The sequence below is a fragment of the Aegilops tauschii genome, chromosome 1 (assembly GCF_002575655.3).
Source record: "Aegilops tauschii subsp. strangulata cultivar AL8/78 chromosome 1, Aet v6.0, whole genome shotgun sequence".
In the NCBI taxonomy this organism is placed as follows: domain Eukaryota; kingdom Viridiplantae; phylum Streptophyta; class Magnoliopsida; order Poales; family Poaceae; genus Aegilops; species Aegilops tauschii.
In genome coordinates this window covers 84,692,183-84,836,361 of record NC_053035.3, presented here as the reverse complement: position 1 = coordinate 84,836,361, position 144,179 = coordinate 84,692,183, and positions in this window count along the sequence as shown.

The following is a 144,179-nucleotide window of genomic DNA, read 5'->3' as shown; positions in this document are numbered from 1 at the left end:
AACCATGATTCACTTCAAAGCCAAAAAAATGAGGAGAGTTATGAATAAAGAAAAACCTCTAGTTCCTGCTACCAGTGCGAGCACAACAAGTCAAGACCATGCGTAATTAATTATATTTTGGTCACTTTTGTGTTCTAAAATGCCGGCCGATTCGCGGAAGGACGTGTTGCTGGCACACGCGTGGATTCAATGAAGGCAGGCGGGGCAGTCTGAAGCCGGTTGCATGCGGCGAGCAGGCGTGTTCAGCCGGGCCTGCAGCGAGTGGGGCCCTCTTGGCCGGCGCGCCGGTTCAATGCCTGCGCAATGAGAGGTCGCGACCGTGTCAGAGCAATCACTCCCTCCTGTCCTTTTTTGTTTGCGTATAACAAAATCTCGTTTTCCATTCACATTTTACAAGTAAAATTCGTGGACAACCTTTGACCCAAAAAACGATGGGGACTAGTAAACCAGAACGGAGGTAGTAGTTTTTTTTAATCAAAGAAGGGTTTCCCCCTTCCGATTTTCATTACTGAAAACCAACATCTAAATCTAAACATAGTATTTGCCCTAGAACTACCAGGTTCAACATCTCGCAACATAAACCCATACAACCATACGCCAAGGAGGTACGTAGTAGGTAGTACTAAAAACTACTTAGTACTTATAACGCGCCATTGAAAATCGGAACTCTTAACCCCGCTAAAAAAATGATATTTTAAACGTGGCTACTCGATCTGTGGCAACTGGCGAGCCACCGCCTCCAAGTCGTTCACCTGTGGTCCCGACCATCAACTCCTCAGGATCAAATTATCACGCGAGCTGACTATTCCTACAAAGGTGCGCTCCACCACGTACCCGGTACCCGCGAATGCATCAATCGTGCACCTAGGATTTTAGGGTTTATTTGTTAACATTGCCTTTACGTAACACTCATGTGTGCGAGACAGCGAGAGACCGACTGCGTGCGTGCGCCTCTTCTCTTCGTATATGTACTCCACCGTTTGTCTGGTGTCCACAAAATTATAATAACTACTAGAATGTACCGATGCATTGCCACACGATCTGAGTAGATTAATACATATTTACCGATTTGATAGAAAAAAGTCTAGTTTTCAAATACGTATATCACTAAAAAATGTTATGTTTCACTCAAAATATATTCCTTTGGCGTTTTGATGAGATAAGGGAGGAATGTTGTTGGTTTCAAGATTCGAGAAGTGGTATATGTCTAATTTCTACTCTTACTAGCAAGATGCCCGTGCGTTGCACGGAACATCAAGATCTTGTGGGAGAAAAGGATGAACGAGGGAAGGCCTTATCTGCAAATGTGGAGATGAGTGCGGGTAAATTGCCATAGCTTCGTTCCTATCCGTCAGATATAAATCGGACGGCCTATATTGTAGGATGGCAGGCCCACCATCATCACCAACTCTGTTTTTTATCCCTACTCTTATAAAAAGCATAGTCAGTGATGATCGTGTACCTGCCATCCTGCAATACAGGTCGTCCGATCTATATCTGACGGATAGGAAGGAAACTATGGCAATTTTGCAAAAAGATACCCACACCCCTCTCCACACTTGCAAATAAGGCCTTCCCTTGTTCATCCTTTTCTCCCACAAGATAAACTACTCATACAAATGCATCTTCATATTCCGTGCAACGCATGGGCATCTTGCTAGTTGTTGCAAAAAGCCCATGTGTGAGAGAGAGAGGGAGAGAGGAGGAGGACGGAGTGCATGTGTGACAAAGACACAAAGAGTGTGTGTGCGAGAGGTATCAGCTTAAAATGAGGTGATAGTGTGTGTGTGTGCACGATCGAGAGGGCGTGTCTCAAGAAGGGAAGAAAAATCTACATAGATACAAGGAGCAGGAGAGAGACATGTATGCGATAGTGGAAGCACGAGTGTGCGGATGTATAAACCTATCTAGAGGCTAGTCGATAAATATTTGTGAGAGAAATACGAGACGGGGGTGCGAAAGCGAGAGTTTTGTGTGTGACAGAGAGAGACGGTAGTCGGGAAGGGGAGTGGAAGCAGGAGTTGTGTGTGTGAGAGAGATAGAGAGAGGGGGGAGTTCGTCTGATCGGTAAACAAATGATTAATGTCAGTCTGGGATGGAGACGAAAAGGAGACCGCAACAAATGTTGTGTCTACAGGAGAGAGAGAGAGAGTAATTTTAGTGGTATGATTCATATCTAGAGACATATAGGGTGTGTGAGAGAATCCCATAGAGAGGAACACAAAGTGAAAGACGAGTGGAGACTGTGTGTGTGGCAGTGAAAAAGAAAGCTTAGGTACCTAGTGATACGAGAGAACGGTAGAGACGTGAGAGATAATGAAAACCGTGTAATATATAATGATAGGGAGAGTGTGACACTTCTCAAGGGAGACGTCGAGAGACCATGTTTGCGAGGATAGGAGAAACATGAAGTGAGCGTGCGGGTGACCTGGAGAAAAGAGAGTGATAGCTACATGAAGGAGCATGCATGCGAGAGAGATGGGCGTGAAAGGAGTGAACATAAAAGGGAATCAAATATTTGAATTCGAGATGATGATACATGTAATCCATACTCGAACCAAAATTGATCTATCAAACATACATACTCATATGAATTCACGCGCATCTATGTTATTTAATATGTAGATATTACTGATCCATACATTTTAGTAGAACACAATTTGGTTTAATTTTTTGAATTCAACCTTATGATTTTGAGATCATTGTATTTGTAAAGCATATTATACATATAAAGGAGCAGAATTCTTTGTTGTGCTTTTGAAAGTATATATAAAAATTGATGTATATAGAATTTTATTCCAATTGAAAATGGATCCCGCCCGAAAAAATTAGAATACAAACGGGATTCGAATTGAGTTGACACGGTAAATGTGCACTCTGCAAAATTTGAATGAAGTGGGGAAAGTCGCAGTAACCGCCCGAAACCAAAATCTGCGAGATGGAAATTACTACTGCCTATCCCTGCCACGCAAAGCCTATCTGCTCGATTTCTATAGGTTTCGATAGGGGTAGGTTTGTAATTTTACTCGAACGTGACATAACCGCCTCTCACCCGGATTCATACACGGTGGGTGCCAAAACACAGTGTGTCCTCGGCCGAAATCGACTCCCTCCCCGATTCATACACAGTGGGCGCAAAAAACAAACTCTTGTCGGCAAATATTCGGTGTATGCGAGATTACCGTCCTATCCCCAACCGACTAATATTGCTGTGATGTAGGAAATTTGAAACGGGGGCTAAGTTTGTCAATTTCCTCGCATTTGAGACAAGCGCGCCCCGAAGACATGGTTCCCCTTCCTCTCCACCTCCATTTCCCCATTCGTACTCCGTGGGCGCCAAAACACCCTCTCCACCCCAGCATCCTCTGTCCGCCACCCCATCCACCGCCGTCCTCCTCCACCATGCCGGAGCTGATACCCCGACGCCGCCGTCCATTACAAGAGATCGACCTCTCTCATCCACGGCTTCGGACCGGGATCCTTGCATCCCGTCCTCTCGCTTCATCCCCGCCGTCATCCACCTTGTCGGCGCCGCTCTTACGACTGTCTCGTCCACCACGCCCCGCCGCCACCGTCTACCCTCCTAGATCTGCTTCCACGCCGCCGACAGCCATCGCTACCGCAGCACCGTCAAATTCTCAGTAGATGCATACACGGCGCCGCACCAGAGGCGGTACTCTTTCGTATCTGCTCAACTTATTTATCGCAGCAAGAAAATCGATCGCCACTGCTTTACTCTGATTTCTTGTCCATCACTTACTTGCTAGTTGAGAGCAAACATTGGTTGCGAAGTTGCCTTTGTCCGGTTTGCACCTTCAGATCCGACATGGCACGCTCAACACTATACTCCCAATGCTTATGGTTTTCCCCTTCTATATTCCACACTAGTTAAATCACAGTAGACTAAATTTCAAAATTGGGTCAGTCGATTTTTCAAAGCTCGCCGGAGTTTGCCGGTGCGAACGAAGGGGCTCGGGTGGGGACTTTGGTTGTTGGGGGCGGTGGTGGGGCCTCGCCGAATGAAGAAAACTCGACGTGGGTGGGGGCGGGGGTGGGGGGTGGGGGTGGCAGAGGAACACAGGCGGTGGGGGCCGATGGTCCGGCCGGCGGCCCGTGGGGTGTTCTATATGGGAAGATTCAGCGACGAGGAAGAAGAAGGGTTAGGAGACATAGGATCTTCATCCAACCGTCTGAAATGGTCGACTGGCCCAAATGCAGACATGCCTTTATATTCAGTACCATCATCGTACCTCCTTAGCACTGCTCCTGAATCCATCAAGCTAAACAACGTGCCACTCATAATTCCAAACTTGTTGCTCAAGTATGAATCTGATATGATGCTGATATTACTAGAACAGATAACATTTAATTGGTCAGCTAATGTTCCTACTTTACTTTCGGAAAAGCACGTGCACCACATATAGAGAGACAGCAGGGAGTTGCTTTCTTAATGCGCTCTGGTTCATCATGTGTGGGCACTGCGCAACGAACATTATATTATCCAAAAGCTGCTTGCTCTTCTTTACCATGTTCCTCTTCCGTTCTTCTTTAATAAGTACTCTCTCCGTTCCTAAATACAAGTGTTTGTATAGATTCCACCATGGACTACATATGGAGCAAAATGAGTGAATCTACACTCTAAAATGTATCTGGATACATCAGTATGTGATCCGTAGTGGAAATCTCTACCAAGACTTATATTTTGGAACGGAGGGAGTATGATAGTAGTACAATATGTTCCTTGTAGTGAAGATGAGCAGGGACATTTGCAGTTTAGAGGTCTATACGGTCGGTTGGTATGGACACTTCGAACTCGTCGGGCCTCTTTGATTCGTCGGATTTTGTAAACATGGGAATAGGATTTGTAGTGGCCTGCCCACTTGAATCCTATAAGAATAGCAAGGAAATGTGGGGAGTTGTGTCGCCTTTGAGAGTTACACTGATATTAATAGTACGGCACCTTCAGTTGAAGAGAGCTGGTATCCGAAGGCTTTCTAGCCATACCGGCAATACTAGCACATATATTCCAGCAAGTTCCACTTTGCTGATTTTACTCTGATGCTTACGGTTTTCCAGTTATATCTACACTATGATCTGTGTAGCTACTTTGTGTCGCACTAGCAGCAGTCCACTCTTGAAGCTAAACACCGCAATGACTTACAAAATTGGCACCAAGGCATTGAGTGCCATTCTGGATGCAATGAAACTCATACGCTCACCACCTGTTGATTCTTGTTCAGAATATGATCCTGATGACTATTCTAACCTCGAGGAGTCAAAGGCAGATGGCATGTCCTGTTCACCCATCAAGGTGCCTGTTCTAATTTGGCAAGGTTTTATTGATTGCGCGTATCTCTCATATGTTGTCTTGCATTTCTTATACTTTGTTGCACCGCCATCTGCTTAGTTTCCTCATCATATATGTCGAGATGCCATGCCCATCCATTATCAATACATATTCCATCTGTCATCATACCATATTTTTCCAGTCAAATGTTGTTCTTGTGCATCAGACATCAAAAAGGAAGAGGGTGATTGCCGAACCTGAAGGAGCACCAGCAAAGTCCTTGAAAAACGTGGTTGTGCCGGGAAGTCAGACAGCACCCCACTTATATTGGCTATACAACTAGTGACACAAAACGTAGGACCGACTCCAGCAGACTGTACCCATACTTCACTGGCCACACCACTAGCCGCACCACACAGGACCTGCACTCCAGCAAAAGGTATGCCGATTTCAGTTGCCATAGCACCAGCCGTACCACAGAAAAATCCCACTCCAGCAAAAAGTACAGCAAGTCCACCGGCTGAAGACCTATCCCTACTACAGAGACAGCCAATTCCTGTAGATTGGAACCCCATTCCAGTTATTCCCAGTTTAAAAGACAATGCTTTCAATGTTGTTAGGGACTACGTGCATATATTCCCATCATGGGAAGATTATAGCGAAGACAAACACCATTTTCACATCTTCCTGTCCCACTTACGTGTAAGTGCTATTATTCATGGTGATTATTTTCCTGTTTTCTGTTGATTGAACACATCAATGATTTACATTACATTGTTGTAAGTAGGCGAGGGTCAATCTAGATAGTCATGACGAGCAAAGCTTGCTTGCGCTTTTCAAGGAAGCATTGCAGCAGTATCGGTGTTACCTGAGGAAATCACACTTTGATGACAAGTCTATAAACGAATTTTTGGTGAAGTCTCCTGTGCTAAATTTAGAAGACATTGAATGGAAAAACCTTGTTATGCACTGGTCTCGTTCCGAGGATGAGGTACTGTCTATGATATCGCATGACAATTTGAACTTCTACTTTTCCGCATGTGCCTTACGGATCTTTTTTGCAGGAAATCTGCTTGAAAAAGAATTCCGGTTTGAAAAGAACGACAGGATATCGCAAATATGCTGCGCGCTGCTTTGCTCTTGTTAGTACTTGTTTTCCTGTATCACTGTACTTGCATACATACTTGGTTCGTTATGTGACAGCAGTATGCATGATAGCTTGCTTATCAATTGTTCGCTCCAAATTATCTGATCTGTATGAATGGTTACATTAGTGTAGAATATATCCAATGCCAATGAAATTTTTTAGCTCTGCATTGTTCTTGTAAGTACCTGCTATCCTTTATCAGTGTACTTATATTGACAGGTAGTTGTTCATGTACCATCACTCTGCAGCTTATTTTCCTTTGCCCTCCATTTTCTACACATAAGATCTATATTTACTCTTACCATAAGGTTGGATAACACCGATGGTACTGAAGAAGTTTAGCTCTGCATTGCTCTTGGCTGTACCTTTTGCCTGTATCGCTGTACTTACATTTATAGCTACTTGGTTACGTAGCATCACTCTTCATATTCTCTTAAATATTCTCCATCTTTCTTATATTGTCACATCTATATTTACTCTTAACAAAATGTAGAATAAAGGCAATGCTTATGAAGAAGATTCTGTGGTAAACTTCTTGAATTGCCCCCCCCCCATCAGCACGGACAAGGGCTTTATAGAGCCTGCCTTCACCAATAATGTAAGTTTGTCCTTCTCAAGCCTTCAAACTTTGTTGTGTATATTTGGTTAGGCATGACTGCAACAGCTGTTTATTTTTGGTGTTTGCATCAAAGTGCATGTTTAAAGTTTATTATGTACTCCAGTTCATAAACAAAAGTTTGTCCTTCTCAATTTAAGTTTTCAGTTGTACAACCAAGTTCCTTCTTCATACCATGTAAATTAAACTATACAGAGCAAGTGATCTTATTTTGCCAATCTGAAATGGGATAAATTGACAGCACACTAACCATTGATACTTATGAGTTCTTGATCTATAATCCAGTGGTGTCGTGAAGCTGCCAACTCCTTCACAATGTCATTTCCTGCCATGTCTTGACCTGAACAATACCATATTGTGTTAATGCTATTTTAAACTGTGTCACTTTATTCGTCAGTAAGAAATGTGATGAATTGTCAGCACTGATACTTATATGTGCACCTGTCATCTGTCTGCTTGTTTATCTTTCAGAGTGAGGAGGATATATGTGTCAAACAAGTGCAGTCTCACCAGCTTGCTCAGCTGCTTGCGCTGCAGCTCCCGAGCAGGGCTAACCTTTCTTGAACTCTATAGAAGTGCTGTCGGTTTTGTATATTATTTTGTCGGCGTGTTTAGTTGCACTGGTGGCGATCTTTGATGCCCAGTGGATGTAATCTGCTGTCTGCTTGTGCTTTATTATCATAGTGGCGAACTTTGATGCCAAGTGGATGTAATATGCTGTAATTTCTTTATTGTATAGTCTAGGTTTTTTTCTTATTCACGATGCTGCAGTTATTTTACTGTATATATATCATGTCTTCGCAGTAAACCGGCCAAACCGTAAAATTACGGTACATAATCGGGCCATCATGCAAATCACCATGTATGATCCGCATCATGGGCCCCATCATCTTGGTCCATTAACATGCCTAAATGTAAACTGGCCCACTAGTAGATTCGGGCCTTTAATAGGCCGAGTAAACCGCCGGCCCTATTTTCCCAAGAAAACTCAATGGGCCTTTAGGAGGCTGAAAAGTAGGTTGGGCCTGAAATGTGCCGAACAGCTCACGGGCCGGCAGCAGGCCGAAATAGACCCCGGCCCATGAATGTGCCAATCAAATCATGGGCTTATAACATGCCAAAATTGTCTCGATCCTTGTTTGGCCCAATCAGATTATCGGCTGCGAGCAGGCCGGATGCAAACCGGGCCGTAGTTAGGCCCAACTATATGACGGGCTTTTAACAGGCCGAAATTAATATAGGGCCGAAATGTTAAACGGGCCCTTAACAGGCCGAAACTAATATCAGGCCGAATTACTAAATGGGCCTTTAGCAAATGGGCCCAAAAGCGTAGCGTCCAGTTGACGAGCCGAATCTGATATGGGCCATAATTTAGCCCAAAGCCTCTTAAAGGGTCGGACCTGATCTGGGCCGTAATTTGGCACAGAACGTGGTAGGCTTTTAACAGGCCAAATCTCATATGGGCCATTATTAGGCACGGAACATGGTAGTCCATTAATGGACCGGATCAAATATGGGCCGGCATTTGGCCCAAAACATGGCAGCGAGTTAATGGGCCGGCCTACTAGGGTCCTCAAAATCTTGTGGGCCTATAGCTGGGCTGGCCCATTAATGTCGGCGAGATCTCGTGGGCCTTTAGCTGGGCTGGCCCATTATGGTCCACAAAAATCTTGTGGGCCTTTACCTGGGCCGGCCCATTATATATGGCCCGCAAAATCTTGTGGGCTTTAGCTGGGCCGTCCCATTATGGGCCGCAAAATCTTGTGGGCCTTTAGTTGGGCCGACCCATTTAAACTTTATGGGCCACTGTTGGGCCGTGCCACGTGTCGACGTATCATAGGCGCTTTGGGTCCAATGGGTGGATGACATCTGTCCCAACGGTGAGCTGACACGTGTTTCCTCCAGCCAATGATGATTTTACACGTGGAAAATCCCCATTGGTCGGGGCTGTTAACGGGTTATCAGATCCAAAACCGGACCCGATAGCTTAACGGCGTTCCGTTACGGTGGATGCCATGTGTCGGTCACCTTGACAAAAGCACTTCTGTGACGCGCGATTTATCGTCATGGAAGTGGACACTTCCATGATGATAATTTTGGTAATGTCATGGAACACTTCTACGACAGCACGGGTATGACTATCTTGATTCTGTCATAAAATTGTCATCGATGTACATGCATGACAAAAAACGCGACCTAATGTGACAAACACGTATCATCACGGAAGTGTATTTTTTTTGTAGTGTATGTTGAAGATCCTCCCCGGCAACGGCGCCAGAAATTCCTTTTGATGTCGCTTGAAGCTACGACGGTATTTCCCCAAAGAGGAAGGGATGATGCAGCACAACGGCGTTAGGTATTTCCCTTAGATATGAAACCAAGTTTATCGAACCAGTAGGAGAACCAATCAACACAACGTAAACAGCCCCTACACACAAATAACAACAACTCGCAACCCGACGTGTTAAAGGGGTTGTCAATCCCTTTCGGGTAACAGCGCCGGAAACGACGTGTGGACGGGGGAAAGTTGTAATAGATTGAATAAGTAGCTCGCAAATAAAATAAAACGCAGCAAGGTATTTTTGTATTTTTGGTCTAATAGATCTGAAAATAAATGCAAGAAAAAGTGGATCGCAATGGCAAATATGAGAAAGAAGGCCCGTGGGCCGTAGATTTCACTAGTGGCTTCTCTCGAGAAAAAATAGCAAACGGTGGGTAAACAAATTACTGTTGGGCAATTGATAGAACTTCAAATAATTATGACGATATCCAGGAAATGATCATTATATAGGCATCACGTCCAAGATTAGTAGACCGACTCCTGCCTTCATGTACTACTATTACTCCACACATCGACCGCTATCCAGCATGCATCTAGTGTATTAAGTTCATGGAGAAACGGAGTAATGCAATAAGAATGATGACATGATGTAGACAAGATCTATCTATGTAGAGATAGACCCCATCGTTTTATCCTTAGTAGCAATGATACATACGTATCGGTTCCCTTTCTATCACTGGGATCAAGCACCGTAAGATCGAACCCACTACAAAGCAGCTCTTCCCATTGCAAGATAAATAGATCAAGTTGGCCAAACAAAACCCAAATATCAGAGAAGAAATACGAGGCTATAAGTAATCATGCATATAAGAGATCAAAGAAACTCAAATAACTTTCATGGATATAAAAAGATATAACTGATCATAAACTCAAAGTTCATCAGATCCCAACAAACACACCGCGAAAGAGTTACATCATGTGGATTTCCAAGAGACCATTGTATTGAGAATTCAGCGAGAGAGAGGAAGCCGTGTAACTACTAACTACGGACCCGAAGGTCTACAAAGAACTACTCGCGCATCATCGGAGAGGCACCAATGGAGGTGGTGAACCCAATCCGAGATGGTGTCTAGATTGGATCTGGTGGTTCTGCACTCTGCGGCAGCTAGATGAATATTTCGTTGACTCCCCTGGGGTTTCTGGAATATTGGGGTATTTATAGAGCAAAGAGGCGGTCCGGGGGGCACCCGAGGTGGGCGCAACCCACCAGGGCGCGCCTGGGCCTCCTGGCGTGCCCTGGTGGGTTGTGCCTCCCTCGGGGCATTTGGACTCCATCTGATATTGATTTCCTGCGATGTAAAAAACATGCAGAAAACACAACTGGCACTTGGCACTATGTCAATAGGTTAGTACCAAAAAATGAAATAAAATGATATAAAATGACTATAAAATGACTATAAAACATCCAAGGTTGATGATATAACAACATGGAACAATCAAAAATTATAGATACGTTGGAGACCTATCAGATGCTCCCATTGAACCTTATAAAACTTTATCACTTTGCTGCGAGTGACTCTGTCTGTCTGATCCAATATTCTGATTGGTCTCTGCTCATAGGTTAAATCTTTAGCAAGTTCTATCTCTGCCATATCAGTCATTTTCTCCGGTGGCGAGATACACCTTCTTAACTGTGAGACATGGAACACATTGTGTACCTCTGACAATTCTAGTGGCAATTCCAACTGATAAGCAACTATTCCGACTCTTGACATGACTGGGAATGGACCAATATATCTGGGTGCCAGTTTTCCTCGGGCCTGAAATCTGTTGACTCCTTTCATTGGTGTGACTCGGAGATACACGTGTTCTCCGGGTTCAAAACTCATCTAACGGTGCTTTGCATCATAACACCTCTTTTGTCGTGACTTGGCTAACTGCATTCTATCTCGGATCTCCTTTACTTGCTTTTCAGCCTCCATCATCAAATCAGTTCTGAAAATGCGGTTGTCTCCGGTTTGAGACCAGTTTAACAGAGTGCGGCACTTACGGCCATACAGAGCCACATAAGGGGACATCTTCAAGCTGGTCTGGAAACTATTGTTGTAGGAAAACTCGGCATATGGCACGCAATCTTCCCACTTGGGTCCTTGGGCCAAAGCACAAGCTCGGAGCATATCTTCAAGTATCTGATTTACTCTCTCAGTCTGTCCGTCTGTCTGAGGATGATAGGTTGTGCTATATTTTAGTGCAGTTCCCAAGGCTTGATGGAGACGTGACCAAAAGGCTGAGGTAAAGAGAGAACCTCGATACGAAGTAATTTTTTTGGCACTCCATGCAAACTGACGATTCTGGACACATATAACTGTGCAAGTTGATCGGCTCGATAGGTGGTCCGGATGGGAATGAAGTGAGCTACCTTTGTTAATGTGTCCACTATGACCCATACTGCATCATTGCCTCGGTGAGTCCTTGGTAGGCCTGTGATGAAATACATGCAGACATCATCCCATTTCCATTGCGAGATGGGTAGTGGTTGAAGGAGTCCGGCGATCTTTTGATGTTCCGCCTTCACTTTGTTGCATATATCACAGCAAGCGACAAAATATGTGATATCTTTCTTCATTCCATCCCACCAAAATATCTAGCGAAGGTCTTCGTACATTTTAGTACCCCCTGGGTGAATTGAATACAAAGATTCGTGTGCTTCTGCCAAGATCTTCTTTCTCAGGTCTGCTTGCTTGTGTACACAAATCCTTCCTCGAAACCTTAGCGTACCTTGCTGATCCTTAGAGAAATCCCGAGTCTTTCCTTCTTGCATATGCTTGGCATGGGATTGTAGCGATACGTCATCTTCCTGGGCCCTGCGAATCTCATCCTCAAGGGTAGGAGCAACTTCCAATATATTGGCAAGACTGGCAACAACTATCACCAAATTGAGCTGAGCGATCTCGTCTTGAAGTTCAGGAGGCAAGGCATCCATTATAACATTCAGACTGGCAGGCTTGCGGCTGAGGGCATTGGGAACCACGTTGGCTTTACCCGAATGATAATTTATCCCGAGGTCATAATCCTTGACCAACTCGAGCCATCGTCGTTGTCGAAGGTTTAAGTCCGGTTGAGTGAATATATATTTGAGACTCTTGTGGTCGGTGAAAATTTGGCACCTTTTTCCAATGAGGTAGTGTCTCCAAATTTTCAAAGCATGCACAACAGCGGCCAACTCCAAATCATGCGTTGGATAGTTCCCTTCGTGAGTCCGTAACCGTCGAGATGTGTAGGCCACAACCTTGCCATCTTGCATGAGTACAAATCCAAGGCCCTTCCTGGATGCGTCACAGTATACATCAAAGTTGTGGTACATGTCTGGAAGAGTCAATACTGGTGCTGTGGTCAGTCTGGTTTTTAGCTCGTTGAAGCTCCTCTCGCAGTCCTCAGTCCATTCAAACTTCTTATCCTTCTTGAGGAGCTCTATCATTGGCTTGGAAATCTTAGAGAATCCCTCGATAAAGCGGCGGTAGTATTCGGCTAATCCAAGGAAACTTCGGATCTCTGATACTGTTGTGGGGGCGGTCCAATCAAGCATGTCTTTTACCTTACTTGGATCCACGGCTATCCCTTCTGCTGAAAGAACATGCCCTAAAAATCCAACTTGCTGGAGCCAAAACTCACATTTGCTGAACTTCGCATATAGCTGATGATCACGGAGCCTTTGTAAAACTGCTCTGAGGTGTTCCTTGTGCTCTTCTTCACTCTTTGAGTAAATGAGGATGTCATCGATGAAGACCACCACAAATTTATCCAAGAAATCCATAAATACCTTATTCATCATATGCATGAAAAAGGCAGGGGCATTGGTCAGGCCGAAAGACATGACGGTATATTCATAAAGACCGTATCGAGTAGTGAACGCAGTCTTGGGAATATCTTCCTTCTTGATTTTGAGTTGGTGATATCCGGTCCTCAAATCAATCTTGGAGAATACTTTTTCCCCACTGAGTTGATCAAATAAGTCATCAATCCTTGGTAGTGGATATTTGTTCGTGATGGTGACATCATTCAGCTCGCGGTAATCCACACACATCCAAAGACTACCGTCCTTCTTGTCCACAAATATCGCGGGTGATCCCCATGGTGAAGAGCTCGGACAGATGTATCCTTTCTGAAGCATCTCATCAAGCTGTTTATTCAATTCCACTAATTCTGATGAAGGCATCCTATAATACTTCTTGTATAATGGTGCGATTCCAGGCTCAAGGTCAATTGCAAACTCAAGCTCCCTGTCTCGCGGCATTCCTGGTAATTCCTCAGGAAATACATCTAGAAACTCACTGACCACAGGAATTAATTCCAGTTCTTCATCCACAGCCATGAAAACCATTTCTTTCTTGGGTATGCTCCTCCGGGCATAGAATTTTGTGGTTCGACCTTCCTGACTTGTCATGGTGACTTCTCTAGTTGCACAATTGATGCACACTTGATATTGGGTTAACCAATTCATTCCCAAAATAATATCCAATTTGGCAGACTCGATGACTATCAAGGATGTTGGAAATCTGACTCCCTTGATATCAATTTCCAAATTACGGCAGACCAGATTGCTTCTGAGCACAGATCTCGGGGAGTGTACCATCATACTTTTTCCCAAAATCGAGCAAGGAAATTTCTTTTGGGCAGCAAAACTCCGCGAAATAAAAGAGTGGGAATCCCCAGAGTCAAATAAAATTATTGCAGGTATGCTATTAATAGGAAACATACCAATGACGACTTCCGGGTCCTCTTGGGCTTTGTCAGTGGAGAGGTGGTGAATTTGCCCTTGGATGGTCCTCTGGGCGGAATAGGGCTCCAGGGGATTGACTTGTGGCCTGAATGTAGCAGTTGGCTTGCCGTTCTTGGGGCACTATCTGGCATAATGTCCGGTCTGCCCACAATTAAAGCAGGAATTGTTGCGCTGACATTCTTCGCATACCGGGCTGGTCATGACATTCTTGACTTGAGTAGTGGTCGTGTTAACATTTTTCTGCCAATTGCGTTTGTACTCAACCTGAGTCTGCTGCCAAGTACGAGCCTTCTGCACTGGTTGTCCATCCTTCTTGGGCTCGAATTTGCGCTTCTAGTCATTATTAGCGGGCCTGTTGTCATGCACGAGCTTGTGTTCCCTTTGTGCGATGATGGTTTTGTTTACCAGAGTTTGGAAGTCCAGGAAATCAAACATATTGAGAGTGCATCTAAGGTGTTGGTTCAGTCCTCCAAGAAATTTGTCGATCTTCCATTCTTCTGTGGCCACATCATAAAGAGAATAGCGGGCCAAATGGTTGAACTTGTGCGGGTACTCACTTACTGACAGGCTTCCTTGTGTGAGAGCGAGGAATTCGTGCTGCTTGACGTTCATAATCCCGGCTGGAATATGATACTTGCGGGAATGATCCTTGAATTTAGTCCAAGTAATTTCTTCATCCGCGGGCCACATATCCTTAGCATTATCCCACCATATAGCGGCAGCACCTTCAAGATAATGCTTAGCGAACGGAACCTTGTCATCTTCTTCAGTGCGAGCAATCACCAGCTTTTTCTCAATAGTCATTAACCAATCATCGGCTTCCAAAGGATTGATAACTTGACTGAAACTGGGAGGCTTGGTCCACTGAAAATCTGACAGCTTGGAGTGATGACCATTCTGATTTCCATTCTGCCCAACCATAGCTTGCACACTTTTCAATAGCTCAATCAGATTGTTGTTCCTTCTTTCTTCAAACATATGCATGATTTGCTAAGTGGAGGGTGGATGTGGCGGTGGAGGCGGTGGTGGCTGAAACGGCTCAGGGGAATGTCCTGCCTGTCTTGCTGAGCAACGAACAGGGACATCCTCACAAGCATGGCTGTTGGTGCCTCCCCGCGTTATTCTATTATCCATTTTCCCAATATAAAGCAACCGAGATGAGAAATATCCAAGAATGGGATGAAAAGCCAGCGACAAGGCCAGAACAAAATGGCGAAAAGAAACCAAGGGGAATAATTAAAAAGGTTCCAACATAATTATACATAGACTCATACATGAAAGATAAACATCATGACGGTTTCAACTACCCTCATACATGAAACTAAGCATCATGACACGTACGACTACATCCGTACATCAACGTCATGACGACTACGGTACTCTAATGATCTAGTGCTCCGCTGGCGCTGCGGCGGGCTCCTCTCCTGAGCCGGACTCAGATCCTGAGCTGATAGTGGATACCTCCGGGTTAAAAGTGACACGGCGGCGCTGCCTCGAGGACTCTCCCCCGGGGCCAGGTACGGGGCGAGACCTAAGCAAAGTGCTGCAGGAGTAGCGACAAGGGAAGCCCATGTAGCAAGGGCACTGCGAGGGGTCACTGCCAAAGGGTTTGTGGTACCCTGAGTGGTCACCGAAGTAACCGGAGTAACAGAGGCTGGAGGAACGAATGGAGTGAAACCGACAGTAGGTTGAGGGTTCCTATTCCGAGCAGCGGCAAGGGCTATCTGGGCTCGGGTTAGCTCTCAGGCTAACTTGTAGATCAAGAGATAACTGGCAGTGATATAGCGAGAAAGGTGGCTAGCAGGACGATCGCACACCGGATCAATAAAAGGGAAGCGGATACCCCCGTTCTCGTGCAGAGACGGGTAGAAATAGAAACCTGGGTGGGCATGCATGCGAACCTCGTTGTAGCGTAAGTCTACGAGAGCCTCGAGTGCAGCAAACTGGATAGCCTCAGATGGTGTGGAAGCGAAACCACCTTTAGAGGAACGGGTGTAAGCGCCGGAAGGAGAACTATGGTGTAGAGTGACCTCCGCGTAGTACTCGTACAGCGAACCGGCTAGATGCTCCCGATACACCTGATACACTGGATCAGCACCCTCTGGGTAGAGTCATCGCCACACGTTCTGAAACAGGTGCGGCGATGTACGGGGCTGGCTCAGACTCGTACATGAATGGAACTGGAGCCATCTACACTCACAATCATCAGACGGTTAGTAATAACAACAAATAAAATGCATGCAATGATACAATCAATTTCTATTACTACCGGCACTCAGACTAAGCCATCTACCATTCATCTAGTGCATTGACGGTCTAGCGTGTCCTGTAGTCAGCGCGGCTCTGATACCAAGCATTGTGGCACCCTGGCTCAGAGCAACCGGTTTACCTCGCATTGCCAGCCCAGAGATCCAGTCTTCTGGCAACAAACAACAACTTGGCATAGAAAACAGCCGCTTAATTGATGCTAGCGGAAACATAGGTCTGATATTACATCAAGTAGCAAGGCCAAGCGGCACACACGGTGCGGCTGAATAGTATGTACATTATTTAATGAACATGAAGGGGCCTCGATCACGATAACTATGCAGCAGCGGAACAATGACAAAGTGGAACTCCATAGCACATGGACACCAATGTGGACACGATCTAGACGCGGGAAGCTCTCCGATCCGATACGACTTGCCTGAAATCTGGCATGACACGCCAGGTCAGTACATTGAATGTACTTGCAAGCTCACAACAAACATAAGCATAATGGCAAACAATATTATGACAATTATTCAGGTTAATGCAATGCAAATCATACTACTGATGCGGTGAAATCAACTTGTGCATAGAGTCACTCGGACTCTCTTACCTGACAGGTTACCTCGTAACCGAATGGTGATCATACCCTGATCACAAATGAAACCAACACTTTGGTTCCAACCACGATCATCTTCATGATCCCACAAATCATCACATAACCAGTGCCAACAATAAACTTTTAGTGTGCAAGATTACTTATTGATGTTGATCCATGGTGTGACTTACTCACGAGCTATGCCCGTATCCGAGGACGAGGCTATCGGCAGATTAAATACACTCTGTAGAGGTAGCGCACTTTACCCACACCACGGAATCCATGGCCTCGTCATCCCATTCGGGTGGACCAACGGAGTTACGACGAAACCCTCCCATTTCCATGACACCCCCCGGCCACTCCGACCAACTCCCCACTGGGCTAAGTCATGGGTGGCCCCGTGCCTACAAAAGGCATCAACGGCCACTGTCGTGGCAAAAACGGTCCCATACGGGGACAAGGTACCATAAGAACAAACGGGCACACAAGGTTATGTCTGGTTACCGGGCCAGGGTACAGAACGGCCATAACCTTCCCTCGTTGGAGGCACTGACCAGAGGCATGACAACGGACCAAATCAAGACCTTCCCATAAAGGCAAATGTGGTCACACTGGGAAAAACTCGATTCAGTGGCACCATGACTCGATCAACGTTATGTTCAAGTTGGATTAACATCAGGTTTAACTTGAAAATAAAATAACTCGAGTCATCATAGGCCATGATCATGCAACTATTCGACATGCAAAACATACCACTCAAAGTGAACAGATCAACATCATCAAAATTTCCTACTTGCACTACTCATCATTTAAACTTTACTGGTTCTACTTTACTGGTTTTTATCATTCATCATTTTAATTATCTCATAATATATTAAAATCAATTTATCACATAAAGAAACTACCATTATTCATAAAAGCATAACCACCTCAATAAAAATTTCTTTTACTGACTTAAACTAGCCCATGCATTCAACCAATACCATAACAAAGCATTTCAAGCATGGCAAAGTGACTAGCACTAAGCAATATTCATTAATAATTAAATGCATGAAAATAACTCATATTCAAGTTGGAAAAATCATAGATATTGAAGTGACACCATACAAATGTTGGTGTGGCTTGCCTTAGTGCAGAGGAGGTTCAGACTCCTCCTGGTTATCTTCACGACAAGCTTCTCCCTCTGAAAATATTTAAAAACAGCAAAACAAAATATCAAGAACCACTCTAAAAATCACCAGAAATTCTAGACAACAAGGAAAAACCTCAATATTGGTGTGCTGCTAGAACTTTTCAAGGCAAACCCAATGCAAAAAGAATCAACTCATTTGGACTTATAATTTAAGAGTTATGGCTGGTCAAAGTTGTTGGTCAAATATTTGAATTAAATTTGAATTAAGTAGAAAACCAGGGGATGACGTCGATGGCGTATTTTTAGAATACGCCTCCACTCGTACCGCTTCGGGCGCGAGTCGAGAGGCTGACAGCGGGCCCCGTTGGTCAGGTGTGGAGGGAGGGGGAGAAAAATAGAGTGGAGGCGATGCTTCACCGGAGCTCACGCCGGCGAGAAGGGGTTCTTGGCCGGATCCAGAGGGATAGAAAGAGAGAGGGGGTCGAGGCGCACCTGCCTATACCCGTGGCTCGACGAGAGATGGCTGGAGCAGCTTGCAACCAAGCTCGCAAGCGGCGGCTGCGGCCGGGTCTCGCCGGAGAAGAAGAAGACAACGGAGAGAGGCGGTTCCAGGGGCTCCAACGTGTCCGAGCGGCACTAGTGGACCACCAAGGAGTCGCCTGAGGAGTGGCTCGAACTCGAGAGGCACCGGAGTGAGGAGGAGGGCTGTGGGATCGCCGGTGAGCTCGGTTCGGGGACAACGGCCAGAGGCCTGCCCGGCCGGGCTGCGACTATGCTACGGTGTTGTGGAGGTTGGTTGGTGGGTTTGGAGTGCTCAGAGAGGTGGGAGGGGCTCGAATTTATAGCCGGAGGGAGAGAGGGGTACGTGGCTCCGCCGGAGCTCTCTGGAAGCCGGCGAGCAACGACGAGCGGTGTCAGCGAGGGGTGGAGAGGCTCAACATTCACGTGGGAGCTGTGTAGCGTGCGGACGAGCACAGGAGGCGGTGGAGGAAGAAGACAGAGGCACGGGGCGCACTGTGGCTTTGGCCGCGTCGTACCCATGCCCACTGCGGCGTCTCCAGCATCGGCGAGCGCCAGGGAGAGGTCAAGGGTGAAGAGATGGAGGTGGTGGCACGGGGCGGCAGTCGTCGGCGAGCTCTGGATCGATCACACGCGACATAGAGGCCAGGGCGCAGCGCAGAGCGTGTCGGGCGCGTTGCCAGAGCCATGTCCACACGTGGTCACCACACCGGCATGGTCAAGATGACGCCCACTCGATGCCAAACTATATATGGGGTGTTGTTCGTGCAGTGTTAGGTCTAGGAAGGGTGATGGCACACTACCAGGCCGACCGAATGAGACTTGAGCTTGTTGGCAAGTTTTTGGTCAGAAACTTGGTCGCCAAGTTTGGAGGGCTTCTAGAAGGTGATTAGGGCCGATTCTCTGGGGTTAACGTTTAGTTAGGAGGGTAAACAAGCTCAAGAAAATTCAGCTTCATAAGAGCAAGGAAAAATACACTTGCTGTAGAAAGTGCATTTTGAGGCCAAAACAGAAATGATTTTATGTAGCAAAAATATTCCAAATAAGTATGAAATATTTTTGCACAGGGAGGTGGGCTAAGGTTCAAGGAATATTTGAGAATTTTCTAATATTTTTAGAAGCAAGAAAAATGAGGGTTTCTTTGGAGCACAAATCTCTGAATTGAATTTAAGAGAAGAAATAAAAGAAAAATATTCCTTGGGTTATTTTGGGATTTTTCAGAGAAAGAATGTTAAATGAAAGATGGATGGGTCACTTGGGTGAAAATTTAGGACATGCCCTAGTGTTTAAGTCCATTTGAATTGATTCAAAAACCCAAATTCAAAGCAAGAGCAAATGAAGTCCGGAAAAAGAGAGAAGGCAAAATCTAGGCTGTCACAAGCGTCTGGTATGATATGAGTCTTTACTTTTTAGTGTTCCACAATCATCCTTGCTGTACACACCTTTTGAGAGGGACACGCATGAATCGTGATTTATTAGAATACTCTATGTGCTTCACTTATATCTTTTCAGCTAGGCAATTTTGCTCTAGTGCTTCACTTATATCTTTTTAGAGCACGGCGGTGGCTTTATTTTATAGAAATTGTTGAACTCTCATGCTTCACTTATATTATTTTGAGCGTCTCTCTAAACAACATGGTAATTTGCTTTGGTTATGAATTTAATCCTAATATGATGGGCATCCGAGAGGGATATAATAAAAACTTTCATTTAAAGTACATTGAATACTATGTGAAGTTTGATTCCTTATGATTGTTTTGAGATCTAAAGATGGTGATATTAGAGACATGCTAGTGAGTAATTGTGGATTGGTATAAATACTTGTGTTAATGTTTGTGATTTCCGTAGCATGCAGTCTTCCTTATGACTAGCGGTTGGGGACGAGCGATGGTCTTTTCCTACCAATCTATCCCCCTAGGATCATGCGTGTAGTAATTTGTTTCAATGACTAATAGACTTTTGCAATAAGTATGGGAATACTTTATGACTAATGTTGAGTCCATGGATTATACGCACTCTCACCCTTCCAGCATTGCTAGCCTCTCTAGTACCACGCAACTTTCGCTGGTGCCTTACACCTACCTTCCACCTTCCTCAAAACAGCCACCATACCTTATATAGCCATTCCGAGATATATTGTCATGCAACTTTCCACTCTTCCGTTTTATAATGACACGCTCCATCATTGTCATATTGCTTTGCATGATCGTAAGATAGCTAGCATGATGTTTACATGGCTTGTCTGTTTTCTTATGTCATTTGCTACGCTAGATCATTGGACATCCCGGTACACCACTGGAGGCATTCATATAGAGTCATATTTTGTTCTAAGTATCGAGTTGTAGAGTTGTAAGTAAATAAAAGTGTCATGATCATCATTATTAGAGCATTGTCCCATGTGAGGAAAGGATGATGGTGATGTTTGCTTGAACTACATCGGTATTTCCCAAAGAGGAAGGGATGATGCAACACAGCAACGGTAGGTATTTCCCTCAGTGATGAGACCAAGGTTATTGAACCAGTAGGAGAACCACGCAACACTACGTGAACGGCACCTGCACACAAATAAAAAATGCTCGCAACCCGACGTATTAAAAGGGTTGTCAATCCCTTTCGGGCAACGGCGCCAGAGATTGGCAAGTAGACGGGATAAAAATATGATAGATTGGATAAATAGATCTCGCGGGAACGCGATTGCAGCAAGGTATTTTTGTATTTTTGGTTTAATAGATCTTAAAATAAAAGAAAATAAAAATAGATCATGAAGGCAAATATAATAAAGAAAAGACCCAGGGACCGTAGATTTCACTAGTGGCTTTTCTCGAGGAAAAAATAGCAAACGGTGGGTAAACGTATTACTGCTGGGTAATTGATAAAACTTCAAATATTCATGAAGATATCCATGCAATGATCATTATTGTCGGCGTTCTGGGAACGGGGGTCCCCAGACTTGCCTGCCTACGGCCCACGGCGTGGCTCTGCGAGCGGGCCCGTACGACCCATCTTCACCAGCGAGCACTCGAGACCCTCGCGAGGGGTGAAGCCTCGCGAGGCAGACGACACAAGACCTCCTCGGGAGTGGCCTCATCAGGTTGGCTCGCGAGGGGTGGAGAGATCAAGGCGATACAAACCTCGCGAGGCTCGTGATGTGAGCCATGACGACCAAGACCAGGCGGGCGCCAGCGCGCACAGTGTCCTTGTTTCCTCTTTGGTGCTAAGGAGGCAAATGCAGGTGCGGAGTACCGAGGCGTCAAGAAAAGGTTTCCATATCAGTGCAACAAGACCAAGACCAGCCGGACGGCAAGATGGGGGTCACCATGGAGCCCAAGGCGGCGTCACCACCAGAGCCTTTTGCAGGCGAAGACTGCTTTTGTAAGGATAAGCTGTACTAGTTGTCCCCTTTCAAATTGGTCGTTGTTGGCTCCCTTCCCGCTCAATATTTGGGAAGAGGACCAGGGCCTCTATAAATAGGGCTAGCCACCACAGTAGGAGGCATCGAATTCTCACCCCACTAGAACTAGTCTCGAACTCATCCAGTTCATCCTCACACACACCAAGCACAAGAACACCTCGACCTCAGGAGGCTGTTCTTCCCCTTGTACTGTTCATCCTCAGCCCAAGAGGCAATCCACCACCACCACACTGGAGTAGGGTATTACACCACAACGGTGGCCCGAACCAGTATATATCTTGTGTCCCTTGTGTTGTGAGTTCGTCGAGTTAGCCCTTGAGATCTTAGCAAAGCTAGGACGTGGATCAGTAGGGGGAGATCTTCGTGCGCACCCCAGTGTTCGAACCTTGTGGGTTTTGCCGGAACCCGTGATCCGACATTTTGCGCGCGAGGTAGGGGTGCGCCGTAGCTTTCCTTCCATCGATCTGCGCTCCGCCACCACTGCGCTCCGCCCTCATGGCAGGCGTCCCGCTCCCGGCTCAGACGGCCGACGCCGGCGACGGGGCCAGGGGGCTCCGAGCCCTGGCCCCCGCCTGCTCAGGCCACGCGCATGGGCGAACGTCTGCCAGCCGCGGGCCAGAGCTATGTTGCCCGCGGCGGAGACCTCAGCCGCAACCCAAGAAGCTCTGCTGCAGCAACCGTCCGCCTGCAGCCAGAGCCCGCCTGGACCGGAGGCTGGCAGCTCGTCGGCGAAGAAGCGCGGGAGCTGAAGCCAGTTGCCGGCCAGGTTCTCCGACCAGACGACGAACTCCGGCAACACCTCCGCTGAGTAAAAGTGCGGCCGGGGAGGCCGTGCAACCATGGCGCGTCTCCCTTCATCGACAGGGCTGCCACGACTGGAACGACCCCTCCCACACGCAGCGGCGCCACCGCGGGAACGGGGGGCCGCGGCGGGGGTCACGGTGTGCTTGCGGGGATGGCCGCGTCCACACTTGGGAGCCGGAGAGCCGGGTCCCTCGCGAGGGGCCTTCCCCTTTTCCGCGGCAGAGAACCTCTTCGACAGCGCCATTGGTGTCGCAGCTGGCAATGGAGCAAGGAGGAAGAAGTAAGCGGAATGGGAAGAAATGGGCGACGGGGGCTCCGCCCCCCTCCCCATTTATAGCAGGAGAAGGCCAACCAGCGCCCCCCACGATCACAGGTAATGATGGTTTTCCTTGCATGTTGCAGGGACTTGTCAAGTCAGGCAGTTGCTGAGGCGGCATGGGGAAGCGGAGACGCCCACGTCCAATCAACCGCCACGCATCGACCGTGGCCGCAGGCTATTGGGGCCATCGGCGCTTCGCACTTGACCTTTGGCTTCGCCTCGAAGCCAAGCCCGAGCGCGCCTTGGGCCCGAGGGCTACTATCGGTGTTCTGGGAACGGGGTCCCTAGACTTGCCTGCCTGCGGCCCACGGCGTGGCTCTGCGAGCGGGCCTGTATGGCCCATCTTCACTAGCGAGCACTTGAGACCCTCGCGAGGGGCCAAGCCTCGCGAGGCGGATTACACAAGACCTCCTCGGGAGCGGCCTCATCAGGTTGGCTCACGAGGGGCGGAGAGATCAAGGTGAGACAAACCTCGCGAGGTTCTCGTGACGTAAGCCATGATGACCAAGACCAGGCAGGCGCCAGCGCGCACAGTGTCTTTGTTTCCTCTTTGGTGCTAAGGAGGCAAGCGCAGGCGCGGAGTACCGAGGCGTCAAGCAAAGGTTTCCATATCAGTGCAACAAGACCAAGACCAGCCGGACGGCAAGACGGGGATCACCATGGAGCCCAAGGCGGCGTCACCACCAGAGCCTTTTGCAGGCGAAGACTGCTTTTGTCAGGATAAGTTGTACTAGCTGTCCCCTTTCAAATTGGCCGTTGTTGGCTCCCTTCCCGCTAAAATATTTGGGAAGAGCACCATGGCCTCTATAAATAGGGCTATCCACCACAGTAGGATGCATCGAATCCTCACCCCACTACAACTAGTCTCGAACTCATCCAGTTCATCCTGAGACACACCAAGCACAAGAACACCTCGACCTCAGGAGGCTGTTCTTCCCCTTGTATTGTTCATCCTCGGCCCAAGAGTCAATCGACCACCACCACACTGGAGTAGGGTATTACACCACAACGGTGGCCCGAACCAGTATAAATCTTGTGTCCCTTGTGTTCTGAGTCCGTCGAGTTAGCCCTTGAGATCTTAGCAAAGCTAGGACGTGGACTGGTAGGGGGAGATCTTCGTGCGCACCCCAGTTTTCGAACCTTGAGGGTTTTGCCGGAACCCGTGATCCGACATTTGGCGCGCTAGGTAAGGGTGCCCCGTAGCTTTCCTTCCATCGATCTGCGCTCCGCCACCACTGCGCTCTACCCTCATGGCAGGCGTCCCGCTCCCAGCTTAGACGGCCGACGCCGACGACGGGGCCAGGGGGCTCCGAGCCCTGGCCCCCGCCTTACGGCAGGTGCAGTGGCCGCCCAAGTTCAAGCCGGAGATGCTGCCGTGCTATGACGGCGCGGTGGACCCGTCAGCTTTCCTGCTGGCGTACGAGGAGGCCATCCCCGAGGCCGGGGGCGACGACAAGGTCATAGCCAACTTGTTTCCCATGGCCCTCGCCGGCGCGCCGCGCGCCTAGCTGCTCAACCTCCCCAGATCCACGGTGGCATCTTGGGAGGATCTGCGCGGCCTCTTCACTGCGCGCTACGCGGCGCTGGCGCACCACGCGGTCATGGCCCTACTAGGAGGCTCTCAAGCACTGCCTTCAGATCACCATATCAAGCCATTCCTTTGCCAGGTCCGCGCCGCTTCCAAGTGCTCGGGGGCTCCGCCGGGCTGGGCTGCGCCCGAGGCCGACCTCACCTTCGACTCACAAGACCACCCCGTCACCACCACCGGCTCAGGTAAGCTCCCGATGCTTTGCACGCCCACCATTTGCAACGTGGCCGTCACCAAGACCCTCATCGACGGCGGCGCCGGCATCAACGTGCTCTCCGTGGAGGCCTTCACCCTTGTTCACGTACCGCTCGGGCAGCGCAGCCTTAGCAAGCCTTTCTCAGGAGTTGGCAGCGGTGCTGCCCACTCCCTGTGGCAGATCCGCCTCCCTGTCACCTTCGGCACGCGTGACAACAACCGCACCGAGCTGGTCGACTCCGACATCGCCCACATCGGCCTCCCTTACAACGCCATCCTCAGGTACCCAGCTCTTGCCCAGTTCATGGCGGCAACCCATCCGGCCTACAACCTCATGAAGATGCCGGGGAGCAAGGGCGTCCTCACCATCAAGGGGGACGTCAAGGAGGCCCTGGCGGCGCTCAAACTCGCCCTCAGACCGCCGCAGCGGCGTAGCCCGTCGGCGTGGGCACCTCCGAGGCCAAGGGGGCTGCACCAACCAAGAAGAAGTAGTTGTTCACCCAAGACAAGGCAGAAACCAAGAAGGTGCCGGTCGATGAAGACGGATCCTCGGGAGCCACCTTTACCATAGGTGCCGACCTCGACCCGAGCCAAGAGGAAGCGTTGGTGAAGTTCTTGCGCCCAAACAAGGAGATATTCGCATGGGAACCCAAGCTGCTGGTGGGGGTCCCGAGAGAGGTGATTCAGCATCACCTAAGGGTGTGCCCCAATGTACGCCCTGTGAAGCAGCGGGCGAGACGGCAGTCCACGGAGAAGCAGGCCTTCATCATCCAAGAAACCCGCAAGTTAGAGGCAGCGGGTGCCATTCGCGAGGTGCGGTACCCGGAATGGCTGGCCAACCCCGTCGTTGTGCCGAAGAAAGGAGGGAAGGAGTGAATGTGCGTCGACTTCACCAACCTCAACAAGGCCTGCCCCCAAGATCCGTTCCCGCTCCCACGCATCGACCAGATCATCGACTCCACCGCTGAGTGCGACCTGCTGCGCTTCCTGGATGCATTCTCAGGGTATCACCGGATCAAGATGGCGGTAGAAGATGTAGAGAAGACAGCCTTCCTGACCCTGTGTGGGGTGTACTGCTACACTTGCATGCCTTTCGGACTGCGTAACGTGGGCGCGACCTTTCAGCGGTTGATGCACATCGCCTTGGAGTGGCAGCTCAGGAGAAACGTGGAGGCCTACGTCGACGACATTGTGGTGAAGTCTCGGGAGGCGAGAACCTTGATCCAGGTCTAGAGAAGACCTTCGCGAGCCTACGCCAGGTGAACTTGCGACTTAACCCGGAGAAGTGCGTGTTTGGTGTCCCTTCTGGCAAGTTGATGGGTTTCCTCGTATCCCACAGAGGGATCGAGGCGAACCCAAAAAAGATCAAGGCCATTGAAGACATGAGCCCACTGCAGACCCTCAAGGAAATGCAGAAGCTGGCTGGTCGGGTGACTGCATTGGGGCGCTTCATCTCCAAGTTGGGAGAGGGCGCCCTACCCTTCTTCAAGATTATGAATAAGAAGGGCCCGTTCGAGTGGACCCCGGAGGCCGACCGAGATTTTCAAGACCTCAAGAGATACCTGACCAGCCCTCCAGTGATGGTGGCACCACGACCTCTCGAGCCCCTAGTGCTTTATCTTGCCGCCACTCCGTACTCCGCCAGCGCGGCTTTGGTGGCGGTTCGGCAAGAGTACCAAGCCAAAGGCGCGTCACGATTAGCCACGCCACCAGTCGGACTGCCGCAAGATCAGGAAGGCACCGCAAGAGCCGTAGCAGCATCGGCAGAGGACCAAGGTCGGTAGGACGCCGCCGACAAGGTCCCGACAACCGATCAAGCATCGGAGGTTCCACTACCTCAGGAGACACCCCCACTTCCGCAAGACGCGAGCCTCGCCGATGCTCCAGCTCTCATCGAGCACCCAGTGTATTTCGTCAGCACGATGTTGCGGGACGCAAGGGCACGATATCCCATGCCTCAGAAGCTCTTATTCGCGCTCTTGGTGGCCTCGCATAAGTTGCGGCACTACTTCCCGGGCCACCCCATCAAGATTGTCTCGGCCTACCCATTGGAGAGAGTGCTCAGGAGCCCCAACTCTGCTGGAAGGGCTGCTGAGTGGAACATCGAGCTGCAGGCATTCGAGTTGGAGTTCAGCACTACCAGGGTCATCAAGGGAGCTGCACTGACTGATTTCGTGGCAGAATGGATGGATGCCCCGATGCTTGAAGTAGGCGAGGACCAGTCCACCTCGCAGGGAAGTGAGGCGCCTCACGGCTGGGTCATGTATTTCGATGGTGCCTTCACGCACCAGGGCGCGGGGGCTGGAGCAGTACTCGTCTCACCCACTCAATACAAGCTCTACTACGCTGTATAGCTCTGCTTTCTGCAGGGCGAGAAGGTCTCCAACAACATTGCAGAATACGAAGGCCTCATAGCTGGCCTGAAAGCTGCGGCAGCCCTGGGGGTGAAGCGCCTCACCATCAGGGGCGACTCGTAGCTTCTCGTGAATTTCTCCAACAAGGTATACGAGCCGAAGGACGAGCACATGGAGGCATACCTCGTGGAAGTGCGCATGATGGAGAAGTAGTTCCTGGGCTTGGAGTTGCAGCACATGCCCCGTGGCACCAACAAGGAAGCTGACGACATCGCCAAGAGGGCATCCAAGCGGCAGCCCCAAAAGCCTGGCGTCTTCGAGGAGCGGCTCTTCAAGCCATCGGCAACACTACCACTTTCAAGGACAGCTCAGCCTTGGGAAGAACTCCCGCAGCCGCCTGCCACAGGAGCCCCAGCCTGTGGCCCGACTTCGGGAGCACGCCACTCTTGGCACTCGAGCCCCAGGAGGGATGCTGGACCAAGGAATTTAAGGAATACCTGATGCGAGGGACGTTGACAGAGAAGGAGGAGGACGCGGAGCGCGTGGCCCGGCAAGCCACGGCATACTGCATCCGGGACGGTGAGTTATACAGGAAGCGACCAAATGACGTTTCACTGCGTTGCATCTCCAAAGACCAGGGGAAGGAGTTACTATCTGACATACACGGCTGCGGGCACCACTCTTCGTCGCGGACCCTCGTCGGCAAGGCATTCCGCAGCGGATTCTACTGGCCCACGACGCTCAACGACACAGCCGAGCTGGTGAAGTCCTGTGAAGCCTGCCAGTTCCACGCCAAGCAGATCCATCGACCGGCCCAGGGCCTCCTGACCATTCCACTCACATGGCCATTCACGGTCTGGGGGACTGGATATCTTGGGCCCATTCCCTCGAGCGCCAGGGGGCTACCGCTACCTCTACGTCGCCATTGACAAGTTCACCAAGTGGGCGGAGGTGGAAGCCATCCGCACCATCCCAGCAGGCTCCGCGGTCAAGTTCATCAGGGGTCTCGTGAGCCGTTTTGGGGTCCCCAACCGCATCATCACTGATAACGGCTCGCAGTTCACTAGTAATCTCTTCAAAACATACTGTGCTAACCTTGGAACGCAGATCTGCTACGCTTCGGTGGCGCACCCCAGGAGCAATGGTCAGGCCGAATGCGCCAACGCAGAGGTCCTGAGGGGCCTTAAGACCAGGACTTTCAAGAAGAAGCTCGAGGCCTGCGGCAGGGGCTGGTACGACGAGCTCCAGTCCGTGTTGTGGTCCATCCGCACCACCGCCACCAAGCCAACGGGCGAGACCCCATTCTTCCTCGTCTACGGAGCAGAAGCGGTCCTCCCTCACGAGGTCAAGCATCGCTCCACACGGGTCCTGGCATTTGATGAAACGCAACAGGACGCCACGCGGGGGATGGACCTCGTGCTGGGGGAGGAACGCCACCGCGAAGCCGCACTACGGGCGGCAAGGTATCAGCAGGCGCTGCGGCGATACCACTGCCGCAACATCTGCTCCAGGACGCTCGAGGCAGGTGACCTCGTCCTGAGGCGGATCCTCTCCAGGGAAGGGCTGCATAAGCTCTCACCCATGTGGGAGGGCCCGTTCAAGGTCGTCCATGTCTCCAGGCCTGGCGCCGCGCGCCTGGAGACACGGGACGGAGTACCCATCCAGAACGCCTGGAACATCCAGCACCTCCAGAGGTTCTACCCATGAAGAAAGGCCCAGTGCTTGTGAAGAAGGCCCAATGCCTGTGAAGATCGCCGCCCGTGACACTCTCACGTAATAACGAGTGGGGCTGTACACGCCCCAGAGTCTCAGGAAAGCCGCCCTTAGGCCTCGGGGGCTCCCTCCCACGTCTTAGTGGCAGCACATAGCTCCACACTGGTGAGAAGACTTGAAGACTAGACTAGGTGCCGGACGCGGCTTTTCATTTGCTTTCCGTAGTTGGCTTGCCTCCTTTTAATTGAAATTTGCTTCTGGTGTTCCCTACTAGTTTGGTTCCGTCACCTTTTGCCGCCGTTTTCGGCTCTGATTTAACTTGTTCTCTCTCTCGCATACCTCGCGAGGGGGCTAGACAGGTGCCCTCACGAGCGTTTTTTCTTTCCTCTGCCCTCGCGAGCGTTTTTTCCTTCCTCTGCCCTTCGTCTATTTTTTTGCGAGGCATCCTCGTTCGAGCCCACAAACTGCCGCACCTCTCCTAAATCCGTGCCCCTCGGGCATCGCGATACGAAGCGCTGGGTCAAGGCTCAGTTGAACGATAAGCCTCATAGCGAGCCTCCTAACGAATTTTTTGCAGTTCCTAAGCGCCCGCTGAGTCAAGGAAGGCCTTGACAGGCACTAGGAAGCAAGCCCCTCGTAAAGAGGAGGCTACCCCAAACGTGCCGAGCTAAGTTACCTCTAAACAAAATTTACGACACAGCACGGAAACAACAAGCATAGCATAATGATTGAGAAATCATAGTTCGATACACACCCCTCCGGGGCCCATACTGGTTTCTTTCTGATGCAGGAAGGAAAGGAAGAACAAAATAAAAGCGGCGCCTGCCCCTACAGCGGTCCACGGGGGCTGGCTCCTGGCGCCATCTTGAGCTCTGCCGGACCCCTCCTCGCGCTTCACGGAGGCGCGGCGACGAGACGATCCACTACCGCCTTCGAAGCGGGCGCAGCGGCGTGGCGGCTGGTCGTAGCCACCACTGCTGGAGCTGTTACCGGGACAAGAGCCGCCGTAGCTGGACGAGGCACGGCCGGCACCAAGGGCGGGTTCGCCCTCATAGTCATCGCGGCCGTCGCCAAGGCCAAGCACCTCCTTGCCGTCGTTCGCCTCGGGGCAGCACCCGGCGCGGCGACCATCTTCCCAAAACACCCTCACGTAGAGGGTCGCATCACCGTCGTACTTGAAATGGAGGGTGCACCGCCTGCTCAGGCCACGCGTACGGGCGAATGTCTGCCAACCGCGGGCCAGAGCTATGTTGCCCGCGGCGGAGACCTCAACCGCAACCCAAGAAGCTCTGCTGCAGCAACCGTCCGCCTGCAGCCAGAGCCCGCCTGGACCGGAGGCTGGCAGCTCATCGGCGAAGAAGCGCGGGAGCTGAAGCCAGTTGCCGGCCGGGTTATCCGACCAGACGACGAACTCCGGCAACACCTCCGCTGAGTGAAAGCGCGGCCGGGGAGGCCGTGCAACCATGGCGCGTCTCCCTTCATGGACAGGGCTGCCACGACTGGAACGACCCCTCCCACGCGCGGCGGCGCCACCGCGGGAACGGGGGGCCACGGCGGGGGTCACGGTGTGCTTGCGGGGACGGCCGCGTCCACACTTGGGTACCGGAGAGCCGGGTCCCTCGCGAGGGGACTTCCCCTTTTCCGCGGCAGAGAACCTCTTCGACGGCGCCGTTGGTGTCGCAGCTCGCAATGGAGCAAGGAGGAAGAAGCAAGCGGAATGGGAAGAGATGGGCGACGGGGGCTCCGCCCCCCTCCCCATTTATATCAGGAAAAGGCCAACTAGCGCCCCCCACAATCACAGGTAATGATGGTTTTCCTTGCATGTTGCAGGGACTTGTCAAGTCGGGCAGTTGCTGAGGCGGCATGGGGAAGCGGAGACCCCCACGTCCAATCAACCGCCACGCGTCGACCAAGGCCGCAGGCTATTGGGGCCATCGGCGCTTCGCACTTGACCTTTGGCTTCGCCTCGAAGCCAAGCCCGAGCGCGCCTTGGTCCCGGGGGCTACTATTGGTGTTCTGGGAACGGGGGTTCCCCAGACTTGCCTGCCTGCGGCCCACAGCGTGGCTCTGCGAGCGGGCCTGTATGGCCCATCTTCACCAGCGAGCACTCGAGACCCTCGCGAGGGGCCAAGCCTCGCGAGGCGGATTACACAAGACCTCCTCGGGAGCGGCCTCATCAGGTTGGCTCGCGAGGGGCGGAGAGATCAAGGTGAGACAAACCTCGCGAGGTTCTCGTGACGTGAGCCATGACGACCAAGACCAGGCGGGCGCCAGCGCGCACAGTGTCCTTGTTTCCTCTTTGGTGCTAAGGGGGCAAGCGTAGGCGCGGAGTACCGAGGCGTCAAGCAAAGGTTTCCATATCAGTGCAACAAGACCAAGACCAGCCGGACGGCAAGACGGGGATCACCATGGAGCCCAAGGCGGCGTCACCACCAGAGCCTTTTGCAGGCGAAGACTGCTTTTGTCAGGATAAGTTGTACTAGCTGTCCCCTTTCAAATTGGCCGTTGTTGGCTCCCTTCCCGCTAAATATTTGGGAAGAGGACCATGGCCTCTATAAATAGGGCTATCCACCACAGTAGGAGGCATCGAATCCTCACCCCACTAGAACTAGTCTCGGACTCATCCAGTTCATCCTCACACACACCAAGCACAAGAACACCTCGACCTCAGGAGGCTGTTCTTCCCCTTGTATTGTTCATCCTCAGCCCAAGAGGCAATCCACCACCACCACACTGGAGTAGGGTATTACACCACAACGGTGGCCCGAACCAGTATAAATCTTGTGTCCCTTGTGTTGTGAGTCCGTCGAGTTAGCCATTGAGATCTTAGCAAAGCTAGGACGTGGATCGGTAGGGGGAGATCTTCCTGCGCACCCCAGTGTTCGAACCTTGAGGGTTTTGCCGGAACCCATGATCCGACAATTATATAGGCATCACGTCCAAGATTAGTAGACCGACTCCTGCCTGCATCTACTACTATTACTCCACACATCGACCGCTATCCAGCATGCATCTATTGTATCAAGTTCATGGAGAAACGTAGTAATGCAATAAGAACGATGACATGATGTAGACAAGATCTATTTATGTAGAAATAGACCCCATCTTGTTATCCTTAATAGCAACGATACATACGTGTCGGTTCCCCTTCTGTCACTGGGATCAAGCACCATAAGATCGAACCCATCACAAAGCACCTCTTCCCATTGCAAGATAAATAGATCAAGTTGGCCAAACAAAACCCAAATATCGGAGAACAAATACGAGGCTATAAGCAATCATGCATATAAGAGATCAAAGAAGACTCAAATAAATTTAATGGATAAAAAGATAGATCTGATCATAAAATCGAAGTTCATCGGATCCCAACAAAGACACTGCAAAAAGAGTTACATCATATGGATCTCCAAGAGACCATTGTATTGAGAATCAAAACACAGAGATGAAGCCAGCTGGCTACTAACTACGGACCCGTAGGTCTACAATGAACTACTCACGCATTATCGGAGGGGAACCAATGGACATGATGAACCCTCCGTGATGGTGTCAAGATTGGATCTGGTGGTTCTGGAACTTGCGGCGGCTGGAATTGATTTTCGTTGACTCCCCTAGGGTTGCTGGAATATTGGGGTATTTATAGAGCAAAGAGGCGGTGCGGGAGGCCACCGAGGTGGGCACAACCCACCAGGGCGCGCCTAGCCTCCAGGCGCGTCCTGGTGTCTTGTGCTCACCTCGGGCTCCCTCTTCGGTACTTCTTTGGCCCACTGGATGTCTTCTGGTCCAAAAAAATCAGAAAAAAGTTTCGTTGCGTTTGGACTCCATTTGGTATTGATTTCCTGTGATGTAAAAAACATGCAGAAAACAACAACTCGCACTTTGCAATATGTCAATAGGTTAGTACCAAAAAATGATATAAAATGACTATAAAATGATTGTAAAACATCGAAGAATGATAATATAATAGCATGGAACAATAAAAAATTATAGATACGTTGGAGACGTATTAGCAACCCCAAGCTTAATTCATGCTCGTCCTCGAGTAGGTAAATAATAAAAACATATTTTTTTATGTGGAATGCTGCCTAATATGCTCATCACATATTATTTTCTTTGTAGCATGGACATTTGGACTTTTATATGGTTCAAAGCAATAGTCTAGTTTTGACATGAGAATTTCAATACTCAAGCATATCAACAAGCAACCATGTCTTTCAAAATATCAACGCTAAAATAAGTTATCCCTAGCCCATTATGCTCAATCATCGATCCATTGATGAAACACACTCGTACATTAGCTACACCCAATGCTCAAGTACGATCATAGTGCCCCTTAGTTGGTACTTTATAAGAGAAGAGGGAGACTCAAATAAAAAGTAAAAATTGCATAAAGTAAAAGAAAGGCCCTTGGCGGAGGGAAGTAGGGATTTGTAGAGGTGCCAGAGCTCAAAGCGAAAAAGATAGAGATAAAACATTTTGGGAGGCATGCTTTTCCTATCAACGAAAACGACTGAATATTTCCCAATACTGTCCATGCTAGATATATCATAGGCGGTTCCCAAACAGAAATTAAAGTTTATTCCCTTTTCAACCATACTTTCACTTTCCATGGCTAGTCGTATCCATGAGTGCCTTCCATACCAACACTTTCCAAGGAATTTATTATTTGACAACATAAAGTAAATTCATTTTTCATTTCGGGACTGGGCATCCCAAATACCTTTGCCTTACTCTCGTGCAACGACAAGTGAATAAACACTCATCTTGAGAATAACATATCTAGCATGGAAATATATTAGCCACCCCCTACACTTTCATGAGCGGTACGAGCACACAAAAGAGAAATTTATTTTGAAAATTAGAGATGGCACATACAAATTTGCTTAGAACGGCAAAAGAATACTGGATATAGGTAGATATGGTGGACTCATGTGGCAAAACTGGTTTAAAGGATTTTGGATGCTAGCAAAAGATTGAGAAGCGACCAACCAAGAAACGAAAAATCTCATAAGCGAGAATTGAGCATAATTAACAACAAATAATGCACCACAAGTAGGATATAATTTCATTGCATAACTATTGACTTTCGTACTTGCATAGGGAATCACAAACCTTAACACCAATATTCTTACTAAAGCATAATTACTCATCAACATGACTCACTGTAACGCCCCGAAACAGACGCTTCAGACGCCTTCCATATATTTCGTGTTAGGCGTGTGTTTTATTTGAGTGTTGCATTCATCATCGCATCATTTACATTGCATCGGCACTTCGGTGCCGTCATGTTTTAAAAGTTGCATTCGTTCGTAGTTGCCGCATTTCCCCCTTGTCTTCTTTGACCATTTCAAGACCAACCTTGTTCATCGTTTTCCCTCTTGCTTAAACCGAAGTCCCTCTTTGCACAGTGCATCGCCCCCTCCCGCGCGTCCGAAAGTTGTCCCGTACCCGACCCGGTTTGTTGTTACCGTTGGATTCGGATCATCCCCTAACATCTACAAAACATCTCCGTTTTCTTATTTGGACTCCCTACCTATTATTTTCTCGATCGTCCGATTTTAATCGGAGGGACCAGATGCCCCTATCAAAAATTCACTTGTTATATATAAGACCAACCCCACCCAAATCAGACCAAACCCTATTTTCTAGGGATCCTCCCCTGTCCAATCCCCGCCGCCACACTCCACCTTGTCGTCTCCCACCTCGGGATCTCCTCATTCCCCCCCGATCCAATCCATGCATCCCGCAGCTTCCCCTCGATCCCGCCGCCTCCTTGCTCGGGAGAGCAAAGGCTCGACCCCGAGCCTCCCGTGCGCCTCCACCTCCCTGCCGGAGCAGCACGAGCAGCTCCCCGCTGCCCCGCTCCTTTCCCCTCCTCCGGCGACCGCTGCCGACGGACCAGGCCGGACCTCGCGCCCCTGCCCTTTCTCTTCCTTTCTTCTTCTTCCCGTGCCTCACATCTCTCTGTTACCTCTCGTTCTCTCTCTCGCAAGAACCGGACGCAGCCGTCGAACGCCATGGCCGCCCCTCGCCTCCTCACTTTGTTCCTGGACCCCTGCGCCCCGTCAAGTTCCCAGAGCCACCGCCGCCTCGCCAGCGCCGTTCGCCTGCAAGCCCGCAGTCCCCGCCGGTCTTCCTCCACGACGCTACCGCCTTGTACCTCTCCTGCCGGCCTCTGTTTTCCCCTGCATCGCAAAGTCCGCCTCGTCTGCCTCCTCCGCACCCCAGCGCCAGCAGCAGCAGCGCCCGAGCGCTCCTCTCCCTCGCGCCCGAGACCTCGCCAGCATCCCAGGGCCGAGCTACGCAGCGCCATCCCCGCCTCCGCTGTCTTGCGCTTGTCTGTGTCGACGCCGGCAGGCTCCGGCCGGATCGGCTTGGGTCCCCGCTGCTCCTCCTCTGCCGTCCTTGTTGCGAGTCGCCCGGATTCGTCGGACCCCTGCTTCGTCCCCGTCGCCGTGTCACCGACATGCTCCAGTGATCCGTAGGCCGTCACCATGCCCTGCCTCTCCTTTCCTTCTCCTTTTCTTCTCTCTCTGACTTGTGTCCGCCGCCGCCGTTTTGCAGAGGCCAGCGCCGCCGGAGTCCTTCGCCTCGTCCGCATCACCGGCGCGTCTCCGCGGTCAGACCTCCCCAAGCCCTCATCGCCGGCCTCCCTTGCTGCTGTTTCTGTTCTTCAGAGATGAGAGCAGTAGCGGCTCGCTCATCCTGAGCGTTGACCGCGCCCTGCCTCGCCTCGATGTGCCTCCGTGGCCCGCAGCCAGCGCCAGGCCCGGCCGAAGCCAGCCAGCCTCAGCCTCTCCCTCCTCACCATCTTGGGCTTGGCCCATGGGTGAGCGCCCACAGCCCCTCCTCTGTTTAGCCCATGTTCTGTGTAGTTTCATCTCGTTACATTTTTTCCTGTTTCAGCGATTTTAGCATTATCCAGTGAACGACTGATTTACAGAAAAACCCCTAGACTTCAAGCATTTAATAACTCCACAATCGTGCATCTTATATAAATAATTTATATATGAAAAGTGCTTAGAATTTCATCTAGTTTCATAATATGCCACTTTCATCCCATGTTAAAATGTTTAAAAATGCTGTTTGTTTGAATTTGCTTAAATGCCATGTTAAAATGATTTATTTCATAACTAATTAACCGTAACTCGGAATTTAATAAACTTTATATGTAAATGGGGTAGAAAAATGCCTAGTTTAACATGGTGCACTTTATTTTGCTGTTTAACAACATTAAAATTGTGTTTATGGCAGAACAGTACCAATTCCAAAATATGCATATGAGGATTTTCTGGATTTGTTGTTTGTTGCTCCGGCCTCATTTAAACTTGCCTAAATAGTTAGTTTACCTATGCTTCACCTCTTGCCATGTTTAATAACATTTAATATTGTTGGGTACATAACCGAGAGAGAACTAAATAATTGATGTGGTGTTTCATCAATATGCAACTCGTTGCATATTGAGCTCCACTTAATTTGTAGTGTTGTTTGTTGCACTTTGCCATGCCATGCATATTTAAACCAGACATCCATCGTACTTGTTTTTGCATCATGCCATGTGTATGTGGTGGTTGTTTACTATGTTGTTTGCTTCTCTCGTTAGCTTCGGTTTCGTTCCGGAGTTGTGAGGATTCGTTCGACTACGTCCGTTTGTCTTCTTCATGGACTCGTTCTTCTTCCTAGCGGGATTTTACGCAAGATGACCATACCCTCGAAATCACTTCTATCTTTTCTTGCTAGTTGTTCGCTCTATTGCTATGCTGCGCTACCTACCACTTGCTCTATCATGCCTCCCAAATTGCCATGAAATCACCTCTAACCTTTGTCACCCTTCCTAGCAAACCATTGTTTGGCTATGTTACCGCTTTTGCTCAGCCCCTCTTATAGCGTGGCTAGTCACAGGAGAAGATGAAGATTGCTCCATGTTGGATTATGTTTATGTTGGGATATCACAATAGCTCTTATATTATTAATGCATCTATATACTTGGTAGAGGGTGGAAGGCTCGGCCTTATGCCTGGTGTTTTGTTCCACTCTTGCCGCCCTAGTTTCCGTCATACCGGTGTTATGTTCCTTGATTTTCCGTTCCTTACGCGGTTGGGTGATTTATGGGACCCCCTTGACAGTTTGCTTTGAATAAAGCTCCTCCAGCAAGGCCCAACCTTGGTTTTACCATTTGCCTACCTAAGCATTTTTCCCTTGGGTTCTGCAGACTCAAGGGTCATCTTTATTTTAAACCCCCGGGCCAGTGCTCCTCTGAGTGCTGGTCCAACCTGTCAGTCGCCGGTGGCCACCAGGGGCAACTCTGGGCTCGCCTATCGGAAGCTTGGACAATCCGGTGTGCCCTGAGAACAACATATGTGCAGCTCCTATCGGGATTTGTCGGCACATTCGGGCGGCTTTGCTGGTCTTGTTTTACCATTGTCAAAATGTCTTGTAAACCGGGATTCCGAGACTGATCGGGTCTTCCCGGGAGAAGATTTATCCTTCGTTGACCGTGAGAGCTTATAATGGGCTAAGTTGGGACACCCCTGCAGGGTATTATCTTTCGAAAGCCGTGCCCGCGGTTATGTGGCAGATGGGAATTTGTTAATGTCCGGTTGTAGAGAACTTGACACTTGACTTAATTAAAATACATCAACCGCGTGTGTAGCCGTGATGGTTTCTTTTCAGCGGAGTCCGGGAAGTGAACACGGATTTTGGGTTATGTTTGACGTAAGCAGGAGTTCAGGATCACTTCTTGATCATCACTAGTTGATGACCGTTCCGTTGCTTCTATTCTCGCTCTTATTTACGTATGTTAGCCACCATATATGCCTAGTCGCTGCTGCAACCTCACCACCACTACCCCTTTCCTACCCTTAAGCTTAAATAGTCTTGATCTCGCGGGTGTGAGATTGCTGAGTCCTCGTGACTCCCAGATACATCCAAAACAGTTGCAGGTGCCGATGATACCAGTGCAGGTGACGCAACCGAGCTCAAGTGGGAGTTCGACGAGGACCTTGGTCGTTACTATGTTTCATTTCCTTTTGATCAGTAGTGGAGCCCAGTTGGGACGATCGGGGATCTAGCAGTTGGGTTATCTTCTTTTCTTTTGGCTTTGACCGTAGTCGGTCTATGTGTGTACTCTGATTGATGTATGATTTATTTAAGTATTGTCAGAAGTGGCGATTGTAAGCCAACTCTTTATCCCATTCTTGTTCATTACATGGGATTGTGTGAAGATGACCCTTCTTGCGACAAAACCACAATGCGGTTATGCCTCTAAGTCGTGCCTTGACACGTGGGAGATATAGCCGCATCGTGGGCGTTACAAGTTGGCAATCAGAGCCATCCCTGACTTAGGAGCCCCCTGCTTGATCGAATCGCTGACGTTGTTGAGTGTAGAACAAAAATGTTTTGAGTCTTAGGATTATATATATCGGAGAGTAGGATTCTTTTTACTCCTCAGTCCCTTCGTCGCTCTGGTGAGGCCTCCTGTCGTAGAAGTTTTGATTTTTCTCTCCTCAAATTTCACAAAAAAAAAATTAGGATCACGCGGGTATCTTGGAATTGTTCCAATGGTTTTGTGACGAGAACATTGTTCTTGGTGCCTCCTGACATTTAGGGGTTGTGGCAGTGTCCCGGGGAGTTGAGCTCCGAGGTGTTGTCGTCACAATTTTATCGTTGCAGTTCTGGAATACCTGAGTTTCGCCGACATCAAAAATCTCTTTTATGCAGTTGTTGGTGAGATCACCTCGACGCCACCCAGTACTAGGGCGGGAGTTCGGGAGTATTGCCATAACTCGTATAACGGATGCTTTTCGAAGGTTGAGGTAAATGATTTCCGAAGGTTTCTTGATTATGTGTTGAAGGATGGATACAGCTGGATCTAGGTATTGTTAGTTTGGGTGATATATTTTGTGTCCCCTGTATCCCCAACAACTGATTGCATAACTAGAAAGTTTCGGGAGTTTATAAGTGGGAATTCAAGTAGCTCCAAGGATATCTTTCCGACAGATGCATGATATGAGATTGGGGTTAGACGTCTAGTGGTCCGCCTTTCCACGGTTGGTTTTACAGTGGTCTCGTGGTGTCTTAAAGATTCCTTCGCTATGCCGACTCGGGGACGCTTCGTATGTCATGTGCACTGCCTTGTACATGATGGTGTTGTACGATCGAGCCCGTGTGGGCCCCACCACGAAACCTTCGGACGAAATCTCTATCATATGTTTTTTCCGGCTTATTCCGCAAGCCAAATCCTTTGTTTTGTTTTAATTTGTGGTATTCGAGTTGCTTCGAAGTCAAATGTTGAATCCATACCTTTCCTAAACGGTGTTCTCATATTGCTATGTGAATACTAATCCTTCTTGATCATCGAGGTCGTCATGTTAATTCTTTTCCAACCGGCGTGCTTCTCTTCAAGATGATCCCATCATTCTCCCCATCTGCAAGATCAATTCTAAGTTTTCTCAACGTTGTTTGTTTCATCTGCCCAAGTTGCCTTTGTTTTCCCGCCCTCCCACTCTCTTTCTTCAAGGACTCAGATTTCTTAATCATGTATCCATCTTATTGTTGCGAAGTCTCTTCATTCTTTTCTTTCAATGTTCTTATCCGGTGATTTCCCATGAAGATACCAACGGAGCTTCAAGTTTATTATTCTTTGTTCTTTTTCTTCTCCGGTGGATTCAATTCAAGCTTTGTCGATCATACCCTTTCCTCGTTTCAAATGTTTTCTCATGCCGGTGCAACTCTTAATCATTCTTCGCGTGCTATTCAATTGTTCCGGAGTGCTGAAGATGCCTCAGGAGATTCATGTTTTCATTCCTAATCCGTTCAAGCTATTTCGAGGTCTTACCTTATTCAAGCCATTTAATTCAACCGGCGCAATCTTTCTTTTAAATCGTTCAACCGGTGCTATCTCCTTTTCAAGTAATCATTTCAATGGTGTTTCTTTTGAGTGGGCCCTAACCCACAGGTATTTTCCCAGGATCTTACCTGACACTTCTAATTTTCCCGGAGCTTCAAAAAATTCTTTTCAAAGTTTGACATAAGAGTGAATTATCATCAGTCAAATGCCTTCTCCAAGATTTTTCACATTCTTTTCATCATTGGTTCAACCTTTCTAATTTTCATCCCGGAGTATCTCAACAATTCATGGTGGTGTTTCTCGTCGTCATTCTCAACATTTGAAGACCGAAGAAGAGTTTCTCTTAAATCTTGCTCCATTCTCTTCAAGATTCATAGTTCTAGCTTATGCCATCCTCTCATAATTGTTTTCGATTGCGAGAATTCTTCTCATACCCATCCTGAGCATTTCATGAGTTGTTCATTTCTTGATCATCCAAAGGCCATCATTTCAGAAGTTTTCTTCATTCTAAGTTTTCAGTATCGTTCTCCAATTATTCTAAATTGATGTCTCTTTGTTCATCTCCATATTATTCCGGTGCACCGTCCAAGTATTCTCTAGTCAGCTCGTGATCTCTTCGTTCACTTGTATCTAAATTCTCTCAAGTATCTTCGTTCATTTTCTAATTCTTCCCAATGTTTCTTTATCTTACCTTCGTTGATTTTCAGATTCTTACGGTGGTTCTTCAAGAGTTCTCTTCCTTCGTTATCATATCAATTTATTCATTGTTTCAATCCTACCGGTGGTTCGTTGAAGACTTTTCTCAAGTTTGCGCCATATCTATCTTAATCCTTTCTACGAGAATAAGTAGTATGCAAAAATCCGTTGCTTGTCATCAATCTGAATGGGTGAAGGCTAAGCATAATGTAATTCTTATTCTTATTTCATCCAAGTGATTAATTCCTTATTCCGGAGATTCATCATAATTCTTGATCTCATTTGTTCATTTTTCTTTCCGGAGCTCCAAGTTATTTCAATTATATCATTTCAAAGCTTCATCTAATCATTGCAAGGCTTCTTCCGGAGTTCTTTTCAAATTTCCTTTCGTTTGATCATTCTTTTATTATCGTAGTTCTTCATGGAGGATCAACATGGTGCTTCGTCAAGAATTCAATTCTTCAATTGTTCTTCAAGATTACTCTCGGAGTCAAGATCCGTCAAGCTATACTCAAAAATAAACATGGTGCTCAACACATGTTTGTCTTGAGGAGTTCAAGCATTCTTCATCTCGCATTCCGAAGTGCAATTCTTTCTCTCTTATCTTTTGAGGTGGTGTTATGTCCTTCTTGACAATTTCCATCCATGTTCCATGTTCCACATGTTGTCAAGAATGAGATATTTTAAATCCACCAATCTCTTCGTTGGAGTTATCTTGTGTCATATTTCACCTAAAGCCTTCCCTAAGGAATGTTGCTATTATGGTGCTTATCAATGATCCAAGTTTGCTCCTATCCTCTTGGTGAAAGAAGTTTTTCATCTCCTTGTTGATCTCAATCCAATCAACTGTTTTCCATTAGTGGCGGGTTAGCACCTCATAATTTTGAGATGTGTTCCATAAGCCCTCAACAAGCTTGTTGTTTTCGTTGTTAAATTTTCCAACAACTCCGTTCAATCCTACTTCGTAAGGATGCTCTTTAAAATTCATTTATGGTAGGAGATGTTGGTTTCATTCGTCGTTCTATTCACTCCAACTATCTAACTACCATGCATTGTTTCCGGAGGCATTGCGATACCGCTCTCTTCGACCCATCTTCTTGTTGTCAAGATCATCTTCTTTCCTTGCTTATCCATTTAACCGGGGTGTTGTGATATCTTTCAAGTTCTCTTGATCTTATCAAGTTTTCCTTCTCTTTTCTACCGGAGTGCTGGCTGAATTCTTTTCGCTCTCATTCCTTCTCTATTTCGTTTAAACCGGAGTGGTTTCGAAGTAATTCTTGTTCATTGATTTTTCCATTCTTGTCTTTCAACCTACAAGGTTCTCGTGATGTTCCTTGTTCCTCTTTGCCAACAGAGTGTTTGCAATCTTCTTTGTCTCCATTGTATTCTTTCTTTCAAGTTGTCCAACCTCTCAAGGTTCTTTGGTTTCACTCATTTGTCTAAAAAGCAACTTTTGTTTTACCTCTTCCTCTTCCGTTTCTCTCCGGTGCCATCCTAGATCTCGGGACGAGATCCTCTCATAGTGGTGGAGTGTTGTAGCGCCCCGAGACCGACGCTTCAGACGCCTTCCATATATTTCGTGTTCGGCGTGTGTTTTATTTGAGTGTTGCATTCATCATCGCATCATTTGGATTGCATCGGCACTTCGGTGCCGTCATGTTTTAAAACTTGCATTCGTTCGTAGTTGCCGCGTTTCCCCCTTGTCTTCGTTGATCGTTCCGAGACCAACCTTGTTCTTCGTTTTCCCTCTTGCTTAAACCGAAGTCCCTCTTTGCACAGTGCATCGCCCCCTCCCATGCGTCCGAAAGTTGTCCCGTACCCGACCCGGTTTGTTGTTACCGTTGGATTCGGATCATCCCCTAACATCTACAAAACATCTCCGTTTTCTTATTTGGACTCCCTACCTATTATTTTCTCGATCGTCCGATTTTAATCAGAGGGACCAGATGCCCCTATCAAAAATTTACTTGTTATATATAAGACCAACCCCACCCAAATCAGACCAAACCCTATTTTCTAGGGATCCTCCCCTGTCCAATCCCCGCCGCCACACTCCACCTTGTCGTCTCCCACCTCGGGATCTCCTCATTCCCCCCGATCCAATCCATCCATCCCGCAGCTTCCCCTTGATCCCGCCACCTCCTTGCTCTGGAGAGCACAGGCTCGACCCCGAGCCTCCTGTGCGCCTCCACCTCCCTGCCAGAGCAGCACGAGCAGCTCCCCGCTGCCCCGCTCCTTTCCCCTCCTCTGGCGACCGCTGCCGACGGACCAGGCCGGACCTCGCGCCCCTGCCCTTTCTCTTCCTTTCTTCTTCTTCCCGTGCCTCACATCTCTCTGTTACCTCCCGTTCTCTCTCTCGCAGGAACCGAATGCAGCCGTCGAATGCCATGGCCGCCCCTCGCCTCCTCACTTTGTTCCTGGACCCCTGCGCCCCGTCAAGTTCCCAGAGCCGCCGCCGCCTCGCCAGCGCCGTTCGCCTACAAGCCTGCAGTCCCCGCCGGTCTTCCTCCATGACGCTGCCGCCTTGAACCTCTCCCGCCGGCCTCTGTTTTCCCCTGCATTGCCAAGTCCGCCTCGGCTGCCTTCCCTGCATCACACTCCGTTGCCGCTCCTCCTCCGCACCCCAGCGCCAGCAGTAGCAGCGCCCGAGCACTCCTCTCCCTCGCGCCCGAGACCTCGCCAGCATCCCAGAGGCCGAGCTCCGCAGCGCCATCCCCGCCTCCGCTGTCTTGCGCTCATCCGCGTCGATGCCGGCAGGCTCCGGCCGGATCGGCTTGGGTCCCCGCTGCTCCTCCTCTGCCATCCTTGTTGCGAGTCGCCCGGATTCGTCGGGCCCCTGCTTCGTCCCCGTCGTCGTGTCACAGACATGCCCCAGTGATCCATAGGCCGTCGCCATGCCCTGCCTCTCCTTTCCTTCTGCTTTTCTTCTCTCTCTGACTTGTGTCGCGCCGCCGGAGTCCTTCGCCTCGTCCGCATCACCGGCGCGTCTCCTCGGTCAGACCTCCCCAAGCCCTCACCGCCGGCCTCCCCTGCTGCTGTTTCTGTTCTTCAGAGACGAGAGCAGTAGCGGCTCGCTCGTCCCGAGCGTTGACCGCTCCCTGCCTCGCCTCGATGTGCCTCCGTGGCCCGCAGGCAGCGCCAGGCCCAGCCGAAGCCAGCCAGCCTCAGCCTCTCCCTCCTCACCATCTTGGGCTTGGCCCATGGGTGAGCGCCCACAGCCCCTCCTCTGTTTAGCCCATGTTCTGTGTAGTTTCAGCCCGTTACGTTTTTTTTCCTGTTTCAGCGATTTTAGCATTATCCAGTGAACGACTGATTTACAGAAAAAACCCCTAGACTTCATGCATTTAATAACTCCACAATCATGCATCTTTTGTAAATAATTTATATATGAAAAGTGCTTAGAATTTCATCTAGTTTCATAATATGCCACTTTCATCCCATCTTGTCTTTCACCGGTGGCCACCAGGGGCAATTCTGGGCTCGCCTATCGGAAGCTTGGACAATCCGGTGTGCCCTGAGAACGAGATATGTGCAGCTCCTATCGGGATTTGTCGGCACATTCGGGCGGCTTTGCTGGTCTTGTTTTACCATTATCAAAATGTCTTGTAAACCAGGATTCCGAGACTGATCGGGTCTTCCCCGGGAGAAGGTTTATCCTTCGTTGACCGTGAGAGCTTATAATGGGCTAAGTTGGGACACCCTTGCAGGGTATTATCTTTCGAAAGCCGTGCCCGCGGTTATGTGGCAGATGGGAATTTGTTAATGTCCGGTTGTAGAGAACTTGACACTTGACTTAATTAAAATACATCAACCGCGTGTGTAGCCGTGATGGTTTCTTTTCGGCGGAGTCTGGGAAGTGAACACGGTTTTTGGGTTATGTTTGACGTAAGCAGGAGTTCAGGATCACTTCTTGATCATCACTAGTTGACGACCGTTCCGTTGCTTATATTCTCGCTCTTATTTACGTATGTTAGCCACCATATATGCTTAGTCGCTGCTGCAACCTCACCACCACTACCCCTTTCCTACCCTTAAGCTTAAATAGTCTTGATCTCGGGGGTGTGAGATTGCTGAGTCCTCGTGACTCCCAGATACTTCCAAAACAGTTGCAGGTGCCGATGATACCAGTGCAGGTGATGCAACCGAGCTCAAGTGGGAGTTCGATGAGGACCTTGGTCGTTATTATGTTTCGTTTCCTTTTGATCAGTAGTGGAGCCCAGTTGGGACGATCGGGGATCTAGCAGTTGGGTTATCTTCTTTTCTTTTGGCTTTGACCATAGTCGGTCTATGTGTGTACTCTGATTGATGTATGCTTTATTTAAGTATTGTGTGAAGTGGCGATTGTAAGCCAACTCTTTATCCCATTCTTGTTCATTACATGGGATTGTGTGAAGATGACCCTTCTTGCGACAAAACCACAATGCGGTTATGCCTCTAAGTCGTGCCTCGACAGGTGGGAGATATAGCCGCATCGTGGGCGTTACACTCACATATCACATCATCATATCTCAAAACTATTAGAAGGAATCAAGTTTATTTTGTCCAATGATCTTCATGAAAGTTTTTACTATATCCTTCTTGGATATCTATCACTTTAGGACTAATTTTCATGTGTTGCTTTTGATAAGCTCAAGCAAATACAAGTGAAGATCATGAGCATAATATTTCTTTCTCTCAAATTAATTTAAGTGAAGTAAGAGAGAATTTCTTTAAAAAAATTACTAACTCTCAAATAAATCTAAGTGAAGCATGAGAGCATTTCTTCAAAAATAACAAGCACACCGTGTTAAAAAAGATATAAGTGAAGCACTAAAGCAATTCCATAGCTCATAAAGATTTAAGTGAAGCATAGAGAGCAATTCTAACAAGTCATGGCATAATTTTGGCTCTCTCAAATAGGTGTGGCCAGCAAGGATTCATGACTTAAAATAAAAAGCAAAACAAGCAAATATTCATATCATATAAGACGCTCCGAGCAAAACTCATAATATGTGACGAATAAAAATATAGTTCCAAGTAAAATACTGATGGTTGTTAGAAGAAAGAGGGGATGCCACTCGGGCATCCCCAAGCTTAGTTGCTTGCTTCTCTTTGGATGATAGCTTGGGATTCCATGGGCATCCCCAAGCTTAGGCTCTTCCTACTCCTTATTCCTTCATCCATCGTAACATCACCCTAAACCTGAAAACTTCAATCACACAAAACTCAACAAAACCTTCGTGAGATCCGTTAGTATAAAAAAGCAAATCACTACTATAAGTACTGCTGCAAAGACATTCATATTTTATTCTTGAATTATATCTATTGTATTCCAAATTTTCTATGGAAAAAACTCTTCAAAGGAAACCATAGAATCATCAAAACAATCACACAACGCAAAGAAAATAGAATCTGTCAAAAATAGAACAGTCTGTAGCAATCTGGATATTTCGAATACTTTTGTAACTCCAAAAATTCTGAAAAATTAGGACCACATGAGCAATTTTTATATTAATCTCCTGCCAAAATAATTGGTATTTTATCACGCCTCTATTAAAACTGAGAATTATTTTCGTGAGCAGAAAAGTTTCAGTTTTTCAGCAAGATCAAATCAAATATCACCCAACAAGATCCCAAAGGCTTTGCTTGGCACAAACACTAATTAAAACATGAAAAACACAATCATAACAGTAGCATAATTGTGCAAACACTCAAGAATAGAAAGAAAAAGACAAAAATAAATTGTATTGATTGGGTTGCCTCCCAACAAGCGCTTTTCTTTAAAGCCGTTTAGCTAGGCATAAAGCAAGGATCTACGTTTCGTTATCCTTCTCCTTCATTTCCTTAGAGGTATTTTTGTCATGAGGTTTTGTAAAAAAACAGAAAATATATTATCCATGGAAACCTTAGCACTATCAAGTTGCTTATCATCATAACCTCTTTGATTTCCAGCAACAATCCAAGAATAATGTTGATTAACATCATTAAAAACTTGTTGGATTATATCTAGAATAGGGACTTCCTTTTAAGATTTTCATTAAAGAATTGATTATCCCAAAGCAAATGTCTTAACGCATAATCACTATTATGAAGAATTTCATCTATCACCGGTTTTCACGATTCATACCAAAAAAATCAAATATTTCCCTAGCTTCCCGTATTATGTAGTCAAATTCATTCATAAGAACAAGAGTGGCCAACTTTTTAGCCTTGGGATTCTTTATAATGGGTAGATCAAAAAACAATCTTTGCAAGGTAGGATCAGTATGGATAAATTTATATTCAAGTTTTAGAACTAGTGCTGAAATAGCTTCCGCATAAGATTTAGTCCTTTTAAGTATAGGAACATCATTGAGACTTAAATTTCCGGCGCAATTGAAAAATTCTTGCATACGTTCTTTTCCTATAACATTCCCCTACCCCAAAACAAAAAATTTAGCATCCAGATTGCCAGATCGTCCAATTTTAGGAGTTAGGCTATCATTTGTTTCTGCCATACCAAAATAATTCATGATTGCAAACAAAGGGTAGATCTGACGAGAAAACAACGAACAAAAAAGAGGGCGAATAAAATGGCAATTTTTTGTGAAGTGGGGGAGAGGAAAATGAAAGGCAAATGGAAAATAATGTAAATTGCAAGGAGATGAGATTTGTGATTAGGAACCTGGTAGATGTTGATGATGTCTCCCCGGCAACGGCGCCAGAAATTCCTTTTGATGTTTGCTTGAACTACGTCGGTATTTCCCCAAAGAGGAAGGGATGATGCAACACAACAACGGTACATATTTCCCTTAGTGATGACACCAAGGTTATTGAACCAGTAGGAGAACCATGCAACACTATGTGAACGGCACCTGCACACAAATAACAAATATTCGCAACCCGATGTATTAAAGGGGTTGTCAATCCCTTTTGAGCAACTGCGCCGTCGACGTCCTGGGAACGGGGGTACCCAGACTTGCCTGCCTGCGGCCCATGGTGTGGCTCCACCAACGGCCCAGTACGGCCCAGCTTCGACAACAACAACTCAAGACCCTCGCGAGGGGCCAAGCCTCGCAAGGCGGACGACGCCAAGACCTCCCTGGGGGCGGCCTCACTAGGCTGGCTCCCGAGGAGCAGAGATATCAATGCAGGGGGCACCTCACGAGGTTCACATGACGTGAGCCGTGACGACCAAGGCTAGGCGGGCACCAGCGGGCGCAGTGTACCAGTTTCCTCTTTGGTGCTAAAGAGGCAGGCGCAGGCAAGGAGTCGCGAGGCGTCAGGCAAAGGTTTCCATATCAGTGCAACAAGACCAAGACCAGCAGGACGGCAGGATGGAGGTCATTGCGGAGCCCACGATAGCGTCACCACCAGAGCGGCAGGCGAAGACTGCTTTTGTCAGGATAGCTTGTACTAGTTGTCTCCCTTCAAAATTGGCCGTTGTGGGATCCCTTCCCACCTACATTTGGGAAGAGGACCGGGGCCTCTATAAATAGGAGTAACCACCACCATAGGAGGCAACTCATCTTGGACCAGATCCATTCCACCAATACCATCTCACTAGCTCGTAGAGCTCAAGAACACCTCTCCTCCTGAGGCTGTTCACCCATTGTACTAGTTCATCTTTAGCCCTCGAGGCAATCCACCACCACCACACTTGAGTAGGGTATTACACCACACGGTGGCCCGAACCAGTATAAACCTCTGTGTCCCGTGTTCTTTGGGTTCGTCGAGCTAGGCTATGGAATCGTTGGGTAGGTAGGTTGGGGAGAGAGAGTCCTTCGTGCGCACCCCAGAGTTTGAACCTCTCAAGGGTCTGCGGAGCCCTGAATCCGACATCTGGCGTGCCAGGTAGGGGTGCGCCGAAACTTTCTTCTCCGTCGATCGACCTGCCATCGCCCCGTGGTTCCGATGTTTGACGATCCGAGGACCCATGCCGACCACTGGGCTGCCTGGCCTGCCCGAGCGCCACCGTCCGCTCAAGAAGACCTCAACTCTGCGCTCCAGGCGGCACGCGCACCGCCCAACACCCCGGGTGCGGGCGGCGCGGGCCGGCGCCCACCGCCCTCGCGCCGCGGCGCACATGCGCCACCGTGCGGTCCTTTGGTTACGCTGCAGCAACGGCACCACACACCCGATGAGAGCAGGCGAACATGCGAAACGCGCTCATCGTGGCGCGGGAGCTGCTGCGGTGCAGGTTGGCGGAGAGCGGCCGCGACGCACTGCTGGAACGAGTCGCTAAACTGCTGGATGCCGCCTGCAGGGGTACACTGCCCTTCCGCTCCTTGGCCACACCCCAGGTTGTGGCGGAAGCGCGCGCGAGACCCCGGCGAGCTCACGCGCCCCTGGGGCGTCTGGGAGATCCGACAACACCAACATAGGCCCTGGCACGGGCCATCCTGCCACGGTGGTGCCGCCACCAGGAGGGACAAGTGCTGGCGGCCCGTCGCGAGGACGCGCTAGAGTGCCACCCAGTGGCCACCGGGGCCAAATGGCACGACTGGCGGCTCAAGGTGCGGGGCACCTGGGTGACGGTTCCGGCGAGGTGAACACGGACCCCTACGTGCCCCTCATGGTGAACCTGGAGTACCTACCGGGGGAAGGCCCCGATCCGTTCCGCGGACTAGGATGGGCAGCTGGAGAGCCCGAGGCGCGGGCCTTCCATGAGCCGCCCGGAGGCTTCGCCGACCCCTTCAGCAACGACGACGGGGTACGGACAATATCTCAGGAGCAAGCTTACGCTAAGCCTGAACTGCAGGAGAACCAGGCTACAGTAGTAGTTAGAGGCCCCAGGGCAGTGACCCTGCCCCCGGCAGGAGTGGTGCTCTGGGGGCTACGCGGGAGAGTCCCGGAGTCAGGCCCTCCCCCGCGTCACACGGAGCAAGGCACTGCACGGAGGTAGGTCCTCTGCCGGGGGAAGCGCTGGCGAGCCTTTCCCCCCGGCAGAGGGCCCATGGTCGCCGAGGGCGCCGCCAGCGTCCTCTTTGCCCCTTGGTCTCGTCCTGGTTTCTGAACGCCCCAATGGTGGTCGAGGGTGGCACAGGGCGGGGCCCTCGCCTGGCGATATGAAGTAAGGCTCGCGCCTGTGAAGGTCGCCGCTCGTGACACTCTCACATAATAATGAGTGGGGTTGTACATGCCCCGGAGTCTCCGGAGTGCCGCCCTCGGGCCTCGGGGGCTCCCGCCCACGTCCTAGTGGAAGCACCATGCTCCACGCTGGCTGTCGACACTGTCCCCCAATGACTATGCTCACAGCCAGTGAAAGCACTTAGCTCCGCGCTGGTGGGAAGACAAGAAGACTAGCTAGGTGCCGGACACGGCCATTAGATTTCATCCCTTTTTCTGTAGCTCGATTTGCCGCCTTTTTGAGCTGAACCCTGAATCTCATTTTCGTTGTCAAGTATGGGGGAGTCTTCTTTGTTCGAATGGATTTCTCGCGTTTTTGTTGCATGCTTTATTTCGAGGCTCACGCTTACTACCCCTTTCTCTGCAAGCGCCTCGCGAGCGGGTGCTGGGCATGGTATGCGCACGTCGACCGCGCTCAGGCGAGCCCGGGTGGCGGCAAACCCCCCCAGGACCAAAAGTGTAACCACTGCAAGACCACCGCGCACACACCCTGCCATGGTCCGGCCTCCACTCCTCGCAAGGCCCTCTCAGGCGGACTAGCAGGCCCTTCAGAAAATCCAAAACCTCGTGAGCCCCCGGAGGGCTCCCCTCAGGAGCAAAGCACATCGGCAACCACAAGACTAGCTCAAAGCCCGTTGGGACAAGGTAAGTTACAGTAGCAAAGCCTGTTGAGGGGCTCGTGAGCTTGCAGAAGTGCGTTCAAGTCTAGCCTAAAAATTAGAACAACAATTTAATTACACGAGGGGCTCCCCCTCCAAAATGCTCTTATGCCTCGTGAGGCCGTGTCCAAGTCTTTACGTGCAGATTGAAAGCAAGGGAGCACAGGATCAATTGGACATGTCGCTTGCAGCGTCGTCCTGGTTGCTCTCGTACGCGCTGCTGGCACTGTCACTGTCGTCGTCTTCACCGTCATCAACCGTGCCGTCTTCGTCCTCCGCAACCACCACCGGGTCGTCCTCGGTGGCGAAGCCCTGACCAGAGCGTCCACGTTATCGTCCACCCAGCACGCCAAGTTGTCCTGGATAGCCCCGGGCACTAGGGCAATGGCGGCGTCAAAGTCGAAGTGGGAGTCGATGTTCTAGAGATGTCTGAAGACGCGGGAGAACGCACGCCCGAGGAGGCCTCGGCTTCTTTCCTCAACAAGCTCGCGGGCCCTCACGGCCCAGTCCTCCAAGCGCGTCACAACCCTGGTAAAGAAGCGGAGATGCCTGGCATAGTCTCCCACGTGGGGATGGGGGCGCTCTCTTCGTGGACGACGCCCAGCGCCCGGTTGGCCCTCACCCTGAGGTCCTGAAGCATAGGAGCGTTCTCACGCTGCAGCATCTACCAGCGACACGCCTCCTCCCTATTCTGTTGCGCGAGGGATGCGACACCATCAACCTGCTGCTGGAGCGAGAGCAGATTAGCACGAGCGGAGGCCACGTCGGCCTGGACAGAGATCAGGGCCGCCGCAGCGGCCCTCTCATGCTTCTCCGCTTCATCCAGCCTTGACCTCAGGGTGGTGGTTCTGCCCTCAGCTTCGGCTTCCAGTAGCTTCAGCTTTAGGTCATACCTATTGGCAAGATCTGCACGAGTCTTCACCACCCTACGGTCAGCCTCCTCCTGGATCCCGACTTCGCGCATGCTGACAGCGTCTTCAGCCTAGGCCACCTGGCGCTCCCTCGTCTCCAACCGTTCATGCTCGAGGCTGCGCTCCGAAGCCTCCAGCATCAACGCTTCCTCGCGCTTCAAGATCTCCTTCTCTTTGGAAGGCGGTCCCCTCATCGATGCCAAGACAGCCTTGCGTGCTTCAACATGCTGCTCGAGGATGGCGTTCAGGGCCTGGAGCTACCGTTCGTGCTCCTCGGTGGCCTCGCGGCGGCGATCAGGCTCTTTGGCCTCCTCCAAGGCCCAGGCACTGGCCTCGCGTGAGGCCACGAGGGACGACTCGGCCTTCTCACTGGCGCGCTCGCGCTGAAGACGCCCAAGGTTGATGGCCACCTTCAGTTGATGCCACTCGTCCGCCAGCCGAAGGCCCTCTGTCTCAAGGCGGGCGTCAACATCGACAAGTTCTTCCCCGAGCCAGCTCAACGCACCCATCGCTTCCCGGGAGAGCTCGTGGTGGATAGCGCCGCGCCCGTGCGCAAGCTCAAACGCACGGACGGGTTCGTCCTCTGTGTCGAGAACCATTGAGGAAGCTTGAGGTAGCTCGCCTGCTCCTAGCAGAGGGTTGGAGATCGGTGCCTTCTCCATGACCTTCCGGACCTCAACGGAGGCCCTACGGGGAGGGGCCTCATTGCTCGAGGACAAGGCCAAGGCTGAGGTCGCCCAGCCGCTGGTGATGACCAGTGGAAGGGCCCTTGGCACACCTTCAGCACCCCAGGCAAGACCGTGAAGGAGGGACGACAAGAGTGCAGGGTCAAGACACCTAGTCAGCGCGTCCACCTCCCCAGCGGGCCACGCGCCCCGCGCATCAGCCTGGCATGGGGTGCTCAGGGTCAGCGGGGGGGCCCAGAGCGGGCGGAGGTTGCTTCTCGGGAGATCTCGCCGCCCTAGCCGAAGAGACCCTAAAAGAGTTGCGGTCAGGAGGAGATACAACACTCAGGAAATTACGGATATAAGATACTCACTTGTCTATGGCAATGTACTTCCTCTGCTTCAATGGCCGAGGTGTTACCATTGCAGCTTGGAGACCCCTTCCTCTTGCGGAGAGCTTCGAAGTTTAGGCAAGCTGGCCGAAACCCTGGTTGCGATCACCAGTGCCAGGGGTGGCTGGTGTGGCTCCTGAGGAGGCAACCTGAGGAGCGTCGGGCTGCATCGACTTCTCGGCTGCCACCTCGTGGCGGCTCGCCAAGGACTCAGGGGCTTCTGCCTTAGGAGCATCGGGCTGCATTAGCCCCCCAGCCGCCTCCTCAGGGCGGCTCGCCCGAGCCCCAGGGGTCGTCACTTCAGGAGCCCCGATCAACACCGATTCTTCAGTAGCCGCGTCGCCAGCGTCCGGCAGCGATCGCCCCCCTACGCCCACTTCTGGGGTGAGCGTCACGCTGGCGACGGGCAAGGGAACCAAGAAGACAGGGTTCTCACGGGGCCCTTCAAGGCCGACCGGGCGCAGTCCCCATTCATTGAACAAGGGCATCTACCCCGCGAACTCCACCTTGTTTGAGCAGCAGTACAAGAGGCAGCCCTCCTCCGGCAGATTGGCTGGCGTTAGGTCACCCGTCAGGAATTCGAGCACAGTCCGCTGTGCCTCGGGAGGAATCTTGGGTGCATGGAGTCTTATGGGGTCCATGCTGCCGGAGAGGGTCCACATCGGTCGAGGTGGCGCTGGAGCGGAGCGATGCAGCGCCGGATGAACTCCTTTACCACCATGGACGCTGTCACCCCAAGATCCTTCAGCCTAGTTAGCCGACGCCAGACGTGGGCGAGACGCAAGTCAGTGAGCCTCACGTGCCCCCAGCCGGAGCTCGGAGCGGCTGGTGCCATCGTAAGCAAGAGCAGGGGGCTGAGCACCCCGGCGTCCATGAACACCCACCGCTTCCGGAATCCGCTCAGAGTCGGCGAGAGCTCGAAGTCAATCCTGGTCATGGTGGGCGCACGGCAGATGCCAAGGGATGGCTAAAGAGAGGAGGAGGCTCGAGGGCACTGGTGGGCTCCAGAGGTGAGGTCGGCATGAGCGAGCGCGGGACGCAAGACATACCCAGGTTTGAGGCTCTCCGGAGAGATAACACCCCTAGTCCTGCCGAGTGTGGTTTATATGTAACAGTACAGAGTTGCTCCTAGAGCTGTATGGAGGAAGGAGGAAGACAGACCAAGGCTTAGGCTGCTCTCCTTCCTTGGGTGCGTGTGCGAGTGTGTTCTACTGATCAGTCTCTCTGTGCTCGCCCGTATTGTCGGGTGGTTGGTACGACATATGCCAAGGGATGGCTTATCATTGTGGGAGCCAATAAAACATCGCCGGTGCCTGGAAACGGGATGAGGCGAAGACATGCACGCCGGCGAATCTTACCCAGGTTCGGGGCTCTCCGAGGAGATAACACCCCTAGTCCTGCTCTACGGGGTCTCCGCATGATCACTAGCTTGATAAAGAGTAGCTACAATCGCTCCTAGAGCTGTCGGGATCAAGGGAGAAGAAGAACAAGGCTAGCTCTTGCTTCTCTCTATCTATGGTGTGTGTGTGTGTGCTATGCTTGGAAGCCAAACATGCAGAGGGGCCAACCAGAAGCGAACTATGCTCAGTGGCCAACTATGCTTGGGTGCGAACCCTTCGCATGGGTGCTCCGGGGGGTTTATATAGGCCTACCCCCCGGGATACAATGGTAATCCGGCTGGGATCTGGTCCCAGCCGTCAGTGTCTATGCTCGCCGGCTTCTCCGCCGGCTGCTGGGTCCCGCCGGCTGGTGGGTCCCGCCGGCTGCCGGTTACTTGGTCGACAGGCCGGCCCCACCGCCTAGGGCTCTGTCGGCGGCTGCTTACTGTAGCCGCGCCTCTGATGATGAGGGCTTTGTCGAGGTGAGCATGGCTACAGTGGGCCGCCTCGGGGGCTATCACTGTAGCCTCACCACGTCTTGTCTCCTTAATGGGGCTCCTGCTTCGAGGAAGGGAGTAGCCGGCTTCCGGAGGCCGGCCATGCTCCTGGCCGACTAGGGAAAGCTGGGCCGCCTTCACGCCTCTCTCTGGCTGAAGGGGCCCGCAGTCCTTGGGCCGTACAAGAGGGGGTCGTGGATGACGTCGTAGCTGGCGTGGCTACAGTGCCGGGCCGCACGGGAGACATCCCTCCCGTAGGGCCTCCTGTAGCCATGCCCGCCTCGGGCTTCGGGGGTCGTGGGCCGCACTGTGGCCATGCCCCGCCAGGTCGTCGTTATGTAGGGGCGGTTGTGGTCTCGGCCGGCTTCTAGGAGTCGGCGTTCTTCTTGGCCGGCTGCTTGGAGTCGGTGAGGCTGGGTCGCCTTCCGGGAGTCGGCTTTAGTGGTAGCCGGCCGGGGAAGGCGGCCCAAATGCTTGGGGTGCTTGAAGGCCCAAAGGCCTGATAAATTTTCTGAAGAGCCAGGGGTAGCCGGTTTGGCTACCCGTGGCCACTTACTCCGACAGTAGTCCCCGAAGCTGATCGGGCTTCGAGGGGGAGTAGGGTTCGAGAAGCTCGAACAGCTTCCCATCGTGACAAGCCGGCAGCTGGGAGCCGGCCTTGGTCAGGCACGTCGCCTGAGCCGAAATCTTCTGGAGTCGGAGGGCGGGAACCCGCTGGTATGTGCGCCGGGCTGCGGGCCGGCCGCGGGCCGACGGCGCGCCACGTAGCCGGAAAGCCTGCCAGCCCACGCGTGAGACGAGACGTTGCCGCAGAGAGGGGGCCCGCCACGTCCGCGCCCCAGCCCAGGCGCGGATCTCTTGTATCCCGGAACCGCCCGCACGTTCCGTGCGGCAATTTCGGCTCGCACTTATGCGTAATAAACGCGAGACGTGGGGGGAGTGGGCGCAGTTAATCCCACATCTCCCCCCCACGTCCGGCCTCTTCGGCCGCGCGAGGCTATAAGTAGGGGGAGGTGGAGGGCGGCAGGCCCTCGCACGCTCCTCCTACTTCCGCCGTCTTCTTGCCTTGCTCGTTCTCGCAACAGCGCCTCGCCGCCGCGCTCTTCCTCCGCACGCTCCTCCGCCGCCGTGCTAGCTTCCGCCATGCCTCCCCACGTAGAGCAGCGTGGCGGGGATTGGGATGGCTCCATCGTCCACAACGACCACATCGACTTCCTCCGCGACACACGGCGTCTGCCCAGTGCGGACAAAGTGGAGGTCCGCCTCGCGCCGGAGAAAGAAATCAGGCCGGCGCCGCGGGATGGCGAGCGGGTGGTCTTCCGCTCGCACTTCCTGCGCGGCTTCGGCTTGCCAGTGAGCGCCTTCTTCCGCACCTGGCTGGACTTCTATCAGCTCCAGCCGCACCACCTCACCCCCAACGCGGTGGTGCTGCTGTCGGCCTTCGTCACCCTGTGCGAGGGCTATCTCGGCGTCCTCCCCACCCTTGAGCTCTGGGGGGAGTTCTTCCAGTCGAAGCTGGGTACGCACAGCCAGGGCGTGCCGGCCCACACTGGCGCCTTCATCGCGTCGCGGAGATCGGGCGCCGACAACCCCTTCCCCGTCATCACGCTGATCCAATCGGTGAAGAAGTGGCAGAAATCATACTTCTACGTGCGGAACATCGCTCCACGGGGCGACTACGTCAACCTGCCGGCTTACATAGCCGGCCCGCCGGCGGGGAGGCTGCCCCAGTGGTCCTTCCGGGCGGTGACGCTGTCGCAGGGAGGGAACGCCGCCATCGCCCGCCTGCGGGTCATGGTCCAGACGGAGGGTCTGACGGGGCCCGACCTCCTGGCCGCGTTCGTCACACGCCGGGTCCTCCCGCTCCAGAGTCGGCCTCATCTGATCTGTCAGATGAGCGGCCAGCTCGATCCGAGCCGGATGTGTACCAAGGAGATGCCGCAGGCCGACGCTGCTGACATGGTGAACTACCTCGCCAACTGCCAGCTTCCCGACGACTGGCAATTCGGCAAGGAGCCATACAGCCGCGCCAATCCTCCGCCTACGGTACGCTCCCCTTCTCTTTTTCTCTTTGTCGCCGAGTTCCTCCGGGCCGACTCTAACTCAGTCGGCTCGCTCTTTCGACAGAATCCTCTGCTTCGGCCGGCCAGCGGGGCGGACGTGGAGCGCCGCTTCGTCCCCGACTGGACCGAGCACGACCAGGAGGACCCCGATCTGGGGACGGTCCATATGGAGGAAGCCGCCGAGCCGGCTGGTGGCCAAGCCGGCGGCGAAGCAGGCGGCACCGGGTTCTCCACGACCTTCGATGATTGGCCGGACGAGGACGAAGCCGAAGTTGTCCCGCCCCGCCAGCCAGCCTCCGGACACGGCGCGGGCTCCTCCGGCGCGCAGCCTGCTCGGGGTAGAGGCCAGAAACGTCGCGCCGCCCAGGGCATGTTTGGTAGCCGGACGAAGAAGCCGAGGGGTGGGGCGGCGGCCACCAGGCGGGAAGAAGCGGCCGCGAAGGCGGCTCGCTTCCGCAAAGTGGTGAAGCAGCCGCAGGCTGTGTCAGCGTAAGCTTTCTTTCTTTCTGTGTATTCTCCTTCTTTCTTTTCTTGGGTGGTCTTCTGAACCTTTGTCTTCTTTTCTTTAATCAGAGCTCCACTGTCGCTCGAGCGGGCGGCTGCCGGCTCCGTTGTCGAGTCGCCAGGGGGCTCTGGGAGCACCACCCGCCGCGTAGATCCCCGCGCCGCCCTCCTGGAGGCGACGGAAAGGAACGCGCGGGAGGTGCGGGAGGAGCAGGAAGCGCGGGAGGCAGAGCCACGGCCGGCCGTGGGCTCCAGCTCATCGGCCCGAGACGCGGAGGCGGCCAGCGCTACCTCCGGGTGGACGCCAGGCGGAGGGACAGCCGTGGTGAACATCGCTGCACAAGACGTCCGGACCCGGCTCCAGAACCAAGCCGCGACGCTGAGGCAGTTCACCGATGAATTCCTCACCACGCGGGCTGCCATCCGGGTTAGTATTCTCAATTTTGCCCTTGACTTTTCTCGTGGGGGCGCGTCAGCGCACCCACTGGGTGTAGTCCCCGAGTTCCGAGTCGGCTGCTGAGCAGGCGGCTTGGAACTTCTTGGAGATTTTTTTTTGCTGCTTTTGTTCTTACTTTGGTCTTCTGTCCATCTTGCAGGACTACCACAACCTCCGAGCGGCCGCCTTCAACTCCCAGGCTCGGGAGCTGACGCAGAAGACCGCCGATCTCGCTGAAAGCCGAGGTATGTGACTTGATCTCTATCTCATGTGGGGGCGCGTCAGCGCACCCACTGGGTGTAGTCCCCGAGATTCGGGCCGACTGCTGAGCAGTCGGCTCGGATCTTCCTTGATGGTTTCTCATTGTTCTTCTTGTTCTTCTATCTCTGCAGCGGCCAACGCCAGTCTGAGGGCACAGCTGGGGGAGTCCCAGACTGCTCTTCATGCCAAGGACGCGGAGCTCGCTGCCTTGGTGCAGGAGCACGACCGCCTGGTCAAGAAGCTGGCCGACCAGGAGGAAAGCCATAAGGCGGCGCTGAAGGCCGCGCAGGACCGCGAAGCCGCCCTCCAGGTCGAGTTCGAGACGGAGGCGGTCGCCTGGGACGAAGCCAGGCAGACTCTGCTCTCCGGCTATGGCCAGATTGAGGATCTGGTTGACGGTAAGTCGTCTACCCCTTCGTCCTTTCTTGCCATCTGTCATTTGGACTTGTTTCTCTGACTTGGGGTTCTTCTTTTCTTTTCTGCGCAGAGTACTTCCCCGGCTATTCCACTGCCGCCAACCAGGCCATCGAAGCTCGTCGCCAGACGAAGAGGCAAGCCGGCTTCGAGATTTCGCCGACTGCCGGCCGCTCGCTGGAGGAGCAGCTCCTGGCGATCCAGGCTCGTATCCAGCCGGCTCACAGGCTGCTCCGCCGGCTTCAGCGTGCTGGGTCGCAGGTCCTGGCCGCCCTCTGGCCCGGCCAAGTGATCCCACGCACTCCCAGTCGGACCGCCGACTGGCTGGAGGTGGCCGTCGGGCGCTTCGAGGCTTGGAAGGCGTCAGCGGCTCGTTCCGGCGCCGGGCGGGCGCTGGAGTTCGTCAAGGCCTGGTACCCAGGCCTGAATCGGGACCAGCTGGCGACCTGGCGGCAGCAAGCCGACACGGAGCTCGAGCCGGCGCGGCCGGCCATCATTCGGCGAGCTTCGGCGATCGCCGACTACACCGACACCAACGTCTTCGCCCCCGAGGTGGACGACAATGGGGTCGCCCAGCCGGAAGATTGGTTCGGGCTGGACCCGGCGCACAGCGAGGACTCGGCGGAGGAGATCGACTCCAGCGACGAGGGCGAAGAGGAGGAGGAGGAGGGTGAAGACGTCGAGCCGGCTGGTGGAGCAGCCGGCCAGCCTGACCGCGCCTCCAGCACTACGCTGCGTGCGAGTGCGTCTCCTGTTGCGGGAGGCGGTCAAGCCGGGACCAGCTAGGCGGCCACTCCTTCAGCCGGCGAGCTGCCTTCACCGACCAACTCGGCCTTCGCGCCTTTGTCTTCTTTCTTTTGTTTCCTGTCTTGTTACTTTTGAACAATGTTCGATTAAGTCTGCGCCAGCCTTTAGGCGGCTTTATGTATATAAGTTATGCAATCGGCTTTTCCTTGTACTTTCGCTTTTTGTCCTTCTGCTTTTTTCCTTTGCCACCCTCCCTTGGTTGCCGCCTCCCTAGTCAAACAGTTGCTCTGCAATCTGTAGCCGGGGAGTGCCTGGCCGATTGGGGAGGGGGAAGTACTTTTAGCTCGGTCGGACTTAAGCTAAGTTTTTAGGAAGCCGGCCAGCCGGCTGTTGTGACAGTCGGCAGGCGTATATAGAGGCCGTCTTTTTGCTATATAGGTTAGTTGTTCCTTAGCCGTTTTTGTGTGGGCGTCCTTTCTGTCTTCTCTCTTGCTAGTCGGACAGTCAGTTCTTTGAGCTGCGACTTTCAACAAGAGAGGACTGGGGAGCCGGCGCACTACTTTGCTGACTTCGGGAAGAACTTATAATATAGCTTAAGGCGGCCAGTCCCCGGGCCGACTAGTCGGACCCGGTGCCGGACAAGAATTCAAAATGTAATAAGACATTCATGGATATGACACTCGTCATCCATAGATAAATAAAAGGCAGTCCCCGAGTACTGTTCGGGGGGCCTGTTGGTTTGTAACATAATACAAAAGGGGTAGCGTGATACATACTGCTTTTCAGCTGTAAAATCGTCTTAGGAGGTTTGCGTTCCATGGTCGCTCCGACTCCTTGCCGGAGTCGTCTCTCTTGCGTGCTCTTGGCTTTTGCGCGTCGATCAAGTAGTAGGAGTCGTTGCCGAGTGCCTTGCTGACGACAAAGGGGCCTTCCCAAGGGGCCGAGAGCTTGTGCTGGCCGGCTGTTCGCTGGATCAGCCGGAGCACAAGGTCGCCCTCTTGGAAGGATCTTCGCTTGACCTTGCGGTTGTAGTAGCGGCGCAGGCCTTGCTGGTAGATGGCGGACCGGCTGAGGGCTAACAGCCGGCCTTCTTCCAGTAGGTCGACGCCGTCTTCTCTTGCTTCTTTGGCTTCTTCCTCCGTGTACATGGTGATCCGAGGCGAATCGAACTCGATGTCGGTTGGGATGACAGCCTCGGCACCGTACACGAGGAAGAATGGAGTGAAGCCGGTTGACTTGTTGGGTGTAGTGCGCAGACTCCAGAGGACAGCCGGCAGCTCTTCGAGCCAGCAGCCGGCCGATCGCTCCAGTGGTACAACCAATCGGGGTTTGATGCCGGAGAGGATAAGTCCATTTGCTCGCTCGACCTGGCCGTTTGACTGCGGGTGGGCAACGGACGCTAAGTCCAGTCGGATGCCCTGTGTCGCGCAGAAGCGTGCCAGCGCGCCTTTGGCGAAGTTTGTGCCATTGTCGGTGATGATGCTGTGCGGCACGCCGTACCGAGTGGTGATGTCGGTGATGAATGTCACGGCAGTCGGCCCGTTCAGCTTCTTAATCGGCTTTGCTTCGATCCACTTTGTGAACTTGTCCACAGCAACAGGTAGATGTGTCAAGCCACCGCGGGCCGTCTTGAAAGGGCCCACCATGTCCAGTCCCCAGACGGCGAAAGGCCAGGTGAGGGGAATGGTCTTGAGGGCAGAAGCCGGCAGGTGTTGTTTGGAACTGAAGACTTGACATCCTCTGCAGGTCTTGACTATTTCTTTAGCATCCTCCAAGGCAGTCGGCCAGAAGAACCCATGGCGGAAAGCCTTGGCCACGAGGGATCTTGAGGCGGCGTGGTGGCCGCATTCGCCTTGGTGGATGTCTTTGAGGATTGCCACTCCTTTTTCTGGCTCGACGCAACGCTGGAAGACTCCAGTAACGCTGCGCTTCACCAGCTCCCTATTGATTATTGTGTATGCCGCGGCTCGTCGTTGCACTAGTCTTGCTGCGATCTCATCAGCCGGCAGCTCTCTGCTGACTAGGAACTTGAGGATGGGTTGGGCCCATGAGGGAGCTATGACTTCTTCTGCTGTTATCGTGGCCACCATGACTCGGGTGGGTGGGTTGGGTGTTGCGTTGGGGTCGACCACCACTTCTTGCGTCGTTGTAGTCCCCGGGCCGACTGCTGCAGTCCCCGGGCCGGGCTCTGAGGTCCCTGGGCCGGGTGCGACTACGTCGGTTCCCGGGGCAGTCGTCGAAGTCCCCGTGCCGCCTGCGGGATTTCTTGAGCCGGATCCGGCTGTTTCTGGCGCAGGCGGTACGAAGATGGAGTCCGACTCTGGAGACGGCTTGATGGACGGCTTGAGGAGGCGTTGGAGGGAGACGCCAGTCGGTATGGCTTGTCGGGTGGAGCCGATCCGTGCTAGGGCATCTGCTTGGTCGTTGTCGGCCCTTGGCACGTGAAGGAACTCGCACCCTTCGAAGTATCCGCTCATCTGCTGGACGAGGAAGCGGTAGCTCGCCATGTTCGCGTCCTTGGCGCCCCAATCGCCAGATGATTGCTGGACCACTAAGTCGGAGTCGCCGTAGCACAGGATCCGGCGTATGCCGAGCTCTTTGGCTAGCCGGAGCCCATGTACGAGCGCCTCGTACTCGGCCACGTTGTTGGAGGCGGCGAAGTGGATCTGCAGCGTGTACTTGAGCTTGTCGCCTTTGGGAGAGGTGAGGACGATGCCGGCTCCCAAGCCGGTGCGCATCTTGGACCCGTCAAAGTGCATCCGCCAATGGGTAGAGTCGGGAGCCGGCGGTAAGTACTGGGTCTCGGCCCAGTCGACGAGGAAGTCGGCCAATGCTTGCGACTTGATGGCGGTGCGGGGTTGATAGAAAATCGTGTAAGGCGCCAAGGCAATGGCCCATTTGGCCACCCGGCCGGATGCATCCCGGCTGCCTATGATCTCGGCGAGCGGGGCAGTGCACACGACCGTGATGGGGTGCTCTTGGAAGTAGGGCTTCAATTTCTTGGCAGCGAAGTACACCCCATAGCACATCTTCTGGTAGTGCGGGTAGTTTTGCTTCGAGCTAGATAGTACTTCGCTGAGATAGTAGACCGGCCTCTGGACCAGCTGGGCTCGGCCTTCCTCCGGGCGCTGGACCACAACAACAGTGCTGACGACTCGGCTTGTCCCGGCGATGTAGAGGAGCATGGGCTCCTTCTCAGTCGGCGCAGCCAGGACGGGCGGAGTGGTCAACATTTTCTTCAACTCATGGAAGGCTTGGTCGGCTTGATCATTCCACTCAAAGTGAGTGGACTTCTTCATGAGTCGGTACAGGGGGAGGGCCTTCTCTCCTAGTCGGCTGATAAAACGGTTCAGGGAGGCTAAGCAGCCAGTGAACTTCTGCACATCTCGCAGCTTGGTGGGTATCTCCATCCTCTCGATGGCCTTGATCTTGACAGGGTTGCACTCAATGCCGCGTTCGGAGACCAGGAAGCCTAGCAGCTGGCCGGCTGGTACTCCGAACACGCACTTCTCGGGGTTGAGCTTGATCTGGAATCGGCGCAAGTTGGCAAATGTTTCCTTCAGGTCTTCCGGCAAGGTACCGCGCTTCTCTGTCTTCACCACAATGTCGTCTACGTAGACGTGGGCATTTCTGCCGAGTTGTTTCAAGAGACATTTCTGCATGCAACGCTGAAAAGTGGCACCGGCGTTTCTCAAGCCGAATGTCATTGTCAGGTAGCAGAAAGCTCCAAAGGGTGTGATGAAGGCAGTCTTCAGGCGGTCAGCTGGGTCCAACTTGATCTGATGATACCCTGAGTATGCATCCAAAAAACACAACAGCTCGCATCCGGCTGTAGAGTCTATCACTTGGTCAATCCGTGGCAAGGCAAACGGATCCTTTGGGCAGGCCTTGTTCAGACTTGTGTAGTCTATACACATGCGCCACTTGTTATTCTTCTTCAAAACCAGAACGGGATTGGCAAGCCATTCTGGAAAGAACACTTCCATGATGAAGCCGGCTGCGAGGAGCCGGGCTATCTCTTCTCCCACGATTCTTCGCTTCTCTTCTGATAGTCGACGGAGGGGTTGCTTGACCGGCTTCGCATCAGCTCGGACATGTAATTTATGCTCGGCGAAATCCTTCGGGACACCCGGCATGTCCTTTGGGGACCATGCAAAGATGTCTTGATTCTCACGGAGGAAGTCGGCGAGCTCGCCTTCCTATTTACTGTCCAAGTTCGCCCCAATCACGGCGAACCTCTCCGGGTGCTCCGGGTCTAGAGGTATCTTCTTCGTCTCCTTGGCAGGCTGGAAGGAGCCCTGCGCATCACAGTCCTTGGGGTTGGGGGACAAAGTCGGCTGCTTGCCGGCCATGGCCACAACCCGTTCCAGCATCTTCTTCTCTTCCGCCACCACGAGGGACTCGGCCAGCCGGCTGCTGGCCATGGCACACTCGATGGACTTCTTGTAGTCGCCGGCTACCGTGATGATCCCCTTCGAGCTCGGCATCTTCATCTTCAGATAGGCATAATGGGGCACAGCCATGAACTTGGCCAAAGCAGGTCGGCCAAGTAGTGCATGATAGGGGCTCTCCAGGTCCACCACCTCGAACCATATTGCTTCCCGGCGGAAGTGATCTTTGTCTCCGAAGAGAACATCCATCTTGATCTTGCCGATTGGAGAGCAAGATAGGCCGGGTACGATACCATGGAAGACAGTGCGGCTCGGCATGAGCTGCTTTGCTTTGATGTTCAGCTTGTCCATGGTGTCACGGTACAGTATGTTGATATTGCTTCCGCCATCTATCAGGACGCGGGAAAATCTGGCAGCTCGCCTCTCCGTCGCAAGGGTGACGTCCAAGACCATAGCATAGGAGCCAGGGGAAGGCATCACCTCTGGGTGGTCGGCCTGGCTCCAGCTGATGGGCTTTTCCGACCAATGCATGAACTCGGCGGTGCTAGAGGCGGCTGTGTTTACTTCTTGGTGTTGCCGGCGTCGGCTGCGCTTGTCGTCGACTTGACTCGTGAAGACGACGTAGGCGTCGTGCGCTTCAGGGAACTCGTCTTGGATGGCGCCGACTGCCGGCCGGGCCGCCGGCTGCTGGGGAGCTGGAGGCGGCGGGCCGGGAGGCGGAGGCGGCACTATCCCTTCGCCCTTGGTGATGCGGGTGAGCCAGTGGCATTTCCGTGTTGTATGGTTGGACGGCTTCGCGCCGCTGTGGAACTTGCAGGGGGCATCGAGCGGTTGTTCGTAGGAGAAGGACGGCTGCCAGGGCAGCCGGCCTCCCTTCTTCTTGGGAATGGGCCGCTCCTCGGGCTGCTCGTCTTCAGCTGTGGCCACCTGCCGACTGGAGGAAGTCGGCATGGGGCCCTTGCGCTTGTGGTCGTTCTGGTAGGGGCGCCGGTTTGGGTCGCCAGCCGGCGTCTTGGGAGCCGGAGCGACTACCTTCCCCGAGGCATCTACTCGGAGCTCGGTCTTCATGGAGGAGTCGGCAGTGGCGTACTTGTCGGCGGTGATCAGCAACTCATCGAGGGTAGCGGGTTCGTCGCAGAGGAGTCGGTGCTTGAGGAGGGTGCCCTCTCGGCACCCGGCGGTGAAGTACTCGATGGCCTGGACCTCATGCACTCCCTCGCAGGAGTTGCGGAGCTCGGCCCATCGCGTGAGGTAGTCGCGGGTCGACTCGTTGGGCCCTTGGACGCAGAGGGAGAGCTGGCGAGGCTTGGGAGGCCGCTTGTAGGTGCTAGTGAAGTTGCGGACGAAAACCTCTGTGAAGTCCAGCCAGCTGTTGATGCTGTATGGCTTGAGGCTGTTGAGCCATGTGCGCGCCGTGCCCTGCAGCATCAGGGGGACGTACTTCACGGCAACGCGCCGGTTGCCGTTGGCGATGCTGACGGCTGTGGAGTAGTCGATGAGCCAATCTTCCGGCTTCACCGAGCCGTTGTACTTGGGCGTGTCTCTGGGGAGCGAGAACCCTTTGGGGAAGGGCTCGTCGCGGATGCGGGGGCCAAAGCATGGCGGGCCGACATCGTCTTCTTCTTCTAACGCCAGGGACCGAGCAAGGCAGTCGATCCTGTGGCGGGCGTCACTCTCGCCGACTCCTTCTCGGCGGCCGAGTCGGTCGCCATGAGTCGGATGTGTGATGGGCGGCGGAGTGAGGCGTCTTTCTCTTCGAGGCGGGGGAGGAGGCAGGTTTCCCTGATGTTCAACCGCCCGAGGGCGGCCTTCCGCGTCGCGCTCGATAGTGATGCGGGTCCGGATACGGCTGGCAGCCGGCTCCTTGTCTTTCTTCTGGCGCGTGCCGCTCGCAGTCGGCGAGCGGGACGTCGCGGCGTGCTCCCGGCGCGGGGGATGGCTATCAGCTCGGGCGCCGGCTTCGTGCCGTTCTGCAGCCGCGTCGATCAGCTGCTGGATCCGTCTTGTCATGTAGAGGAGCTCATCGGCTTCCAGCCCATTGAGCTCCTCTGCTGCTGCCTGAGCGGCTCGCAGATTCTCGAGCGGGGTGGCGTAGACGGGGCGATCTGCGCCCAGCATGCTGGCAACGGCTGCGCCGCGCTTCTGGACGAAGCCGGCTCGGCTCGGGCCGCTCGGAGGCGGCGTCCCGAAGGCGGCGCGGTCGACTTCGCGCTGGTGGGCCTCGGTGAGGCGTCTCGTCGAGGCTATCTTCTTGCTCTCCGTGATGAGGGCAAGACGGCATGCCTCCAGGGTCTCGGCGTCGGCGTCGGCCGGGAGGGGGATGGAGAGGTCATGCATCGCTGCTTGCTGGGCGTCGCGGGCGCTCCCGCCCGAGTTGGAGACGTGGCTGATGACCAGCACTTCGGTGACAGCGCTGCTGCCGCTGTCAGCTCGAGGGAGTGGGTCATCGAAGACCACCACGTCGGAGGGGTAGGCGTCGAGCGACGCGGTGTCGGAGTCGATGAGCATCGGGTCGGTGGGGCCGACAGACTCCATGTCCGCAGCAAGCTCGCTGGAGACGTGGAGTTGGTCGAGGAGGCTGACAAGGCGGCTCTCGGGGTAGTCGGTGCCTGCGTCGGACGCAGGCTCGTCGGAGATGCGAGTCTCGCCGAGCTGATCGGCGAGGCGGCTCGCTGCGCAGGCGTCGTCGACGCCTTGCAGCGCGTCGGGGCAAGCGCCATCGGGCGCAGCAGGCTGGCTGCGCTCGCGGGGAAGGAAGAAGGTTCCCGTCCAGAACAGGTCTCCGGACGACGGTGCACCTGGCCCCACGGTGGGCGCCAAATGTCGAGTGCTTGGTACGACATATGCCAAGGGATGGCTTATCATTGTGGGAGCCAATAAAACGTCGCCGGTGCCTGGAAACGGGATGAGGCGAAGACATGCACGCCGGCGAATCTTACCCAGGTTCGGGGCTCTCCGAGGAGATAACATCCCTAGTCCTGCTCTGCGGGGTCTCCGCATGATCACTAGCTCGATAAAGAGTAGCTACAATCGCTCCTAGAGCTGTCGGGATCAAGGGAGAAGAAGAACAAGGCTAGCTCTTGCTTCTCTCTATCTATGGTGTGTGTGTGTGTGTGTGTGCTATGCTTGGAAGCCAAACATGCAGAGGGGCCAACCAGAAGCGAACTATGCTCAGTGGCCAACTATGCTTGGGTGCGAACCCTTCGCATGGGTGCTCCGGGGGGTTTATATAGGCCTACCCCCCGGGGATACAATGGTAATCCGGCTGGGATCTGGTCCCAGCCGTTAGTGTCTATGCTCGCCGGCTTCTCCGCCGGCTGCTGGGTCCCGCCGGCTGGTGGGTCCCGCCGGCTGCCGGTTACTTGGTCGATAGGCCGGCCCCACCGCCTAGGGCTCTGTCGGCGGCTGCTTACTGTAGCCGCGCCTCTGATGATGAGGGCTTTGTCGAGGTGAGCATGGCTACAGTGGGCCGCCTCGGGGGCTATCACTGTAGCCTCACCTCGTCTTGTCTCCTTATGGGGCTCCTGCTTCGAGGAAGGGAGTAGCCGGCTTCCGGAGGCCGGCCATGCTCCTGGCCGACTAGGGAAAGTCGGGCCGCCTTCACGCCTCTCTCTGGCTGAAGGGGCCCGCAGTCCTTGGGCCGTACAGGAGGGGGTCGTGGATGACGTCGTAGCTGGCGTGGCTACAGTGCCGGGCCGCACGGGAGACATCCCTCCCGTACGGCCTCCTGTAGCCATGCCCGCCTCGGGCTTCGGGGGTCGTGGGCCGCACTGTGGCCATGCCCCGTCAGGTCGTCGTTATGTAGGGGCGGCTGTGGTCTCGGCCGGCTTCTAGGAGTCGGCGTTCTTCTTGGCCGGCTTCTTGGAGTCGGTGAGGCTGGGTCGCCTTCCGGGAGTCGGCTTTAGTGGTAGCCGGCCGGGGAAGGCGGCCCAAATGCTTGGGGTGCTTGAAGGCCCAAAGGCCTGATAAATTTTCTGAAGAGCCAGGGGTAGCCTGTTTGGCTACCCGTGGCCACTTACTCCGACACGTATGCATGAGGGCTCCTAGGGGGTTTTATAGGGCAACCCGCCAGGGGTACAATGGTAATGTTACAAGGCCGTGGGGCCGGGTTGTCATCGTCCGGGAAGCCGGTGCTGGGACCCGCCGGGTGTCAGGGCTCGCCGGGTTCTCCGGGCGTGGGACCCGCCGGGTGTAGGGGCACTGTTGGCCGTCTTGTCGATCGTCAGGGAGTGGCCGGGTTGAGTCCGCTACAGGGGTGTTCCTTCAGGTTGCCGCTTGCTGGCGTCAGTAGTGATGATGAGTGCACTGTAGCCACGCCAACCCTGGTCAGCGGGTAGGTGAGGCACTGTCGCCACGCCCCGGCTGACCAGAGACGTGAGAGGGGCACTGTTGCCTTGCTCATCTCTGAATGAAGACTCGTCCCATCGTACGGCCTGGATGGGATGGGAGCTGACCCGCGGCCGGGTTGGGGAACACGCCAAAGGGGAGCTGGCTTGTTGGAGAAGTCTTGGTGTGCCGGGTTCGGTTGCCTTGCGCCAGCCGTCGGGGCCGGGTTGAGGAATTCGGCCAGGTCGAGGGGCTTTGGCCTGGTCGAGTGACCCGGCCTAGCGTGAGCTGGCTTGAGGGGCGTTGCTGGCCCCGTTGTTTTTGAAAATGGTCCGGGTTCCTTTGCCTGCCTGGGGTTCATCCCCCCGACAGTAGTCCCCAAAGCTGTGAAGGTCCACCGTCTTCGGGTGGGAGGGCCTTCACAGCTTCCCCCCCTCAGGAGGCGAATTTTGTGACCGCCGGGTCTGGCAACACCCACTGTGTGCCAGCTTCCGGAAGCCGGATCGCGGCATCCCGGCAGGGGTGGAAACCGAAGAGCCCATCGAATCTTGAAGCAATCTTTTGGGCTTCGCACAGGCGCCACGTGGCGCCTGGGAGCCGGAGGGGCCTGACAGGCCGCGCGCGCGATACGATGGGGCGACACGCTGGGGCCCACCGCCGCGCGCCCTTGGCCCACATGCGTGGGTTTATTGCAGCATCAGCGAGTCGGTTGCCATTCTCTAGGCAGTTATTGCGTGCGTACATGCGCAGTTATTGCGGGGAAGTGGGACGGGCAAGTGCAAACGATCCCACTTCCCCACGTTCAAACCGCGGGTTATAAATTGGGGGGAGGGGAGCGGCGGAAATCATTCTCGCTCGCACTCCCCTGCCTCTTCATCCTTCCTCTGCTTCATGCGACTGCCGCGCGTTACGACGCCCACCGCTTCGAGCAGTGCTTCATCGTCGTTCTTCTTCCTTTCTTTTCTTTGTCTTCGTCGATGGCGCTGCCGTCGGGCTCGTGAATGGGCTCGACCATCACCATGGACGACATCGCCAACCTCCGCACCACCAGGCGGTTGCCCGGGGACGCGGAGGTCCCCGCACGCTTGTCGCAGGGCAAGCCGGAGCTGCGGCCCGAGGGCACGGAGCGCGTGGTTTTCTACCCGCACTTCAAGCACGGGTTTGGCCTTCCTGTGAGCACCTTCTTCCGCAGCTTCCTAGAGTTCTTCGGGCTCCAGCCCCATCACCTGGGCGCGGGCGCCATCGTGCAGCTTTCGGGCATCGTCACCCACTGCAAGGGGTACCTGGGGTCGAGCCTTCCATCGATCTCTGGGTGCGCTTCTTCTCCTTGAAGCAGCAGGGGACGAGGGCCGGGGAGATGTCCGACTGCGGGGACACCGTCATCTGCAAGCGGTCGGGCGCCGACTTCCCCAAGATGCCGCTGGAGGACTCTGCCAAAAAATGGCAGAATTCTTTCTTCTACGTCCGCAACCTCGGCGCAGACCGCATTAACCTGCCGCCATTCGTCGGCACGCCGCCGCGGGCAAAGCAGAATTGGGGTTATTACCCCAAACACCTGTCGCAGGAGGTGCTCAACGTGTGCCAGTGGGTGTCAGTGATGAAGGAGCGGGAAGGGCTCACCGGCACCAACCTCATCATCGCCTTCATCAAGCGTCGAGTGTTACCACTGCAGCAGCGCAGCCACCTCATCGCTCAGATGACCGGGCTCCAGGACCCCAACCGCATGTCGAACTTGCGGCTGATGGTGGACCAGGTCGCCCGCCAGGTCAACGACATCTCCAAGGTTGAGCTGTGGATGATTGGGAGTTCGGGAAGCCTCTACACAGCCAGGCGAACCCGGCACCCGTGGTGAGTCCCTGGTCTCCATACTTTGCCGCCGCCCATCTTCTTGTTCGCCCCGATGCGACACGGGAGGTGCTTCTGAACGCCATCCGACATCCTTACGACCGGGCACCAACACAAGTGGTGCGGGCCGACTCGGAGAAGCCCGCGGCCCGTGGCGGAGGGGAGGAGGCGGCCGCCAACGTTGGCACAGGGTGCCGGGCGGGTAAGTTTGTTGTCTTCATTTCTTGAGTTGTCGGGCGCAAGACGACATCGGGGATGCTGACGCGAGTCGTTGATGTAGTGGCGCCAGGCGGAGGAGGCGGCGGTGCGGCCGGAGCCGGGTCGTCCCAGGGGCGGCGGTGGGGAGTCGGCCGCATGGGAAGGACAACGTCGCGCCGTGGGCCCCGGCCGTGAAGCGCGCGGCGAACCCGGCCGGGGGCGCGAAACCGCCCGCCAAGAGGAGGCGCGGCGCTCCGCAGGAGAGACCGGCGAGGCCCATCGTTTCGATGGTGCCTGTGTAAGTTTCTTCTTGCGTGAATCCGAATGGTCGCTCGGATCCGCTTGGTTCTTGTGTGCTTATTCCATTGAGCCACAGGTCGCCGATCTCACTGGCGGTGGAGGCCGCGCCCGCCGAGGGCGCCGCGTTCCGGAGGACCCAGACTAGTGCCAGCGAGGAGGAGGAGGCGGCGGATCCGGACCTCGTCCTGGACCCGGCCGACGCCGAAAGCCAAGCCAGGCAGGACCAGAACAGGGCCGTGGCGGAGCTGGAGGCGGCGTCGAACCAGGCCAGGGTCAATGCCACGACGACGTGGGCGCGCGCCGGCGAGGAGCCGGCGTGGCCGGAGATGCCAGCAGGGACGGTGCCGGCAGCGACGGTCTTCGTGCCGGCGTCGGAGGGGGAGCGCGATCGAGGCGGCCGTGCAGACGTGATGGACCTCGACCAGGAGGTCGTGGTGGTCAGTGATGATACCCCGCCGCGGACCGATGTGGTCGAGCCGGCGGGGGCCGACGGAGGCGGCGGTGATGCTGTCTTGGAGGAGCCACCGCGGGCGGCCCTGGAGGAGGCGCCTCAGGCATCGGCGAGCGTGGCGCCGCTGGTGGTGGCGCCACAAGTCACTTCGGCCACCGTGCCCACGACGGTGTCGGAAAGGGCGCCCGAGAGGGTGCCGGAGAAAGTGCCGGCCGCAGAAGAGGCGGTCAGCGAGGAGCACGCCCTGGTGCTCAGGCCAAGGGGTCGCCAGGCCGCCGGGTCGTAGCCGGCCCGGGGCGGGTCCAGCGAGGTCTTCTTTGGGACCTTGACCCAGGAAGAGGCGGCGATGCCGCCGTGAGCCGGCGCCTGTGAGGGCGGACGGACAGGATCCAGGCCTTCGCCCAGGCCGAGGTGGAGCAGATGCGGGAGCTGGGGCACGCCGTGTTCGTAAGTTCTCCCTTGCCTTCTATCTTTTTTCTTTTGTTGCTTCTTCTGTGTGGGGGCGCGCCAGCGCACCCACTGGGTGTAGCCCCTGAGATTCGGGCCAGCTGCGTAGCAGTTGGGTCGAATCTTAAACTGTTGTCTTGTGTTGATCGTTGTTCCTTGCAGCAACTGGACTCCTACCGGGTCAGTGTCTTCAACCGGCTCCTGGAGAAGCACCGGCAGCTCAAGGAGCATCTCGCCGCCAAGGAGGAGGAGCTCCGCGTCGCCGCAGGTATTTTTCTTACGTGCTCTTTTTAGTGGGAGCGCGCTAGCACACCCACCGGGTGTAGCCCCCGAGATTCGGGCCAACTGCATAGCAGTTGGGTCGAATCTCAAAGTGGTGTTTGGTTTCTGAATCTTTCTTCTGCAGCCGACGTGCTATCTTGGAGGACCTGGCTGATTCGGGCCGGCTTCCATTACAACCGGCTTATTGCTGACGCCGGCTGGCTTGGGGCCGAGGGCGGAGGCGACGGGAGCCCAACAGGCGCTTGAGGAAGCCGGCCGGTGATGACCCACAAGTATAGGGGATCTATCGTAGTCCTTTCGATAAGTAAGAGTGTCGAACCCTACAAGGAGCAGAAGGAAATGACAAGCGGTTTTCAGTAAGGTATTCTCTGCAAGCACTGAAATTATCAGTAACAGATAGTTTTGTGATAAGGTAATATCTAACGGGTAACAAGTAATAAAAGTAAACAAGGTGCAGCAAGATGGCCCAATCCTTTTTGTAGCAAAGGACAAGCCTGGACAAACTCTTATATGAAGTGAAACGCTCCCGAGGACACATGGGAATTATCGTCAAGCTAGTTTTCATCACGCTCATATGATTCGCGTTTGTTACTTTGATAATTTGGTATGTGGGTGGACCGGTGCTTGGGTACTGCCCTTTCTTGGACAAGCATCCCACTTATGATTAACCCCTATTGCAAGCATCCGCAACTACAAAAGAAGTATTAAGGTAAACCTAACCATAGCATGAAACATATGGATCCAAATCAGCCCCTTACGAAGCAACTCATAAACTAGGGTTTAAGCTTCTGTCACTCTAGCAACCCATCATCTACTTATTACTTCACAATGCCTTCCTCTAGGCCCAAACAATGTTGAAGTGTCATGTAGTCGACGTTCACATAACACCACTAGAGGAGACACAACATACATCTCATCAAAATATCAAACGAATACCAAATTCACATGACTACTTATAGCAAGACTTCTCCCATGTCCTCAGGAACGAATGTAAATACTCACAAATCATATTCATGTTCATAATCAGAGGGGTATTAATATGCATAAAGTATCTGAACATTATGATTTTCCATCGAATAAACCAACTAGCATCAACTACAAGGAGTAATCAACACTACTAGCAACCCACAGGTACCAATCTGAGGTTTTGGGACAAAGATTGGATACAAGAGATGAACTAGGGTTTGAGATGAGATGGTGCTGGTGAAGATGTTGATGGAGATTGACCCCCTCCCGCCGAGAGGATCGTTGGTGATGACGACGGTGATGATTTCCCCTCCCGAAGGGATGTTTCCCCGGCAGAACAGCACCGCCGGAGCCCAAGATTGGTTCCGCCAAGGTTCCGCCTCATGGCGGCGGTGTTTCCTCCCAAAAGCCTGCTTTCTGATTTTTTTCATGGTAAAAGACTTCATATAGCAGAAGATGGGCACCGGAGGCCTGCCAGGGGGGCCACGAGGCAGGGGCGCGCCCTGGGCGCGTCCCCCCACCCTCGTGGATGGTGGGTGGCCCCCCTCTGATTGATTCTTTCGCTAGTATTTTTATTAATTCCAAAAACGGCCTCCGTGAAGTTTCAGCACTTTTGGAGCTGTGTAGTAGGTCTCTAATATTTGCTCCTTTTCCAGCCCAGAATTTCAGATGCCGGCATTCTCCCTCTTCATGTAAACCTTGTAAAATAAGAGAGAATAGGCATAAGTATTGTGACATAATGTGTAATAACAGCCCATAATGCAATAAATATCAATATAGAAGCATGATGCAAAATGGACGTATCAACTCCCCCAAGCTTAGACCTCGCTTGTCCTCAAGCGGAAACCGATAACGAAAAATATGTCCACATGTTTAGAGATAGAGGTGTCGATAAAATAAAATACGGACATGAGGGCATCATGATCATTCTTATAACAGCATATATATATTGTCATATGATTTCTTATGCTAAAGCAACAATCTATTCACAATGTAAAGTATGAATCAGAAACTTCATTGAGAACCAACAAACTATAATCTCAGTCATTGAAGCAATTGCAATTTATCATAACATCGGAAAGAGTCAATATAAGAGCTTTTCAGCAAGTCCACATACTCAACTATCATTTAGTCTTTCACAATTGCTAACACTCACGCAATACTTATGGTTATGGAGTTTTAATCGGACACAGAGAAAGATAGGGGCTTATAGTGTTGCCTCCTTACCTTTTACGTCAAGGGTAATGTCAACAATAATAATTCATGCTAACTTACATCCAATTGGATATATATATCAGGATCTTTCCAACACAATGTGCTTGCCAAAGGATAAAATGTAAAAGGAAAGGTGAAGATCACCATGACTCTTATATAAGGTATAAGACAAGAATAAAAGATAGGCCCCTCGCAGAGGGAATCAGAGGTTGTCATGTGTTTTCGTGGTTGGATGCACGAAATCTTAATGCGAAAGAACGTCACTTTATCTTGCCACTTGTGATATGGACCTTTATTATGCAGTCCGTCGCTTTTATTGCTTCCACATCACAAGATCGTATAAAGCTTATTTTCTGCACACTAATAAATCATACATATTTAGAGAGCAATTTTTATTGCATACAACGATGATAACTTACTTGAAGGATCTTACTCAATCCATAGTAGATATGGTGGACTCTCATGGCAAAACCGGGCTTAAGGATATTTGGAAGCACAAGTAGTATCTCTACTTGGTGCAAAGGATTTGGCTAGCATGAGGGGGAAAGGCAAGCTCAACATGTTGGATGATCAATGACAATATACTTTATTTCGGATATAAGAAAACATAACCCATTACGTTGTCTTCCCTTGTCCAATATCAACTCTTTAGCATGTCATATTTTAATGAGTGCTCACAATCATAAAAGATGTCCAAGATAGTATATTTATATGTGAAAACCTCTCTTTCTTTATTACTTCCTATTAATTGCAACGATGACCAAAACTATGTTTGTCAACTCTCAACAACTTTTATTCATCATACTCTTTATATGTGAAGTCATTACTCTCCATAAGATCAATATGATCTCTTTATTTCTTTTTATTCTTTCTTTTATTCCCTCAAGATCATAGTAAGACCTTGACTCAACACTAATCTTTATTATATATAGCTCACGGACTCGATTACATAGAAGGATCATAAGGCAAAACTCAAAACTAAATCATACTAAAACTTTATTCTACTAGATCGAGATATTACCAAAAGGATCGAACTAAGAAAAACGGTAAAGATAGGAGTGTGATGGTGATACGATACCGGGGCACCTCCCCCAAGCTTGGCAGTTGCCAAGGGGAGTGCCCATACCAGATACTTAGTTCTCCTTTGCTGGTGAACAAGATGGTGGTGATGATGGATAGTCGCACATCGAGCGTAGGAGATCCTCCAATTTGCGGATAATGCCCTTGAGTGCGGTGATATGCTCCTTCAACAAATTATTTTCACGTGTGAGATGTTATTTTGTATGCGAGCTAACTCAATCATCTTGAAAGCTTCAATCTCCGTTGGGGTAAGAAGATTGTAATGAGGTTGGAGGATGTCTTCATCTTCTGCTGCCAGAGCTTGATCCTCCATGGCCTTCTTGATCCCATCATCCTTGTTGATCTCCCCAGGTTCTTCTCTCTTCAGCTCTATCTTCATTAGCCAAGCATCGTTGCCCTCATTGTTGGAGGAGGGGGACGACATGATGCCTGGCCTTGACAACTCTGGCAGAAAATAGCTCGAAACAAAAACAGAGGATATTTGCATGGTACGGTGGTCAAAACCTTCGGGAGATTATATAGTGATTTTTTACCGACCAAAAGAAGTATCGTGCAAGAAAACGGAGTCTAGAGGGCACACGAGGTGCCCACCAGGCAGGGGGGCATGCCCAGGGGGGTAGGGCACGCCCTCCACCCTCGTGGATGCCTCGTGTCCTTCCCAGACTACTTCTTATTTTCCTATTTTCTTAAATATTCCAAAACGGAGAAAAATTACCATTAGAACTGTTTTGGAGTCGGTTTACTTACCGTACCACATACCTATTCCTTTTCGGAGTCTAAAGCGTTCTGGAAAGTGTCACTTATGTATTCCTCCGGGGTTACGGTTTCAATAACATTGGTTTCAACATTTATGGGATTACCTGAGATATAATGTTTGATTCTTTGACCGTTCACCACCTTTGGATTTGTGCCTTCGAAGTTGTTGATTTTTATGGCACCGGAACGATAGACCTCCTCGATAACGTAAGGCCCTTCCCATTTAGAGAGAAGTTGTCCTGCAAAAAATCTTAAGCGAGAGTTGAATAGCAACACATAATCACCTACATTAAGCTCACGCTTTTGTATCCTTTTGTCATGCCATCTTTTAACTTTTTCTTTAAACAATTTGGCATTCTCATAGGCCTGGATTCTCCATTCATCAACCGAGCTAATGTCAAATAACCTCTTCTCATCGGCAAGCTTGAAATCATAATTGAGCTCTTTAATGGCCCGATATGCCTTATGTTCTAGTTCGAGAGGTAAGTGACATGCTTTTCCATAAACCATTTTATACGGAGACATACCCATAGGATTTTTATATGCAGTTCTATAGGCCCATATTGCATCATCAAGTTTCTTGGACCAATTCTTTCTAGATCTATTAACAGTATTTTGCAAAATTAATTTGAGCTCTCTATTACTAAGTTCTACTTGAACACTAGATTGCGGGTGATACGGAGATGCAATTCTATGATTAATATGTCAGGACCCCGATCCTAAGTCATACCGATCTAGCATGTAACACATCATATCACTTTGCAGCCTCACGCACGGTGTTCCCACGGGTGCCACCTTACCTGGCCCGGGACCATTTGCGCCTTTTGGCTCACATATATGATAGTGTCGCTAGCATCCATCTGACAAAGAACCCGGGCCGACATGACTAGTCGTAAACCCAAAGTGGCACTAACTTACAGGGACAGGCATACATGACCCAGCAACAAAAATGTCGGTCATCAGCGAGTGAATTCGGGCTGTAGCAACTAGGCTAGCAAGACTCCGGCAATCCGGGCTGTAGCAGGCTAACAGGACTCTGAAAGACACTGCGTGACATTTCCCCGAAGGGACAGACACAGGATCGCAGAAGGACACATGCCAGCCAGTCTAAGTGTTCCGAAGCAGTAGCAACTGGGCTAGCATGACTCCGGTAAACCGGGCTGTAGCAGCCTACCATGGCTCAGTGGAAGCACTAGACTACATTTCCCCATAAGAGAGGCTACCAAGGATAGACAACTAGGTTGTCGGATCCCACACATACCAAGCATTTCAATCATACACACAATATGCTCGATATGTGTAAATACAACATGGCATCACAACAAAACTCTACGACTCAAAGTATTTATTCATAAGACTCCGAAGAGTCAGATATTACAAACATGGGTCTCATGACCTAGCATTCAAGTCATACAAGCAACAAGCACATGCGGAAGCTTAACTTGTCTGAGTACAAACAACTACAAATGAAAAAGGCTGAGAAGCCTGACTATCTACAAGACCCTGCCGAGGGCACAAGATTATAGCAGAGGTAACAAGATAAACGTCGAAGTCCACGCGGAACTACTAGCGAGACTGAAGTCTCTCTGCAAAAACATAAATTAAGCAAACGTGAGTACAAATGTACCCAGCAAGACTTACATCAGAACTATCTACACATGCATCAGTATCAACGAGGGGGTTGGTGGAGTTTAACTGCATTAAGCCAGCTTTGACTTGGTGGCTATCCTAGACAACGACTGCAAGTAACTCTTTTGAGGTGGCGCACGCGAGTCCACATATTCACCATATCAATACACCACTATGGATCCGCACCCGTCTCCCTACGAGAACGCCATCCATAGCACTCACGCTTATCTTGCGCATTTTAGAGTATCCACTTTCACTTGTCTATGAACCGTACAGGCAACCCAGAAGTCCTTTACCACGGACACGACTAATCGAATAGATCATTTATAACCCTGCAGGGGTGTACTTCTTCACACACACTCTCGCCACTTACCACCATGTACACATCGTGTATCTCGGCAACCTTCAAGCGGAAGCCTGGCGAGGGAGTCGGCCACGACCTGACTAACCACACAAGTCTCTAGTCCAGGTTTATCGCCTATTTGGGTTCCATCCGCGAGGTGATCCGGCCGGGGTTTCGCTCATAGCCCCAAACGATGTGTGCAGGGTTCCCGAGACACCAAACGCGTGCCCGGTACACCGTGCCACGGTGTATCTACCGCATCATAGCCCACCCCTAGGGTCAGCGCTACACACGGCCTCCAACACATATCCTAGGAACACCAGAAACTAGTTGCAACTCCTGGACAGAGGTCAAGGCGATTAATAAGTCGAGAGAGTCAATTAAGGATCCCAATGTGTGGTAGTAGTTGTTCATGGATCACAAACACCGAACTCAGTTCCTGAGGACGGTTTCAATGAGACAACCCACCATGTACTCCTACATGGCCTCTCACCGCTACCTTTACCAAATCGTGTCCACACACTTAGCTCACACACAGTAGGACATGTTCATCACCATTCCAATTCATCCCCGATGAATCAGACCTGACTCAACTCTAAGCAGTAGCAGGCATGACAAACAAACATGAATGAGTAGGCACATTAGGGCTCAAACAACTCCTACTCATGCTAGTGGCTTTCATCTATTTATTGTGGCAATGACAGGTCATGCAGAGGATAAGGGGTTCAACTACCATAGCATGTAACAATTGAATCGTTGTTGTCCTAATGCAGTAAAAGAAAGCAGGAGCGAGAGAGTGGGATTGTATCAGAATGAACAAGTGGGTTTTGCTTGCCTGGCACTTCTGAAGATAGTATATCTCTTCATCGGTGTGATCGAACTCATCGCCGGATCAACGTCTACTGAGGGGGGACAAATACCGGCAACAGAGAGGAAACACAATGAATGCAATGCAAAATATGATGCATGATCATGACATGGCAATATGAGTGTGTTGGGCTAATGCAACTACAACCAGATGGGTTTGAGCTTATTTGAACCAAAGATTCAAATACAAACTCAAGTTATGGGTTCATATAAGTGCATTAACATGTTTGACCTAAACAGCAAGGTTAAGTTGCTCTAACATGCGTGAAACCAATACAGATGGATAGTTTGGATTTTTCTGATCATTTTTCATATATAATTTGTTTCATTTGGAGTTATGGTTGAATTTCTATGATTTTTAGAAGTTTGCACTATTTCTGGAATTTCCTGAATTAAATTAAATCCAGAAAATGACTTACTGCGTCAGCATTGCGTTAGGGTGATGTCAGCAGGTCAACTGGGTCGCCTAGGGTCAAACCTGACCAGTGGGGTCCACTGGTCAGTGACACAGTGCTGGTTAGTGTCACTGACAGGTGGGGCTGGGTCAACAGACACGTCAGCAAGTCAATACTGACGTGTGGGGTCGGTCAACGTGTGACGTGGCCAGGTCAAACTGACTTGTGGAGCCCGTGCGGGTTAGTTTAATCTAAACGCAAACAAAACCCGGGTTAGTTAGGGCGTGGGGCCCAGCTATCATTGTCATAGGGTTAGACTAATAACATAATTAGTACTAATCTAATCCGCCATGTCAGCGTCACCGGAACCTCGCCGGCAGCGACCAAACGACGGCGGCGCGGCTCGAAAGTGTGCTACGGGCGGCGGTTTGGCTCGCTGAGGGTACCAAGGCATATCCCTTACACCCGTGCATCCAGCGGAGGCAGCGGCAGGTCGCGGGGTGGCCGGAGCTCGCCGGAGTGGAGCCTGCGGCGGCTGCCGGAGCTCGGGGTTGGTGCGGGTTAGCGCTAGGAAGCGGGGAGGGGAGCTACTGGTGGTTACAGACTCCTAGAGCTGCGCTGAGCACGGGAGCATGCTCGGCTTCGAGCCACTATGGATCTGGCCACGACGGCAACGAGGCATGGCAGCGGCCAGCTTCGGCCGTGGTGGAAGACGGAGCTAGGAGACGGGAACGGAGGGGGCGAGCAAAGGAGAAGCCGCAGGAGCTCACAGCGGATCCAACCGAGGCGGAGATGAGGTTGGGGTGCGTGGGAGGCAGCGCAGGGTCGCCGGAGATCTGGGCGGCCGGAGGTTGAAGACGACTACTTGGACGGCATTCGAGGGTGTCCCGCGGCTCGTGGCTCATCGTAGAGGCGTAGAAGACGGAGGCGGACCTCGTGGAGGTGTTGGGGAGGGGAGGCAGTGGCCGTGGCTACGGCGGCAACGAACGACGATGACGGTGGCGCTCGGCGCGGGTGAGAGAGCGAGGGAGAGGCGCAGGGGGCGAGTGAGGTGTCGGACAGGTCGGAGCGACGAGGTGGGACTCACCCACGCGTCCAGCGGCTCGACGGCAAGCAGGTGACGGCGTGGCGAGCTCGGGCGGGCCGGCGCTCACCTTTCTGCCTGCCTGGCGAGAGGAAGCAGCTGACTGGCCATGGGCCAGCACAGTGCTGGGCCGCCAGGTAGGTTTGGTCAGGTAAGTTTCTCCTTCCTTTTTATTTGTTTCAGTTTTCTATTTCTTATGTAGTTTCAGGGCTTTATTAAAAATACCTAAACATTCCCAAAAATCATGAAACTACTCATGGCTACTGTTTAGAGTATATCCAACAGCAAACATTTTAGTTTATGATTATTTGGACATTTAAAATATTTTATAGCATTTAAATGTCCAAATGCAAATAACATAAGATTTAATCCAGTGACCTTATGATGTCCTAGAAAAGTGTGCACCATTTTTGTCACAGGTTCTAGACCAAGGCAAAGATGATAAACATTTTAGAAGGGCATTTCAGGTTCATTGAAAAAGCTTTTAGTAAATCCTAGTTGGATTAAGGGGGTGCTGGGGGTTCTGTCATCCCCATTTCAACTTTCTGAGTAAAGTAGACATGATGCAACACCAGATGCTAGCACTAGGCATTACCAGAACTAGGGATGTGACAACTCACCCCCACTAAACAAGAATCTCGTCCCGAGATTCAAGCGTAGGGTAAGATGGAAGGGGAACGCATATCTAACACAACCTTCACGATCCAGGTTGTACTTCATAAGAACGTTGATACGATCACCATCTTTGTCTCGATGTCTTGCTCTGAGAACTCCAACTAACATGACAACGAGAGGAAAGGGAAAACTCTAGAAGGATCGATCTTCTCGAAGATCGAACAACTCAGGATTAACTCATGGAGGGAGACATTGAAACATCTCTCGAGTTGAGACACGACACATACATCCAGAGGGATGGAGTGTAACAGATGACGAAGGTTCACTAGGTAGACAACAATTTCACTCTTAAGAAGGTGGTGAACGGTTGTCAACATAGCAAGGAGTTGAGTTTCCATGATACCATAACGAGACATCTTAAGGAAGATGACTCGCAGAAATATTCCCTTAAGTGGCAAAAAGAATTACTTTTGATTCAGAGATCATTGAAACTCTTTATACCAGCCTAAGGCAAATCACAACAATCGTTTGGGGGAGTACGAAGGGATGGCATACCCGGACTGGAATGGATGATGTGGACTACCTTATTGAAGACAACGCAAAGGATGATTTTTGCTTATCATCGGAAATGGATGGCACCCATGGTAGGACCACTTTTGAGGGTGGTCCTGAACAAAAATTACCGAGAAGGGTAGTCCATGGTTGAATGGCACAATGGCGGTGCAAGATAGGAACAAAATGCTAATGTTGGGAATGTTCCAACCATTATATCTGCCTGAGATTCAAATCTGGTTGGGTCAGGATGTTCCAGACTCATCAAGTCTAGAGAGAAAAATGAAAGTTTGCAACACAACTCGATGAGATGACGTTGCGAGATTCTCGGGAGATGAACTACGATAGCAAGCTCCAAAACATGAGCTGGTTCTGCTACACACCTGTGAACACACTGTCCTAGACAAGCATGACCACATGGTAGTCTAATAATAAAACACTACCGACTTCTGGTTGGGAACCATCATCGTGGATAACAAAGTCCTTGCATATGTCATATGATTAGCTCTTATGAAGGAACTTCTTCTCCTTGAACAAATCAGTTAGTGGCTTGGTGTGCCAGGGATACATATAGAATGAAGGTTGCAAGTCTCCAAACCACAGTATAGTTCCCACATATGCATGCCTGACTTGGGATGATTCCAGAGGAAGCAAAACAAACTTTCTCGATTTCACGGCGGCAACTTGCATCAAGTGCACATGAATTGGAGGAAGTCACTTCTTTCATCCAGCATATCCTTCATGAATGGGACATGACGAAAATTCTTACACAAGTTTACAACACTAGCTTAATGTTCAACATGAATCATGGACAAAATGAAAATGTTGTCAATGGGCTCAACAACAATGCATCGAGGCTTCCCTATGATGGAATTCCACAATTATGTGAACCGGGTGATAGCATTGGTCAGACCAAAAGATATAATGGTGTATGCTCGAGGAATCAACCACGAGTGAGACAACATTATGAACATTGTTGGTACTGATTTGATTTGGTGATAGCCCATACTCAAATCAAGTTTTGATAAGACGATAGGTCCAACAACTGATTACAGGGACCAATCGATGAAGATATCATCTTTCTTCAACTAACACACAACACAAGGATATCCCTTTGAAACAAACTAAATTAGGTAAGCTTTTATCTTCCAACTCTCCAAGTTGTTGTTTAGCTTAACCAACTAGCTCAGGGGTATCCAACACGGATTCTTGGAGAAGGAGTGGTTTACAAGAAACCAACTTGATCACGAACTCAACATAGCGGTCAGGTGACAACCTGGTAACACTTCCGAGAAGATATTCGGAAAATCATGAACCACCGATATGTTACTAAGCTCGAGAAACAATCTTGCTTTTCAAGGCAAGACGATGTGATCAAAAGAGCAAGGGTTTGACAAAGTCCTAACTCATCGATCAAAGAGTGCACCAACAAAAATGGACTAGGTAGCAGGATCAGTCCTAGGATGGTGATTCAATAACCAACACGCTAAGAATGAAATTATTGTCCATTAACTACCAAGCAACACGGTTGCTAGGATTATTGATTTCACACATCATAGTTCACTTGTCGGCATTCCGGTTGTGACAACACGGGACCGAGGAATGAATAATGATGGCGAGAAGTATCACTGCGTCAAGAATTCATAAGAGGTGGTGCAATTCTCATGACAATCCTGACATAAAGGGGGTAATACTCCGAGGTAGAACAGACCAAAACCTGGATTGGTATTTTGTTCTGCAGATTACAACTACTTTGACCCAATCCTAGAAATGGATGAGGTACTGGAGTTTGTTTCTCCTAGTCATTCTGAAATAGAATGGCTTGACAGACCACAAGAATAATAGGCATCGATAAACACGATTGCGCTCATATTCTTGACTATCAATTGACAAACGAAGGTCAGAAAACAACTAAAGAGGGACAACTCAAAGGAATATATGGGTTTCTGAGTTGTGGATGCATAGATTAACATGTGGAATGAGTTCAACATATTTCTTCCGGATAACCCATGCAGAGAGGAAGGACTGGCAGATTCACAATTTTTGAATGGAGAACTCATCAAGATCACTCTTGTTGTGATCGTTGGCTCAACGAGCTTCTGCCATAATTTCATGGTATTTGGAAGAATGATATATCACAGACCTCAAAGACTATCACAAAGGTTACTAATATCCTAAAGGAACTAGCAACACTATCAACATGAGGTAAGTAGGGTGAATCTCGGGTTCAAGAACCCAGGAATAGAATACCTACTAACTAATAACATCACGGGATGCCTTCGAGAATGATGGCCAGAATCATTACACTAGGAACACAAAACATGGCCATATTACTGGGTGGTTCTCTAGGATATCCTAGTGTCATAATAATAGCTCCACCATATATGTCGAGGCAATGGAGTACCCCAACTCAGCAATTAGTGTGGTTAGCCTGTCCCAAAGGACATCGGAAACAAAGGAAAAGATTTTGCAAATGCATCAGATTGTTTAGAAACCTGGGATGACTCGGACAGCATAACAGCTGTAAATGCTCAAAAGATTTGAGACATCCTGCAAAATTGGTGGCATAACCACTCAACATCACAATATCAAGGTTCTGAGGCCAGCTATGAACACACGGAAGTAGTGGGAACTGAACTGGGGCTTGAATCCATCATTCCTATAAGTCTACGGATTAGTAACACGTGATCCTGATAGAAGATCAGAAAGCCTAGTTCTTAATCCCTGTAGAAGAGAAGAGGATGACTCAGATCAGAAGGCCATAGGGTAAAGGAGTAAAAAGAGCCTTATGTTCCCTCCCACAAGCAATTCTCTTATATAACTAAAGCATTTCTAGACTCAACTTCGACCAGTTTGGCTTGGTAATCCTACAGGCAGTCAGGCTCTGATACCAAAGCTGTCAGGACCCGATCCTAAGTCACACCGATCTAGCATGTAACACATCATATCACTTTGCGGCCTCACGCACGGTGTTCCCACGGGTGCCACCTTACCTAGCCCGGGACCGTTTGTACCTTTTGGCTCACGTATATGATAGTGTCGCTAGCATCCATATGACAAAGAACCCGGGCCGACATGACTAGTCGTAAACCCAAAGTGGCACTAACCTATAGGGACATGCATACATGACCCAGCAACGAACGTGTCGGTCATCAGCGAGTGAATTCGGGTTGTAGCAACTGGGCTAGCAGGGACTCCGGGAATCCGGGCTGTAGCAGGCTAACAGGACTCTGAAAGACACCGCATGACATTTTCCCGAAGAGACGGACACAAGATCAAAGAAGGACACATGCCGGCCAGTCTAAGTGTTCCAGAGTAGTAGCAACTGGGCTAGCAAGACTCCGGTAAATCAGGCTGTAGCAGCCTACCATGGCTCAGTGAAAGCACTAGACTACACTTCCCCATAAGAGAGGCTACCAAGGATAGACAACTAGGTTGTCGGATCCCACACATACAAAGCATTTCAATCATACACACAATATGCTCGATATGTGTAAATACAACATGGCATCACAACAAAACTCTACGACTCAAAGTATTTATTCATAAGACTCCGAAGAGTCAGATATTACAAACATGGGTCTCATGACCCAGCATTCAAGTCATACAAGCAACAAGCAAATGTGGAAGCTTAACTTGTCTGAGTACAAACAACTACAAATGAAAAAGGCTGAGAAGCCTGACTATCTACAAGACCCTGCCGAGGGCACAAGATCATAGCTGAGGTAACAAGCTAAACATCGAAGTCCACGCGGAACTACTAGCGACACTAAAGTCTCTCTGCAAAAACATAAATTAAGCGAATGTGAGTACAAATGTACCCAGCAAGACTTACATCAGAACTATCTACACATGCATCAGTATCAACAATGGGGGTGGTGGAGTTTAACTACAGCAGGCCAGCTTTGACTTGGTGGCTATCCTAGACTACGACTGCAAGTAACTCTTTTGAGGTGGCGCACGCGAGTCCACATATTTACCATATCAATACACCACTATGGATCCGCTCCCGTCTCCCTACGAGAACGCCATCCATAGCACTCACGCTTATCTTGCGCATTTTAGAGTATCCACTTTCACTTGTCTATGAACTGCACAGGCAACCCAGAAGTCCTTTACCGCAGACACGGCTATTCGAATAGATCATTTATAACCCTGCAGGGGTGTACTTCTTCATACACGCTCTCGCCACTTACCACCATGTACACGTCGTGTATCTTGGCAACCTTCAAGCGGAAGCCTGGCGAGGGAGTCAACCATGACCTGACTAACCACACAAGTCTCTAGTCCAGGTTTATCGCCTATTCGGGTTCCATCCGTGAGGAGATCCAGCTGGGGTTTTGCTCACAGCCCCAAACGATGTGTGTAGGGTTCCCGAGACACCAAATGGGCGCCTGGTACACCGTGCCATGGTGTATCTACCGCATAATAGCCCACCCCTAGGGTCAGCGCTACGCATGGCCTCCAACACATATCCTACAAACACCAGAAACTAGTTGCAACTCCTGGACAGAGGTCAAGGCGATTAATAAGTCGAGAGAGTCAATTAAGGATCCCAATGTGTGGTAGTAGTTGTTCATGGATCACAAACACCGAACTCAGTTCCTGAGGACGGTTTCAATGAGACAACCCACCATGTATTCCTACATGGCCTCTCACCGCTACCTTTACCAAATCGTGTTCACACACTTAGCTCACACACAGTAGGACATGTTCATCACCATTCCAATTCATCCCCGATGAATCAGACCTGACTCAACTCTAAGCAGTGGCAGGCATGACAAACAAACATGAATGAGTAGGCACATCAGGGCTCAAACAACTCCTACTCATGCTAGTGGGTTTCATCTATTTATTGTGGCAATGACAGGTCATGCAGAGGATAAGGGGTTCAACTACCGCAGCATGTAACAATTGAATCGTTGTTGTCCTAATGAAGTAAAATAGATCAGGAGCGAGAGAGTGGGATTGTATCGGAATGAACAAGAGGGTTTTGCTTGCCTGGCACTTCTGAAGATAGTATATCTCTTCATCAGTGTCATCGAACTCATCGCCGGATCAACATCTACTGAGGGGGAACAAATACCGGCAACAGAGAGGAAACACAATCAATGCAATGCACAATATGATGCATGATCATGACATGGCAATATGAGTGTGTTGGGCTAATGCAACTACAACCAGACGGGTTTGAGCTTATTTGAACCAAAGATTCAAATACAAACTCAAGTTATGGGTTCATATAAGTGCATTAACATGTTTGACCTAACGGCAAGTTTAAGTTGCTCTAACATGCATGAATCTAGTACAGATGGATATATTGAATTTTTTTATCATTTTTCATATATAATTTGTTTCATTTGGAGTTATGGTTAAATTTCTATGATTTTTAGAAGTTTGCACTATTTCTGGAATTTCCTGAATTAAATTAAATCCAGAAAATGAGTTACTACGTCAGCATTGCGTCAGGGTGATGTCAGCAGGTCAACTGGGTCACCCAGGGTCAAACCTGACCAGTGGGGTCCAATGATCAGTGACACATTGCTGGTTAGTGTCGCTGACAGGTGGGGCCGGGTCAACAGACACGTCAGCAAGTCAATACTGACGTGTGGGGTCGGTCAACGTGTGACGTGGCCAGGTCAAACTGACCTGTGGGGCCTGTGGGGGTTAGTTTAATCTAAAGGCAAACAAAACCCGGGTTAGTTAGGGTGTTGGCCCAGCTGTCATTATCATAGGGTTAGACTAATAACATAATTAGTAATAATCTAATCCGCCACATCAGCGTCACCGGAACCTCGCCGGTGGCGACCAAACGACGGCGGCGCGGCTCGGAAACGTGCTACGGGCGGCGGTTTGGCTCGCTGAAGGTACCAAGGCATAGCCCTTGCGCCCGTGCATCGAGCGGAGGCAGCGGCAAGTCGTGGGGTGACCGGAGCTCGCTGGAGTGGAGCCCGCGGCGGCTGCCGGAGCTCGGGGTTGGTGCGGGTTAGCGCTAGGAAGCGCGGGAGGGGGAGCTACTGGTGGTTACGGACTCCTGGAGCTGCGCTGAGCACGGCAGTGTGCTCGGCTTCGAGCCACTGTGGCTCTGGCCACGACGGCAACGAGGCACGGCGGCGGAGCTTCGGCCGTGGTGGAAGACGGGGCTAGGAGACGGGAACGGAGGGGGCGAGCAAAGGAGAAGCCGCAGGAGCTCACAGTGGATCCAACCGAGGCGGAGATGAGGCCGGGGGTGCGTCGGAGGCAGCGTAGGGTCGCCGGAGATCTGGGCGGCCGGAGGTTGAAGACGATGACTTGGACGTCGTTCGAGGGCGTCCCGCGGCTCGTGGATCATCGTAGAGGCGTAGAAGACGGAGGCGGACCTCGTGGAGGTGTTGGGGAGGCGAGGCAGTGGCCATGGCTATGGCGGCAACGAACAGCGGCGAAGGTGGCGCTCGGCGCGGGTGAGAGAGCGAGAGAGAGGCGTAGGGGGGCGAGTGAGGTGTCGGAGAGGTCGGGGCGATGAGGTGGGACTCACCCACGCGTCCAGCAGTTCGGCGGCAAGCAGGTGATGGCATGGCGAGCTCGGGCACGCCGGTGCTCACCTTTCTGCCTGCCTGGCGAGAGGAAGCAGCTGACTGGCCATGGGCCAGCACAGTGTTGGGCCGCCAGGTAGGTTTGGTCAGGTAAGTTTCTCCTTCCTTTTTATTTGTTTCAGTTTTCTATTTCTTCTGTAGCTTCAGGGCTTTATTAAAAATACCTAAACATTCCCAAAAATCATGAAACTACTCATGGCTACTGTTTAGAGTATATCCAACAGCAAACATTTTAGTTTATGATTATTTGGACATTTAAAATATTTTATAGCATATAAATGTCCAAATGCAAATAACATAAGATTTAATCCAGTGACCTTATGATGTCCTAGAAAAGTGTGCACCATTTTTGTCATAGGTTCTAGACCAAGGCAAAGATGATAAACATTTTAGAAGGGCATTTCAGGTTCATTGGAAAAGATTTTAGTAAATCCTAGTTGGATTAAGGGCGTGTTGGGGGTTCTGTCATCCCCATTTCAACTTTCTGAGTGAAGTAGACATGATGCAACACCAGATGCTAGCAGTAGGCATTACCAGAACTAGGGATGTGACATAATATCATACTTAGCAAGCATTTTACGAAAAGCACTATGAATAAAATGTGAACCACCATCAGTCATTAAATATCTAGGGACTCCAAACCTCGGAAAAATAACTTCTTTAAGCATCTTAATAGAGATGTTATGATCAGCACTACTAGTTGGAATAGCTTCTACCCACTTAGTAACGTAATCAACAGCAACTAAAATATTTGTATACCCATTAGAGGAAGGAAATGATCCCATATAATCAAAGCCCCAAACATCAAATGGTTCAATAACAAGTGAATAGTTCATAGGCATTTCTTGACATCTACTAATATTACCAATTGTTTAACATTCATCACAAGATAAGACAAACTTATGGGCATCCTTGAAGAGAGTAGGCCAATAAAAACCGGATTGCAATACCTTGTGTGCAATTCTATCTCCAGCGTGGTGTCCTCCATAAGCCTCGGAGTGACACTTGCGTAGGATATGTTCCTGTTCATGCTCAGGTACACAATGTGTAATAACACCATCTACTCCTTCTTTATAAAGGTGTAGGTCATCCTAGAAGTAATGTCTTAAATCATAGAAAAACTTTTTCTTTTGTTGGTATGTGAAACTAGGTGGTATAAATTTAGCAACAATGTAATTAGCATAATCAGCATACCATGGAGCAGTATGAGAAGCATTTATGACAGCTAATTGTTCATCAGGGAAGCTATCATCAATAGGTAGTGGGTCATCAAGAACATTCTCTAACCTAGATAAGTTGTCTGCAACGGGGTTGTCAGCTCCCTTTCCATCAATAATATGAAAATCAAATTCTTGTAACAAGAGAACCCATCTAATAAGTCTAGGTTTAGCATCTTTCTTTTCCATAAGGTATTTAATAGCAGCATGATCAGTGTGAACAGTTACTTTAGAATCAACAATATAAGGTCTAAACTTATCACAAGCAAATACAACTGCTAAAAATTCTTTTTCGGTAGTAACATAATTTCTCTGGGCACTGTTTAGAGTTTTACTAGAATATTGGATCATTTAATTTATTATCAACTCTTTGTCCTAGAACATCACCTACAGCATAATCGCTAGCAGCACACATAATTTCAAAGGGTAAATTCCAATCAGGTGGCTGAACAATCGGTGCAGAAATCAAAGCTTTCTTAAGTATTTCAAATGCTTCTACACAATCATCATCAAAGACAAATGGAACTTCTTTTTGTAAGAGATTAGTCAGAGGCCTAGAAATTTTAGAAAACTCCTTAATGAACCTCCTATAAAACCCGGCATGACCAAGGAAACTTCTTATACCTTTAATGTCCTTGGGACATGGCATCTTCTCAATAGCATCAACTTTAGCTTTATCAACTTCAATACCTCTTTCAGAAATTTTATGCCCCAAGACAATACCTTCATTAACCACAAAGTGGCACTTCTCCCAATTCAAGACAAGATTAGTATCTTCACATCTCTGCAAAACTCAATCAAGGTTGCACAAGCAATCATCAAAATAAGTTCCATATACGGAGAAACCATCCATGAAAACCTCAACAATCTTTTCACAAAAATCAGATAATATAGCCATCATGCATCTTTGAAAGGTAGCAGGTGGATTAGATAAACCAAAAGGCATACGTCTATAAGCAAAGGTACCGAAAGGATAAGTAAAGGTGGTCTTTTCTTGATCCTCTTTTGACACAGGTATTTGAGAGAAACCGGAATAACCATCTAGAAAGCAAAAATGTGTATGTTTGGATAATCTTTCTATCATTTGATCGATAAAAGGTAAAGGGTAATGATCCTTTTTAGTAGCTTTATTTAATTTGCGGAAATCAATTACCATTCTATAAACTGTAATAATTCTTTGTGGAATCAATTCATCTTTATCATTAGGAACAACAGTAATACATCCCTTCTTAGGGACACAATGGACAGGACTTACCCACTGACTATCAACAACGGGATAAATTATACCTGCTTCCAGAAGCTTTAGTATTCCTTTTTTACCACTTCTTTCATCTTAGGATTTAAACGTCGTTGGTGATCAACAACCGGTTTAGCGTCTTTCTCCAATTTTATTTTGTGTTGGCATACAGTGGGACTAATGCCCTTAAGGTCATCAAGAGTATATCCAATAGCAGCACGGTGCTTCTTCAGAGTTTTCAATAATTTCTTCTCTTCATGCTTTGAAAGGTTAGCACTAATAATAATAGGATATATCTTCTTTTCATCAAGATAAGCATATTTAAGAGTATCAGGTAATGGTTTAAGCTCAAACACGGGATCACCCTTGGGTGGAGGAGGATCCCCTAGGATTTCGACAGGCAAGTTGTGTTTCAAAATAGGTCCCTGTTTAAAGAATACTTCATCTATTTCCCTTCTTTCATTCATAAACATATCATTTTCATGGTCGAGCAGATATTGTTCTAACGGATCATTAGGAGGCACGGCAATAGAAGCGAGACCAATAATTTCATCTTTACTAGGCAATTCTTTATCATGGGGTTGTTTGCGAAATTTAGCAAAATTAAACTCATGAGACATATCCCCCAAACCAATAGTAACAACATCCTTTTTGCAGCCTATTCAAGCATTAACAGTATTCAAGAAGGGTCTACCAGATATGATGGGACAAAAGCTATCTTGTGGGGAACCAAGAACAAGAAAATCAGCAGGATATTTAACTTTCCCACACAAGACTTCAACATCTCTAACAATCCCAACTGGTGAAATAGTGTCTGTATTGGCAAGCTTAATTATAACATCAATTTCCTCTATCTCAGCAGGTGCGATATCATGCATAATTTCTTTGTATAAGGAATGAGGTATTGCACTTGCACTACCACCCATATCACATAAGCCATGATAACAATGATCTCCTATTTTAACAGAAATAACAGGCATGCCTACAACAGGTCTATGTTTATTTTTAGTATCAGCTCTAGCAATTCTAGCAGCTTCATCACAGAAGTAAATAACATGCCCATTAATATTATCGGCCAAGAGATCTAACCATAGCAATACTAGGTTCAAATTTAATTTGCTCAGGGGGTGTAGGTGTTCTAGTATTACTCTTACGAACCACAGTTGAAGCTTTAGCATGATCCTTTATTCTAATAGGGAAAGGTGGTTTCTCAATATAAGCAGTAGGAACAATAGGATCAACATTATAAGTGATAGTCTTTTCTTCAACTTTAATAGGTGCTACTACTTTTACTTCAATGGGAGGATTATATTAAAACCACTTCTCCTTAGGGAGATCAACATGAGTAGCAAAGGATTCACAGAAAGAAGCTACTATCTCAGAGTCAAGCCCATATTTAGTGCTAAATTCATGAAAAACATCGGTGTCCATAAAAGATTTAACACAATCAAACTTAGGTTTTATACCTGACTCCTTACCTTCGTCGAGATCCCAATCTTCAGAGTTGCGTTTAATTCTTTCCAATAAATCCCATTTGAATTCAATAGTCTTCATCATAAAAGAGCCAGTATAAGAAGTATCGAGCATGGAGCGATTATTGAGAGAAAGCCGAGCATAAAAATTTTGGATAATAATTTCTTTTGAGAGCTCATGATTGGGGCTTGAATATAACATTGACTTCAGCCTCCCCCAAGCTTGAGCGATGCTTTCTCCTTCGCGAGGCCAAAAATTATATATATAATTGCTATCATGATGAACAAGATGCATAGGATAAATTTTTTGATGAAATTCCAATTTCAATCGGTTGTAGTTCCATGATCCCATATCATCACATAGCCTAAACCATGTCAATGCCTTTCCCTTCAAAGATAAAGGGAAGACCTTCTTCTTGATGACATCCTCGGGCATACCTACAAGCTTAAATAATCCACAAACTTCATCCACATAGATTAGGTGCAAATCGGGATGTAATGTTCCATCACCTATGAAAGGATTAGCTAGCAGTTTCTCTATCATACCCGGAGGAATTTCAAAGTAAACATTTTTAGTAGGTTCAGTAGGTTGAGGAGCAACTCCTTCCTCTACTGGTCGGGGTGAAGATACCCCGAACAAGCCCCTCAAAGGATTATGTTCCATAGTAACAAGTGACAGTAAATTTCAGCACACTATATAAATCTTTCCTTACCAAATTCCACCTACCAAAGGCGCTTCACTCCCCGGCAACGGCGCCAGAAAAGAGTCTTGATGACCCACAAGTATAGGGGATATATCATAGTCCTTTCGATAAGTAAGAGTGTCGAACCCAACGAGGAGCAGAAGGAAATGAGCGGTTTTCAGTAAGGTATTCTCTCCAAGCACTGAAATTATCGATAACAGATAGTTTTGTGATAAGGTAATATGTAATTGGTAAAAAGTAATAAAAGTAAACAAGGTGCAGCAAGATGGCCTAATCCTTTTTGTAGCAAAGGACAAGCCTGGAAAAACTCTTATATGAAGGAAAACGCTCCCGAGGACACATGGGAATTATCGTCAAGCGAGTTTTCATCACGCTCATATGATTCGCGTTCGTTACTTTGATAATTTGGTATGTGGGTGGACCAGTGCTTGCGTACTGCCCTTTCTTGGACAAGCATCCCACTTATGATTAACCCCTATTGCAAGCATACTCAACTACAAAAGAAGTATTAAGGTAAACCTAACCATAGCATCAAACATATGGATCCAAATCAGCCCCTTACGAAGCAACTCATAAACTAGGGTTTAAGCTTATGTCACTCTAGCAACCCATCATCTACTTATTACTTCCCAATGCCTTCCTCCAGGCCCAAACAATGGTGAAGTGTCATGTAGTCGACGTTCACAAAACACCACTAGAGGAGAGACAACATACATCTCATCAAAATATCGAACGAATACCAAATTCACATGACTACTTATAGCAAGACTTCTCCCATGTCCTCGGGAACGAACGTAACTACTCACAAATCATATTTATGTTCATAATCATAGGGGTATTAATATGCATAAAGGATCTGAACATATGATCTTCCACCGAATAAACCAACTAGCATCAACTACAAGGAGTAATAGACACTACTAGCAACCCACAGGTACCAATCTGAGGTTTTGGGACAAACATTGGATACAAGAGATGAACTAGGGTTTGAGATGAGATGGTGCTGGTGAAGATGTTGATGGAGATTGACCCCCTCCCGCTGAGAGGATCGATGGTGATGACGACGGTGATGATTTCCCCCTCCCGGAGGGATGTTTCCCCGGCAGAACAGCTCCGCTGGAGCCCTAGATTGGTTCCGCCAAGGTTCCGCCTCGTGGCGGCGGTGTTTCTTCCCGAAAGCTTGCTTCTAATTTTTTTCTAGGTTAAAAGACTTCATATAGCAGAAGATGGGCACCGGAGGCCTGCCAGGGGGCCCACGAGGCAGGGGCGCGCCCAGGGGGGATGGTGGGTGGCCCCCCTCTGGTTGATTCTTTCGCCAGTATTTTTTATTAATTCCAAAAACTGCCTCCTTGAAGTTTCAGGACTTTTGGAACTGTGCAGAATAGGTCTCTAATATTTGCTCCTTTTCCAGCCCAGAATTCCAGCTGCCGGCATGATCCCTCTTCATGTAAACCTTGTAAAATAAGAGAAAATAGGCATAAGTATCGTGACATATTGTGTAATAACAGCCCATAATGCAATAAACATCAATATAAAAGCATGACGCAAAAATTGACGTATCAGCCGGCTGTAGGAGCAACTGTCGATCGACAAGCGCCGTCTGGAGGCCGAGGTGGAACTCCTCAAGGCGGAGGCCGCCAAGGTCGTGGAGGCGCAGCGGGCGCTTGCCGAGGCCGACCAGCAACGCGGCAAGCTGGCCGACGACAAGGGTGAGCTCCAGGCCGAGGTGGAGCGCCAGAAGGCGCTGGTGGCCGCGGTGGAGGAGACCCGTGATGACCCACAAGTATAGGGGATCTATCGTAGTCCTTTTGATAAGTAAGAGTGTCAAACCCAACGAGGAGCAGAAGGAAATGACAAGCGGTTTTCAGTAAGATATTCTCTGCAAGCACTAAAATTATCTGTAACAGATAGTTTTGTGATAAGGTAATTTGTAACGAGTAACAAGTAATGAAAGTAAATAAGGTGCAGCAAGATGGCCCAATTCTTTTTGTAGCAAAGGACAAGCCTGGACAAACTCTTATATAGAGAAAAGCGCTCCCTAGGACACATGGGAATTATCGTCAAGCTAGTTTTCATCACGCTGCAGGATACAAGAGATTAACTAGGGTTTTAGAGGAGATGGTGCTAGTGAAGATGTTGATGGAGATTGACCCCCCTCCCGCTGAGAGGATCGATGGTGATGACGATGGCGATGATTTTCCCCTCCTGGAGGGATGTTTCCCCGACAGAACAGCTCCGCCAGAGCCCTAGATTGGTTTCGCCAAGGTTCCGCCTCGTGGCGGCGGTGTTTCGTCCCGAAAGCTTGCTTATGATTTTTTTTCCACGGTAAAAGACTTCATATAGCAGAAGATGGGCACCGGAGGCCTGCCAGGGGGCCCACGAGGTAGGGGGCGCGCCCAAGGGGGTAGGGCGCGCCCACTACTAGGGAAAAGCTTATACACTGGATCTTACCAGCAGCGAGTTTTAAATTAAGGCGCTGCTGCAATGTAGCAGTAGCGCGCTCCAGCAGTACTCGCTGCTGAAATAAACGTAGTAGTAGCACGCCTCCTCTAAGCAGCGCTACTGCTATAATTCCCATGACCCCGCCGCAAAGTTAGTTCTCTCCTCTATCCGATCCACACTCACACTCACTCCCCCTCAACCCCCCCCCCCCCCCCCGCGCCGGTCCTCCCCTGCCGGCCGCCGTCGCCTAGCCCTCTTCCCTCTGTGCCGCCGTCAACTCCTCCTCGCTGGACTCGGTACCGCCCTCCTCCTCCGTCCTCCCTCGACTCGCGGCCGGCCGGCCCCTCCTGTCTCCGCCTTCCTCCTCCGTCCTACTCTCTTCTCCCTCCTTGAGTCGCCCCTCCTTCCCTCTCCTCCCTGCTACATTTTGATTTAGTAGGCTAGTTCATATGCAACATTTTGATTTAGTTGATATGATTTAGTTGATTTAGTAGGCTAGTTGATTTAGTTGATTTAGAACATTTTGATTTAGTTGATTTAGTAGGCTAGTTGATTTAGTAGATTTAGTAGGCTAGTTGATTTAGTTGATTTATAACATTTTGATTTAGTTGATTTAGTATGCTAGTGGATTTAGTAGGCTAGTTGATTTAGTATGCGCCATTTTATTGTTATTTTTTCTGTACATGGATAGGTAGATGCTTTTTTTTTGTAATAAGTTATTTTTTGGCAAAATGTAGGTGCCAATTTAGTTAAATTTGCCACTTGTTTTTTAATCAATTATCTTAGGCAATAGGGGCCAAATTAGATGAAATGTCTTGGTAGGTGGTACCCTTATTTGGTAGATATTTGTGAAAAGTTTTTTCGCCAATAGGTGCCACCGAAATGCTTTGGTAGGTGGTACCTTGTCATCTAATATGTTACTAGATATTAGGATTATAATTGTCCATAAAATTGCTTCTCGCGGAAGAACCAAAAATATCACATGCTACTGTTTTTCTTTCCTGTGAAGTGGATCGTTAATCCTTTGCTCATATTGCTTTAGGAAAATGGCGCCACCACCACCACTATGTCGACTGTGCAAGTCAAGGTGCGCTAGCAGCCTTGCAACTGGCAAGCTATTCGACATCTACTTCCAGCCGAGTTTTCGTCATGTGGCGGTAAGAAATTAGATGAAATGTAACAACTATTTTAATGTTAGTGTTGGCATTACTGCATTGTGTCATTTTGCTTTTTTACACAGATCGTCCCATGCAATGTGAGGTTGAAATTCAACAAGCTGACAGGAGACATTGTGACATTTGAGGCTCCTAGGGGGCCGTACACTATGGAGGTCGAGAAAGGACGCAATATGTCGCAGAATGGAGGAGATGGATGGGCCCGTTTCCTCACCCACATGCGTCTTACTGGTGGTGAGTTGATCAGCTTCTCCTTCAGAGCAGAAAGACCCAAGCTGGCTGTCATTTATCTCAACCTGGTGGAAGATGATGAAGATGACGAAGATGATGAAGATGACGAATATGATGAAGATAATGAGGACCCACTCGATGAAGATGATGAGAACCCACTTCATGAAGCCATCGTAGCTCAAAGAATGAGGCTGAGTGAGGAGGAGGTGTGCAACCTATGGGACATAATTCCGCCACGTGATGACTTTGTCGGGGTGCCATTCGTGACCCACCTGACAAGTACCATGGTCGAGCGGCATGAAATTGTATGTTATACTAACTGTAGTAATTTGATGATATATATATGCTTTATTGTTATACTTACAAATGCAAATTATCCGATGATATGCTTTGTGAATCCGATGATATGCTTAGTGTAGAGTCCAATGATATGCTTTGTGGAATCTAGTCGATGATATGCTTTAGTGTAGAGTCTGATCACATGCTTATTAGTGTAGAATCCAAGGAACTATTAATAGTGTAGATAATCCATATATACTTATTAGTAGAATTCATGATTAATTAGTACAAATGCGTAGTACTATGTCTTTTGATAGTGTAGAAATCTAGACTTAATAGAAATATATTTGCAAGAGTATGTGCAAGGCTATTTATTAATTGATATGTTTTTCTTATTCAGAAATTGCCAAAGAACCTATCTGTGAGTTGTGGTATCGAGCCTGATGAAGAAGGCTCAGCTGGACTATGCCTTACCGCAAGGGGCTCCGTCACCACCTGTACTTACCGCATGGACACAGACGGTCGCACACACTTAAACTCGATTGGGTGGAAGAGATTCCTCGTTGGCAAGAATCTTCGTGTTGGACAGGCCATCCTAATTACTATCAGGAACACCCACCGCCCAGGCTTGAGGATGATGATCGTCGTCGATATCATCTAGAACTACATATGTGTGTGTGGCTATATCATCTAGAACTACATATGATGATTGTCGTCGATAACATTTAGAACTACATATGATGATCGTCGTTGATATCATCTAGAACTACATATGATGATCGTCGTCGACACCTAGTACTGCTTGAGGATGCATGTTGAGTATATATGAAATTGTTATCTAGTACTCCCTCCGTTCCAAATTACTCGTCGTGGTTTTAGTTCAAATTTGAACTAAAACCACGACGAGTAATTTGGAACCGAGGGAATACTACCTAGTACCTATAATGCTTTATGGCTTTATGAAATTGATATCTAGTAGTACCTAGTATCTCGAAATTGCAGTTTATTGAAGCTGAAACGGGGTGGAAATGATGAAAGATATAGCAGTAGCGCGGGGCTAGGAAATCGCTGCAGCTAACTAATAGTAGCGTGTTCCGGAAAAGCGTTGCTGATTTAGTCAATAGTAGTAGCGCGGGTACAGACAGCGCTACTACTAACAGTTAGCTGTAGCGCCTTATTGGTAGCGCAGCCGCCCGCGCTGCTCATAGCCTCAAAACCCGCGCTACTACTAGGGTTTTCCCTAGTAGTGGCCCCCCACCCTCGTGGCCAGGGTGTGGGCCCCCTTTGGTTGATTCTTTCTCCAGTATTTTTTATATATTCCACAACGTGCCTCCGTGAAGTTTCAGGACTTTTGGAGTTGTGCGGAATAGGTCTCTAATATTTGCTCCTTTTCCAGCTCAGAATTCCAGCTGCCGGCATTCTCCCTCTTCATGTAAACCTTGTAAAATTTAGAGAGAAAAGGCATAAGTATTGTGACATAACGTGTAATAATAGCCCATAATGCAATAAATATTGACATAAAAGCATGATGCAAAATGGACGTATCAACTCCCCCAAGCTTAGACCTCGCTTGTCCTCAAGCGGAAGCCGATATCGAAAAATATGTCCACATGTTTAGAGATAGAGGTGTCGATAAAATAAAATATGGACATGAGGGCATCATGATCATTCTTATAACAGCAACATATATAGATATTGTCATATGATTTCTTATGCTCAAGTAATAATCTATTCACAATGTAAAGTATGAATCAGAAACTTCATCGAGAACCAACAAACTATAATATCAGTCATTGAAGCAATTGCAATTTATCATAACATCGGAAAGAGTCAATATAAGAGCTTTTCAGCAAGTCCACATACTCAACTATCATTTAGTCTTTCACAATTGCTAACACTCACGCAATACTTATGGTTATGGAGTTTTAATCGGACACAGAGAAAGATAGGGGCTTATAGTGTTGCCTCCCAACTTTTTACCTCAAGGGTAATGTCAACAATAATAATTCATGCTAACTTACATCCAATTGGATATATATATATATCAGGATCTTTCCAACACAAGGTGCTTGCCAAAGGATAAAATGTAAAAAGGAAAGGTGAAGATCACCATGACTCTTGTATAAGGTATAAGACAAAAGTAAAAGATAGGCCCTTATCAGAGGGAAGCAGAGGATGTCATGTGCTTTTATGGTTGGATGCACGAAATCTTAATGCAAAAGAACGCCAGTTTATATTGCCACTTGTGATATGGACCTTTATTGTGCAGTCTGTCGCTTTTATTGCTTCCATATCACAAGATTGTATAAAGCTTATTTTCTCCACACTAATAGATCATACATATTTAGAGAGCAAATTTTTTATTGCATGCAACATGACAACTTACTTGAAGGATCTTAGTCAATCCATAGGTAGGTATGGTGGACTGTCATGGCAAAACTGGGTTTAAGGATATTTGGAAGCACAAGTAGTATCTCTACTTGGTGCAAAGAATTTGGCTAGCATGAGGGGGAAAGGCAAGCTCAACATGTTGGACGATCCATGACAATATACTTTATTTGAGATATAAGAAAACATAACCCATTACGTTGTCTTCCTTGTCCAACACCAACTTTTTAGCATGTCATATTTTAATGAGTGCTCACAATCATAAAAGATGTCCAAGCTAGTATATTTATATGTGAAAACCTCTCTTTCTTTATTACTTCCTATTAATTGCAACGATGACCAAACTATGTTTGTCAACTCTCAACAACTTTTATTCATCATACTCTTTATATGTGAAGTCATTACTCTCCATAAGATCAATATGATCTCTTTTATTTCTTTTTCTTTAATTCCCTCAAGATCATAGCAAGATAATCAAGCCCTTGACTCAACACTAATCTTTATTATATATAGCTCATGGACTCGATTACATAGAAGGATCATAAGGCAAAACTCAAAACTAAATCATACTAAAACTTTATTCTACTAGATCAAGATATTACCAAAAGGATCAAACTAAGAAAAATGGTAAAGATAGGAGTGTGATGGTGATACGATACCGGGGCACCTCCCCCAAGCTTGGCAGTCGCCAAGGGGAGTGCCCATACCCATGTGTTTGTATCTCTTTCCTCGGAGGTGGTGATGATGGAGTTGTTGATGATGTAGGCTTGTCGTCCCTCTTCCAAGGCATAGGCTCACCATCATAGAAGGATGATCGAGTCTCCGGGATCCTTAAATTCTATTTTTCTCATGAAGCTTGGAGATGGCCTCCCCAATGTCCTTGGCATCCAGCTTGTGGTTGTTTGTGAACTCCGTGATCATTATGTGATTGGCGTCGAGTCCACGCTCGACAATCTCTTGACACTTGAAAACTTGTTGCTCCATTGCTTCAATCCTTGTCTCCACGCTTCCGGTCCTCCTTGGTCCCTCCACATCGCGGATGTGCAGCAACCCCTCACGCATCTCGATGGTTTGAGGATGTTGCAGCACCTCCGCGAGGTAGGGGTTGATGACCTTCTCAAAGAACTTGTCCTTGGGGGCACTTGGGGACGTCATGGTGATCTAAATCTGTCAGAAAAACAGCTCGAAACAAGAACAGCGGATATTTACGTGATACGGTGGTCAAAACCTTCAGGAGATTATATAATGAATTTTTACCGACCAAAAGAAGTATCGTGCAAGAAAATGGAGTCCGGAGGGCACACGAGGTGCCCACGAGGCAGGGGGCGCGCCCAGGGGGTAGGGCGTGCCCTCCACCCTCGTGGACGCCTCGTGTCCTTCCCGGACTACTTCTTATTTTCCTTTTTTTAATATTCTAAAATAGAGAAAAATTACCATTAGAACTGTTTTGAAGTCGGTTTACTTACCGTACCACATACCTATTCCTTTTCGGAGTCTGAAACATTCTGGAAAGTGTCCCTTATGTATTCCTCCGGGGTTATGGTTTCAATAACATTGGTTTCAACATTTATAGGATTACCTGAGATGTAATGTTTGATTCTTTGACCGTTCACCACCTTCGGATTTGTGCCTTCGAAGTTGTTGATTTTTATGGCACCGGAACGATAGACCTCCTCGATAATGTAAGGACCTTCCCATTTAGAGAGAAGTTTTCCTACAAAAAATCTTAAACGAGAGTTGAATAGCAACACATAATCACCTACATTAAACTCACGCTTTTGTATCCTTTTGTCATGCCATCCTTTAACTTTTTCTTTAAACAGTTTGGCATTCTCATAGGCCTGGGTTCTCCATTCATCAAGTGAGCTAATGTCAAATAACCTGTTCTCACCGGCAAGTTTAAAATCATAGTTGAGCTCTTTAATGGCCCAATATGCCTTATGTTCTAGTTCGAGTGGTAAGTGGCATGCTTTTCCATAAACCATTTTATACGCAGACATACCCATAGGATTCTTATATGCAGTTCTGTAGGCCCATAAAGCATCATCAAGTTTCTTGGACAAATTCTTTCTAGATCTATTAACAGTCTTTTGCAAAATTAATTTGAGCTCCCTATTACTGAGTTCTAATTGACCACTAGACTGCGGGTGATATGGAGATGCAATTCTATGATTAACGTCATACTTAGCAAGCATTTTACGAAAAGCACCATGATTAAAATGTGAACCACCATCAGTCACTAAAATCTAGGGACTCCAAACCTCGGAAAATTAACTTCTTTAAGCATCTTAATAGAGGTGTTATGATCAGCACTACTAGTTGGAATAGCTTCTACCCACTTAGTAACGTAATCAACAGCAACTAAAATATGTGTATACTCGTTAGAGGAAGGAAACGGTCCCATATAATCAAAGCCCCAAACATCAAATGGTTCAATAACAAGTGAATAGTTCATAGGCATTTCTTGACGTCTACTAATATTACCAATTCTTTGACATTCATCACAGGACAAGACAAACTTACGGGCATCCTTGAAGAGAGTAGGCCAATAAAAACCGGATTGCAATACCTTATGTGCAGTTCTATCTCCAGCGTGGTGTCCTCCATAAGCCTCGGAGTGACACTTGCGTAGGATCTGTTCCTGTTCATGCTCAGGTACAGAACGTCTAATGACACCGTCTACTCCTTCTTTATAAAGGTGTGGGTCATCCTAGAAGTAATGTCTTAAATCATAGAAAAACTTTTTCTTTTGCTGGTATGTGAAACTAGGTGGTATTAATTTAGCAACAATGTAATTAGCATAATCAGCATACCATGGAGCAATACGAGAAGCATTTATGACAGCTAATTGTTCATCATGGAAGCTATCATCAATAGGTAGTGGGTCATCAAGAACATTCTCTAACCTAGAAAAGTTGTCTTCAACGGGGTTCTCAGCTCCCTTTCTATCAATAATATGCAAATCAAATTCTTGTAGCAAGAGAACCCATCTAATAAGTCTAGGTTTAGCATCTTTCTTTTCCATAAGATATTTAATAGCAGCATGAACAGTGTGAACAGTTACTTTGGAATCAACAATATAAGGTCTGAACATATCACAAGCAAATACAACTGCTAAAAATTCTTTTTCAGTAGTAGCATAATTTCTCTGGGCACTGTCTAGAATTTTACTAGCATATTGGATGACATTTAATTTCTAATCAACTCTTTGTCCTAGAACAGCACCTACAGCATAATCACTAGCACCACACATAATTTCAAGGGGAAGATTCCAATCAGGTGGCTGAACAATAGGTGCAGAAATCAAAGCTTTCTTAAGTATTTCAAATGCTACTACACAATCATCATCAAAGACAAAAGGAATATCTTTTTGTAAGAGATTAGTCAGAGGCCTGGAAATTTTAGAGAAGTCCTTAATGAACCCCCTATAAAAACCGGCATGACACAGGAAACTTCTTATACCTTTAATGTCCTTGGGACATGGCATCTTTTCAATAGCATCAGCTTTAGCTTTATCAACTTCAATACCTCTTTCAGAAATTTTATGCCCCAAGACAATACCTTCATTAACCATAAAGTGGCACTTCTCCCAATTCAAGACAAAATTAGTTTCTTCACATCTCTACAAAACTCGATCAAGGTTGCTTAAGCAATCATCAAAAGAAGTTCCGTATACGGAGAAATCATCCATGAAAACCTCAACAATCTTTTCACAAAAATCAGAGAATATAGCCATCATGCATAAGGTAGCAGGTGCATTGCATAAACCAAAAGGCATACGTCTATAAGCAAAGGTACCGAAAGGGCAAGTAAAAGTGGTCTTTTCTTGATCCTCTTTTGACACAGGTATTTGAGAGAAACGAGAATAACCTTCTAGAAAGTAAAAATGTATATGTTTGGATAATCTTTCTAGCATTTGATCAATAAAAGGTAAAGGGTAATGATCCTTTTTAGTAGCTTTATTTAATTTGTGGAAATCAATTACCATTCTATAACCTGTAATAATTCTTTGTGGGATCAATTCATCTTTATCATTAGGAACAACTGTAATACCTCCCTTCTTAGGGACACAATGGACAGGACTTACCCATTGACTATCAGCAACGGGATAAATTATACATGCCTCCAGAAGCTTTACTATTTCTTTTCTTACCACTTCTTTCATCTTAGGATTTAGCGTTGGTGATCAACAACTGGTTTAGCATCTTTCTCCAATTTTATTTTGTGCTGGCATAAAGTGGGACTAATGCCCTTAAGATCATCAAGAGTATATCCAATAGCAGCACGGTGCTTCTTCAGAGTTTTCAATAATTTCTTTTCTTCATGCTCTGAAAGGTTAGCACTAATAATAACAGGATATATCTTCTTTTCATCATGATAAGCATATTTAAGAGTATCAGGTAATGGTTTAAGCTCAAACACGGGATCACCCTTGGGTGGAGGAGGATCCCCTAGGATTTCAACAGGCAAGTTGTGTTTCAAAATAGGTCCCTGTTTAAAGAATACTTCATCTATTTCCCTTCTTTCATTCATAAACATATCATTTTCATGGTCGAGCAAATATTGTTCTAAAGGATCATTAGGAGGCACGGAAATAGAGGCAAGACCAATAATTTCATATTTACTAGGTAATCCTTTATCATGAGGTTGTCTATGAAATTTAGCAAAATTAAACTCATGAGGCATATCCCCCAAACCAATAGTAACAACATCCTTTTTGAAGTCTATCCTAGCATTAACAGTATTCAAGAAGGGTCTACCAAATATAATGGGACAAAAGTTATCTTGTGGAGAACCAAGAAAAAGAAAATCAGCAGGATATTTAACTTTCCCACACAAGACTTCAACATCTCTAACAATCCCAACTGGTGAGACAGTATCTCTATTGGCAAGTTTAATTGTAACATCAATTTCCTCTATCTCAGTAGGTGCAATATCATGCATAATTTCTTTGTATAAGGAATGAGGTATTGCACTTGCACTAGCACCCATATCACATAAGCCATGGTAACAATGATCTCCTATTTTAACAGAAATAGCAGGCATGCCTACAACAGGTCTATGTTTATTTTCAGTATCATGTCTAGCAATTCTAGCAGCTTCATCACAGAAGTAAATAACATGCCCATCAATATTATCGGCCAAGAGATCTTTAACCATAGCAACACTAGGTTCAACCTTAATTTGCTCAGGGGGTGTAGGTGTTCTAGTGTTACTCTTACGAACCATAGTTGAAGCTTTAGCGTGATCCTTTATTCTAACAGGGAAAGGTGGTTTCTCAATATAAGCAGTAGGAACAACAGGATCAACATTATAAGTGATAGTCTTTTCTTCAGCTTTAATAGGTGCAACTACTTTTACTTCAATGGGAGGATTATATTTAAACCACTTCTCCTTAGGGATATCAACATGAGTAGCAAAGGATTCACTGAAAGAAGCTACTATCTCAGAATAAAGTCCATATTTAGTGCTAAATTCACGGAAAACATCGGTATCCATAAAAGATTTAACACAATCAAATTTAGGTGTTATACCTAACTCCTTACCTTCGTCGAGGTCCCAATCTTCAGAGTTGCATTTAATTCTTTCCTATAAATCCCATTTGAATTCAATAGTCTTCATCATAAAAGATCGAGTACAAGAAGTATCGAGCATAGAGCAATTATTGAGAGAAAGCCGAGCATAACAGTTTTGAATAATAATTTCTCTTGAGAGCTCATGATTGGGGCATCAATATAACATTGATATAAGCCTCCCCCAAGCTTGAGCGATGCTTTCTCCTTCGCGAGGCCAAAAATTATATATATAACTATGATCACGATGAACAAGATGCATAGGATAAAACTTCTGATGAAATTCCAATTTCAATCGGTTGTAGTTCCATGCCATATCATCACATAGTCTAAACCATGTCAATGCCTTTCCCTTCAAAGGGAAGACCTTCTTCTTGATAACATCCTCGGGCATACCTGCAAGCTTAAATAATCCACAAACTTCATCCACATAGATTAGGTGCAAATCGGGATGTAATTTTCCATCTCCTGTAAAAGGATTAGCTAGGAGTTTCTCTATCATACCCGAAGGAATTTCAAAGTAAACATTTTCAGTAGGTTCAGTAGGTTGAGGAGCAACTCTTTGCTCTACTGGTCGGGGTGAAGATACCCAGAACAAGCCCCTCAAAGGATTATGTTCCATAGTAACAAGTGACAGCAAATTTCAGCACACTATATAAATTTTTCCTTACCAAATTCCACCTACCAAAGGTCTTCACTCCCCGGCAACAGCGCCAGAAAAGAGTCTTGATGACCCACAAGTATAGGGGATCTATCGTAGTCCTTTTGATAAGTAAGAGTGTCGAACCCAACGAGGAGCAGAAGGAAATGACAAGCGGTTTTCAGTAAGATATTTTCTGCAAGCACTGAAATTATCGGTAATAGATAGTTTTGTGATAAGGTAATTTGTAATGAGTAACAAGTAATGAAAGTAAATAAGGTGCAGCAAGATGGCCCAATCCTTTTTGTAGCAAAGGACAAGCCTGGACAAACTCTTATATAGAGAAAAGCGCTCCCGAGGACACATGGGAATTATCGTCAAGCTAGTTTTCATCACGCTCGTATGATTCGCGTTCGTTACTTTGATAATTTGGTATGTGGGTGGACCGGTGCTTGGGTACTGCCCTTTCTTGGGCAAGCATCCCACTTATGATTAACCCCTATTGCAAGCATCCGCAACTACAAAAGAAGTATTAAGGTAAACCTAACCATAGCATGAAACATATGGATCCAAATCAGCCCCTTACGAAGCAACTCATAAACTAGGGTTTAAGCTTCTGTCACTCTAGCAACCCATCATCTACTTATTACTTCCCAATGCCTTCCTCTAGGCCCAAACAATGGTGAAGTGTCATGTTATCGACGTTCACATAACACCACTAGAGGAAAGACAACATACATCTCATCAAAATATCGAACGAATATGAAATTCACATGACTACTTATAGCAAGACTTCTCCCATGTCCTCAGGAACAAACGTAACTACTCACAAGTCATATTCATGTTCATAATCAGAGGGGTATTAATATGCATAAAGGATCCGAACATATGATCTTCCACCAAATAAACCAACTAGCATCAACTACAAGGAGTAATCAACACTACTAGCAACCCACAGGTACCAATCTAAGGTTTTGAGACAAAGATTGGATACAAGAGATGAACTAGGGTTTTAGAGGAGATGGTGCTGGTGAAGATGTTGATGGAGATTGACCCCCTCCCGCTGAGAGGATCGATGGTGATGACGATGGCGATGATTTCCCCCTCCCGGAGGGATGTTTCCCCGACAGGAGGCCCCCACCCTCGTGGGCACCGGAGGCCTGCCAGGAGGCCCACGAGGTAGGGGGCACACCCCCACCCTCGTGGCCAGGGTGTGGGCCCCCTCTGGTTGATTCTTTCTCTAGTATTTTTTATATATTCCAAAACGTGCCTCCATGAAGTTTTAGGACTTTTGGAGTTGTGCAGAATATTTCTCCAATATTTGCTCCTTTTCCAGCCCAGAATTCCAGCTGCCGGCATTCTCCCTCTTCATGTAATCCTTGTAAAATAAGAGAGAAAAGGCATAAGTATTGTGACATAACGTGTAATAACAGCCCATAATGCAATAAATATCGATATAAAAGCATGATGCAAAATGGACGTATCAACCCGCCAGGGGGAAACCCGTCGCCGTGAGGAGGCCGAGAAGATGGCCGAGGCCAAGGATGCCGAGTTGAAGGCGGCCCTTGCCAAGGTGGCCGACTTGGAGAAGACGCTCTAGGAGCATGACCGCACCACTACCCGGGAGCGGCGCGATACGTTGCTCGAAGCGCAGCACCTGGAAGAATCCCTCTTCAGTAAGTGCTTTTCTTGTGTTCTGCCGGGCTGGGATCCGGCTTTTTGTCCTTGGTGATTTTTTCTGACTTGCTATGCTTCTTGACAGGGGCCTTCCCAGAGACGCGCCAGCTGGCAGAGGAAGCCGTCCGCTTTCAGCGTGACCCGCAGGGAGTCGTCGGCTCCGGAACTGACCCGCAGGTGGCTTGGACCTTCCCGGAGATCGTGACCGCCATCGAGGCTCGTCTGCGAGTCCTTAGCAAGCCAGATGGGGTGGCTCTCTGAGGCCGGCGCAGCGATGACGGTGGCCCCGTGGCCGGGCTCCGTTGCGCCGAGCAGCTTCTCGCGTCTGGCGCGGTGGTTAGAGGCGGGACCGGACCGGCTCCACGAGTGGCGCGTTTCTACCGCTCGTGCTGGTGCCGAGATGGCGCTCCGATTTGCGATTTCTTGGCATCCGGACCTGTCGCTGGAGGCGTTGATGGGCCAGTGGGCTGGCTCGAAGAACCAGCTGCGGGCGGAGGCCGGACGGATCGCTGCCCGGGCCAGCTACATTGTCAGGTTCGCCTTCCACGACGAGTTCCAGCCGGAGCGGGCGGAGGATGGTGGAGTCGTGCCTGCCGACGACTATGGCCTACTTCTGCATGACCCGGCGGGCAGCTCCAAGGAGACGGGCGTCTACTGCGATGTGGGTGCCGATGAGGAAGACACCGGCACCTCGGCGGACCTGGAGGCCACCGAGGGGGAGCCGTCAGCTGCGCGACCTGGCGCCGGAGATTCCTGAGGCCGCCCTGTGTGAACTTAGTAAAAAATTCTGTTAGGTAGTAGGTCCACCCACCCACTAGGGGTGCCTGGGTGTAATGAACTCTGGCCTTGGGCCTGTTTAAATTTTGTGATGTGTAAATTTCGTGAATGTTTGAGCCCTTGCTTTTCGTCTTTTGAGCCGTTTTCTTGCGACTTTCCCCTCTTGGGCCTCCCCCCCCCCCGTGAGTCTGACGGCCGAGGCTCCGGTCCGTGACAAGGAGTTCGGCCTTTGAGAGGAGCGCACGGTACTTAGGCTTTCGAAACGTTGAGCGCGAGCGAAACACCCACTGGGCCGGCTGGCGGTGATCCGGCGAAGCCGGTTGGCGAGCAGCCGGTCGTGTGGCAATTTATAAGTGGCGGGGCCGGGTTGGGTAACCCGGTGGTCCTTGACTTAGTGTTCATGCCGCGCTGGTGCTTTTCCCCGTTGTGCTTGCCAGTCGACAGCCGAAGCCGGTTTTGTGGCCTAGGGCGAAGTGGGGGACCGTGGCGACCTTAACGCGTCAGGAACTACTAAGGAAGGCGGCAGGTGGGGACCAAGCCGGCCAGCCCTCGAGCCCCCGGGTTGAGCAAGTCCAACCGGTGGCCGGGTTGGTCCAAGAGGACGGTAATGCAAAAATGCAGGAGACACAAAAGGTTGGTCGAAAAGGGGCAGCCCCCGAGCGTCGTTCGGGGACTCCATAGTTTTCATACAATTACAAAAGGCAGCGATACATACATGCATACAGCTAACTATAAAACGGACGGAGGAGTTCCTCGTTCCACGGCCGGGCTGTTTCTTCGTCGGCGGTGTCTCTCTTGCGCTTGTTTGACTTGCGGGCGTTGATGAGGTAGTAGGCGTTGCGGTCACACAAAGCCTTGCTGACGATGAAGGGGCCTTCCCACGGGGAGGACAGCTTGTGTTGGCCGGCTTGCTGCTGGACGAGTTGGAGGACGAGGTCTCCCTCTCGGAATGCGAGGGGCTTGATCTTCTTGTTGTGGTAGTGCCTCAGGCCTTGCTGGTAAATGGCTGACCGGCTGAGCGCCAGGAGGCATGCTTCTTCGAGTAGGTCAATGCCGTCTTCGCGGGGTTCTTTGGCTTCGGCTTCAGTGTACATCATGACGCGCGGCGAGTCGAACTCGACGTCGGTCAGGATGACGGCTTCGGCTCTGTAGACGAGGAAGAACGGGGTGAACCCGGTCGTCCGGTTTGGCGTGGTGCGGAGCCTCCATAGGACGGCCGGCAACTCGTCGAGCCAGCTGCCGGGTGAGCGGACGAATGGCTCGACGAGCAGCGGCTTGATGCCAGATAGGATGAGGCCGTTGGCCCGCTTGACCTGGTCGTTGGACTGCGGGTGTGCAACGAACGCCATGTCGAGGCGGATGCCAGAGACGAAGCAGTATTGCGCGAGCGCGCCCTTGGCAAAATTGGTGTCGTTGTCTGTGATGATGTTGTTTGGCATGCCGTAGCGTACCGCGATGTCCATGACTAACCGGACGGCCGTCGGTCCGTCCAGATTCTTGATTGGCCTTGCTTCGATCCATTTGGTGAACTTGTCCACCGCCACCAGCAAATGCATCATGCCGCCTCGAGCGGTCTTGAAGGGTCCCACCATGTTAAGTCCCCAGACCGCGAAAGGCCAGGCGATCGAGATGGTCCGGAGTGCTGAGGCCGGCTGGTGGCTGCGCTTGCTGAAGCGCTGGCATCCCTCGCATTTGAGGACGAGCGACTCAGCGTCTTGGAGGGTCGTGGGCCAGTAGAGACCATGGCGGAAAGCCATGGCCACCAGGGACCGCAAGGCGGCGTGGTGCCCGCACTCGCCCTGGTGTATGTCGAGGAGGATCTCAATGCCCTGGTCATGCTCGACGCAGCGCTGGAATACGCCGATGGAGTTGTGCTTGACGAGCTTGTTGTTGATGATGCTGTAGGCGGACGCCCGGCGCTGCACTTGCCGGGCCTCGGTCTCGTCCATGGGGAGAACCCCATTTTCCAGGAACTCTGAGATGGGCAGGGCCCACGACAGTGCCATTACCACGGGGAAGACAGCCACCATGGCGGGTTCCGGGGCGGCAGCCCCTGAGCCGGGGTCGGCAGCCCCTGGGTTAGGGACGGCGGCGGCCGGGTTGGGGACAATGGTGGACGGGTCGGCGGCTGCAGGCCCCAGGTCGGGTTCAACAGTCTCGGGCCGAGTTCGGCAGCCCCTGAGCTGGGTTTGGCAGTCCCCGGGCCGGGTTGAGGTGCGGCCGGGACGTAGATGGACTCGGAGTCCATAGATGGCTTGACAGACGGCTTGTGCAGGTGCTCGAGGGAGACGCCGGACGGGATGGACTGCCGTGACGAGGCGATCTTGGCGAGCGTGTCGGTGGCTTCATTTTCCGTGCGTGGAACATGGAGGAACTCGCAGCCCACGAAGAACCCGGACAGCTTCTGGATGAGGAAACGATAGCTCGCCATGTTGGTATCTCGGGCGTCCCACTCGTGGGAACACTGCTGCACCACCAAATCCGAGTCGCCGTAGCACAGGATGCGTCGGATGCCGAGTTCCTTGGCAAGCCGGAGGCCGTGCACAAGGGCTTCGTACTCGGCGACGTTGTTGGAGGCGGTGAAGTGGATCTGGAGCGTGTACCGAAGCCGGTCGCCCTTCGGGGAGGACAGCACGATGCCGGTGCAACGCCCATGATGCGGCTATATCTCCCACGTGTCGAGGCACGACTTAGAGGCATAACCGCATTGTGGTATTGTCGCAAGAAGGGTTATCTTCACACAATCCCATGTAATGAACAAGAATGGGATAACGAGAGTTGGCTTACAATCGCCACTTCACACAATACATAAATTAATTCATACATCATCCAAAATCCACACATAGACCGACTACGGTCAAATCCAAATAAAAATAAGATAACCCCAAATGCTAGATCCCCGATCGTCCCAACTGGGCTCCACTACTGATCATCAGGAAACGAAACATAGTAACGACCACGTTCCTCGTCAAACTCCCACTTGAGCTCGGTTGCGTCATCTGCACTGGTATCGTCGGCACCTGCAACTATTTTGGTAGAATCTGTGAGTCACGAGGACTCAGCAATCTCACACCCGCGAGATCAAGACTATTTAAGCTTATAGGAAAGGATGGGGTAATGAGGTGGAGCTGCAGCAAGCACTAAGCATATATGGTGGCTAACATACACAAATGAGAGCGAGAAGAGAAGCAACGCAATGGTCGCGAAGCTAGAAATGATCAAGAAGTGATCCTGAAACTACTTACGTGCATACATAACCCAGACCGTGTTCACTTCCCGGACCCTGCCGAAAAGAGACCATCACGGCTACACACACGGTTGATGTATTTTAACTAAGTCAAGTGTCAAGTTTTCTACAACCGGACATTAACAAATTCCCATCTGCCTCATAACCGCGGACACGGCTTTCGAAAGATAGTACCCTGCAGGGGTGTCCCAACTTAGCCCATTATAAGCTCTCACGGTCAACGAAGGATAAACCTTCTCCCGGGAAGACCCGATCAGTCTCGGAATCCCGGTTTACAAGACATTTCGACAATGGTAAAACAAGACCAGCAAAGCCGCCCGAATGTACCGACAAATCCCGATAGGAGCTGCACATATCTCGTTCTAAGGGCACACCGGATAAGCGAAGCGTACAGGTACCAACGTAACCCAAGTTGCCAAGGGACGGTCCCCCACGGTGCTCTAGTTTGGACCAGCACTCAAAGGAACACTGGCCCGGGGGTTTAAATAAAGATGACCCTCGGGCTCGCGAAAACCCAAGGGAAAAAGGCTTAGGTGGCAAATGGTAAAACCAAGGTTGGGCCTTGCTGGAGGAGTTTTATTCAAGGCGAACTGTCAAGGGGGTCCCATAAATCACCCAACCGCGTAAGGAACGCAAACTCAAGGAACATAATACCGGTATGATGGAAACTAGGGCGGCAAGAGTGGAACAAAACACTAGGCATAAGGCCGAGCCTTCCACCCTTTACCAATATATAGATGCATTAATTAAATAAGAGATATTGTGATATTCCAAAATATCCATGTTCCAACATGGAACCAACTTCAACTTCACCTGCAACTAGCAACGCTATAAGAAGGGCTGAGCAAAAGCGGTAACTTAGCCAAACAACGGTTTGCTAGGAAAGGATGGTTAGAGGCTTGACATGGCAATATGGGAGGCATGATATAGCAAGTGGTAGGTAGCGCGGCATAGCAGTAGAACGAATAACTAGCAAAGCAAAGATAGAAGTGATTTCGAGGGTATGGTCATCTTGCCTGCAAGGTTCTCAAAGTTGTCGAAAGCTTGATCCTCGTAAGCGTACTCAACAGGTTCTTCGTACGCGAACTCGTCTCCCGGCTCTACCCACAGCAAGAATACCAGCAATGGAATCACAATCAATCACGGGAAAATCACAAGCAACATGATGTAATACATGCATGATATGCGGGATGTTATATGCGATGCATATGCGTGCTCCAGGAGAAAAAGAAAGAACAAGGCAGTAACTTGGCAAACAAAGTATGCCACTGGAAAGGTGAGATGATTTCGGTCGAAATCGATATAAAGATCACCGGAAACGGATGCACGGTTTGCAAATGGCAAGCAAAACAAGAATGACACGATTCTCTGATTAACAGCATGATATCACTTAGAATACATCAAATAACTATGCTACAGCACCCCAACATAGCAACAAAGCATATGGAAGTAATCTACAGGAGATGCTTGACAAAAGATGAACACTGAGCTACGGCTAGATCACACAATAACAGGTTCAAACAAGCATGGCAAAAGTGCAAAAGATATCAGTTTAACAGACTTGGAGAAAATACTGGACATGGCTGAGACAGCATCAGGTAGCAATGTTCCGAGCAAGCAAAACACATGCTACAGGAACTTATCATAGCAAAACAAGGCATTGCATGAATCTGCTAAATTCATAGAACAAAAGACCCTTAATGACCATGAGCCAAAAAGGATCAGAAGATATCATGGCACCCATGTAAACATAGCAAGTTTCGTTAACAGGTTCCGGACACTGCAGAAAACAGAACATGGCATTCACAACATTATGAAGGCATCTTTGTGAGCTTGACTCACTCATCACAAAGCAATGCATGACAAAACAAGCATACCTACAGCAATATGGCATGTTTATGAAGCTAAACATGGCAAGAGCAAGTTCATAGCATGAGAGGATCAACAACAACAACCTTGGCAAAATTGAATATCATGCTAACGTTCTGCCAGAAACATTTTGTCGCAAAAGTAGAGCAAGATTAAGACATGCTATGGCACTCCATAATTGCAAACAGACGCATGGATGGATAGAGCATAACTATATCTACAAAACATCCTTACTGAACATACCCAAAATAAGCATGGATCTCACTGTAGACACATGGATACATGGCAACAAAATAACAGCAGTCACAGACAGCAAAATTCCAAGTCCCTGAAAACAGAAACATCACGAAGCCTAGTTTGCATGCTTGTGCTAGTCACCACATAGATCACAAAAATACATGGCATACACCTCTGTAAAGATGGCATGGCATAGATCAAAACACCTGTAGAGCTCATGCCCATAAGATGCACATATCAAATGTAGCAAAAATAACAAAACACCAAGTCCTGATAAGTAACAGCAGTAAACATCATATAGCACTCTTGCACCAGCGATTTGGTCATCAAGATGGACCCAAACGAGCATGGCACAATGGAACAAAATGAAGAGCATCTCGAGGCGAACATTTCGATATATCATGCACGCAAAACAGAGCAGTATGCAATGAGATATGATACGATGAACAGAGCAATATAATGCAAAAACTTCAGGATTTAGAGGATTTTCGGGGTCAAACCTCACGATCCAGATCTGGATCCGGGGGCAGGACGCGAACCGAGGTTCGCCGGGGGTTCGGCCGGAGTTGGGGAAGGAGGAGGGCGGAGGGGACGAGGACGGGCACCGGCGGGCGGATCTGGTCGGCGGGGTCGCGGGCAGAGGGCGGCGACCGGCGGGCGGAGCGGCGGACGCGGTCGGCGGCGGGGCGCGCCAGCGAGGGCGACGAGGCAGCGGCGGTTGGCGGCGACGGGCGGAGCGACGAGGCGGCGGGGACGGGATCCGACGGCGGCGTGGGGATCCGCGGGAGGAGGCGCGCGGGCGGCGGGGGAGCGGGGACGCGGGCCGCGGGGGCCGGCGGACGGGCCCGGCGGGCTTCGGCGGCGGCGGCGTACCGGCGCCACGTGGCGTGGCGTGAGTGGGCGAGGGCGGAGGCACAGTTTGTCCGGCGCGGACCGGACGTGTCCGGCGCGCGGAGGGAGCGGGGTTAGGGTTTGATCTGCGTGAAAATTTCGGGGGGATCACCTATTTGTAGCTAGAGGGAGCTAGGAGAGTCCAAATGAGGCACGGTTTTCGCCCACACGATCGTGATCGAACGACCGAGAGCATGGAGGTGACTGAGATGGGTTATTGGGCTGTTTGGAGGGGGGTTTTGCTGCAACACACAAAAGGACTTTGCGGTTACCCGTTAACCGTTGGAGTATCAAACGACCTCCAAATGGAACGAAACTTGACAGGTGGTCTACCGGTGGTATACCAAGGCCACTTGGCAAGACTCGGTCCATTTCGAGAACGTTCAACACCCGCTCACGAAAAGAAAACAAGAGGGGTGCGCCGGTGCACGTGGGAGTGTCGGATTGCAAAACGGACAACGGGGAAAATGCTCGGATGCATGAGACGAACACATATGCAAATGAGATGCACATGATGACATGATATGAGATGCATGACATGAACAAAATGCAAAACGAGAAACAAAACCCAACCACGAAGGGAATATCATAACACATAGCCGAAAATGGCAAGAGTTGGAGTTACAAATATGGAAAGTTACATCCGGGGTGTTACAACACTCCACCACTACGAGAGGATCTCGTCCCGAGATCTAGGATTGAAAGAACTCCAGATATTCGGAACGGAGGTGGTCCTCGCGTTCCCAGGTGGCTTCTCGGTCGGAATGGTGAGACCACTTCACTTTCAGGAATTTGATTGACTTGTTGCGAGTCTTGCGCTCAGTTTCTTCAAGAATAGCAACGCGGTTCTCATGATAAGACAGATCTTCTTGGAGATCAATCTCTTCGAAGTTGATGGTGCGCTCAGGAGTCTTGAAGCACTTGCGAAGCTGTGACACGTGGAACTCATCGTGCACGTTCGCGAAGTTGGAGGGAAGCTCAAGTTGATAGGCGAGGTCGCCTCTTTTGCCAATGATCTTGAAAGGACCCACGTATCTAGGGGCAAGCTTCCCTTTGATACCGAAGCGACGAGTGCCTTTCATTGGAGAGACGCGGAGGTAGACATGGTCTCCGATCTCGAAAGCCAAGTCACGGTGCTTACTATCATAGTAACTCTTCTGGCGCGATTGCGCGGCTTTGAGATTTTCACGGATGACTTTACACATTTCTTCAGCCTCTGTGATTAAGTCATTGCCAAGAAGTTGGCGTTCACCAGTCTCTGACCAATTGAGAGGAGTACGGCACTTTCTGCCATATAGAATCTCGAATGGGGCCTTGCCCGAACTCGCTTGGAAGCTGTTGTTGTAGGAGAATTCGGCATATGGAAGACAATCTTCCCACTTCATGCCAAATAAAATGACACAAGCCCTGAGCATATCTTCAAGGATTTGATTGACTCGCTCGACTTGGCCACTAGTTTGAGGATGGAAAGCTGTGCTGAAGCGAATGTTGGTGCCCATGGCCTTCTGGAAGGAGTCCCAGAACTTAGAAGTGAAGATGCTTCCACGATCTGAAGAAATCAATTGTGGAATGCCGTGCAAGGAGACAATCCTGGAGGTGTATAGCTCTGCCAACTGAGCTGCTGTGATAGATTCTCTGATTGGAAGAAAATGAGCCACTTTTGTAAGCTTGTCAATGACAACGAAGATAGCATCATTTCCACGCTTGGACTTTGGAAATCCAGTCACGAAGTCCATTTCGATATGATCAAACTTCCATTTTGGGATAGCAAGAGGTTGGAGGAGACCAGCTGGTCATTGGTGTTCTGCTTTCACTCTTCGACAGACATCACATTCATTCACGAATTGAGCGATTTCTCGCTTCATTCAAGTCCACCAATATGACTGCTTGAGGTCATGGTACATCTTCGTACTTCGAGGATGAATGGAAAGAAGAGAATTGTGTGCTTCGTTCATAATGACTTTCCTTAGATCACCTTTAGGAACCACAATCCGGTCCTCGAAGAATAAAGTGTCTCTGTCATCAATGCGATAGCACTTGTATTTGGAAAGACCCTTGTCAATACCACGTTTCACCTTCTTCACCATGGTATCCAGGAATTGTGCCTCACGAATCTGATCTTCCAAAGTAGGAGAGACTATGAGGTTGGCAAGAAAGCCTTGAGGAACAACTTGGAGATTCAGCTTGCGGAAAGCTTCACAAAGATCCGGTTGAAATGGCTTGAGGATTAAGCTGCTGCAATAAGCCTTCCTGCTCAAAGCATCTGCAATGACGTTGGCCTTCCCTGGAGTATACTCAATACTCGGATTGTACTCTTGAATCATTTCGACCCATCGATTTCGCGTGAGGTTGAGGTTGGGCTGAGTGAAGATGTACTTGAGACTCTTGTGATCGGTGAATATGTCCACTTTTCTTCCCAACAAGAGATGTCTCCATGTTATTAATGCATGGACAACTACCGCCAACTCAAGATCGTGAGTGGGGTAGTTCTTTTCGTTGGGCTTCAACTAACGAGAGGTATAGGCCACAACTTTCTTCTCTTGCATTAATACAGCACCGAGACCTTGAAGAGAAGCATCACAGAAAACTTCGAATGGCTTGGATTCGTCAGGAGGAGTCAAGACAGGAGCTGTGACGAGTTTCTCTTTGAGAGTGTTGAAAGCAACATCACACTCAAGAGTCCAGACATACTTCACATGCTTCTGGAGGAGGTTGGAAAGAGGCTTTGCAATCTTAGAGAAATTCTCAACGAATCTTCGGCAATAGCTTGCAAGAACAAGAAAACTGCGAAGCTGCTTGACATTCTGAGGAGGTTCCCAATTCACAATTGCGGACACCTTATCGGGATTAACAGTGATGCCCTTGGCAGAGATGATATGACCAAGGTAAAGAACTTCATCAAGCCAAAACTCACATTTGGAAAACTTCGCATAGAATTGATACTCTCTGAGCTTGTCGAGCACCAATCGCAAATGTTTGGCATGATCCTTCTTATTCTTGGAGAAGACCAAGATGTCATCGAGATACACCAGGACGAATTCATTGGTATAGGGGTTGAAGATGAAATTCATCATCCGAGAGAATGTTGGAGGAGCATTGACAAGGCCGAAAGACATGACAGTATATTCATAAGAACCAAAACTTGTTCTGAATGCTGTCTTGGGAATATCTTCTTCACGAATGCGAATCTGATGATAACCCATACGAAGGTCAAGCTTGGAGAATACTTTAGCACCTTTGAGTTGCTCGAATAGCTCATTGATGTTGGGAAGTGGATACTTGTTCTTGATTGTCTTCTTGTTCAATGGACGGTAGTCGACACAAATTCGGTCCGTGCCATCCTTCTTCTGGACAAAAAGAACACCACAACCCCATGGAGATGAACTCGGTCTGATCAAACCCAGACGCTCTTGTTCATCGAGCTGTTTCTTCAATTCCTTCAGCTCCTTGGGTCCAAGCTTGTAAGGACGCTTGCAAACGGGTTCCGTGCCAGGCTCAAGATCGATAACGAACTCAACTGGCCGGTGAGGAGGCATACCCGGAAGCTCTTCTGGAAAGACATCTTGGTACTCACAAACGACTGGAATTTGAGAAATAGCATCCAACTCGCCCTTCTCATTGAGAGAAAACAACCGAATGGTTTCATCACGAGCGGCATAGATGATAACATCCTCAGAAGAATGTGTCAATTGAATTTCCCTGGCAGCACAATCGAGTTGAGCCTTGTGCTTAGAAAGCCAGTCCATCCCGAGAATTAGCTCAATATCCGAGTCACCAAGAACAATTGGAGAAGACAGAAATTTATAGTCGCCCATCTTGATAGAGACATCAGGAACTATCGAGTTGGCTCTCATTGACTTCCCCGGAGAAACAACACCCAATGGTTTATCCAGGTAAGACCAAGTAAAATCATTCTTTGCAAAGAACGATCTTGACATGAAACAAAGCGATGCACCAGTATCAAATAAGACTTTTGCAGGAATATCATTAACTGAGAGATTACCCATTACCACATCAGTAGATTCCTCCGCTTGAGCTGCATTCATCATGTTCACTTTTGCAGACTTTGGATTATGCTTGACCACTGCATTGCTGGAAGATCTCACAGGAGGAGGAGGCGGAAGGCGCCTTTGGTTGAAGCACTTGTTAGCATAGTGACCTTTCTGCTGACACTTGTTGCAAGTCACCTCTGAGAGTGGACGATGATAAGGAGCATTCGACTTTGGAGCTTGATTCTGAGACTTGTTCTGATAGCCAGGGTTGGGTGGGTGGGAAGATCCATGGCCACCTTTGTTCTTCTGCTGGAAAGGCTGACGAAACAGAGGAGAAGGAGGCAACCAGAACTTCTGTTGCTTAGCAGCCACTAGTAAGGAAGAAGAAGACTGAACTGCGTCCCTGACTCTCTTCTTAGAAGCCTCACACTTGAGCTGAGCAGCCTCTTGCTTCAGTGCCATATTGTAGAAATCATCATACTTGGTCGGCTCAAAAAGCACGGGAGATAATTGCAGATCTTCTCTAAGGCCACCTCTGAATTGATAGATCATGCTCTTTTCATCAGGAACGTCTTGCTTAGCGAAGCGAGCGAGTTTCTGAAAATGAGTATTGTATTGATACACGGACATGCTGCCTTGCTTGAGATTGCGGAACTCCTCACGCTTGCTCTCAACAACACTTTGTGGAATGTGGTGAGCTTTGAAGTCTCGGCGGAAATCATCCCAGGTAATCACACGACCTCCTCTGGAATCTTTGTATTGTTGATACCACTCGGCAGCTTGATCCTTGAGTTGAAAAGAAGCGGACTTGACAAAGTCCTCAGGCCTGACATTGCTACATTCAAAATGCTTGTTGATGTCCACGAACCATTCATCGGCGTCTGTGGCCTCGGCATAGTAGCTGAAAGACTTCGGCTGATTTGCGAGGAACTGGTTGAGGGTAGCGAAGTGAGGCTGATTGTTGCCTTGGCCTTGATTTCCTTGATTGCCTTGCCCTTGGGTGCGTTCTTGCAAGAGTTGCAAAATCATCTGAGCATTGGCGTTGGTGGCTGCCATGATAGCTTGCCATGCCTCCGGAGGCGGAGGTGGTGGCGGAGGGCTCGCCTGACTCCCCTCATTGCGTTCCGGATTCTGACGCGTTGGCGGAGCCATCCTGAAGAGGGTGACATCCGTTAGCATCTTGATAGACAAATAGACAAGTTGAATCAACGGATAGAAATTGCAACATATAGTCTTCACAATAAACATTCGAACGAGGATGAACGAATGAATTCCATCGTAAATCATCACACTTCCATTAAGGTGAGAAGCCACTTGATAAGAGATTGATGAATAAATAAAAAGGTACGAGTGGAACAAATAAGTGGTAAGGATTACCCAATCACAAACCAAATATCTGCGGGAAGAAATGCTAAGAGCTACATGAATCCCACCTATAAACTCCCGAAACTTTCTGGTTATGCAATCTGGTGTTGGGGATACAGGGGACACAAAATATATCACCCAAACTAGCAATCCCTAGATCCAGCTGTATCCATCCGTCAACACATAACCAAGAAACCTTCGGAAATCGTGTACCTCAACCTTCGAAAAGCATCCGTTATACGAGTTATGGCAATACTCCCGAGCTCCCGCCCCTGTACTGGGTAGCGTCGAGGTGATCTCACCAACAACTGCATAAAAGAGATTTTCGATGTCGGCGAAACTCAGGTATTCCAGAATTGCAACGATAAAATTGTGACGACAACACCTCGGAGCTCAACTCCCCGGGACACTGCCACAACCCCTAAATGTCAGGAGGCACCAAGAACAATGTTCTCGTCACAAAACCATCGGAATGATTCCAAGATACCCGCGTGATCCTAAAAAAAATTTAGTGAAATTTAAGGAGAGAAGAGTCAAAACTTCTACGTCAGGAGGCCTCACCAGAGCGATGAAGGGACTGAGGAATAAAAAGAATCCTACTCTCCGATATATATAATCCTAAGACTCAAAACATTTTTGTTCTAGACTCAACAACGCCAGCAATTCAATCAAGCAGGGGGCTCCTAAGTCGGGGATGGCTCTGATTACCAACTTGTAACGCCCACGATGCGGCTATATCTCCCACGTGTCGAGGCACGACTTAGAGGCATAACCGCATTGTGGTATTGTCGCAAGAAGGGTTATCTTCACACAATCCCATGTAATGAACAAGAATGGGATAACGAGAGTTGGCTTACAATCGCCACTTCACACAATACATAAATTAATTCATACATCATCCAAAATCCACACATAGACCGACTACGGTCAAATCCAAATAAAAATAAGATAACCCCAAATGCTAGATCCCCGATCGTCCCAACTGGGCTCCACTACTGATCATCAGGAAACGAAACATAGTAACGACCACGTTCCTCATCAAACTCCCACTTGAGCTCGGTTGCGTCATCTGCACTGGTATCGTCGGCACCTGCAACTGTTTTGGTAGAATCTGTGAGTCACGAGGACTCAGCAATCTCACACCCGCGAGATCATTTCTATTTAAGCTTATAGGAAAGGATGGGGTAATGAGGTGGAGCTGCAGCAAGCACTAAGCATATATGGTGGCTAACATACACAAATGAGAGCGAAAAGAGAAGCAACGCAACGGTCGCGAAGCTAGAAATGATCAAGAAGTGATCCTGAAACTACTTACGTGCATACATAACCCAGACTGTGTTCACTTCCCGGACCCTGCCGAAAAGAGACCATCACGGCTACACACACGGTTGATGTATTTTAATTAAGTCAAGTGTCAAGTTCTCTACAACCGGACATTAACAAATTCCCATCTGCCTCATAACCGCGGGCACGGCTTTCGAAAGATAGTACCCTGCAGGGGTGTCCCAACTTAGCCCATTATAAGCTCTCACGGTCAACGAAGTATAAACCTTCTCCCGGGAAGACCCGATCAGTCTCAGAATCCCGGTTTACAAGACATATCGACAATGGTAAAACAAGACCAGCAAAGCCGCCCGAATGTACCGACAAATCCCGATAGGAGCTGCACATATCTCGTTCTCAGGGCACACCGGATAAGCGAAGCGTACAGGTACCAACGTAACCCAAGTTGCCAAGGGACGGTCCCCCACGGTGCTCTAGTTTGGACCAGCACTCAAAGGAACACTGGCCCGGGGGTTTAAATAAAGATGACCCTCGGGCTCGCGAAAACCCAAGGGAAAAAGGCTTAGGTGGCAAATGGTAAAACCAAGGTTGGGCCTTGCTGGAGGAGTTTTATTCAAGGCGAACTGTCAAGGGGGTCCCATAAATCACCCAACCGCGTAAGGAACGCAAACTCAAGGAACATAATACCGGTATGATGGAAACTAGGGCGGCAAGAGTGGAACAAAACACTAGGCATAAGGCCGAGCCTTCCACCCTTTACCAATATATAGATGCATTAATTAAATAAGAGATATTGTGATATTCCAAAATATCCATGTTCCAACATGGAACCAACTTCAACTTCACCTGCAACTAGCAACGCTATAAGAAGGGCTGAGCAAAAGCGGTAACTTAGCCAAACAACGGTTTGCTAGGAAAGGATGGTTAGAGGCTTGACATGGCAATATGGGAGGCATGATATAGCAAGTGGTAGGTAGCGCGGCATAGCAGTAGAACGAATAACTAGCAAAGCAAAGATAGAAGTGATTTCGAGGGTATGGTCATCTTGCCTGCAAGGTTCTCAAAGTTGTCGAAAGCTTGATCCTCGTAAGCGTACTCAACAGGTTCTTCGTACGCGAACTCGTCTCCCGGCTCTACCCACAGCAAGAATACCAGCAATGGAATCACAATCAATCACGGGAAAATCACAAGCAACATGATGTAATACATGCATGATATGCGGGATGTTATATGCGATGCATATGCGTGCTCCAGGAGAAAAAGAAAGAACAAGGCAGTAACTTGGCAAACAAAGTATGCCACTGGAAAGGTGAGATGATTTCGGTCGAAATCGATATAAAGATCACCGGAAACGGATGCACGGTTTGCAAATGGCAAGCAAAACAAGAATGACACGATTCTCTGATTAACAGCATGATATCACTTAGAATACATCAAATAACTATGCTACAGCACCCCAACATAGCAACAAAGCATATGGAAGTAATCTACAGGAGATGCTTGACAAAAGATGAACACTGAGCTACGGCTAGATCACACAATAACAGGTTCAAACAAGCATGGCAAAAGTGCAAAAGATATCAGTTTAACAGACTTGGAGAAAATACTGGACATGGCTGAGACAGCATCAGGTAGCAATGTTCCGAGCAAGCAAAACACATGCTACAGGAACTTATCATAGCAAAACAAGGCATTGCATGAATCTGCTAAATTCATAGAACAAAAGACCCTTAATGACCATGAGCCAAAAAGGATCAGAAGATATCATGGCACCCATGTAAACATAGCAAGTTTCGTTAACAGGTTCCGGACACTGCAGAAAACAGAACATGGCATTCACAACATTATGAAGGCATCTTTGTGAGCTTGACTCACTCATCACAAAGCAATGCATGACAAAACAAGCATACCTACAGCAATATGGCATGTTTATGAAGCTAAACATGGCAAGAGCAAGTTCATAGCATGAGAGGATCAACAACAACAACCTTGGCAAAATTGAATATCATGCTAACGTTCTGCCAGAAACATTTTGTCGCAAAAGTAGAGCAAGATTAAGACATGCTATGGCACTCCATAATTGCAAACAGACGCATGGATGGATAGAGCATAACTATATCTACAAAACATCCTTACTGAACATACCCAAAATAAGCATGGATCTCACTGTAGACACATGGATACATGGCAACAAAATAACAGCAGTCACAGACAGCAAAATTCCAAGTCCCTGAAAACAGAAACATCACGAAGCCTAGTTTGCATGCTTGTGCTAGTCACCACATAGATCACAAAAATACATGGCATACACCTCTGTAAAGATGGCATGGCATAGATCAAAACACCTGTAGAGCTCATGCCCATAAGATGCACATATCAAATGTAGCAAAAATAACAAAACACCAAGTCCTGATAAGTAACAGCAGTAAACATCATATAGCACTCTTGCACCAGCGATTTGGTCATCAAGATGGACCCAAACGAGCATGGCACAATGGAACAAAATGAAGAGCATCTCGAGGCGAACATTTCGATATATCATGCACGCAAAACAGAGCAGTATGCAATGAGATATGATACGATGAACAGAGCAATATAATGCAAAAACTTCAGGATTTAGAGGATTTTCGGGGTCAAACCTCACGATCCAGATCTGGATCCGGGGGCAGGACGCGAACCGAGGTTCGCCGGGGGTTCGGCCGGAGTTGGGGAAGGAGGAGGGCGGAGGGGACGAGGACGGGCACCGGCGGGCGGATCTGGTCGGCGGGGTCGCGGGCAGAGGGCGGCGACCGGCGGGCGGAGCGGCGGACGCGGTCGGCGGCGGGGCGCGCCAGCGAGGGCGACGAGGCAGCGGCGGTTGGCGGCGATGGGCGGAGCGACGAGGCGGCGGGGACGGGATCCGACGGCGGCGTGGGGATCCGCGGGAGGAGGCGCGCGGGCGGCGGGGGAGCGGGGACGCGGGCCGCGGGGGCCGGCGGACGGGCCCGGCGGGCGTCGGCGGCGGCGGCGTACCGGCGCCACGTGGCGTGGCGTGAGTGGGCGAGGGCGGAGGCACAGTTTGTCCGGCGCGGACCGGACGTGTCCGGCGCGCGGAGGGAGCGGGGTTAGGGTTTGATCTGCGTGAAAATTTCGGGGGGATCACCTATTTGTAGCTAGAGGGAGCTAGGAGAGTCCAAATGAGGCACGGTTTTCGCCCACACGATCGTGATCGAACGACCGAGAGCATGGAGGTGACTGAGATGGGTTATTGGGCTGTTTGGAGGGGGGTTTTGCTGCAACACACAAAAGGACTTTGCGGTTACCCGTTAACCGTTGGAGTATCAAACGACCTCCAAATGGAACGAAACTTGACAGGTGGTCTACCGGTGGTATACCAAGGCCACTTGGCAAGACTCGGTCCATTTCGAGAACGTTCAACACCCGCTCACGAAAAGAAAACAAGAGGGGTGCGCCGGTGCACGTGGGAGTGTCGGATTGCAAAACGGACAACGGGGAAAATGCTCGGATGCATGAGACGAACACATATGCAAATGAGATGCACATGATGACATGATATGAGATGCATGACATGAACAAAATGCAAAACGAGAAACAAAACCCAACCACGAAGGGAATATCATAACACATAGCCGAAAATGGCAAGAGTTGGAGTTACAAATATGGAAAGTTACATCCGGGTATTACAGCCGGCCCCCAGGCCGAGACGCATCTTCGAGCCGTCGAAGTGCAAGCGCCAGAGCGTCGAGTCCGGCGGCGGCGGCAGGTACTGGGTCTTGGTCCAGTCGACGAGGAAGTCGGCCAAAGCTTGGGACTTGATCGTAGTGCGAGGCTCATAGAGGATGGTGTGGCCGGCTAACTCGAGCGCCCACTTGGCGATCCGGCCAGAGGCGTCCCGGCACCTGATGATCTCGCCGAGGGGGGGCCGTGCTGACCACGGTAACAACGTGCTCTTGGAAGTACTGCTTCAACTTCTTGGCGGTGAAGTACACGCCGTAACACATCTTCTGGTAGTGCGGGTAGTTTTGCTTGGAGGCGGAGATCACCTTGCTCAGGTAGTAGATAGGGCTTGGACGGCTTGGATCTTGCCCTCCTCTGGTCGCTCGACCACCATCACCATGCTGACCGACCGCGAGGTGGCGGCAATGTAGAGCAGCAGCGGCTCCTTCTCAACTGGTGCGGCCGGGACTGGTGCGGTGGAGAGCATGCGCTTGAGGTCCCGGAAAGCCTCGTCCGCCTAGTCATTCCATTCGAACGGCGTCGTCTTCTTCATCAGCTGATACAGGGGCAAGGCCCTCTCGCCCAGCCGGCTGAGAAACTGGATGACCGAGGCCAAGCAGCCGGTGAACTTCTGGACATCGCGCAGTCGAGCCGGCCCGCGCATGTGTTCGTTGGCCTTGATCTTCTCCGGGTTCACCTCAATGTCGCGCTCTGAGACGAGGAAGTCGAGTAGCTTTCCGGCCGGAACGCCGAAAACGCACTTCTCCGGGTTGAGCTTGACTTTGTACTTGCGTAGGTTGGCGAAGGTTCCTTCAGGTCATCGAGGAGCGTGAGGTGCTACTTGGTCTTCACCACGATGTCGTCCACATAGACGTGGAGGTTGTGGCCGAGTTGCGGCAGCAAGCATTTCTGCGTGCAATGCTGGAAGGTGGCGCCGGCATTCTTCAGGCCGAATGACATGGTGATGTTGCAATACGCCCCAAAGGGCGTGATGGAGGACGTCTTTAGGGCGTCGGCCGTGTCCAGCTGTATCTGATGATAGTCGGAGTAAGCATCCAGGAAGGACAGGAGCTCACAGCCGGCGGTGGAGTCGATGACTTGATCGATCCGCGGGAGGGCGAATGGATCCTTGGGGCAGGCCTTGTTCAGGCTGGTGTAGTCTATACACATGCGTCAGGTCTTGTTCTTATTCAGGATGAGGACTGGGTTGGCCAGCCACTCGGGGTGGAACACTTCCATGATGAAGCCGGCCGCCAAAAGCTTGGCGACCTCTTCACCAATGGTTCTTATCTTCTCTTCGGAGAAACATCGCAGGGGTTGACAGACAGGCTTGGCGTCCTTGCGGACATGGAGTTTGTGCTCGGCGTACTTCCTCGGGATACCCGGCATGTCCTTTGGGGTCCATGCGAAAATATCCCGATTCTCACGGAGGAAGTCGACGAGCTCGCCTTCCTATTTGCTGTTGTGGCGGGTGCCTACGAAGACGTACTCGCTGCAGCTGGGGTCTTCCGGATTCAGCTTCACCTTCTTGGTCTCCTTGGATGTCACACCCTGATTTTTGGCCCTTTCTTTTTCTTTTGTTTTTCTGAGATTTTTGCTTGAGTTTTCTTTTTCCGTGGCTTTGTGGTCTGGAAACGGAAGAAGATGACCTCTTCTTTGCTTCCAGAGTGGCTTATCATACCCAAATCCTTCCCTAGACCTTTCCATTTTTCATCCTAGCCCAAATCCCAATATTCTTTTTATTGGGAATATTCCTTTTCTATTAAAGGAATAACTCAATTTGCCCTAGGTTGTGAAGCAATCTATATTTCCATCACTCCTAAAATTCCCAAATAATTCTCATAAATTGTTTGGGTCATATCTTCCTCAAATATGGCAAAATATTTCATTGGCCATGTTTCCATCATGCTCAAATAATTCTTTTCCTATTCTGTCCTGAATGGCAGATTGTGAAGCAAGTGCCATTTATCTTTGCCCAATTGACTCCAAACTTCTTGGACATCTTTTCATGTCCAAATAATTTCCTCATGGCAAATTTCAACTTAATTTTCCTAGTAAATATTCCTGAGCAATTTTTCAAAGTTTCTGTCTGAGGGAATTGGTTGTGAAGGAAGTAGCAACTTGGTTAATCCAATTGAGTTGAACTTTTGCATGGTATTTCATATCATCAAATAAAAGCTCTCCACAAGATTTGAGCTCATGCAATACATCCACGTGAGCTGAGCATCAATTCTTTGATTCTGTCCAAATTTTCAGTTAATGAAGCAAGTATATTTTATCTTGCTCCATTATGGCTGTAAATTTTTCTAGGACTTCTCTTATCCATATAACCTATGTCCACCCAATTTGGGCATATTTCATCTAGCCAAGTTTCCTCTAGAATTTTTGCAAGTTTCTGGTCAGTGGAAATGTTTGTGAAGGAAGTACCATTTTGGTTTATCAAATTGGTATGAAACCTTTTGCAGCATTTTCATATGGCCAAATAACCCTGCCTTGCCAAATGTCAGCTCACCTTCCTGATCAAGTTTCTGGACCAGATTTAGCAGTTGTAAAACAAGTGCATTAAATATTGGTCCATTTCCATCCAAAATTCACGGGATCGTAGTCCTTCCTATCCTAATCATCTCAGACAACACCATTTGACCCAATCAAGTTCTTGTTGATCAGAAGTGCATGTCCAAGTTTGTTGCAGCAAACTTCAGACGATCACTCACAACTCTCCTTGGCTCCTTCTCTTGATCCATCAACTCCCTCGGCCTATATGATGAAGGGACTCATCACTAGACAGCTCGCTGCAGCCTCTCACGTCCCCTCCTTGCCGGTCACAGTGGTGACCGCGTGTATTTTTTGCCCGTGCACGCGCTCTGGACGCAGCAAACGCGCTCTGGCTCCATCCTGGCGCTGTGCTCGTCCGTTATCCCCTCGTCTCGACCCGCAGCCGTGTCCCGTAGCCTCCCCGTGATCTACCGCGTCGCCCTGACCTCACTCCCCCTCCGTCCGTTTCCTCGTCGGCGCTCGTCGCCGAGTGCCCACGGGCGCACAGTGGCCGTTTGGCTCCGTGAGTGGCCTGGCCGCTTCCTCCCCGTGTTCCGGCGTCGCCTCTGCCCCGTGAGACTGTCCCCTGTGCCACTCTTGTCGACAACCTCCGAGCCCATGCGCGTGCACACGCGTCGGCGACTCTGGCGACGTGTCCCGTGGCCGTGCTCGCCCAACCGCCTCTCCTCGGCTAAAAATAGCCACTCCGAGCCCCTCCAGAGATCCTCATCGACCTCACCTCCTTCCTAGAGCCCTCCCCAACCTCTCCTTCGAGCTCCAGAAGCTCTTCCCGACCTCAATGGCCGCCATGGCCGCCGCGACACTCGGCTTAAATCCGAGTCATCTGAGCCCTCCCCCTCCCTCCTTCCACTACCAGTAGTCCACCCAGACACCGGCGCCCCTCCCCAAGCCCTCAGTTCGGCCCCGGAGTGCTCCTGGCCGCGTGTCCCTAAGATTGGCCGCCGCCGTTGCTCTCTACCTCCGTGGCGCGCCGCTGTTCCGCCCCACCTCGGCGTTCGTTCTGCATCAGGATGGGTGCGCGGTGTTCTCCCGGTCCCGTAGGTGGCCCGGGCGCTACGAACGGTGGCCGGAGCCGCCCGAACGGCCACCGGCGCCGGCCCTGGCCTCTGTCCCGCGCGGGCGAGCGCGCGAGGGAGACGAAGACGTCGGCGTTGACTCTTCTCCCCTGGCCAGGCGGGCCCCACTCCCCACGCGACCCACCAGTCGGCCACACGAGCGTTGAACCCGCCATGCCTAGCTGGATAAGTGGAAACACGTTTCGACGTAATACGTTTTCGGTACGAGAAAGGGCACTTTGATCTTGGTTCGGTTGCGAACACGTTTCCCTTTGGGGAAAGCGTATTCCCACTTAACTACGACTGGAAATACGTTTTCTCTGCTGTGAAGGCGTATTCACCTAATGTGCTTTCTGTTTTTCAGCTCAGGGGCCTGTTTGTAGAAATATTTTTACAGATTGGTCCCTGGACTTCAACCCTTCACAACTTTTTACCCGTAACTCCGATTGAGATGAATCCAACGCCCACTTCTTCATCTCGTCAAACCCGTTCTATTGGAACCATTTTAACTATGTTTTGACATTCTGAAAATGACCATTTTGCCCTTACGCTAAATCAGCCCCCTTCGAGAGAGTACCATTTCCGGCGATTCTTTCCGCGATCGTTCCACACTTCTCCCCGGAGCCTTCTTCATCCCCAGGCAAGCCACAACCACCATTTGCATGATAGCCATGCAGAAGCATTGGTTTCCAACTTGAATCTTTAATAATTGTTTGATTGTTTTGCTATTGTTGTCATTATTTCGGTTAGGCTTATGGATCGGTGTTTACCGTCATGTTTTCTTGCACTATGTTATTATATTCTTCATGCTAGTATTACTTTAATATTGGCAATGTTTGGTAGTAGTACATATTGGGGATGTTCTTTGGTGCATGACTATCGTCTGTTCCGAGTACCGTTGTTATGCATGTTCCTTTGCACCCAGTTGGTTAAATGCTTGCATGGTAGATTATCGTTATGTTATTGCATGGTATTTATTATTGATGCTAGTGGTCATGTTATGCTATGAGTAGTGTTCTAGTTGTGATATTCATGCTCGTCAGTATGCCATGCTCATCTGGATAAATGATTAAATGTTGTTGTTATGCTCGTTGATTATGTTGCACCTCCATGCTTATTTTGATATCATGTTCATGCATCATGTTATTTTATCATGGCTCAGCATATTGCATTCAAGTTTAACCGGATTAAATTGAACTTGAACAATTGTTGGCTCAGTCATGGTGCCACCATATCGATCTGACCAGTGCAACCACGCTTACCCTATGGGGGGGTCCTAACTGGGTCTATTGTCATGCCTCTCACCGGTGCCTCCCGCGAGGAAAGGTTATGCGCGGGCGCTACCCTGATGTGCCCGTTGTTGAGTATGGATCCTTGTCCCCGTTTGGGACCGTTTTGCCACGACGGTGGCCGTTCGTGCCTTTGGTAGGCACGGGGCCACCCAGGACTTAGCCCAAAGGGGAGTTGGTCGGAGTGGCCGGGAGAGTGTCATGGCAGTAGGACGGTTTTTTCGGAACGCTTTGGTCCACCCGAATGGGAGTGCGAGGCCAGGGTTCCGTGGTGTGGGTACAGTGTGCTAACCTCTGCAGAGTGTGTGTGTTAAATCTATCGATAGCCGCGCCCGCAGATATGGTCCCAGTTCGTAGTTGGTCACACTATGGGTCAACAGTAATAATAATAATTTGCTTACTAATAACCCTGGTTCGATGATGAAAGAAGTTGATATTTATGTGATCGTAAGAGGATCACTGTGGTATCGTGAATACCGACTTGTTGGATATTTGTGGTGTTATGCGAGAGTCAAGGGTAAAGGTCAAGCTCCTTGTGGTCATGAATGATTACTACGGTATTGTTAATACCAAGCTTGATTGGATCCTGAGATGATCGTGTGATGTTCGTGATGGTAAGTGATGCATGTGATGGTTACGAGATAACCCGAGCAGAGTAAGTTGGTGCATGATAGTTTCATCATGTTGCATGCTAGTCTCATCATGTTCATATGTTTATGCCATGCTTGTATTGTTCTAGCTGTATCATCTTGTTCATGCTATGATTGATTAGATCGTATCATGTTGTAACACCCCCAGTGTCATGCTATAGTAGCCCACTGTTATTAAAGCTGATCGTTTTGCTAAACAGTGCTTGATCACCTTTGATTCAAAGATCATTTGAAATTCCACTTTGAAATCAAATTCATTTGGCAAGTGAAATATGGAGTTGCACAAAAGTCACTACAAAATAGTTCTTCATTTAGCAAAAATTCCATATCAAATGATTGTTGAGGAAAACAGTTTCACCTCCAAGCCAAGATGGACTATGGCAATTAAGACAGTGCCATTCTGGCATTTTAAAATTCTATTCCAATTATGAAAAGTCCAAATGGATTCAAATAAATCCCAAGCTTATGGTGGCAGTGCACCACTGACCCTAGTATTTGTTTTCACCAGTGGCACATTTTTGCAATAGATGATTAGTGCAAAAAAATGCAAAAGGCTACTGTTAAAAGAAAACAGAAAAGAAAATAAATAAATAAAAAGGCAAGAAAAGGCCAAACTGCTACTGTGCTTATGGCCCAGCCGCGTGCAGTAGCCAGCCCAGCCCACTAGGGGGCCTTTCCCCTACCTCCTACTGCTCACCGCACGCGGTGGCCGCCGGGCGTGCGTCCGTGGCCGCGGATGGCCACGCGGCAGCCATCCGGCCTCTCCCTGCCGTCTACAAGGTCGTCGTCGAGCCCCCCCCCCCCCCCCCCCGCTAACCCTAGCTCGACCGGCCCCTCTCCCTCGCTCTCTCTCGCTCATTCTCCTCCACCACAGAAAGCAACCGTCGCCGCTCGCCGTCGTAGCCGCGGCTACCGACCTGCCCTTGCCTCGCCGACCTGTCCAGTAGCTCCGCCGTCGTCGACTGCCTCGTCCCCGTCCATGAGCGCAAGATGGGGAGCACCGCAAGCCGTCGATCAAGCCGCCCCCTTCTGCCTCGGTCGCCGGCGATCTTCCTCCTCTCTGGCGACTCCTACTGCTACTAAGCCTATCACCGGCCTCCGTGTGCCGCTCGGTGAGATCCTCCGTCTCCTGCTCCCCTCCGTTAGCCTCTACGCATGCCGTAGCTAGCTGCCGCCGCGTCCGTGCTCTGCTCGCCGCCGACGAGCTTGTGGTCGTCGTTGTGGTCGATGCCACCACCGCCCGAGGCCACGGTCGAACTCCTGGTGCTCCCAGGAGCACGAGCCCGTGCTTCCCTGTACCCCCTAGCTCTGGATCCGTCGACGCCCGAACTCCGGCGTCCGCTCCGCCGCTCGCCACCGTCGTCTCCGGCCGTTTCCGGCCAAGCCACCCCCACAGTTCGACGCGCAAGCGTGCTCCCGTTCGAACGTGGGTAGCCACGCGCGAAACGACCCCTTGTGCGCGATTCCCGGCGAACTCCGGTGAGCCCCGCCGCTGTTTTGGTCGCCGGCGGCGAAACCCCGACGCCACCGACGTGGCACACCTGGGGCCCGCCTCTGGGTCACTGCCCGTCGGCCCCCTGGCCCCAGTTGACCACGTTGACCGTGGTCAACTATGCTGACTGGGCACCCAGTGTCACTGACACGCGGGCCCCATCACATATTTTGTTAAATAAATCTTTTTCTAAATAAAAATGATTAGTTAAGCTAAATAGTCACTGACATGTGGGTCCCAGCTGTTAATTAACCTCTTTTTAGTTAGTTTAAAGTTATGTTAGTCCACTGTCTATGACAGGTGGGACCCACTGGTCAGTTTGACCAGTCAGCCAGTCTGTTGACCTGCTGATGTCATGCTGACACTCTGCTGACGTCGTAATTCATTTTTTGTTAATTTAAATAATTCCAAAAAATGGTTTAATCTTTGAAAATTCATAGAAAATAAACCGTAGCTCGGATGAAAAAGTTTTATACACGAAAGTTGCTCAGAACGACGAGACGTATCCGCATACGCCCTCCGTTCGTCTGTCACATGTCCTTAGCATAGCGAACCTGCAACCGTCCCCCTCTGTTTCATTTGTCCAAAAATGTTAAACTTCGGGAAAACTCTCCCGGATATTTTCCCCCTTCGTCGGTATCGTATAGCACTGCGTTAGAACACCCCTAGCACCACTTGTTGTCTTGTCATGCATCTGTTTGCTTATATTTACTGTTTCTCCCCCCTCTTCTATTCGGTAGACCCCGAGACCGCTGCTGATGCCCCTGTGATCGACTACGTCGACGACGAACCTTCTTCCCTTTCAGCGGAGCTTCCAGGCAAGCCCCCCCTTTGATCATCCCGATATCGCCCATTCCATTCTCTCATGCTTGCATTAGATTTTGCTATTGTTATTGTTTGCTCCTATTCTGATGCATAGCCTGCTTTTGTAACCTGCTCATTGTTACCTACCTGCTTATCCTAAACTGCTTAGTATAGGTTGGTTAGTGATCCACCAGTGACCCCCACCTTGTCCTTGTTGCCCCTGCTTCATCATTGAAGACCCGATCAACGGGATCGAAGACCAGGCCCCGGCACCGCACATCACTTTCCCCTTAGTTGCTCGACACTACTGGGTTACTATCGAGTGCCGAGGGTGAGACCTCTACAGCACTTCTGATGTTAACCCTGTAGTGTAGCTATTCGGTCGTGGTCATCGAGGGTGATTCCGCCTTAACCACTTCCGATATGACTCTGTCGTGCAACCCCTCAAGTGTGAACCTCGGGGGTGGTTCCTCTTATGTTCACCTTGATGATTACATCGAGTGGAATCCACCGGGGGTGATTCCTCGGGTTTTCCCCTTGATGTTTGGACACACGGTTACTATGGTTACTATGACTTTACACTGAACCATGTTACTAAAGACGGGTCGGCCCTGAGGGGTACCCGCGCGAGCTTAATTGCGAGTGGTGTGGAGTCGAGTTGACCTGGAGGGTGCCCGCGAGTTAATTACGAGGCGTGGCCGGGCATTCCTAGCCCTTGCCGCAAGTCCTCGAGACGGGGCAACGGGGTCACATCTTTCGTGAGTCTCTGCTTGTTACCGCGCGTTCCTAATCCACCACGATTTGGATATTTGATCCGAGGGGCCTCTGGCCTGATAGCATTAACCATCACGTGGGCATAGTATGGGTGTTCTGCGTCGTATGCATCAGCCGAAGCTTAATAGACGTCAGCGACTGAGCGACGCGCGCCGGGTTGGACTGCGTAAGCACCTGCCTTGTTGAAGGAGGTAGCTAGGTCTGCTCACCGGCCGCGTTCGCAACGTGCAGGAGTTCCCGGGGAGATGGAACATGACCCCTGGGGGCATAGGTTTAGTCCAGCGTGCTGACCTCTCTATTAAGCCTAGGTCGGGTTGCGGCGTATTGTTTGGCCGAGGCCGGGCATGACCCAGGAAAGAGTGTCCGGCCAGAGTTAATCGAGCGTGGTGGGTAAGTTGGTGCACCCCTGCAGGGAAGAAAACATCTATCGATAGCCTGTCCTACGGTAACAGACACTTGGAGTTGTATCCCGATCGATACAACTAGAACTGGATACTTGTGATGAGGAATGGATTGTGATGATAACTGGATAGTATGGCTCTGGGATTGCTTTCTCGTAGGGAGTCGAGAAAGGATCTCCGGCCGAGGTTGATAACACTACTACTACTTTACTTTATGCTACTCTTATCTCTTCTGATGCTGCAAGATGCTTGAAGATGCTGAAGATGCTAGTCTTCGATAGGACTAGGCCTTCTCTCTATTCTGGCATTTCTGCAGCCCAGTCCACATATACAGCCTTCCTTTGATAATGTTGCATATGTAGTGTAGATCCTTGCTTGCGAGTACTTTGGATGAGTACTCACGGTTGCTTTGCTACCCCTTTTCCCCCTTTCTTCTTCTTTTCGGTTGATGCAACCAGATGTCGGAGCCCAGGAGCCAGATGCCACCGCTGATGCCTACTACTACGTGGAGACCGACGACGACCAGGAGTAGTTAGGAGGCTCCCAGGCAGGAGGCCTTGCCTTTTCGATCGTAGATGCTTTTGTGCTAGCCTTCTTAAGGCAAACTTGTCTAACTTATGTCTATACTCAGATATTGTTGCTTCCGCTAACTCTTGTAAAATCGAGCTTATGTATTCGAGCCCTCGAGGCCCTTGGCTTGTAATATAAAGCTTGTATTATTTTAATTTGTGTCTAGAGTTGTGTTGTGATATCTTCCCGTGAGTCCTTGATCTTGATCGTACACATTTGCGTGTATGATTAGTGTATGATTGAATCGAGGGCGCCACACATGTTAAACCTGGTTAAACTGTTATTGCCATGCTATTGTTTGTCTTGATTGCTTTGGTTGCTGTGAGCTTGCAAGTACATTCAATGTACTGACCTGGCGTGTCATACCAGTTTGCAGGTCATGCCGGATTTGATTGCTTGTTTGCCATGGATCCCTTGTTTGCGCGCTAGGATAAGCATTCCAGCCAGAGTCCCTGCGGAGTGGAGTTCATCACCGTCGTTGTTATTCCGCTGCCAGTAGTCATTCCACTATGTCGAGTTGTTCTGATGCTTGCATGGAGCAACCGTGGCAGGCGTAGTGTCACCGTGCCGATGTAACCCCCTTGTACCCAATATAGCTTGCAATAAAGAGCTAGTTTGTTCTATGCTAAGCAGTGCCATATTCCAGAAGACTTCTCCTCGATCTCTGGGGTGGAATACGGGGCGTTCCGGTTTCTCTGAGCCGGGGTGCCACATTGGATGGCTTGAACGAGGCCTCGTCGGCCGGCTCCTCGGCTGGAACCGGTGCGGCCGATGTCTCGTTGGCCAGGGCGATGATCCGGTCGAGTTGGTGCCACTCCTCGGCTATGACCAGCGACTCGGCCAGCTTGGCACCGTCATGGGCGCACTCCAGGGACTTGCGGTAGTCGCCGGTGATGGTGATGAGGCCCTTCGGACCAGGCAGCATCATCTTCAGGTAAGCGTAGTAGGGGACCGCCATGAATTTGGAGAGTGCGGGCCGGCCCAGCAGTGCATGGTACGTGCTGGATAGGTCCACCACCTCGAACCAGAGCGGCTCGCGTCGGAAGTGGTTGCTGTCGCCGAACAGGATGTCGAGCCAGATCCGGCCGATTGGAGAGCAGGAGATGCCGGGAACGATGTCGTGGAAGATCGTCCGGGTCGACTCCAGGTCTTTGGCCTCGAGGCCGAGCTTGGTTATGGTGTCGCGGTAGAGGATGTTGATGCTGCTGCCGCCGTCGATGAGGACTCAGGAGAACTTGCACGTGCGCCGGGGTGCGACGATGGTGGGGTTGAGGACGAGGATGTAGCCACCCGGGTTCGGCATGACAGCCGGGTGGTCTTCCCAGGTCCACGTGACTGGGCGCTCCGACCAGTGCATGTACCTTGGCTTGGCCGGGATGATGGTGTTCACCTCCTGCCGAAGCAGGCGCTCGCTACGCTTGTCGTTGCCGAGGCTGGTGAAGACGACGTAAGTCCCGTTCTGGGCGGGGTAGACATCGTCACGCATCGCGCCGCCAGCCGCGGGCGGCAGAGGAGGCGGAGGCGGCTGCCTCGCTCCCGGAGCCGGGTCGGAGGAGGCGGGATATCGCCTCTCATGAGGCGCTTGGTGATGGCGCACTGTCGAAGCATGTGCGTGGACGGCCTTGCATCGCTGTGGTGCTTGCAGGGGCGTCGAGCATCTCCTCGAAGCTCATGGCCGGCTGCCACGCCGTCTTGCCGTTCTGCCGGCGTTTGGCGGCCGGGTCAGTCACGGGTGTCTTCTCGGCAGCCGCGACGAGCCGGTTGTCGTAGCGCTGGGCCGGCTAGTCGGCCTTGCGCTTGTTCTGCTGGTTGTGCCGCTGCCGGCTTCCTTCGCCGGCCGGCTTCGGAGGGGGAACTAGCTTCGCCTTGCCGGCCTCATGCAGCGCCACCTGGATCTTCATGGCGGAGTCGGCGTTGGCATATTTGTCCGCCATCACCATGAGCGTGGCCATGGTGTCTGGTTCGGAGCATAAGAGCTTGTGCTTGAGGAGGGTGCCATCTTGGCACCCGTTGACGAAGTATTGGATCGCTTGGACTTCGTGGACGCCCTCGCAGCTATTCTGGAGCTCGGTCCAGCGTGCGAGGTACTCGCGGCCGGCTTCCGCCGACCCCTGCACGCACATGGCGAGCTGGCTGGGACGGCCGGGTCGACGGTAGGTCCCGGTGAAGTTGCGTATGAAGGATTGCTCGAAGTCGACCCACGTGTTGATGTTGCCCACCGGCAGGCTGTTCAACCACGTGCGGGCCGACCCCTGGAGCATGAGCGGTGCATAGTGCACAGCAAGAGGTGGTTGCCGCCAGCGATGCCGATGGCGGTGGTGTAGTCGGTGAGCCAGTCCTCCGGCTTCACGGTGCCGTTGTACTTGGGGGTGTCGCGGGGAAGCATGAACCCTTTGGTAAAGGGCTCGTCCCGGATGAACGGACCGAAGCACACCGCTCGGACGGGGCCGCTTTCCTCCAGCTCCTGGGAAAGGGCGAGTCGGTCGAGGCGGTGGTGGGCGTCGATGTCGTCGATGGTGTGCGGGCCCAGCCGGCTGGCGACCACGCCGCGGGGGGCCGGGTCGACCGAAGCCGGACGTCGGCCGGGTTGGAGTGGCGGGTTGAGGCGGCGTCGGTCTTCCAAGGTCGGCTCGTTGCCCAAGCCGCCGACAGTCGTCGGGAAAGGGTTGCGCCGGGTCCGGGTGCGGCCGGAGTGCTCCTTGCCGGGTGGCGAAGACGCCGTGTTCTGGTGGTCACCGGGTCCGTCGGCGCGGGCGGAGCCGGATCCCGCCGGCTTGGCGAGTTGGTTGAGGCGGTCCTGCTGTGCGTTGGCCGCATCGAGGAGGTCGTTCACCCGCTTGAGGCGATCCTTCAGCTCCTCGCCCGCAAGCTGATCCAGGCCGACCGCGGCACTCGTTGGCCAGGTGGGTCGCTCGACGGTCGTGGAGTAGCTTCATGGCGTCGAGGATGACCTCGAAGAACATGATCACCCTGGCACTCTCAGTTATCCTGTCGTCGTGAGAGAACCTGATGCTCGACAGGCCCATGGTGGATAGCCGCGTGGTGAGCCTATCCGAGACGTCGACGAGGTGCGCAGTCCAGATCTTCATGCCGCTCACAAAGTCGTTGTGCTCGGCGGCAGCACTCTCGAGTAGTAGCTTCTCATCCTTGAGTTTCTTGGTCAGGGTCTTCTCACGGGCCCTGCTGCTCGCGAGGGTCTCCTCCACGGTGGTTAGCTTCAGCTTCAGATCGGCAATGGAGTCGTTGGCCTCTAAGAGCAGCTTGTTCTTATCAGATATGGTGACCTGCAAGCCCGCCAAGGTGTCGATAGTCTTGTCCCTGTCTCTTGAGCGTCGCGACCTCCTTGCTATGCTTCTCCAGCTCTGCCCCCAGCTCCTCCACCTTGCCGGCTAGCTCGTTCTTGGCGGCCTTTGCGGCTTCAGCAGCATCGACGGCCTCCTTCAGCTTGCCGGCATGATCCAGGACCAGAGCGGCGAGTGCATCTTTGTGTTTCAGCTCCAGTTCCTGGGTCCACTGCGCGACGAGCTTCTCGATCTCTTCATCCTTGCTGTAGAGCTTGGCGGCAAGCACCTCCTCACGAGCGGCAAGGTCTTCTTCTTGGGCGTCGAGCGAGATGCGGTGCTCCCTTAGCTCACCATCCTCCTTGGCGGTTCGTGCAGCGGCTTCCTCCTGGGCCTTCTCAATGTCTGATTGCTTCAGGAGGAGCTCATTCCAGCGATGACTCAACTGCTCCTGGCTGGTCTTCAAATCTTGTCGGGCCTCCATAAACCAGGCCTGCATCTCCTCGACGCGCTCTTGGAAGCCCACCTCTGCCGCATCAATGACTATCGTCCTGGAGTCCAGCTTCTCCTTGCGGGCACGGTAAAGCGCCTGATGCTTCAGGAAGTTGCTGCTCAGGGCTTGGAGGAGCTGGTCCTCCTTGGAACTACCGCTGCTGGCACCTGGCTTGTCAACAACCTGGAGCCTGGCGGCAACGATGACCTCTTCGTCAAAAACCTCCCCCTCAGGAGGCGCTCCGGTGCTTGCCATCCCTGGGATGGTGACAAACAGATCCTCGCCGATCTTCAGGTATCTTCTCGAGTTGGGGGCTTTGGAGGTGGTCGGTTGGTCGTCGGCCACCGTCGCCCCGGTAGCCGAGGGCTCTGGGACCGATGTAGTGCCAGGCGCTCCTGATGCAGGGATGCCATCAGTACGGTCACCGGTCCCCTCGCTGGCCTCCCCGGCAGATCCCCTGGCGGCCTCTTCATGTGCACCCTTGGCGGCCTCGTCGGCGGCAACCTTGTCGGCCTCGGCGGCGGCATCCTTGGCGATCTCCTCGATGGTGCCATCGACATCCATCTGACCCACCAAGGAGAGGTCTAAAAACCAAGGAGGAGAAAAGGATGAAACCAGGATCGGAGTTCGAAGCAAAAAGAAATTACACTGGGGAACTGGTCAAGATTAGGAGCAGGGCGGCTTACCTACGACGAGTTGGGGAGGAGTGGTTCCCTCCCCGCCAACGCTTGTTGCCGGGATGGGGCCGTCGGTACCTGTGCTTGCCGGCTCTCCCTCCGCACGCGTGGGCTCGTCGGGGGAGGGCCTTGCCGGGGATCTCTCCCTTGGCGGCGTGGGCTCGCCGGTAGAAGCCCTTGCCGGGGACCCTTCCCTGGGTGGTGTGGTGGTTGATGGAGGAGGCGTGTTGGGGGCGGCCCTTGACGACCCCTCCCGTTGCCGCTCTTCCCCTGCAACCCCGGCAAGGTTAACGGTGAAGAGACACACCCCAGTGCTCGCCAGCGGAAAGTGGGTAATGAACTCACGCTAGGGGCTGAGTCGGGGGCTGCGTCATGGACTAGGGCCCAGGCTGATCGTGATCACCTCCGGCGCGCTTGAGGTGCTTGCCGGGGGCTCATCACCCGTCGAGGTCTTGGCCCTCTTCGCCATCCTCTGTGCCAATGTCTCCGTGTCCCTACAGAGGCAAGCCAAGACGAGGTCTGAAGGAAAAATGCCCTAGAGGCAATAATAAAGTTGTTATTTATTTCCTTACATCATGATAAATGTTTATTATTCATGCTAGAATTGTATTAACCGGAAACATGATACATGTGTGAATACATAGACAAACAGAGTGTCACTAGTATGCCTCTACTTGACTAGCTCATTGATCAAAAATGGTTATGTTTCCTAGCCATAGAGAAAGAGTTGTCATTTGATTAACGGGATCACATCATTAGGAGAATAATGTGATTGACTTGACCCATTCCGTTAGCTTAGCACTTGATCGTTTAGTATGTTTCTATTGCTTTCTTCATGACTTATACATGTTCCTATGACTATGAGATTATGCAACTCCCGTTTACCAGAGGAACACTTTGTGTGCTACCAAATGTCACAACATAACTGGGTGATTATAAAGGTGCTCTACACGTGTCTCCGAAGGTACTTGTTGGGTTGGCGTATTTCGAGATTAGAATTTGTCACTCCGATTGACGGAGAGGTATCTCTGGACCCACTCAGTAATGCACATCACTATAAGCCTTGCAAGCATTGCAACTAATGAGTTAGTTGCGGGATGATGTATTACGGAACAAGTAAAGAGACTTGCCGGTAACGAGATTGAACTAGGTATTGAGATACCGACGATCGAATCTCGGGAAAGTAACATACCGATGACAAAGGGAACAACGTATGTTGTTATGCGGTTTGACCGATAAAGATCTTCGTAGAATATGTGGGAGCCAATATGAGCATTCAGGTTCCGCTATTGGTTATTGACCGGAGACGTGTCTCGGTCATGTCTACATAGTTCTCGAACCCGTAGGGTCCGCACGCTTAAAGTTCGATGACGGTTATATTATGAGTTTATGTGTTTTGATGTACCGAAGGTAGTTCGGAGTCCCGGATGTGACCACGGACATGACGAGGAGTCTCAAAATGGTCGAGACGTAAAGATCGATATATTGGACGACTATGTTCGGACACCGGAATGGTTTCGGGGAGTTTCGGGCATATACCGGAGTACCGGGGGGTTACCGGAACCCCCTGGGGAGACTAATGGGCCTATTGGGCCCTAGTGGAGAAGAGGAGGGGCGGCCAAGGGCAGCCGCGCGCCCCCTTCCCCCCCCAGTCCGAATTGGACAAGGAAGGGGGTGGCGCCCCCCTATCCTTTCCCCCTCTCTCTCCTTCCCTCTCCTCTCCTACTCCCACATGGAAGGGGGGAGTCCTACTCCCGATGGGAGTAGGACTCCTCATGGGGCGCGCCTAGGGTGGCCGGCCCCCTCCCCCTCCTCCACTCCTTTATATACGGGGAGGGAGGCACCCCTTGGAGACACAATAATTGATCTCTTGGATCTCTTAGCCGTGTGCGGTGCCCCCCTCCACCATAATCCACCTCGATAATATCGTAGCGGTGCTTAGGCGAAGCCCTGCGTCGATAGAACATCATCATCGTCACCACACCGTCGTGCTGACGGAACTCTCCCTCAAAGCTCGGCTGGATCGGAGTTCGAGGGACGTCATCGAGATGAACCTGTGCTGAACTCGGAGGTGTCGTGCATTCGGTACTTGATCGGTCGGATCGTGAAGACGTGCGACTACATCAACCGCGTTGTGCTAACGCTTCCACTTTCGGTCTACGAGGGTATGTGGACAACACTCTTCCCTCTCGTTGCTATGCATCACCATGATCTTGCGTGTGCGTAGGAAATTTTTTGAACTTACTACGTTCCCCAACAATGGCATCTGAGCCAGGTTTTATGCGTAGATGTTATATGCACGAGTAGAACACAAGTGAGTAGTGGGCGATACAAGTCATACTGCTTACCAGCATGTCATACTTTGGTTCGGCGGTATTGTTGGATGAAGCGGCCCGGGTCGACATTACGCGTACGCTTACGCGAGACTGGTTCTACCGACGTGCTTTGCACACAAGTGGCTGGCGGGTGTCAGTTTCTCCAACTTTAGTTGAACCGAGTGTGGCTACGCCCGGTCCTTGAGAAGGTTAAAATAGCACTAACTTGGCGAACTATCGTTGTGGTTTTGATGCGTAGGTAAGAACGGTTCTTGCTCAGTCCGTAGCAGCCACGTAAAACTTGCAACAACAAAGTAGAGGACGTCGAACTTGTTTTTGCAGGGGCATGTTGTGATGTGATATGGTCAAGGCATGATGCTATATTTTATTGTATGAGATGATCATGTTTTGTAACCGAGTTATCGGCAACTGGCAGGAGCCATATGGTTGTCGCTTTATTGTATGCAATCACCCTGTAATGCTTTACTTTATCACTAAGTGGTAGCGATAGTCGTAGAAGCAATAATTGGTGAGACGACAACAATGCTACGATGGAGATCAAGGTGTCGCACCGGTGACGATGGTGATCATGACAGTGCTTCGGAGATGGAGATCACAAGCACACGATGATGATGGCCATATCATATCACTTATATTGATTGCATGTGATGTTTATCCTTTATGCATCTTATTTTGCTTTGATTGACCGTAGCATTATAAGATGATTTGTCACTAAATTTCAAGAGAAAAGTGTTCTCCCTGAGTATGCACCGTTGCCAAAGTTCGTCGTGCCGAGACACCACGTGATGATCGGGTGTGATAAGCTCTACGTTCATCTACAACGGGTGCAAGCCAGTTTTGCACACGCGGAATACTCGGGTTAAACTTGACGAGCCTAGCATATGCAGATATGGCCTCGGAACACTGAGACCGAAAGGTCAAGCGTGAATCATATAGTAGATATGATCAACATAGTGATGTTCACCATTGAAAACTACTCCATCTCACGTGATGATCGGACATGGTTTAGTTGATTTGGATCACGTGATCACTTAGATGATTAGAGCGATGTCTATCTAAGTGGGAGTTCTTAAGTAATATGATTAATTGAACTTAAATTTATCATGAACTTAGTCCTGATAGTATTTGCATAACTATGTTGTAGATCAATAGCTCGCGATGTTGCTCCCCGTTTATTATTATTTTGATATGTTCCTAGAGAAAAATATGTTGAAAGATGATAGTAGCAATGATGCGGACTTGGTCCGTGATCTGAGGTTTATCCTCATTGCTGCACAGAAGAATTATGTCCTTGATGCACCGCTAGGTGACAGAACTATTGCAGGAGCAGATGTAGACGTTTTGAACGTTTTGACAAAAGCTCGGTATGATAACTACTTGATAGTTTAGTGCACCATGCTTTACGGCTTAGAACCGGGACTTCAAAATGTTTTGAACGCCACGGAGCATATAAGATGTTCCAAGAGTTGAAATTGGTATTTCATACTCATGCCCGTGTCGAGAGGTATGAGACCTCTGACATTACTTTGCCTACAAGATGGAGGAGAATAGCTCAACCAGTAAGCATGTGCTCAGATTGTCTGAGTACTACAATCACTTGAATCAACTGGGAGTTAATCTTCCAGATAAGATAGTGATTGACAGAGTTCTCTAGTCACTATCACCGAGTTACTAGAACTTTGTGATGAACTATAATATGCAAGGGATAACGGAAATGATTCCCAAGCTCTTCGTGATGCTGAAATCGACGAAGGTAGAAATCAAGAAAAACATCAAGTGTTGATGGTTGACAAGACCACTAGTTTCAAGAAAAGGGCAAAGGGAAGAAGGGGAACTTCAAGAAGAACGGCAAGCGAGTTGCTGCTCAAGTGGAGAAGCCCAAGTCTGGACCTAAGCCTGAGACTGAGTGCTTCTACTGCAAAGGAACTGGTCACTGGAAGCGGAACTGCCCCAAGTATTTGGCGGATAAGAAGGATGGCAAAGTGAACAAAGGTATATTTGATATACATGTTATTGATGTGTACTTTACTAGTGTTTATAGCAACCCCTTAGTATTTGATACTAGTTCAGTTGGTAAGATTAGTAACTCGAAACGGGAGTTGCAGAATAAACAGAGACTAGTTAAGGGTGAAGTGACGATGTGTGTTGGAAGTGGTTCCAAGATTGATATGATCATCATCGCAGACTCCCTATACTTTTGGGATTAGTATTGAACCTAAATAAGTGTTATTAGGTGTTTGCGTTGAGCATGAATATGATTTGATCATGTTTATTGCAATACAGTTATTCATTTAAGTTAGAGAACAATTGTTGTTCTGTTTACATGAATAAAAACCTTCTATGGTCATACACACCAATGAAAATGGTTTGTTGGATCTCGATCGTAGTGATACACATATTCATAATATTGAAGCCAAAAGATGCAAAGTTAATAATGATAGTGCAACTTATTTGTGGCACTGCCGTTTAGGTCATATTGGTGTAAAGCGCATGAAGAAACTCCATGCTGATGGGCTTTTGGAATCACTTGATGCTTGCGAACCATGCCTCATGGGCAAGATGACTAAGACTCCGTTCTCCGGAACAATGGAGCGAGCCACTGACTTGTTGGAAATAATACATACCGATGTATGCGGTCCAATGAGTGTTGAGGCTCACGGCGGGTATCATTGTTTTCTGACCTTCACAGATGATTTGAAGCAGATATGGGTATATCTACTTGATGAAACATAAGTCTGAAACATTTGAAAAGTTCAAAGAATTTCAGAGTGAAGTAGAGAATCATCGTAACAAGAAAATAAAGTTTCTACAATCTGATCATAGAGGCAAATATTTGAGTTACGAGTTTGGCCTTCAATTAAAACAATGTGGAATAGTTTCACAAACTCATGCCACCTGGAACACCACAGCATAATGGTGTGTCCGAACGTCATAACCGTACTTTATTTGATATAGTGCAATCTATGATGTTTCTTACCGATTTACCACTAGTTTTGGGGTTATGCATTAGAGACAGTTGCATTCACGTTAAAAGGGCACCATCTAAATCTGTTGAGACGACACCATATGAACTGTGGTTTGGCAAGAAACCAAAGTTGTCGTTTCTTAAAGTTTGGGACTGCGATGCTTATGTGAAAAAGCTTCAACCTGATAAACTCGAACCCAAATCGGAGAAATGTGTCTTCATAAGATACCCAAAGGAAACTGTTGGGTACACCTTCTATCACAGATCCGAAGGCAAGACATTCGTTGCTAAGAATGGATCCTTTCTAGAGAAGGAGTTTCTCTCGAAAGAAGTGAGTGGGAGGAAAGTAGAACTTGATGAGGTAATTGTACATGCTCCCTTATTGGAAAGTAGTTCATCACAGAAACCGGTTCTTGTGACACCTACACCAATTAGTGAGGAAGCTAATGATATTGATCATGAAACTTTAGATCAAGTTACTACTGAACCTCGTAGGTCAACCAGAGTGAGATCCGCACCAGAGTGGTACGGTAATCCTATTCTGGAGGTCATGTTACTTGACCATGACAAACCTACAAACTATGAGGAAGCGATGATGAGCCCAGATTCTGCAAAATGGCTTGAGGCCATGAAATCTGAGATGGGATCCATGTATGAAAACAAAGTGTGGACTTTGGTTGACTTGCCCGATGATCGGCAAGCCATAGAAAATAAATGGATCTTCAAGAGGAAGACGGACGTTGATAGTAGTGTTACTATCTACAAAGCTAGACTTGTCGAAAAGGGTTTTTGACAAAGTTCAAGGTGTTGACTACGATGAGATTTTCTCACTCGTAGCGATGCTTAAAGTCTGTCCGAATCATGTTAGCAATTGCCGCATTTTATGAAATCTGGCAAATGGATAAACAAAACTGCATTCCTTAATGGATTTATTAAAGAAGAGTTGTATATGATGCAACCAGAAGGTTTTGTCAATCCTAAAGGTGCTAATAAAATATGAAAGCTCCAGCGATCCATCTATGGACTGGTGCAAGCATCTCGGAGTTGGAATATACACTTTGATGAGTTGATCAAAGCATATAGTTTTATACAGACTTGCGGTGAAGCCTGTATTTACAAGAAAGTGAGTGGGAGCACTACAGCATTTCTGATAAATATATGTGAACGACATATTGTTGAATCGGAAATAATGTAGAATTTTCTGGAAAGCATAAAGGAGTGTTTGAAAGGAGTTTTTCAAAGAAAGACCTCGGTGAAACTACTTACATATTAAGCATCAAGATCTATAGAGATAGATCAAGACGCTTGATATATTTTTCAATGAGTACATACCTTGACAAGATTTTTGAAGTAGTTCAAAATGGAAAAGTCAAAGAAGGAGCTCTTGCCTATGTTGCAAGGTGTGAAGTTGAGTAAAGACTCAAAACCCGACCACGGAAGAAAATAGAAAGAGAATGGAAAGTCATTCCCTATGCCTCAGTCATAGGTTCTATAAAGTATGCTATGTTGTGTACCAGACCTATTGTGTACCTCACTAAGAGTTTGGCAAGAGGGTACAA